The sequence below is a fragment of the Geotrypetes seraphini genome, chromosome 1, assembly GCF_902459505.1.
Source record: "Geotrypetes seraphini chromosome 1, aGeoSer1.1, whole genome shotgun sequence".
Classification (NCBI taxonomy): domain Eukaryota; kingdom Metazoa; phylum Chordata; class Amphibia; order Gymnophiona; family Dermophiidae; genus Geotrypetes; species Geotrypetes seraphini.
In genome coordinates, this window is record NC_047084.1 from 294,745,871 (window position 1) to 294,865,401 (window position 119,531).

Here is a 119,531-nt window from a genome sequence, read left to right on the forward strand (position 1 = left end):
TGTCTCACTTCCGGTTCGCCACACAATTGTTTCCCACATATTCACCTTTATAGGACTCCCAGGGACCCCTGAAGAAGAATTTTTGTCGAAACTCGGACCGTGTTGGGTCCTGTATCCCTGGTCCTTTAAAGCTTTTATGTGGATGATTTATTTTTATGTGGATGAAATTATTTTATGTGGATGATTTCAGTGTACCTTTGGAACTTTGACACTTTCAAATAAAGTCCATTTTGGAACATCGTCACTCCACAGAGTTTTTTTGGTTTTCCCTTTTACAAAGTCACAGTAGCGATTCTCCCATGGCAAATGTACCAAAACCCATAGGAACTGAATGGGCTTCGATGCATTTGCCACAGGAAAATCACTACTGAGGCTTTGTAAAAGGGCCCAAAATATGGTATACTGTCCTAACAGGAAGTAAGTTTTGGTCTCTGAAAGCCAACTGAAAAATCTGTTTAGTCCAATAGAAAGCAATCACCTTATTTTCCAGTTTTTATTACCAGTTAAATTGTAATATACTGTTTGTAATATATCAGTTTTTGAAATGTATGCCTGCTATTGTTATATTTTCCACAGTGTGTGTGTGTGTGGGGGGGGGGGACATAACTTTTTTGTGGTTCTGCACTGTGTGCAGAGTCTGGCTTTTTATGGGAACAGTTTAATTTATATCTACATATTTTATTCATTCATAAGAACATAAGAAACGCCTCCACCGGATCAGACTGAGGTCCATCCAGTCCGGTGCTCCGCACACGCGGCGGCCCATTTAGGTACTCTTTTTTGGAGACCCGACTTTACCGTATCCCTCAATATGATATGCAAGAAGGTGTGCATCCAACTTGCGCTTGAATCCCAGTACAGTAGTTTCTGCCACAACCTCCTCCGGGAGTGCATTCCAAGCACCCACCACTCGCTGTGTGAAGCAGAACTTCCTGACATTTGTCCTGAACCTGCTGCCACACAGTTTCAGGCTATGACCTCTTGTCCGTGTCACCTCTGAATATGTTAGCAATGCTGCTTCCTGGTCTATTTTATCAAATCCTTTTAATATTTTAAAAGTCTCTATCAAATCCCCTCTCATTCGTCTCTTCTCGAGGATAAACAGTCCCAATTTCCTGAGTCGTTCTTTGTAGCTCAAATGCTCCATCCCTTTGACAAGTTTCGTGGCTCGCCTCTGCACTTTCTCCAACAGAGTTACCGTATTTGCCGGCGTATAAGACGACTTTTCAGTACCTTAAAATCCTCCCCAAAGTCGGGGGTCGTCTTATACGCCGGGTACTGTTTACATGCCCTTACTTTACATTAGAGAGCTGCACGGGGACGCCCCTAGGGTCGCGGGGATCCCGCCCCTAGGGTCGCGGGGACCCCATGGGGACGCCTCCGAGGGTCGCGGGGCTCCTGCGGGGCTGGATGCTCAGTCTTCTGGATGTACGCGGCTCTTCTTCTCCCTATCTTCTCTGCTTGCAGCACAGAGCCGAACGGAAGTCTTCCCGACGTCAGCGCTGACGTCGGAGGGGAGGGAGGGCTTAAACAAAGCCCTCCCTCCCTCCGACGTCAGCGCTGACGTCAGGAAGACTTCCGTTCGGCTCTGTGCTGCAGGCAGGGCAGATAAGGAGAAGGAGAGTAGCCTCGCGGTTCGAGTGGCTACCAAGAGAGAGGGGCGGCCGCCCCGCCCCGGTTGCAGCACAGCCGGACAGGTTCCCTTACTTTTGTGGCACTTCCCCGACCGACCGATAACAGCCCGGGTCCGACAATCCTCCCTGCCCTGTAGCCGCGAATCTAAATTACCTTCTTACAGCAGCTGTAAGAAGGTAATTTAGATTCGCGGTTAAGGGCAGGGAGGTTTGTCGGACCGGGGCTGTTGTCGGTCGGTCGGGCAACAGCAGGAAGCTATTAAACTCTTTGAATGGAGCAAGACTCAGGCAACTGGTATCTGAACCAACAAGGGATCAGGCAATACTGGACCTAGTACTTACCAATGGGGAAAGTATCACAGAGGTCTCGGTGGGTGAAACTTTGGCCTCCAGTGACCACAATATGATATGGTTCAATCTCAGGAAAGGTTTCACAAAATCTACCTCAATGACCAAGGTTCTCAAATTCAAAGACACAAACTTCCAAGACATGGGAGACTTCGTTCACCAGGCGCTACAAAGTCAAACAGACACTGACAGCGTGGAAGAAATGTGGTCAACTCTGAAAGCCACCATACAGGAAGCAACAACCCGCTATGTTAAATCAGTAAGCAAACGGAATAGGAACAACAAGCCACAGTGGTTCTCTACGGAGATCTCGGACATAATCAAAGAGAAGAAAAAAGCATTCATCTCTTACAAACAATCAGGGACACAGGACTCTAGAGTAAAATATCTGGCCAAGTCAAGGGCCGTCAAAGCAGCAGTTAGGGAGGCCAAATTCCGCATGGAGGAGTCCCTAGCAAAGAACATCCAGAAAGGAGATAAATCTTTCTTTAGGTATATCAGTGACAGAAATAAGAACTCGGGAGGGATAGTAAGTCTCAGAAAACCAGACGGAGACTATGTAGAAACGGACTCGGAAAAAGCCCAACTGTTAAATGAATACTTCTGCTCAGTCTTCACCCGCGAGGCGCCGGGAATCGGCCCTCAGCCACAAACAAGGGTTAAATCAGTTGACCCGTTTAGTAATTTCAAGTTTACACCCAGCAGCGTCTATTGCGAGCTGTCAAAAATCAAGGTCAACAAGGCAATGGGGCCTGACAACCTACACCCTAGGGTGCTCAGGGAGTTGGGTGATGTCCTAGCGGAACCGCTGTCCGCGCTCTTCAATCTCTCCCTTAGTACAGGTAACGTCCCGATGGACTGGAAGACAGCTAACGTCATCCCACTCCACAAGAAAGGCTCCAAGATGGAGATGGCAAATTACAGACCAGTGAGTCTCACATCGATAGTGAGCAAACTAATGGAAACCCTAATCAAACACCAATTGGATAGAATCATGGACGAGGAGAAACTACGGGATCCCCGCCAACATGGATTTACTAAGGGGAGATCCTGCCAATCCAACCTGATCAGCTTCTTTGACTGGGTGACGAGGAAGCTGGATGCTGGTGAGTCCCTGGACATTGTCTACCTAGATTTCAGCAAGGCATTTGATAGCGTACCACACCGCAGGTTGCTAAGCAAGATGAGTTCTTTAGGTTTGGGCGACACATTGACAAATTGGGTTGGGAACTGGCTTGGAGGTAGGCTTCAGAGGGTGGTGGTGAATGGCACCCCCTCCGAAATGTCGGAGGTGATAAGTGGAGTGCCACAGGGCTCCGTCCTGGGCCCGATCTTGTTCAACATCTACATAAGAGACTTGACAGAAGGGCTCCGAGGAAGAATAACATTATTCGCCGATGATGCCAAGCTAAGCAATGTAGTGAACAAGAGCACAACAGACAACAATTCGATGGTAGATGATATGATGCATGATCTACTTCTAATGGAGCGCTGGTCTAGGTCCTGGCAACTCAGTTTCAATGCCAAAAAATGCAAAGTCATGCACCTGGGAAGCCGAAATCCATGCAAGATTTACACCCTAAATGGCGAGATCTTGACAAAAACTGAAGCAGAAAGAGGGGTGATTGTCAGGGATGACATGAAGTCTGCAAACCAAGTTGAGCAAGCTTCATCCAAAGCAAGGCAAATCATAGGTTGCATATGCAGGAGTTTCGTCAGCCGTAAACCTGAAGTCATTATGCCACTAAATAGATCCATGGTGAGACCGCACCTGGAGTACTGTGTGCAATTTTGGAAGCCACATTACCGCAAGGATGTACTGAGACTGGAATCGGTCCAGAGAATGGCCACCAGGATGGTCTCGGGACTCAAGGAGCTCCCATACAAGGAGCGGTTAGGGAAGTTGCAGCTCTACACACTCGAGGAACGTAGAGAGAGGGGAGATATGATCGAGACTTTCAAGTACCTCACGGGTCGCATCGAAGTGGAAGAGGATATATTCTTTTTCAAGGGTCCCGCGGCAACAAGGGGACATCAGTGGAAAATCAGGGGCGGGAAACTGCACAGTGACACTAGGAAGTTCTTCTTCACCGAAAGGGTGGTTGATCGCTGGAATAGTCTTCCACTTCAGGTTATTGAGGCCAGAAGCATGCCAGATTTTAAGGTCAAATGGGACAAACATGTGGGATCTATCTGCAAAGATAGATAGGGAGGGTCATTGGAGTGGGTAGACTTGATGGGCCGTGGCCCTTATCTGCCGTCTATTTCTATGTTTCTATCCTGTTTGCTTTCTTCGCCGCCGCCGCACATTGTACCGATGGCTTTAGGGTACTGTCAATCACTACCCCCAGATCCCTTTCCTGTTCGCATTTTGCTAATGTCACCCCCAACATCTTATACTCGTGTTCTTTGTTTTTCTTTCCCAGATGCATCACCTTGCATTTGTTTATGTTAAAGTTCATCTGCCAATTTGTTGCCCACTTTTCCAGCTGGTTCAGATCTTTCTGGAGGTCCTCGCAGTCCCTTTGAGAGCCAACCGCTCGACATAGTTTTGTATCATCTGCAAACTTTATTATATTGCATGTTGTTTCCTCTTCTAGGTCGTTTATAAAAATGTTGAACAAGATAGGCCCAAGAACCATATATGATTGGTTGTACACAAACAAGCTTTCCCTCAATCTAGACAAATCCCGAAGTTTGTTACTCCCTATCAAATCCACAGAATTTTTATTGGACAATATCTCTATTAAATCTACACCAATCCAAATGGACACTAAGATAAAACTTTTAGGTGTAATCATTGACAGAGATCTTACCTTTCATGATCACATAAGTTCAGTGGTTAAAACTTGTTTCTATAAATTACGCATCATCCGATCTCTAACTTCTATCCTTGAAACTAACTCAATCACTATCCTGATACATTCATTAGTAATTTCTCATCTCGATTACTGTAACTCTCTTCTAAATGGCCTCCCTCAAAAAGAAATTTGTCGTTTACAACTAATACAAAATACTGCAATAAAACTTATCCATAAAGTAGGCAGATACGACCATATCACCCCTCTCTTAAAAGAAGCACACTGGCTCCCTATTACTCACCGCATCACCTTTAAAATTATCTTACTATCCTTTAAAATAAAACTTTCTCATCTGCCCTCATTCCTTGACAAACTTCTCATTCCCTACTGCTCCTCACGCACTCTGAGATCAACTGATCAAAAACTTCTTTTTATCCCCTCTATCAAAGACTTCTACAATACACGTAAAGTAAATTTCGCAGTAACTGCCCCTACCCTCTGGAATTCCCTGCCACAGCAACTCCGCGACGAATCACGACTCGATAAATTTAAGACAGATTTAAAAACTTTTTTATTTCGTGATGTTTTTTTTAAATTCTATTTATCAATAATAACCGCTTTCTTTAAAGCGTCCCTCTCCATTATGTTTTATCCTAACCCCACTATCTCCATTTTTCTTCTCAAATATGTAACTTCACCCTCCCTTCCCTTCTATCCTCACTATCTAGTTCGTCTTGTAATGTTATTTGTATATACACAATACCTCTTTTTTTAAGTTTCTTTTAGTTTCTCTTTCTTTTAAATATATTGTTAACCGGCCAGATATTAACTTGATGGTTGGTATATCAAAATTAATAAAACTTGAAACTTGAACCGAGCCCTGGGGCACACCGCTGGTCACTTTCTCCCAGTCCGAGAATTTCCCATTTATGCTTACCCTCTGCCTTCTGTTTTCTAGCCATTTGCCTATCCATCTGTGCACTTCACCGCCTATTCCATGGCTTATTAGTTTCTTCATAAGCCTTGCATGTGGGACCTTGTCAAACGCTTTCTGGAAGTCCAAGTAAATTATATCCACTGGATCTCCACTGTCTATTTGTTTGTTCACTACCTCAAAGAATTGTAGTAAATTTGTCAAACATGACTTCCCTTTTCTGAAGCCGTGTTGACTAGCCCTTATTAGATTGTGATCCTCCAAGTGTTGTACAATATTATCTTTTATTAGTGTTTCAATTATCTTCCCTGGAACCGATGTGAGGCTCACAGGTCAGTAGTTTCCTGGATCTCCTCTTGATCCTTTTTTGAAAATTGGGATGGCATTTGCTATCCTCCAGTCTTCTGGTATTTGCCCAGTTCTAATAGACATGTTAGCTATGGATTGTAATAATTCGCCAATTTCCTCCTTAAGTACCTTTAATACTCTTGGGTGAATTCCATCCGATCCAGGGGATTTGTTGCTTTTCAGTTTGTCAATCTGAAAGTATATCATATCCAACGTCACATTTACTGTTGTGAGGCTTTCCTCTATGCCCCCGGTGAATATCTTCCCTGTGGTTGGCACTGTTGACATGTCCTCATTTGTGAAGACTGAGGCAAAGAATGAATTTAACCTATCGGCAACCTGTTTGTCCTCTTTAATTGACCCTTTCCTTTCCTTCCCTGGTCGTCGAGAGGGCCCACTGCCTCTCTTGCTGGTTTCTTCCCTTTTATATATCTAAAAAAAGGCTTGAAGTTTTTGGCTTCTTGCGCTATCTTTTCCTCATAGACTTTTTTGGCGTCTCTAACCACTTTATGACACTTTTTTTGGTCGATTTTGTGACAGTTCCAGGCTTCCGTCGTTTTTTCTCGTTTCCATTTTTTTAAACGAGTACCTCTTCTCCCTCACTGCATCTTTCACCTCTTTGGATAACCAAGCTGGTTCTCCTTTGTTCTTTTTTCGCCTTCCTTTGTATATCTTTGGTATGTGAAGATTCTGTGCTTCTGTGATGGTGTTTTTCAGTAGAGACCATGCTTGATCAACTGTTTGGATGTCCGCTTTGCCCTTTTTGAGATGCTTTCTAACCATAGTTCTCATGCTGTCGTAATTTCCTCTTTTGAAGTTAAAGGTCGTGGTTCCAGTCTTAATTGGTTTCTCCTTTCCGATGCCAATGGTAAAATTGATCATATTGTGATCACTTGTCCCTAGCGGGGCCGTAACTTCTACATCTGCTGCCCTTCCAGCAATGCCCTTTATGACCCATGCTGCTACAAGATGCAGAATGTTTATTTTGCTCGATTCAGTAAGCTCATCTTCCTGCACAGAGCCCAAAGCCCCCTAGGCAAATGGCCAAAAGCCTCTGGCGAATCCAAGACAAAGTGGGCCGGGGTACTGCGCAAGGCTCTCTCAATTAACCCTGACATGTAAGAGATTATACGCCTCCAGAAGTGCTGGATAATGGGGCAGGACCAAAGACATGTCCCCCCCCATCCCATATTTATGACACAGTGGCATGGGGAGACCCCCACTGTAATACAACTGTGTACAAATGTAATAGGCGCGTAATGTCACCCTATAATAAGTTTCCCTCAACCAATCACACGGGGGTCACCCCAGGCATTGCCCTCAAGGTATGGGCTACATCCCAATGTCCCAAATTAATCTGCAATTCCCCCTCCCATTTACTCCGGATGCTCAGGTAGTCCCTTGGCTGGTTGTAACTCTTGCAAACTAGCATGAATACTAGACACCGAGAGGGACACCCCTCCTCCTGAACAAACAACTCCCGCAGCCTGGCCCCCAAGTGCAAGCGCAATTGTGCTCTGTCGAGAGATCCCACATAGTGCTCCACTTGATGACACACGAACCGCGCTCCCCAGGTCTCCCCCACCTTAGCTAGCAAATCTGCATGGGTCAACAGCTCCCCATCATCCCCCAAAACATGTTCTAAACATGAAACTCCTTTTGCTCCCCAGGACAGGTACTCTCCGGATTCCCGTCCCGGAGGAAAGGCCGGGTTACCCCGCAAGGGCAAGAGATCTGTAACCGTTGGATCCCCACCCAGGGCCTGCACAAGCCAACGCCAGGCCGCTTGCAATGTGCTAATACACTGGATCGGATAGAAGGGGGCCGTGCCCTCTGAGGACTATGTAATAACGCAAACACATCATAAGGAGCAAAAAACTCATGTTCCATCGGAAAAAGGGTGTAACTGCTAGACATATTCACCCAGCCCCCAAATGGTGAAGCAAACACGCATAATTATAAACCCGAACATCCGGTAAACCTAACCCCCCATGCCAATTCCCCAGTAGCTGAGACACCTGCAATTTCGGTTTCTTGGCCACCCAACAGAAATGAGTAATCCCTTTATAAAGAATGCGTAAATCTTTCTTCAGCAAGCATAACGACAGAGTCTGCAATACATACAGCCATTTGGGAAAGATGAACATCTTAACCAAGAAAATGCGCCCCAACAGAGAAAGGGGCAATGCCCTCCAGGTATCCAGCCAGAGCTCTGTCTGTTGCTGAAGCTTATCCACATTAAGACGATACAAACGGTGAACCTGCATGGTCATCAAAGTCCCCAAGTACACAAACTGCCCCGGCGCCCATGTCAACGGAAACCCTTCCCCCATTGGGCCTGAACCGCCGCAGAGGATGCTAATGCCTCCGATTTATCCAAATTTAAGCAGAACCCGGCATAGTCACCATATTCTTTAATCAAGTCCAATAAGGCCATCAAGGAGGGCAAAGGATCTGTAAGGTGTACTAAAATATCATCCGCAAAGGCCGATAACTTGAAAGAGGTAGCTCCGATGTCAATCCCCCGTATAGATGGCATCGCATATATATCCCGAATTAGGGAGTCCAATGTTAGCACAAACAACAACGGTGATAAGGGGCAACCCTGTCTTGTCCCCCTAGAAATTGGGAACCAGTCCGTTTTAAAATCTTTCAACACTATTCTAGCCTGTGGAAGAGCATATAATGCTCGCACCGCTGATACAAAAAAACTATCAAAACCATAGACCACTAAAGTATCATAAAGAAAATCCCAACGCACCCTATCAAACGCTTTTTCGGCATCAAAGCTAACCAGCACAGATGGGAGATTGCACACTGGGGGTGGAAAAAGTGCATGTTATGAAGCGAAAAATAAAGTAAATAAATAATAAATTCGAGTGATAAACAAAATTCCATTACACTCTTTCATGTTCCTTATTGCACAGTTCTCCCTTAGAAGACAACAGCACTGTAGGTTGTCACTGTACCTATTATACACCCACCCGTCATCCCTTCCTGTTCCACTGCCATAGAAATAGACAGAAAGCCAGAGGAAAAAAAAATAAAGGCAGATAAATATATAGCCTATCCAGTCTGCCAACCATTGCTGTTATCCTACCCCCCCTCCTTTAGATATCCTATGTAGTTGTCGCACTCTTTCATATCAAGCAGCTCATTATGATAAAGATATCCGTCCACTGCTATTTAGATCCAGTTCACATGAACATTTTAGAAAACTATTGAAAATCTTTTTGTTTTCAAAATTTCTGACTAATTAGATCTTTTACATTCTTCATAACATAATACAGTATGTATTTTTCTAACATAATCTTTTGTTAACCGCATTGAACTTATGGCCTTGCCAGTGGTCTCAAACTCGCAGCCTGGTACTATTTTGAGGCCCTCGGTATGTTTATCATAATCACAAAAGTAAAATAAAACCGTTTCTTAATCATATGTCTCTTCAGCTTATAAATTACAATATTATTATTAAGACTTAGCCAAAAGGAAAGATTTATAAACTATAAAGACTTTAACTCATGTCATGAAAAACTGTCATTTCTTTAATAAGACATTAACTATTTTTTTTTCTGAGGCCCTCCAAGTACCTACAAATCAAAAATGTGGCCCTGCAAAGGGGTTTGAGTTTGAGACCACTGGGCTATGCGGTGTAGAAATTTGTTATGTTACTGAATTCAGATACAGTCTTCGTCTGCAGTGCACGTGCACCACCTCCCCCGGGAGGCCGTTCCCTGAAGTCACTGCTCTTTCCATGAAGTAGTTACGTCCTCGGGTTTCTTCTGAGTCAGTCTTCTTTCACGTTCGTGCCAATTCAGTCAGTAAAGAGAGGGAGCGCCACCCCTGTCGTTAGAAGTTTGTAGAGGACAGAGCGCTGCCCACCACCCCTGCAGATTGCAGGAGATCCCGTAACGTCCCTCCAGTGGCCCTGTGAGGCGCACGAGACTTCCCCATGCACGCCCCTCCCCTGTAAATGCTGGTGGAACGGCTGAGCGCGGTGCCCTCGCGGCCGACGTGTAGGCGGAAAGTGGCCGCAAATTCTTCTCGCACGCTCATTGTTCGCGCGCGAGGGGCGGAGCTTTTCCACAGAGGTCAACGTTCGGAGGTTAGAGGGTTCATTCAATATGGCGTCCTCCAAGTGCGACGTGTTCTCTCTGTGTGCGGCGCCGGCCCGTTGTATTGTGGAGGTTCGTGTCATCAATAGCCAGAAGGTAAAGTGTCCCGTCTCCTCTTTCCTTTCATGGTAGTGCGACTTCTATCCCTGTGAATAGAGCTGGGATCTCAGAGGAGGGGGGGGGGGGGGGGGAGGAGGTTTTCGCCACTGTACTGGGTGTGGTGTTTTCTGTCTAGCCCAATTACACGATTGTTCCTCTTCCTTTGCAACTTTCCGCTGATGTCTCTGCTGGTTGTATGTTAAATGAACTTTAGCTGTTCGCAGGCGGGTCGTCGTCCTTATCCTTTGCCGCTTGTCGACTAAAGTGAGCCACTTATCGAGGGGAATTTTCTCTAGTTACTCCTGAGTAGGTGTCGACGCTCTGCTTCTAGGCGCTTTTCTTTGGGCCCTGCTAGCGGCGGGGGCTTTGCTTTAAGGATCCCACAGGACATCATAACTTTATCGAAGTTTCATAAAACGATCAACAGAAAAGCACATTATTTGCTCCACATAGTCAAGTAATAGTAGTGATTGACAGTATTCCCTCCTCCTCCCATCTGCGGCCATTCTGAGCTGGGAAAGTTCTCCATCGAATCGCAAGTTACCCAGCTCAAGTCTGGAGGTTTTGGGTCATTCCTGGATTTCTGACCATCCTATCCTAGAGGATTATGGAGTTTGCAGTGGTTTTAATGGACAGGATCAGACACTTCAAATCCCACACTGCTTTGGGGGTATAAGTTCAAAACCAGGACTGCCAAAAAAGTGTCTAGCCTGGAATGGGTAACTTGGCGTCTATGTTATTGTTTATATGATTAAAAATTCACTACTAGGGTGACTGCTGATTGCAAAAAAAATGGGGCCATGCTCTGTAAATTTGGCAGAGCTCTGTTGGTGCTGGGTGGAATGTATGAGATAAAAACTAGAAAGATGCTTAGGTGGATAGGGAGAGCAACAAGAAGGAGGTGCCATTAAACTCCCATAATAGAGGCTTATGTGGAAGGATTGCTCCAAGTATCTGGCAGAGCCAAGTACTAATGTATTTCCTTAGATTACTCCTGAGCCTATACCAGTGCCCCTTTATTCTAGTCTAGCATTATCGTTAATCTAATTATTACTCTTGTATACCACATCTTCCCTATAAAATAGAGCTTGAAGTGGTTAACAGAAAAAAGGTGTACAATAATCTAGCAAATCATTAGACAAGAAAATATCTAAATTATCATAACATTTCTGAAATTAAAAAAGTCTTTAGACTTTTACAGAAAGATAGGTATGAAGTTTTGAATAGCCTTAGATAAAGCATTCCAAGATAAAACTGTTCTATAAGAAAAGAAAACTCCAGCAGTTTTGATTTTTTTCCCTCTTTTACTAATGCGTAGTGTGGATTTTAGCTCCGGCAGTGGTAGTAACTGCTCCGATGCTCATATAGCTGGCATCTCGGGGCACACAGTTTAAGATACACACTACCTTAAGCACTCCCTTTATGTATGTGCTTATTAAGATTTAGAGGGTAGTACTGTTGAATCTTCCAGCTACACATGTGGTTACAGGATATGACACACAATATTCAGCTATGCAATATTAATTCTATGGTGGGAATAAATACCTCTGTGAAAAGCCAGAATTAACTTCCAGTATATTGGCAGGTGCTGAGACGTTTCATACAGGTGTTGTTAAATAAGAAGTTTACTACTTACGATGCTCGGAGTACACCAGTATCGCTGTGCTAAAAATCTAAAACTTAAGAAAGGTACTGCATGAATTTTAAAGAGAACAGTCTTACAGGTAGATCATATATATTTTTTTTAATAATTGTGAAATTGTAGGCATACCCATGGTAAGGCAAGATTTCTTATAAGTTAGGGAGGCCCCACAAAATAACTAGTTACCAACCAAAAAGATCATTACGCTCTGAAAATTCTGCACTGCTGAAGCGAATGTTAATCCAAAATACGTGGAAACCAATACAATGACCTTTTGTTGTGCAGTGATAAGATTGTGGAACTCCCTTGTTGGGCAAATACGGAAATATAGTAATAGTACATTTAGAAAACTACTTAAAACACAATTGTTTGTAAATGCGTTTCTTTAAGTAGTGATTTTTCCTGTTCACTGATCTTCTGAAGGATTCAATTACTTGTGTTCATCTGTTGCAAAATTTTATGTATATAACACTTTTGCAAACCATTTTGGCTTAAAACAATATAAAAATTTTTAAAAAGGCAAGAAAATACACAATTTTAATGGCTACGTTTCAATCCACATGAGACAATAAAGGCAGAAGGAAGCTGGTAACAAAGGGGTTCTTGAGAGTTGCTTGAGAGAGGTGTTACAGAGAGGAGCTATTTCCTACCTGCTGTAGAGTTCAGTGCTCTGCTTAACATCAACAGAGGAGGTGATTTCGGGTGCTGTTTTTCTGCGGGCACCTACGGAGACATACGCCCCTAAGTCATCGGGGCCTTTCACCTGCGGGTGAAAAGTGAACCGCCATTGCGGCGTGTGGCCGGAGGGACACGCCAGGCCCCTTAGGAGCCCCTTTGGAGACACAGGAATCATGGGGAGTCTCTAAATTGAAGATAAGTGAAAACTTATTATTTCCCTTTTTCTTTCAATGGGGAAGAGAAAAGTGAAGGCTAAAGTTTCCACGCCTATCTTATCTGGCCCCATGGATAGACACCTTGTACCAACTAGTGTGACTGGTCAAAATGTAAACACTGACTCTTATTCGGGGGCATCTTTCAGCCCTTTAGAACATACTCCACCTCCTCCTCCAAATATATCTGGAGGTATGAACCCAACGAGTGGGTCCATTTCTCTACCGACCGGCTTCCTTTGCAATTAGAATCTTCCCTATTGGTTTTTGGGAAGATGCCCAAGGCCTTATTCCTCTAGGATGAGGCTTTATTTGTGCAGGAGCACCGGGGATAGCCTCAGGATGTTTCCTTAAAAGAGTGGAGGGGCTATTGAAGTCGGTGGTAAATCGGAATATAAAATTTTCTGAAGAAGTAGTACATAAATTAGAAAATGTTGATGATAATTTGAAAATTTTGGAGAAACATATTGTAACAACTGAATCCCAAATTACAACTTTACAAGCAGTTACTTCTTCAACTGTTAAGGATTCACATATTCATACTCGATTTGAGCTCATGGAAAACATGTTGAGGGCAAAGAATCTGCGCCTAGTCAATTTTCCAAAAACTCATTTGTTAACATCTGAAATTTTGTTATGTAAATACTTCAAAGAAGTTTTTAAATTGACTGACGCAGAGACCATGCCCATAACTTATTCCTACTATATCCCACAGAAGAAAAAAGTTTCCGCTGATCTGGGAACAGATCAATTAGAACCAATAGAGTTTGATCTGATGGGTTTCCTTGAAGATTCTCAAGAAACTATTTATTCTAGATCAACCTTATTGATGACATGTGCAAGGGAGATAGATAAATCTTTAATAATGAAAGCTTATTTTCAAAATAAGCATGTAAAATTCTGTGGAGATAGTTTTAATTAAACCGCTACCGTGCCTTTGTAAAAGAACCCCCTAGAGCAGGGGTGTCCAATGTCGGTCCTCGAGGGCCGCAGTCCAATCAGATTTTCAGGATTTCCCCAATGAATATACATGAGGTCTATTTGCATGCACTGCTTTCATTGTATGCTAATAGATCTCATGCATATTCATTGGGGAAATCCTGAAAACCCGACTGGATTGCGGCCCTCGAGGACTGACATTGGACACCCCTGCCCTAGAGTATTGGCCCTAGAAGCCACATTCTATCTTAAGTTTCCATGTAAATGTATCTTGAAATTTAAAGATTGTGAATACATATTTTGGAATTCATTACAGCTTGAACAATTTTAGCAATTGCATGAAACTAACAAATGATTTCCACTTGAATAGGATAGGAGCTCAAAAGGTTTAAGCATCATTGATAGTTGATTTGTTCAATTATGATTATGTTTTTATTTCCTTGCTGATCAGGCTACTCTCCCATGATGTGGACTAGATGTTATAGTGTAATTATGATTTTTTATTTTTGATCGATTTGGCTGTAAAATCCTTTTCCTTGTTATTATGTATAATAATAATGTTTAAACTTAATAAATAAAACAAACAAACAAAGGGGTTCTTTCTTTCCATGTTTCTATTGGGTGACATCTCTGCACCAAAACAAGAAAATCATTTTTCCGTGATTGTAACTGCCCTATTTGTGGTGTCAATGGTTGTTCATGATGGAGTGTGGCAGGTGCGGCTCTGGTTGTCTTACTGGGCAGACTGCATGGACCATACAGGTCTTTACTTGCCATGGTATACTTTTTTACTATGTAATTAATGAGCCTCATTCTTAAGCCAGAGCTCCTTATAAACCTAGATCACCTGGAAAAGCAAAGAGAAGTAACATAGTCAAGAAAACAAAGATCTTGCATCATTGTTTTGTCCATCTTTTAGTTTACCTAGCTCCTCATGAACAGTCTTCTGAAACTCATGCGAGGTCTAGCATACTTCCACTGCTAGTTGTCTTCTGAGATCCTGCTCTTGGCCCTTCATGCAAAGAACTGACTGACCTCCACTGACCCAATGTTAGAATGGAAAGATTGGACCAGTGTGCATTACAAACACCTTGATAACCTCATACAGCCATCTGGAGTAAGAGCAGGATCTTGTGAACACCACTTCTGAGCCTTTCCCATCATATATCCACCTTCCATGACCACCCAATGCTGGAAGGATTTCTTCCCAGTGGCAGCAAGAGAAATAGGGGAAGGGGGATGAAAGGATATTGGCCCCAAAAAGTTGATTTCATATTTAGTTGTCAGAAGGAAAAGTGTCTTCTGACACCCAAGTAATTGCAGAGAGCTTTCTACTCTTTCAGGTCCTTGATGCTGAGAGTTACATTTGCCTTATGTGATCTTTGTAGGGTAAAGGACTATTTGCCAAGAGAAGCATCCGAAAGGGAGAGACCATTTTCCAGGAGAAGCCAGTGGTGGCCTCCCAGTTCCTCTGGAATGCGCTATACAGATACAGAGGTGAGGAGGGAGAGTCATTTTCTGCTAGCAAGTGCTGTGTATGCTGCTTTAAGCATACCTTGTGTGTGTGTGTGCATATGTTCAAGCTTGATGGTGAGTTCAGCGGCAGTGCTGTGCATCTATGAGGAGGGCCATGAGCCTGTTACATGGCTTAAACCTTCTGTCTGTCCAGGCTAGAAAAACATCCCCAACTAGTTGTGAATAAGATGGCTTCTATTTCTGGGTTCCAGCCCCAGTTCTGACCCAAACTGGAAGCTCTGAGGAGTAGGAGGAGACTGCTGCTGGGCATTTTATTGTGGGGAGGAAAAATGTTGATCTGGATAATTTTTTTTTTTTGGGGGGGGGCAGTCATAAGAGCGCTTGGGAGGGCTGGTGCAGGTGTCTGAGGTTAGTGATCTATGCCTGTCTGAAACTAACCGTGGTACATGAACAGTCCTGCTTCTACCTTTCATTCTGTCTGATGCATTTGGAATATTTTGAGGTCCAGCCAACAGATTTGAAGATATTTTTCTTCTAACAAAAAAAAAAAAAAAAGAAATCCAAAAGTTGTTAAAAAGAATTTACTAAAGAAGGGTTTCAGAAACTTTTTGTAATGGCAGTATCTCCTGGACACACCTGCAGAAGAGTTAAACCATGTGTCTAACTCCAGAATGTTTCTAGATTTTTTCACACTTTTAGTTTTTAGGCATTTTTTTCTCTATTCAGTTTTGCTAAAACCTGGGACTGCTCAGTTTATCTATGATATCCCTAAGGTTTAATTTTTACCTTCTTATGAGGTCTGACAATTAAGTTCATGAACTAGTCCTAGAAAAGTGCTATATACCTCATTGCTGAATATCATTACGATCACATTTAAAGTACTCCCCTTGGGAAGCTATGCACCGATGCCAGCATCTAGTCCACCCTTCAAAGCAATTTTGGAACTCCTTTTCTGAAATGTCCATCAGAGTTGTCGACGTATTACCCTTGATGTCTTGAATGTCATCAAAATGTCTTCCTTTCAATTTTCCTCTATCTTTGGATGAAGAAAAAAGTCATTGGGGGCCAGATCAGGTGAGTAGGGAGAGAGTTCCAATACAGTTATTTGTTTTCTGGCTAAAAACTCCCTTGCAGACAGTGCCATTTGAGGTAGTGCACTGTCGCGATGCAATAGCCATGAGTTGTTGGTGAAAATTTCAGGTCGTTTTCGTCTAACTTCTTCATGCAGCCTTTTCAGCGCTTCCAAATAGCAAACTTTGACTCTTCTTTGCTGTGGTTCATCGGTGAGCTCCTTTGGGACCATTTTTGCACACACCTTTCTCATGCCAAGATTTCCCTGTTTCTCTATCAATGTTTACTTAGTGTGCTATGCTTCTCATAGCCAGCTGATGATTTTGATGGACAATTTGATGATTTTTTGCAATGTTTTCATCATTTCTGCTCGTTACTGGCTACCCTGATCTCTCTTTATCAGTGATGTTTTCTCTCCCCTCAGAAAAACATTTAATCCATTTGTACACTGCTGTTTTCTTCATGGCATTATCCCCATAAACTTGGACTAACATGTCCCTGATTTCTTCTACTCTTGCCAAGTTTAACAAGAAATTTAATGTTTGTTGTTCTAATTCAAGCTTTGTCATTCTCGCAATGGCACACAAAAACATGCAACAACAATAATGAACACCACTCAGCAAGACACCGCCACACGTCGATATGAACACTACTGTGAGACACTGATATACTAAGGTTATGAAAGCTTATTGAGCTGTTTGTACAGTTCTGCCAATATAAGTGCATGATGGCAAGTTCATGAACTTAATTGTCAGACTTCGCATATGCTCAGCAGTCTTTCTTTGTTTTTGAGCTGTGCGATATCGGCATTTTCACTTTGGTCTTGCATTCTCGGAACTCATTGAAATTAAGAGCTGGTGTTCACATTATGAGCACAAACATGTCCTTGTAGGTTGCGTCCACACTGAAGTGGGTATAAGATGCATGCTGGGCAGCACATGCGATGATTTGAAAATGCTGTCACTGTGCATTCTTTCTTCTTCTTACTTTGCCTATATTAAAGCTGTATTTTACATGGTTTAGCATGTTTGCTTGCATGAAATGTTTTAATTATTAGTCCATTGTTAAACCTAAATGGGACCTGAACTAGATGGTCACAGATCACTGTTCCCTCTAAGCCAGTGTCCTGCAAACTTTTCTAGTCAGCAGCACACTAAATGCAGTGCCCTGGCCGGAAGGCACCCGGAAGTCAACGCAATGACATCACACACATGCGTGATGTCAACGTCCGTGCATGCACAGAGGCCTGTCTTGCTGCGATACAGGAGGTGCAGGGAGAAGAGGAGAGCACCGGCCAGAAGGAAAGTCATCCATGCCGTCTGACTTCCTGCAGGACTTGCCTCTTGCAGCCGGCGTGGACGACTCTCCTCGCCAGTGTGTTGTGGCATACCAGAAATCTCAGGAGGCACACTGGTGTTCCGCGGCACACAGTTCGCGATACACTGCTCTAAGCTGAGCAGGAGGAGTCCACCTACAGTTTTACCAGTGGGGGGTGGTGTTTCACTATCGCATTTTCCATAGTGAGGGACAGGCAAGCTCTGCAGGACTTCAGAGAACCTGCCTGTCCCTAGTGATTGAAAGTCCAGTATAGAAGCACCACCCCCTACTGGTAGTAATGTAGTTGGAAGATTCTTGCTCAGCTTAGAGAGAACTGTGGGGCAGATATTTTTCCATACGATAGCAAAATAGTGATGTCAGTACATCCCAGTACTGTGCCTGAAACATAGTGACATCAGTTGCTATTCAGAAGTTGAATTGCTATTCAGAAGTTACCATAGAGGCAGGGCACTTCTTTCAACTGGCTGGATGGTAAGATGGCTTTAGTGGTGAACAGGAAGGTCCCTTTTAAGTTGCTGAGCTACCTTCTGGTGCATCGTTCCATGTCCTGCTATATTTTTGGGTAGAGCTATAGAGTTATTGCTTGTCCTTTTCTTTGTGTTGTGTGAATCCCCAGCCTGTGACCATTGCTTGCGAGCCTTGGAAACAGCCCAGGAGAATGCCCGGAGGTTATCAGGAAATCCTTCTCTGGTTCTGCCTTACCCTGAGCAATGCCACATCAGGCCAGACCTCCATCGGGATTGCCCTTACTGCCAGGTAAGCTGCTTTTCTTTGAATTTTTTTTTTTTTTCTTTCAGGGGGCGTGTTAGGGATAGAGCATGGTTGTTCCTGCACTAACTATTTCGCACATCTACATTATTTTTAAAAAGTTTTGGACAATTTCCTGGAGGAAAAGCCTATAGTCTTTTATTGAGATTGCTCTGAATTGATAGCATGGAATATTGCTATTTTTTGGGTTTTGACCAGGTACTAGTGACATGAATTGGCCATTGTGAGGATGGGCTACTGGGCTAGATGGACCATTGGTCTGCCCCAGTAAGGCTATTCTTACGTTCATTGATTAATGCACAGATAACGCAGGAGCTCTTACCGCCTACAAAATAGGTAGTGCAAAGTTCTTCTGTAGTAATCTTAAAAAGTGGCTGAACACTAATGGCAACATTAACACGTGTATGAATATGTGAACATCACAGTGTTCAACACTTAACTTCTACAATTTCTAAGGTGTATCGGAAGGAATTAAAAATTGAATACAAAGAGTATTTTTAAATGTGCTCAGAGACCCAGAGACAGTAAAAGTGATACTAGTCGCAGATTTAGGCTCAAAGTATACTCATTGCACACAAGGTTTTCTTATTATCATAGCAAAATCTCCAAAAAATGAATGTGAAAAAATATGAAAGAACTCTTTTTACTTTGCTTGACAAAATCAGGGTCTTTCATATTTTTTCACATTCATTTTTTGGAGGTTTTGCTGTGATTATAAGAGCCCACACTCAATTAATTAGTTATATACTACTACCCCTTCTAAAATAATAAATATGTATGAAATCTCTAAATAATTTTTTGTTATTAATTTTTATATATCATTTTTCATAAAGGGAAAAGACTTCAAGCGCTCACGGCTTGTTGCAATTAGAACTTGTCTTGGCAGACTGGCCAACAGCAAGCTATCACTAGTCAAAAACCCTTATTTTTTATTATAATTCATTTAATGTAAAACTTTCTATCTTTAATTTTTCTTATTTCATATTTTTTACAGTCTCTTTTACAAAGCCGCGCTAATGGCCCCGAAGCCCATAGAGATTTAAAGGGCTTTGGGGCTGTTGCCGTGCGGCTTTGTAAAAGAGGCCGAAAAGCTTTATTTTGTGGCTGCAGTAAAAATTGACCTTAGTGCGTGGGAAAGACCCATGTACGTGCCACTAAAGGCCAATTTTTATCTCAGCTTTGTATAAAAGACTCCTTGGTAATTTTCTTTTATAACGTATGAGTTAGGACACAACTGGATTTTTTTAAAATGGTAATTGCAGCTGACGAAGTGTCGGCCCCTAACACTGACTTGAAATGTCACTCTTCCCCTAACTTTGTGTTTTAGATAAAGTGCCCTTATCCCTCTAACTTAGTACTTGGTTGTGTTGGGGTAATTTTATAGAAAGAAGATGACTCATTCTACCCTCTTCTTCAGAATGTAGCTTACAAATTAGGTACAAATATTGAGTTTCTCTCCCCTGGGTGGTAGAGGGGGAAGATGGGTTCTTGCTGCTTTTGAGCAGAAGTGAGGGCTGCTGGTTTTGGGGTGTTATTTTTTTTTTTTTTAAGTCAGTGCACTGCTGTCACACACAGGTACAATACTGTAGCACTGAGTGTCAAAAGGCAGCCTATGACCAGTACCACCAGATGCTGTGCCTGGGACCTTCCAAGGAAGATCCCGAAAACCCCCTGAACAAGCTGCAGGACACCTGGAGGTAGGTGCACACGGTGCTGGCAAGAGAAAGAGAGCAGTAGACTTAGTGAAGTTGCAATTTACTGACTAGCCAGGGTAGCTAATTTGGTACTAGTGATTTACTCAGATAGTAAGATTGAAAACCCAATTAAGTAAACAGTATGCACACAGGGTGCAAACCATTTCTATGTACCAAGTGTAATAAAAGCTTCACTCAACTTTCTGACCTAAATTGTCACCAGAGGATCCCCATGAGAGACCAAATCAAACACCTTTTCTGTAAGATGAAATATGGGATTTGATCTATAGTTTTTTGATGTGAGGCACTGGTAGCCTCTTTGTAATTTTAGGAGGCTTTACATTATCATTATTATGTTTCACTGATGTTCTATCTGTTGTAATGTATGTACTTTATTGTGACCCGCCTTGGGAAAGAATAAATAAAATGAAGTATACATGTCCTGTATATGGCATGCCTAATGGCTAGTGCAGTGGACTGTGATCCTGGGGAAACTGGGTTCAATTCCCACTTCAGCTCCTTGTGACCCTGGGCAAGTCACTTAACCCTCCAGTGCCCCAGGTACAAAAACTTAGAGAAAGAACCTGTATATAATGTATACAGTGCTGCGTATATCCAGTAGCACTATAGAAATGATAGTAATGGTAGTAACTTGTTTTTATTGTATATTCATATCATCTGTCTGATCGTGAATGAAATCATCCAAAATGATGTAAACATCTATCCCATCATCCCCTTTCATTTTTATGATCATTTCACACATTACCCATAGACATATGTAAAGCCTCCAGTCCCTCCCACCCACCTCTCCACCTCAAAATACACTCTTCAGTGGCCTATACATATACCTGCCCAGTGCCTATAAACCTTGGATGTAATTTAAGTATGAGAGTGCTTTCAAGAGCAGAAGGGATCAGGATTGGATAATGCTGCCTATGAAATAGAGATCATATTCCCTTTACCTGTGGACTAATGTTTCCAAATGAGTTAATTTTGCACATACTAAAACACCGGTGGTAATATCCTCCTGCTTTGCTACTCTCTGGCTGGACTTTCCCTCTCCGTTGTGCAGCAGACGGTTGGGAACCCAGCTGATAGCTGCCTGTTGATGTCTACCAACATCGGGCAGCCAATTCAGATGCATCTACCAACTACTAAGGATGAGTAGCAGATGAGACTGTGGAGACTGAATAGGATTTATTTCATTATACCTTTCATTTGTGGGGTTGCCTAATTTTGTCCTTTCTTTTGTTTGCTGCTTCTTTGTTTGTGCCTTGATGCTGTATTTTACAGTTTTTGTCTTTATCTACAGTACACTTCTTTTTCTGCATCTCTCTTTAGGAATTAATCTTTCTTCTGTATAGAATATAATTTAGAATGTAAACTGCTGAGGTCTGTAATATGGTGATGCGGTATAACAAATGATAATAAACATAACATAATAAATAACTAATATAACACTCAAATACTTACGTTTCCAAATGTTTGTCTTAAGGCATTACATTAGAGGCTCACTCGCCCAACTCGATAGAGAAAAAAAGCCTCAAACTAAAGTGACAGCTGAATATAAATTTTAGTTTTAAAGTTGTCTTTAATAATATCAGCATAAAACTCCATTTTCACTGACAGTGTTTGCCTCAAAATGAATTATGTCCAAGACCATGCACTTAAGAAACAAACATTTATCTTCTGTGTTCCTTGGAATAATTCTTTCTTCCATCAAAATTCAATCAATCAAGGCATACATCTATTAAACAGACCCAACAGATTCTTTTTTCACCAACTAAACTGGCTGCTTCAGGGATTATCTATTTCTCTTCTGTGCACAAACTCAAAATGGAGTCTGGAATAATTTTGCACATACCATGGCAGGATTGAACCTCAGCCCTACTCCATAATATGCTGGAGAGGCTCTCAGTCTCTGATTCACTGCTAATGCTCTTTTCAACTTTTGCAGTGTTCTAAAGAGAGCCTCCTCCTGGAGTTCCTAAGGTAATATAGTAATTATCGGCAAATAATTGTGTTTTGTAAACCACATTGATCTGTTGTACATTGCGGGATATCAAATTTTAATAAACATAAAGACCTACATGGTCCATCCAGTCTACTCAATAAGGTATCCAGAGTTGTATCTGGTACTCTGCGAATGTTCTACTTCATAATTAAACCCTGTCACCATAAACAAGGCAGTTGTCAGCCTCATATGTGCAGTTATATCTTTCAACCATAAGAATGTCTTTCCTTCTCCCACAGCTGAGGTATCATTTATTTGCTAATATCATCTTTATGATTTTGCCTCTCCACCAGATATATGCAGCACCTGCAATCATAGCCTATGTTTTGAATGTGATACGACATGCGCATACTTAATTTCTAGCTCTCCCTGCCAATTTGGAGCACATGATTAGTCTTGCTTCTCAACCTCTGGCGCTGCTGTTAAAGGTCCCTCCAACTATGAGGTCATTAAAGTTGTGTTTTCATTTGATTCCATCCTTTTTCTATAAAGGGATCCTCTCTGTTTATCTCATTCATTCTTGAATTCTGTCACTACTTTTTGTCTTCCATCACCTTCCCCAGGAAGGCAATCCAAGTATCCACCACCATTTCAGTGAAAAAGTATTTCCTGACATTGCTTCTAAGTTTCCCACTCTGTAAACTCAACTTATGACCTCTAATGCTACCATTTCCTCATATCTGAAAAAGATTAGTTTGCATATTAATACCTTTTAAATATTTAAACATCTGTATCATAATCCTCCTATCTCTCTGTACCTCTGGGGTATATATATTCAGATATTCTAGTCTCTTTTTGTAGGTCTTTTGGCACAAGCCCCTTTTTCTTAGCCTCCTTCAAACCGCCTCAAGTCTTTTGATGTCCTTAGTGAGATATGGCCTCCAAAACTGAATACAGTACTCCAGATGGGCTTCACCAACAACTTGTTCAGGGGCATTAACACCGTCTCCTCTTCTACTGGATATGTTTTTTATGCATCTTCTTGGCTATGGCTGTTGCCTTGTCATGTTGTTTTGTTGCCTTTAAGATCTCTGTTACTTATTACCCCAAGGTCCCTCTTTTGCTTTGTGCTTATCATCCTTTCACCTCCTAGCAAATGCAGCTCTTTACACCCATATACATTACTCTGGATTATACATTTTAAGAACATAAGAATAGCCTTACTGGGTCAAACCAATGGTACATCAAGCCCAGTAGCCTGTTCTTACGGTGGACAATCCATTTCACTAGTACCTGACCAAAACCCAAGGAGTAGCAATATTCCATGCTACTAATACAGGGCAAGCAGGGGCTTCCCCCATGTCTTTCTCGATAACAGACTATGGACTTTTCCTCCAGGAATTTGTCCAAACCTTTCTTAAAACCAGCTACACTATCCGCTCTTACCACATCCTCTAGCAACGCGTTCCAGAACTTAACTATTCTCTGAGTGAAAAAAATTTCCTCCTATTGGTTTTAAAAGTATTTCCCTGTAACTTCATTGAGTGTCCGTCTTTGTAATTTTTGACAGAGTGAAAAATTGATCTACTTGTACCGGTTCTACTCCACTTAGGATTTTATAGACTTCAATCATATCTTCCCTCAGCCATCTCTTTTCCAAGCTGAAGTAGTTCCATACCCTTTAACATCTTGGTTGCTTTTCTTTGAACCTTTTCTAGCGCCACTATATCTTTCTTGAGATAGGAGACCAGAATTGAATGCAATACTCCAGATGAGGTTGCACTATGGAGCGATACAGGGGCATTATAACATTCTTAGAGTTGTTAACCATCCCTTTTTTAATAATTCCTAGCATCCTGTTTGCTTTTTTGGCCACCGGCACATATTGGGCGGAAGGTTTCATCATATTGTCTATGATGATACCCAGATCCTTTTCTTGGGCACTAATCCCTAAGGTGGACCTTAGCATCCGGTAACTGTGATTCAGGTTATTCTTCCCAATGTGCATCACTTTGCATTTGTCCACATTAAATTTCATCTGCCATTTGGATGCCCGGTCTTCCAATTTCCTAAGGTCTGACTGCAATTTTTCTCAATCCGCATGCGTTTTAACAACTTTGAACAGTTTAATGTCATCTGCAAATTTAATCACCTCACTCGTCGTTTCAATTTCCAGATCATTTATAAATAAGTTAAATAGCACCAGTACAGACCCCTGCGGTACTCCACTGTTTACTCTCCCCCCCATTGAGAAAAATGACCATTTAACCCTACCCTCTGTTTTCTATTCGATAACCAATTCCTAATCCACAACTGAACTTTGCCATCTATCCCATGACACTTTAATTTTCTCAGGAGCCTCTTGTGAGGAACTTCTTCAAAAGCTTTCTGAAAATCTAGATACACTATATTAGAGAATGTCATGGTGGCTGTTACCCGTGGCTAGCTGCCAGTAGCCGCGGGTAACCTGCCGAAACAGTGGGGAAAAAGAAAGTGCTCACTGCGGGTATGGGGACAAAGCCATCCACCGCCCTGTGGAGTGGTGAATGGCCTTGTCTTCGCAGTTAAGGGAGGGAATGTGCATGGTCACCAATCTCATGCAGCCCCCTCCCTATCACTGCCACCGCATCTATCTCCCACCCTTCCTTCCTACCTACCCATTGCTGCCGCATCTATCTCCCACAAAGCCCTGCCAACTGAACATCTCTCTAGTTCAGCAGCCAGAACTTTGATTTATAAAATGATAATTGTACAGAATATTGTTTCTTTTTATACTTTAAGAAAATAAGTTCAATATAAAACTATTCAAGGCTTGTGTGAATGTGATCAGATGGTTTGTGGGGATGGGAACTGAGCTCACGGGAATGGGGATTGAGCTTGTGGCGGAGGGACGGGGATGAGTTGAGATGATGGGGTGGAGACAAGGGACAAATGTTTTCCCCGTGTCATTCTCTACACTATATCAACCGGTTCACCTTTAATCCACATGTTTATTTACACCTTCAAAGAAGTCAAGCAAATTGGTGAGGCAAGATCTCCCTCGGCTGAACCCTTGCTTTCTCTGTCTCATTAAATCATGCTTGTCTATGTGTTCCACAATTTTATTTTTATAATTGTTTCTTACCATTTTGCCCAGCACTGAAGTGGGGCTTACCGGTCTGTAATTTCCCAGATCTCCCCTGAAGCCCTTTTTTAAAAATCGGCATAACATTGGCCACCCTCCAATCTTCAGGTACTACAGATGATTTTAGCGACGGGTTACTTTTTAACTTGTCGATTTGGCTTAGTACATCTTCCAGATTCACCGAGATTTCTTTCAGTTCATCCGCATCATCACCCTTGAAAACCATTTCCGGTTCAGTTAGATCTCTTACATCTTCCATAAAGACCGAAGCAAATAATTCATTCAGTCTTTCAGCTATGGCCTTATCCTCCCTGAGTGCCCCTTTTGCTCCTGGTCCCACAGATTCCCTCACAGGTTTTCTGCTTCTAATGTACCTTAAAAAATTGCTATGAGTTTTTGCGTCTTTTGGAAGTTTCTTTTTCATATTCTTTCTTAGCTGCTGTTAACATGAATGGCACCTCATCCTCCCCCTGGAAACCGAATTGTGGAGTCCCGCAAGGCTCTCCACTATCCCCTGTCCTTTTCAACATCTATATGTCCTCCCTAAAACTCCTCCACCTATCCTCCCTTGAAACAATTTACACTTATGCAGACGACATCCTCGTCCTCCTCGAGACCGATTCGAACCTCACCGACCTGTCTAAGAACATATCCTCTTGTATAATGAACCTACAATCCTGGGCCCACACTGTGCAAATGAAATTGAATGAGTCCAAAACAAGACTTCTTTGGCTTGGTCCAAAACTAGATCACCTACCCACCTCCATCCCACTACCCTCTGGCTCCTCTCTGCAGCTTGAGTTCTCGAGCAAGGTCTTGGGCATCATCAAAAATCAACCATTCCATCTCCAATCTTATGACAATATCAGACAACCTCAAAACATTCAGAAAAGAAATCAAAACCCTGCTTTTCAAAAAATTCATCCAAATATCTTAACCCCTCCTCTTTTACCTCCAGAAGATTCACCTACCTTCAGATAACCTTCCCCCAAATTACCCACCTTAACACCTTCCAATTAAACAAATACCATCAATAGATTGTAACCTACCCTCTCTAACTGCATTCCATATGTATTTTTCATACAGTTCTTCACTGTCAGTTTAATTTCCATCCTATAAGTTCACATAGAATTTTTCTTTTTTCAACCATCTTTATTTTCTCTTCTTTATTAATTTCCAGGTACTTTAGTTAGATTGTGAGCCTTCGGGACAGTAAGGGAATTTTTAAGTACCTTCTTACTTCTCATTTATAATCTTAATGTATATTTTCTTCAAACCGCTTAGAACCTAACGGATGTAGCGGTATATAAGAAATAAATTACATTACATTACATTACATCATTGATTCCACATTGTCCTTCAATGACCACCTCCAATCCTTGGTAAAAAAAATGCTTTTTCAGTCTTCACATGCTGAGGAAAGTTAGATCCTGCTTCCATCAAAAACATTTTACCCTCCTTGTCCAATCCATCATCCTCTCCAGATTGGACTATTGCAACTCTATCTACTTAAGCCTAACTAAGAAAAACCTCCACAGACTCCAACGGATTCAGAATGCCGCGGCCAAGCTCATCTTCGCTAAAAGTAAATTTGACCATGTCTCCCCGCTCCTGGCCAAGCTCCACTGGCTTCCGATAATCGCCAGGGTCCACTATAAATGCGCCTGTTTAACTTTCAAAATCCTATATGGTATCCTCCCTCCCTTTATCCCTCTTTCTTGGAATTCCTCAAACCCTAATACCACCAGATCCTCCCAGAAATTAAAACTATCCTTCCCCTCGCTAAAAGGCATTTCCCACACAGGAAAGCTAGGGACCTCCCTCCACTTCAAAATCACTGAGCTCTGGAACAACCTTACCTCCCCTCTTCGGAACTTGAGCTCTCTCCAAGTTTTCCGCAAACATCTGAAAACCTGGCTTTTCTCAAAAAATGTAAGTCTCCCTCCAACTTAGGAATCAAGGAAACTCTTATATCTTGTCATCCCAAGTCCTGTAAATTTTCTTCCCACTTCTACCTCTAACCTTCTGTTGTAGTTCCTTCCTATTTCTTCTACTGTAAACCGCGTCAAGCTCTACGAACGTGGAGATGATGCGGTATACAAACCTAAGGATTAGATTAGATTAGCTGTCTTTATGCTGAGAGTAGAGTCAGTGCAACGGATGGCCACCAGGATGGTCTCGGGGCTCAAGGATCTATCGTACAAGGAAAGGCTGAAAAATTTGCGGCTGTACTCACTCGAGGAACGTAGGGAGAAGAGGAGACATGATTGAGATGTTTAAGTATATTACCAGCCGTATCGAGATGGAAGAAGAGATTCTCTTTCTCAAAGGACCCTCAGCCACAAGAGGGCATCCGCTCAAACTCAGGGGCGGGAAATTTCATGGCGACACCAGGAAATATTTCTTCACCGAGAGAGTGGTTGATCCTTGAAACGAGCTCCCGGTGCAGGTGATCAAGGCAAATAGCGTGCAAGAATTTAAGAGCAAATGGAATGCCCATGTGGGATCCCTTAGAGGGTTAAGCCAAGGGAACCTGTCACCAGGAGTGGGATCCCTAGGATAGTAGACTTGGGGGTGGGTCAGTAGAGTGGGAAGACCTGAAGGGCTATGGCCCTTATCTGCCGTCATCTTCTATGTTTCCATGTTTATCAATGCTTTGCATCTACTGTATTTTTCGCTCCATAAGATGCACCCTAGATTTAGAGTAGGAAAACAAGGAAAAAAGCATTCTGAACCAAATTGTATACTAATATATACCAGGCTCTGCCTCAGCCCCTGTCCTCCCTCCCCTCTACATCATTTTGCTAACTGAAATCTGTTTAAAATGCACATCTTCCAGCATCTTGCACAGGGCCCTGCATCCAAACACTTCCACTGTGCGCCAGCCCTATTAGCAGAAGGGAAGTCAGGTAAGGTAAGGTATACAAATTCCAGAGGCTGTAGCCAGTAGCAGTAACCTCTGGAGCCAGTAAAAGCATCAACGTTACCCTTTAATTTAAAAGTTAAAAACTTCAAAGCACTTTTTAAAACGTTACCCTTTAATTTAAAAGTTAAAAACTTCAAAGCACTTTTTAAAAAACTGTTATTTCCTTTTCAACAGCAGCAGATGAATCCAGAGACTAGTGGGATAATACACATATACCAGAAGGTGGCGATAGAGAACTGAGTAACAGTGGTCCCATTGGTTGGCACGCTCTCTGTATCTTCAGTATTCTCTATCTCCCAGCAGGTGATGGTCGCTTTTCCATTAGCTCCTGAATTCTGGCTGGCTGGTTGTTTCTTCTTGTGTTGAGATTTTTCTCTTCAAGTAGATAAGGGTGTTTGGCTGAACAGTATCAACTTTGGGAATTACACCTGGGCCCCCCAGATCCCTGCTCCACCCTCCTCTCCGGTGGATTGAGGCTTTTTTCCTGGTCCTCTATTTTCCTTCTTTCCAAAACAAAAAAAATTTTGGCAGTTCCAGTCTGCAACTACCAGCTTCAGCAACAGTAGACTTGGGTAAGAACTTATGTTATAGCTTCTGTGCACTGGTGGTTGGGTCTGCCGGTTTGCTTCAGGGAGTTTTCGCTGACACGCGGTGTTGTTGGGTTGCCTGCCGATTTTTGGTTTGCTCGGTGGTTTGGTCTGGGTGTAATGGCGGCAGAGGCTGTTAAAAGGTGTTCCCGCTGTGGAAAGTGGAGAACACCATCGGGCCTCTGTTCAGCGGGTTGCGCTGACGCCATGGGGGAAGAGTTTCAGGTCGCGCCTGAAGTTTCCCACGCGATTGAAATTCGACCTCCTTCTCCTGCACGTCGGCGGCTGCGTCGGCGGTCAGCGGTTTGTCTTCTGCCTTTGCGGGGACGGTTTCAGGGCAGGGGAAAATTAATTTGTCAACGGCTCAGGGAGGCGTGGCTTAGAGCGCGCAAGATGGTGGCATAACTGCGAAGCTCCTCAAGCCCAGGCAACTAATTGAAGGAAAGAGTCTTTTACAATCGTTGCCCCTTGCTAAAAGTATTTGAAATCCGTGTCGGGAATGGCGGCAATGCGGCAGGGAAAGTCAGAGAAGCCGTGCACATCGGGTGTAACAGCGAAAAGATCTAAGCTTACCCAGCTGATGCCGATGAAAGTGCCAATCCCACTGGAAGATGAAGAAATCTCTGAAAAAGCTAATATTATGGCGGAGTTGTTTAAAATTAAACTAATGCTGCAAGATAATGCAAGCAAAATATCGGAGGTCAAGGAGGAAGTAGTAAGCCTAAAGCAGCAGATTCAGAATGAAAGTCAGAGAATGTCATTGATTGAAGAAAGAGTCGAACGGGTGGAAGTTATCACGCAAAAGTGTGAAGCAGAAAGGCAATCTGTGGAGCTGCTGAAGAATCAACTTGTGGATTTGGAGAATCGGGGAAAGAGGAAGAATATAAGACTACTTGGTATGGCTGAAAATTTGGAAGGGGGAGACGCTATACAGTTTTTGGAGAATCTACTGCCTAAGCTGTTACAGTTAAACTCAAAGTGGCCGTTGGAAATAGAATGGGCACATAGAATCCCTTCAAAGCGCTCAGCAAACCAGGTTGGCCCAAGACCCTTGATTTTCAAAGTTTTACGTTTTCAGCAAGCTTTGGAAATTTTAAAATTGGCAAAAGCTAATAAAAATTTAAATTATAAGGGCTCTAAATTGATGCTGGTTCCAGGTTTTGCAAAGCCAACTGCAAATATAAGAAAGCAGTTCCTTATGCTGAGACAGCAGTTGAAAGAGAAGGGATACACTTATGGCTTATATTATCCATCAACAATGAGAGTGACTAATGGAAATAAGTCCTTATATTTTCAAGATCCTGTAAAACTAAAAGAGCTTTTATCATAAGAAGAACCAATGTCTACATGAAGGACTATATTTGCAGGAATAAAAGAAGAAAGAGAAGACTCACTTTTTAGATATTTATGGAGTAGAGTTTACAGAAAAGATTTTGGGAAAATGAATTTATGAATGAGTTTCATTTTTGCAAATAGATTATATTTGTGAAAAGGATTTTATTTATTGAGGAAAAGTTTTAGTCTATGAAATTTTTATCTAGCCATTGTCAAAAATGCAGTTTTCTCTGTTTAGATCTATATGGGGAATGTTTTATGGGTTTAGTGGTAGTGGGTCATTATATTTTTAATGAATTTTAAATGTTATTACAATGTATTTTTATTATATACATTAATATGAAATTTAAAGGTCATGTATTGGATTAATAATAATTATATTGATAGATATGATATTTTTCAGATTAAAAGATATTGATTTTGGGGGAATATAGATTATAGTAATGAATTTGGGGAGGAAAGATATGTTTTTGGTGATATATTACAGTTTCTAGGAGAATTATATTAATTAAGAGTTTAAATATTATACATATTGCAGATATTATCTGATACGATTGATAGTAATTATTACATATATGGAATAGTTTTTAATAGAAAAGTCGTAGGTTATTTTAATTTTTGGATTAAGTGGAGTGATTATTGAATATAGGGAATTGGGGTGTAGGTGGGTACGATTAAGAAATGAGATATTTTTGGGGTAAATGTTTTTATGAATATATTTATTTGATTTTGTTCATATAATTTTTATATTTATTTTATATTTGGATGATTTTTATGTTAGGATATAGAAAATGAATATATTAATATCAATATATATTAATTGTAAGATTTGGATTTATTTTATAAATTGAATAAATAATGATTATTTAGTTATATGAATGGTATTGAAGAATGATTTCATAATTATTTTGTAATTTTTTCATGAATTTATAGGTTATGTTAAAATAATAAAGAAGGCTAATAGTTGCCTGGGGGAGGGGGTTTAGGGATTGCTATTCCAATGTATGTTCTAGGTCAGTCATTGTGTGTGTGGGGGGTTAGGGAGGGTGGTATATGTTTGGAGGTGCAAGGAGGGGATAAATGTATTGTTTTGAGGAGGGTTGGGATGGGGGGAAGGATGGGATTGGGAGGGTTAAATTGGGTTTATAATTTGGATCATGTGTTTATTTTAAGGAAAATGGTGTTTACTATGGAATTTAATAATTTTTTTACTTATTTGATTTTGAAGAATATTTTTAGGTTTTATATTTTATGATGTCTTTTAAAATTTTTTCACTTAATGCTAATGGCCTTAATCACCAGATCAAAAGGAAGAAAGTGTTATCCTTTTTGAAAAAACAGAATGCTGATGTGTATTATATACAAGAGACCCACCTGAACTTTGCGGAATCAAGGAAATTGGAAGGGGGTTGGGTGAAGCAATGTTTTTTTGCTCCTACAGTTGGTAAAAAAGCAGGGGTGGCTATACTCGTTAACAAAAAATGTAATGCCAATTTTCATTTAGTAAGATCAGATCCTATGGGTAGATGGTTGCAAGTGGACATGAGTATGGGAAATAATACCCTGACTTTGTTTAATGTGTACGCTCCTAATTCGAATCGGCAGGAATTTTTTAAAACATTGCAGATTGTTACTCCCACTGGCTGCTTCTAAATTAGTGGTGGCTGGAGACTTTAATGCTGTTTTGGATCCTTTATTGGATAAAAAACCTTGTAAAAATATAAAATCTTTAGGGCTAGACAATTTGGTTCATTCATGTGATTTAAAAGATATTTGGCATATTCTTCATTTTGATGAACAGGATTTTTCCTTTTGTTCACAGGTTCATAAATCTTTTTCTAGAATAGATTATATTTATGTTTCAACTCAAATAGTTCATCAAGTGATTAAAGCTTCCATTGACCCAATCATTTTATCTGATCATGCGGGTATATGGATTGAATTTCAAATGGATCAGCAGGAATATAGTAGACCTGTTTGGATATTTGATAATACATTGTTGGTGGATACAAAATTTCTTGAGGATTTTAAATCTAAAATTAGTGAATTTTTTCACTTTAACCTAACAAATGATAGTTCCATGGAAATTTTATGGGATGCCTTTAAGGCTACTATGAGAGGTTTTATTATTTCATATTCTGCTTATATTAAAAAAACAATTTAAAAAACAATATTCTGAGTTGGAAAAAGAAATAAAAATATTGGAATCTAAATTGATTAATAAATGGGAGCATAATACTTTACAGGCTCTTTTAAAAGCAAAAGGTAAATATAATGAACTATCTTCAAAATTAATTAGGAAAGATTTGTTCTCCAAACAAACATTGTATTATGGAAATTCTAATAAGGCGGGAAGATTATTGACAAATTATCTCAAAGCAAAGAAAAGAAGGTGTAATATTATGGCAATCAAAGATGATAAAGGAATTACACATAATAAGATTGAAAAGATATTAAGTCGATTTTTAACTTTCTTTAAAGACCTATATTCTTCGGTGCCTTATTTAGATAGGGAAAAAGATGGTTTAGAATTTTTAAATTTAATTATTGGACCTAAAGTTCCTGTTCATATAAAAATAAGTTTAGAAGAGCCTATATCTCTAAAAGAATTAGAACAGCGTTGAAGTCTCTTAGAGTTGGATCCGCTCCAGGTGGTGATGGTTTCACAGCAGAATTTTATAAAGCATTTCAAATTATTCTTTTGCCTCATTTGTTAAATTTATATCAGTCACAACTAACTAATGGTTGTATTACAGGTACTATGGCTGAATCATTAACTATTGTTTTGCCTAAGCCAAATAGAGATCCTACGTTGGTTTCAAACTACAGGCCAATTTCTTAAATAAATGTGGATGGTAAACTTTTGGCTAAGTTATTGGCTTTACGCTTAGCTATGGCTCTCTCTTATATTATTGATATGCACCAGACAGGATTTGTTGCTAAAAGACATTCATCCAATAATTCAAGATTAGCGTTTCATATGTTAAATTTAACAAAAAAAAATGAATGAGGCTTTTTCTGTATCTTTGGATGCAGAGAAAGCTTTTGATAGGGTTGAATGGAAATTTATGTATCAAGCACTAGATTTTTTTTATTATAGGTCCTGGATTTATACAAATGATTAAAACGTTGTATAGCTCCCCTTCTGCAAGATTGAATATTAATAATAATTTATCTGGGAGGTTTAATTTGCAGAGGGGGGTTAGACAAGGTTGTCCTCTATCTCCTTTGCTGTTTGATGTTGTATTAGAACCCTTATTATTAGCCATTCAACAAGCAAAGGGAATATAGGGTATTCCTCATTCTGACTCAGAATATAAAGTCTCAGCTTATGCGGATGATATTCTGCTGTATTTAAGGAATCCAGGATACAAAATAAATTGGAGTAAGTCTGAAATTCTTCTTTTGAATGTGCATTGTTCAAAAGGATTGTTTGATTCCTTTCCATTCATCTGGAAAGAAGATGGATTAAAATATTTAGGTATTAAGATTAAAAATAATTTGGGCGACACAGTTGGAGAATGAAAAACTTTTATTAAAAAGAGTTACTGAGTTGTGTGAGCAATGGAATCCGTTACACATTTCTTGGTGGGGGAGAGTTCAAACTATTAAAATGATGATATTGCCTGTGGTTTTTTATCAAATGAGTATGATACAAATTTTTTTTCATGAGTCCTTTTTATAAAAAGCTTAATGGTATCCTTACGAAATTTCTTTGGATGGGTAAAATGCCTAGAATTGCCTTAGTATCTCTTCAAAAACCAATTGAGGGTAGGGTAAATTTTCCTAATTTTTATAGGCATCATCATGCCTATATTTTACGTCAGAGTATGTATTGGATCCTCCCAGAACTCATAGAGAATGCCCCGGATTGGCTATATTTAGAATGGCGTCTCTTGTTTCCTTTAAGTATCACATTGCCTAGAATATATAAGGAAAACAGAATTTTATCAGACACATGGAAAACATTGAGATATTTTAGTAATTTAACACCTATCCCAATAAGTAAATCTACAAATCAATCTTTATGGATTAACTCCAAGATTCAAATTGGCGGATTTAAAATCTTATGGAAAAACTGGATAATTGCAGGCATTTGTACTCTGAATGATGTTATATCAGATGGTAAACTGCTTGAGTTATCACAGTTGCAGCATAGATTTGGTCTTAATAAATCACAAAGTTTTAAATGATTGCAGCTGAAGTAGGCTATTCAGGTGGGGTTCCCTGGAATAGAAAAATCTGGATAACCAATATAGTTTGGAGTTCCTTTGCTTTCAAGCAGATTTCCTGGGACATCAAGCTGCAATGTGGTATAAATTACTTTCTGGATATGTGAATAAAAACCCAAAAAATGGTCTTAGAGACATTTGGAGCATTGAGATCAAGCAGAAAATTTCTGCATCTCAGTGGCCACGTATTTGGTCTTGGAGAATGAGATGTACAGTGTCAGCATCTATGAGACAAACTTGGTTCTTTTTGTTGCATAGAGCATTTTGGACCCCTTTACGTTTACAAAAATTAGATAACTCTAAGTCTAATAGATGCTGGCATTGTAATCTGGAAGCAAGGACATTAGATCATTTACTTTATTATTGTCCCTGTATTAAAAACTTTTGGAATTCAATTTGGACTCAAGTACCGTATTTTCACGCATATAACGCGCGCGTTATACGCGTTTTTACCTACCGCGCATACCCCTCGCGCGTTATATGCGTGAGCGCGGTATACGAAAGTTTTAAAACATAGTTCCCACCCCGCCCGACGCCCGATTCACCCCCCCAGCAGGACCACTCGCACCCCCACCCCGAACGACCACTCGCACGCGCTCCCACCCGCACCCGCATCCACGATCGGAGCAAGAGGGAGCCCAAGCCCTCTTGCCCGGCCGACTCCCCGACGTCCGATACATCCCCCCCCCCCGGCAGGACCACTCGCACCCCCACCCCGAAGGACCGCCGACTTCCCGACAATATCGGGCCAGAAGGGAGCCCAAACCCTCCTGGCCACGGCGACCCCCTAACCCCACCCCGCACTACATTACGGGCAGGAGGGATCCCAGGCCCTCCTGCCCTCGACGCAAACCCCCCTCCCCCCCAACGACCGTCCCCCCCCCAAGAACCTCCGACCGCCCCCCCCGCCGACCCGCGCCCCCCCTGGCCGACCCCCACGACCCCCCCACCCCCCTTCCCCGTACCTTTGGAAGTTGGCCGGACAGACGGGAGCCAAACCCGCCTGTCCGGCAGGCAGCCAACAAAGGAATGAGGCCGGATTGGCCCATCCGTCCTAAAGCTCCGCCTACTGGTGGGGCCTAAGGCGCGTGGGCCAATCAGAATAGGCCCTGGAGCCTTAGGTCCCACCTGGGGGCGCGGCCTGAGGCACATGGGCCCAACCCGACCATGTGCCTCAGGCCGCGCCCCCAGGTGGGACCTAAGGCTCCAGGGCCTATTCTGATTGGCCCACGCGCCTTAGGCCCCACCAGTAGGCGGAGCTTTAGGACGGATGGGCCAATCCGGCCTCATTCCTTCGTTGGCTGCCTGCCGGACAGGCGGGTTTGGCTCCCGTCTGTCCGGCCAACTTCCCAAGGTACGGGGAAGGGGGGTGGGGGGGTCGTGGGGGTCGGCCAAGGGGGTCGCGGGTCGGCTGGGGGGGCGGTCGGAGGTTCTTGGGGGGGGCGGTCGTTGGGGGGGGGGGGGTTTGCGGCGAGGGCAGGAGGGCCTGGGATCCCTCCTGCCCGTAATGTAGTGCGGGGTGGGGTTAGGGGGTCGCCGTGGCCAGGAGGGTTTGGGCTCCCTTCTGGCCCAACTACCAAAGGTACGGGGAAGGGGGGTGGGGGGGTCGTGGGGGTCGCCAGGGGGGTCGCGGGTCGGCTGGGGGGGCGGTCGGGGGTTCTTGGGGGGGGCGGTCGTTGGGGGGGAGGGGGGTTTGCGTCGAGGGCAGGAGGGCCTGGGATCCCTCCTGCCCGTAATGTAGTGCGGGGTGGGGGTAGGGGGTCGCCGTGGCCAGGAGGGTTTGGGCTCCCTCCTGGCCCGATATTGTCGGGGAGTCGGCGGTCCTTCGGGGTGGGGGTGCGAATGGTCCTGCCGGGGGGGGGGATGAATCGGACGTCGGGGGGGGGGCATCAGGCTTTCAGGATGGGGACAGACCTTCAAGGGGGGACAGGCAGACCTTCAAGGGGGGACAGGCCTTCAAGGGGGGACAGGCAGACCTTCAAGGGGGGACAGGCAGACCTTCAAGGGGGGACAGGCAGACCTTCAAGGGGGGACAGGCCTTCAAGGGGGGACAGGCAGACCTTCAAGGGGGGACAGGCCTTCAAGGGGGGACAGGCAGACCTTCAAGGGGGGACAGGCAGACCTTCAGGGGGGGACAGGCCTTCAAGGGGGGGACAGGCAGACCTTCAAGGGGGGACAGGCCTTCAAGGGGGGACAGGCAGACCTTCAAGGGGGGACAGGCCTTCAAGGGGGGACAGGCAGACCTTCAAGAGGGGACAGGCAGACCTTCAAGGGGGGACAGGCAGACCTTCAAGGGGGGACAGGCAGACCTTCAAGGGGGGACAGGCCTTCAAGGGGGGACAGGCAGACCTTCAAGGGGGGACAGGCAGACCGAAGGGAGTGAAAAAGCTATAAAATAAACCCACTAGCGTGTCAATGTGTTGAGAGGAAGAGGTGGTCAGGGAAATTCTGCTGAGAAAACTCCGGGTCCATTTCCACCCCCCAGTTACCCTAGTCCACTCCACTCAACTGGTTCACATACTGAGTGGGTCTTTGGGTGTTGTTCCTGGGATCTCTTTCAGTGGTTTGTCAGTATCTCCTTGTGGTCCAAGGAAGGAAACTTTGTTAACCTTAGCATTGACCTTCAGAATATATTTGTAACAGCGCTGCTTGTGTGGCATTACCGTAGGCTATGTAGTGATGGAAAGAAAAAAACAGACCTTTGCACATTTTTGCACTAGGTATATGGTATAGGTACCGTATATAGGTATAGGTATTCATGCACAGCTACCGTAAGTCCTTGTGAAGTTACGGTACCTTGTTCTTTCTGTATTTGACATCTAGCAAGGTCTCTGTTTGGAAGGAATGATTTAAGTTATGGTAAAAGCTGATAGCGTTGCTGGTTTTAAAAAGGTTTGGACAATTCCTGGAGAAAAAGTCCATAGTCTGTTATTAAGACATGGGGGAAGCGTCTGCTTGCCCTGGATCAGTAGCATGTAATGTTGTTATTCTTTGGGTTTTGACCAGGTATTTAGTGACCTGGATTGGCTACCATGAGAATGGGCTACAGGGCATGATGGACCATTGGTCTGACCCAGTTAGGCTATTCTTATGTTATGTTCTCATCTGTAGGGGCCTTTGTTTTCACTTCTTATTTTAATGTATTTTTTTCTGGAAACTTATCAGTGTTTTTTATAATGGGAACAAAAATTGAAGAGAATTACCGTAATGTGTGTGGAATGGGGGGGGGGGGGGGGTTGTTTAACTACCATAATTTCTTCAGCTAAATACCGGTAATTCAATCCACCTCAACCAGACATAGGAGAACTCACGCACCATTCACACACCCTCCAACCAAACACGTGAAAAGAAAAAAACTGTTCATTCTTATAAACAACCTTATAACTTTTAATCTAGAGTTAGTGAGTATGAATTCAGCAACAAGAACAGAAACATGTTAATTCTTATAAACTATAACATTAACCGGTAGATCAAACGAAGTATGGAGGACAAAATAATCTAAATACAGTTACCGTAATTACGGTAAAGTTGTAAATAAACAAAGTTTACAGGTTTATTCAGACATCATCATCACAGTCATCTGAATCCTTGAATCCATCAAAATCCGAATTGTCATCATCGTCATTAAATAAACTGAGCATGGCCTGCAGACGATCCTCGTTTATTTCCGAAGTGATATCGTCATCATCGTCATCATCATCATCATCATCGCTGATATCCATGTTGTTGCCTCCTTCCGCTGCACTGGTAGTAGCCGTAGTGTCATTGGTTTCATAAACAATGCCCGCTTTTCTAAATCCGTTTCGAATGGTATCTGGTGTTATTTTGTCCCATGCTGAAGCCACCCACTTGCAGACTTCTGTGAAAGTTGCCCGCTTCTGCCGCCCCGCGGGTGTGTACTCGTGCGTGCCGCTCTGCATCCACTCGTCCCACTCCTTTCTAATAAAAGTCTTGAATGGATGATTCACTGCGATATCAAGTGGTTGCAGCTTACACGTCAGGCCTCCAGATATCACAGCGATGTGGGCACGAGTAGAATTAATGTAGGCCTGAACATTTTTTTCTTTGTGGGCAGCCATGGCATCCAAAATTAACAAGGATTTTTTTGCAAAGAATCCACCCGGTCTTGCCCTAAAGCATTTATCTACCCACAATCTCATTACGTCGCAGTCCATCCATCCCTTCTTGTTGCAGTGCACAACCACACTGGTGGGCAGCTTTTCACGGGGCATAGTGACCCTTTTGAAAATGAGCATGGGCTTTAACTTAACCCCGCTAGCTGAGCAACCAAGAACGACTGTAAAACACGTTCTTTCATGCCCAGTTGTGGTGATGGCAACAGATTTAGTACCTGTGGGGGCTATGGTTCTTGTTGCTGGAATGTCGAATGCCATTGGAATTTCATCCATGTTGATGACGTCCTTTGCAGTGATGCCAAGTTCAGATATTTCTTTGGCGACAAAGTCACGGAAATCAATCAATTTTTGCTGCCAGTCATCTGGAAGTCGCTGGCCAACAGTTGTTCTCATTCTAACTGATAGTCCGTTCCTTTTCATAAATTTTGAGATCCATGTGAAGCCAGCTTTGAAGTCGGGTATTCCTCTTCCATTGGCAAGTAGTTTTGCCTTCATCTGAATCGCAACAGTAGAGACTGATTGATTTTGCTCCCTTCTCGCCAGAATCCACTGCTTCAAGTCATCCTCCAGCTGAGGCCATTTTGGTTTGGGCCCACGACGTGCCCGTTTGCGCGGATTGCATTTCTCCAGTTCCTTCTTATCTTTTCTCCATTCACGCACCGATGTTTCTCCAACATCGAACTCTCTCGCTGCGGCCCAGTTGCCTATTTCCTCAGCTTTCGCAACGACTTTAAGCTTAAAGTCTGCTGTATATGACTTTCGTCTCATTCCTGCCATTATGGCGGTACATTTCAATTTAATTGATAAACTCTACTACCAGGTAGATAAATGCAGAATACCAATCTGAAGAGATCAAATTAAAATGTGGGCTCTACATGCAGCATTAGTCTTTTATAGGCTTACCCAAAGGCTGAGATGCTGTTGTATAGTCAAAATAGTATTCACTGGGCAAATTACAAGGCCAGATAGAGGGGGGCCACAGCCACGTGGTGAAAAGCACACCACCAGAAAAACAGCCTTGGTGAAAACTAAGCGGCAAGCATGCTCAGACCATTGCGCATGCTTACAGAGCTGGGAGCAGGGCAGGGCGGGCGAAAGGAGAGGGACAGCGCACGGAGAGGCGGGGCAGTGCACGGAAGTCAGGGGGGGGGTGAACGGAGAGTCGGGACAGCGCACGGAGAGGCGGGGCAGTGCACGGAAGTCAGGGGGGGGTGAACGGAGAGTCGGGACAGCGCACGGAAAGTCAGGGCAGTGCACGGAAGTCAGGGGGGGGTGAACGGAGAGTCGGGACAGCGCACAGAAAGTCAGGGCAGTGCACGGAAGTCAGGGGGGGGGGTGAACGGAGAGTCGGGACAGCGCACGGAGAGGCGGGGCAGTGCACGGAAGTCAGGGGGGGTGAACGGAGAGTCGGGACAGCGCACGGAGAGGCGGGGCAGTGCACGGAAGTCAGGGGGGGTGAACGGAGAGTCGGGACAGCGCACGGAGAGGCGGGGCAGTGCATGGAAGTCAGGGGGGGTGAACGGAGAGTCGGGACAGCGCACGGAAAGTCAGGGCAGTGCATGGAAGTCAGGGGGGGTGAACGGAGAGTCGGGACAGCGCACGGAAAGTCGGGGCAGTGCACGGAAGTCAGGGGGGGGTGAACGGAGAGTCGGGACAGCGCACGGAGAGGCGGGGCAGTGCACGGAAGTCAGGGGGGTGAACGGAGAGTCGGGCAGCATGCGCGGTATAATCGTGAGCGCGTTATACCAAAGTTTTTGTGCTTATCATAGTGATTTCTGCGCGTTATACACGTGTGCGCGTTTTATACGGGTGCGTGTTATTTGCGTGAAAATACGGTAAATCGTTTATTAGAAAAACATGTTGCATTATCCTATGATACTATTCTGTTTGGCATGTCTATGAGGAAAAAAAGTCAAATTTCATCGCATAATAACACATTTTTGTTAATTATGACAGGGGTGGCAATTCAGCATATTACTAATAATTGGAAAAATTATACTAATCTTAGTTATTCCTTTTGGTTGAACTCACTTTGTCATATTTATAAAATGGAAAGACCAATTGCTTTGCAGAAAGGAAACTATGATAACTTTAAGAAGATCTGGGGGCCATTGGAAAGATATTGTAATGAGTGAACATTATTTTCCTTTGTTAGGTATATTATATATTAGGAGGGGGGATGGTTTTAGGGGAGAAATATTTTATTTAGTTTAATATGATATGTTTTTACCTGAAATATACTTATTTGTAGTAATTGAGGGAGGATGGGTGGGACGGGTGGTAATGTTTTATATTTTATGATTATATGTGAATGAATTTCAAGTGTTATATGATTGTACACTTGTTGACAGATTTAAAATGAATAAAGAATAAAAATAAAATAATAATTTGTCAATGGCTCATTCTAATCAGGTGATGTTTTTCCCGGTGTTCATGATGTTGATGCATCAGGTCTTTTTAATGTAGAACTCTCAGCCTGCACTGCCACGTGAGGGTAATTTGGACCTGTTTCCTGTACTTCCTGCCAGAAAGGGCACAGAATGGCGACTACAGACGATGATGACCCTCCATCTGGCTCCGCCTTGTCTCTGGATCTTCCGGAGGCCCTGGAGGACGGCGAAGTAGTGGATTTAGAGTTTGAGGATGCACTGGCTAGGGAGGTGGATGATCCTACAGTGCTCTTTTTCATAGGGAGGAGTTACCATCTTTTATTTCCAAGGCACTACAAGGCCTTCATATCTCGCAGCTGGATCTGCAAGCGACGGGATCGGCTAATCCTCTTATGGCAGGCACGAAAAAGCCTGCGAAGGCATTTCCAGTCCACAAAGCAATGCATGAGCTTATTTCTGCTCAATGGGACACTCCGGAGGCTGGTCTCTGTGTGGCGAAGGCTATGCGCCAGTTGTATCCCGTTGTATCTCAGGATGAGCTGGACAAATTTAAGAACCCCAAGGTGGATGCTTTAGTGGCTGCAGTTACAAAGAGTCCAGGGCCTCTTGCTCGCCCTATGTAGAGTAGGATTAGGGGGGGGGGGGGTTGGTTGATGTTACTTTTCTTCTGTACATGCTTGTTATATTATTGTATATGATGCATTATTGTTTGTACTGTGCACCCTTGGGGTGCCCTGGTGTTTTGTTTGCATCAATAAAAATTGTTTGAACCTAAATTCTCTACCCTCCTCCTCCCCCCCGCTCTTGACGGTTTCTAAAGGTTTACCATCAAAACCTTTAAGCTACAAATAATCCTAAAGAATTGTCCGATCATACATTCTCTATATAGAAGTCTATGCTCAGGAAATTTAAGAGAGAACTTTGCAGTTGTGTTGCTAGTGAATTTATAAAGTAAGTCCAATATACATAAATTTGCAAATTTTTCTCTCCCGTTTTCCCTGAACCAGTGGCGTACCAAGGAGGGGGGGGGGGAGTCCGCTCCGGGTGCACGGCTTGGGGGGTGCACAGCCGGCCAGGTCCGGGTCCTCCTGCCCTTCCTTTCTCCCTGTCCGCGCCGCTGCAGTCTTACCGCGCCACTGCAGTCTTACCTCCCCGCTGCTGCTGATAATTGCCGACAAGAAGTCTTCTTTCCGGCGTCAATTCTGACATCGGAGAGGACGTTCCGGGCCAGCCAGGCACTATGGACGTGGGCACTAAGGACACGGACGAGGGCATTGGGGGTACTAAGGACACAGGACGGAGGCACTGGGGGCACTAAGGACACAGGACGGAGGCACTGGGGGCATTATAATAATAATAACAACAGTTTATATACCGCAGTACCGTGAAGTTCTGTGCGGTTTACAAAAGACTAAAAGAGGTACAAGTTGATTGAATTTAAAAGAGGTTAAGGAAATAAAGAGGTAATAGGACAGAAGAACTGTTAAGGAGAAAGAGATGAATGGGTTAGTTGTCTAGATACTTTAGGAACAAATAAGTTTTTAGACGCTTTCTGAATTCCTCGTAAGTAGTGGGTGAGAGTAATTATTTTAGATCTTTACCCCATAATACTGCCTGATGTGAGAGTAGGTGTTCACGGTGTTATTTTAGTTTACATCCTTTAACTGGGGGGGGGGGAAACGAAGTTCGAATGTGAGCTTCTCTTGTGTTTGTTGGCTGAGAAGGAGAAAAGGTCAGTTATGTATTTAGGGGCTAGTCCGTATAGAACTTTAAAGCAGAAGCAGGCAAACTTAAATTATGGACAGGACGGAGGCACTGGGAGCACTAAGGACACAGGACGGAGGCACTAAGGACATGGGTAGGAGGCACTGGGGGCACTAAGGACACGGGTAGGAGGCACTGGAGGCACTAAGGACATGGGAAGGAGGCACTGGGGGCGCTAAGGACGGGGGCACTATGAACACAGGACAGGGGCATTGGGGGCACCATGGACACAGGACGGAGGCACTGGGGGCACCATGGACACAGGACGGAGGCACTGGGGGCATCATGGACACAGGAAGGAGGTACTGGGGGCACCATGGACACAGGAAGGAGGAACTGGGGGCACCATGGACACAGGAAGGGGGCCCTAAGGACACGGGACGGGGGCACTGGGGGCACTATGGATATGGGACGGGGCACGGGGGGCACTATGGACACAGGACAGAGGCACTGGGGGCACTAAGGGCACGGGAAGCAGGCACTGGGGGCGCTATGGACACGGGAAGGAGGCACTGGGGGCACTAAGGATGGGGGCACTATGGACACAGGACGGGGGCACTGGGGGCACTATGGACACAGGACGGGGGCACTGGGGGCACTATGGACACATGATGGGGGCACCATGGACACGGGAAGGAGGCACTGGGGCACCATGGACACGGGAAGGGGGCACTGGGGGTGCTATGGACACGGGAAGGAGGCACTGGGGACGCTAAGGATGGGGCACTATGGACACAGGACGGGAGCACTGGGGGCACTAAGGACACAAGACGGAGGCACTGGGGGCACTAAGGACACAGGACAGAGGCACTGGGGGCACTAAGGACACAGGACAGAGGCACTGGGGGCACTATGGACACAGGATGGAGGCACGGGGCACTAAGGACACGGGAAGGAGGCACTAAGGACACAGGATGGAGGCACTGGGGCACTAAGGACACGGGAAGGAAGGAGGGAGGGAATAGAAAGGGACAATTGTTGGGCCTGAGTGCAGAAAGAAAGAAAGGATACAAAGTCAATTAATAGATATCCCCTTTTGATGAAAAAAATAAATGGTCACGTTACCTCTGACTTACTTTCTCTGCAGCAGAGTCGGCAGCCACGCTGAGGTCCAGGAAGGTCCCGCGATGACTCGTCTGCCGGTTCTGCTCCAGAAGAAGTAAGTTACGTCGGAGGGGGTGGACCCGGCAGATGCAGTCATTGCAGGACTTTGACACAATTCCCTGCGTCTGCTAGGTCCACCCCCTCCGACGTATGTTACGTCTTCCGGAGCAGAGCCAGCAGATGAGTCATTGCAGGACCTTCCAGCATGCGGCTGCTGAGTCCGCTCCAGAGCAAGTACGTTGAAGTGGGGTGAACTAGCAGCCGGCAGCTACAGTCATCGTGGGACCTTGCTGCATGAAGGGAGAGAGAGGAGCAGGATTGCTGGAATGGAAGAGTGGTGGAGGGAAAGAAAGGGGGCCGGGTGGTATGGAAGTGTGCTGATGGAATTGATGTACAAAGAAAGGGGAGAGACATAAGGGGGAAGGATATTGGAGGGGTGGATGGCGAGAGAAAGGGCAGACATTGGATGTTAGTGGGGAGCCTATGCTGGATGGAAGTGCAGATAGGAGAGAGAAGGGAGCAAATGCAGGAAGGAAATGGGAGGAGAGAAGGAGGGGAGCAGACGCTGGATGGATGTGGACAGAGAGAGGAGAAGGTACTAGATGAAAGGGTTGGAGAAAGAGGGTACATGATGGAAGGAGGGGATAAATAAAAGGAGGGCACATGATGGGGAGAAAAGGATTGAGTTAGGGAAACACTGGAGGGGTGAGGGAAAGAGATGGCAAGCTTTAGGTAGACAGTAAAAAAGGACATTGATGAGAGGGTAGTAAGAACGTAATCTAGACAGATGCAGAAAATAAATTGAAAAGGAAAATGAGGGAAAAAAGGGAAAGGGATTGCAGAGGAGAGGAGAGAGATGCCAGACCAATGGGGGTGAAAGGAGAGATGGAAGGGGGAGGCATACAGTTTCTGGAAGGGGCATAGAAGGAGAGAAAAAGCCATATAGGGGAAGAGAGACGGCAGACAGTGGATGGAAGGAAGAGAGTTACAAGAAGATGAGGAAAGCAGAAACCACAGAAGACAAAGGTAGAAAATTTTTTTCTATTTATTGCTTTAGGAGACGTGTCACTGTTTCTGTGGTGCACTGTATGCAGAGTCCAGCTTCTTACTGGTTCAATTTAACCTTTGTCTATGTATTTCTATTTTATCCCCCGTTTACAAAACTGTGGAGTGTTTTATAGCACCAGCTGTGGTGGTAGCAGCTCTGACGCTCAGAATTCTATGAGCGTCAGAGCTGTTACCACCATGGCTAAAATCCACAATACAGTTTTGTAAGAGGGGGAGGGGCTGGTTTGTGATTACATATTCCATACTAGGCGAAGGTGTTTTTTGTGTGTTCGAAAGACATGGTTTTTTTGTTAGGATTGACTGCAGGATTGATCTGTACTAGTCTGGCTTGTTTAGTTTTACAATGGGTGTATTGATGTTGTATTGCTCACTGCAGTATGTAAGATGCTGCCTTTTCCTAGGTACTCGTGTGACATGTGGCTTGTTACTAAAAATCATGTTTTTCGTACAGATTTTTTTTTGGGGGGGGGTCAAAAAATGATGGGCCCGGGTTGTCACATATGCTAGGTACACCACTGCCCTGAACTGACAGAGTAGATGATGCATTTGATTTCTCATAGCACTAATGTGGGTGGGTTGTCTTTAATCCACTGAAGATAAATCACTTGATCATCAAACACACCTTACATATAAACACATTGTTCATCGCACTCACGTTCTAAGTCAAAAAGACATAATTTCTTGCGTTTTGGTAGGCGTTCCACTTGACCCCAGAGAATGTCTCAAAAAGTATGTATTCAAGCAAACCCACCAGCAATGTATGTAAGTTCCTCAGATGTATGACATTTAACACAAATACAGCCCTGATTTGGCCACATTTTGTGCACCCAACTGGTATACATATAATAAATGATGGAGTATCTTCCCTCAATTATGCACATTTCTCTAAATCAGTGGTCTCAAACTCAAACTCTTTGAAGGGCCACATTTTGGATTTGTAGGTACTTGGAGGGCTTCAGGAAAAATAGTTAATGTCTTATTAAAGAAATGACAATTTTGTGTGAGGTAAAACTTTATAGTTTAGTCTTAATAATAATATTGTAATTTATAGCTAAAGAGACATATGATCAAGAAACTGTTTTATTTTACTTTTGTGATTATGATAAACATACCGAGGGTCTCAAAATAGTACCTGGCGGACCGCATGTGGCCCCCGGGCTGCGAGTTTGAGACCACTGCTCTAAATCAACTCGTCTCCTTCCAGAAAATATAATCCTAGTCTATACCATCCTAATCTATACAATCTCGCTCCCATTTCTGAATAATATGGGCAAAAGCTGTCTATGTATTTTTCTTATATTCTTTATATGTCCCAGTAAGTTCTTTATTTATTACAATCCTGTGGCCTTATCTGGCCAAGGTTGTTCAGTTCCCATACTGTAGGATGCTCTTCAAAAAGGTGTTGGAGATTAGCATTTTATTTTTAATAACAGAATCTATTTAGATCACCCAGTGCATACTTTACAAAGAAAGTATCAAGCAACACAACTCACTGAGCATTGTGTTCTTTCAGCTGCCCCACATTTATCATTGCCTTCTCTTTCCATGCCTGATATCCCTCTCCCTTCAATCCTGGTGAAACTTGTGGCACATGGTTAGGCTAACTCCTTCCTTTTGCATGAAATACCCTCAAAGTGCAGTGGGTTTGGTCGTAGGAGACCCCTTTAACCTGATTTCTGATGTGATTAACCTCTGGACCATGTGCAGACTGTGAAAAAGAGCTGAAAGTTGCAGTGGTGCTTATTGAACATTATTCTTGGTTAACAGTTTTCCTGAAGCCTGGACTGCTCTGCAGGAAATAATAATTATGCTGACCTTTGTCACTAAGTAAGTAGCTGATTCTCTGTCTCCTGTTACAGAAGTATCCATTACCCCCCAGAAACTTCTAGCATCATGCTGATGGCTCGTATGGTTGCCACTGTCAGACAGGTGAGATTCAGTGCAGATCTCTTTCCATTGATATTGATTAACAGCCCATGTGTGGAAAACAGCCAGACTCTAGCAGCCTAGAGCAAGTAAAGCCTGCTTCTGGTCAAGGGACATGTCACCTCTTAGTGGGAGCTTCTAGGAGCTTCTGTGTATGCTATATATTACAGACCAGATGCTCTTTCTGTTTTTCTTTCCCTTGGGTGCCTCCTCTGTGGATCTCCCTGCACTTCCACAAAAAGGGTAAGCAACTTTACAGAATGGAACTGGGCCATACTGCTGCAGGTCTTATTGCCAAGAGGCAAAGCAAAAATATAAAGCAAAATATTGGATTGGGATGGGAGCAGGGCAAAGAAGAGTAAACCAGCGAGGACTATGGGGGTTTTAGTGAGTGCATGTTGAAGTCACTCTGGAAAGGGACAGCTTAGAAGGCAGGCAGGCAGGCAGAAGATCCTTCATCCTTTTTTAAGTACTTTGGGCTCCCCCTCTTAATGGGAACCCAACCAAACCAGGATTCATGTATCAGATGCCTTCTTATTCAGCTACCCCTGGATCCTCCTCACCTGTATTTGTTCCTTCATTTTTCTCACCCAGTAACCTGGCTCTTTAAGCCACAGGCCACTACTCATTGAATATCACCAGGAGATGTTGCTGTAATGCACTGCCTGAAGCTCCTTCCACACCCATGGCATTTGAGCACTTCCTCTGCAGTATCCCATCTGGCCAACTTGAAGAGAGCCTAGGTGGAAGAATTAAACCCAGATCTCTTGCTTGATAATATTCAGCACTGCTACTAGGTCATGGAACTAACTAACTGCTGACTCTCCTGCATGATTGGGCTAAACTCTTTAAGTTAATTAGAGGCTTGGGAATGGGTCAAATTCAGACCAGTTTCACTGGGCAGTGATTGCCCAAGTGTTAAGACTATGCCAGATGTAAGGTGGCTTTGTTTGTGTTCTGAGCTTCTCAGTGCTTGTTTTAACCTGAGGCATTAGTATATGGTGGGTGGGTGTTTATATAATATGGGCCCTTGAGTTTACCAGCATGCATTGATGGGTACAGTATTAAAACTTATCAATTTTTGGGCAAAGTCTGTGGATACATTTTATCCACAGATTTTGCCTCTATTTTCAAAGGCTTTGAAATTGTCCATGCCAATAGGATGGTGCTGGAATAATACACACAAAGATCTGAAGATATCATCTGTGTATGTACTTCTCTTCCCCAGCATAAATAAACTGTACTTCCAAAATTTCTGTCTCTCAGTGCTTTATCACACTGATGGAAGGCTGCTTTCAGGCAGCTGATTTATACGAGTAAAATTCACTCTACTTGCCTATAGCTGTGGAAATCATCCCCTTAATGTCAGTGTTCTTCCCAGAAATTTTTTCCAGTTGGGTGGGGTGGAATGGGGAAATTTGGTGGTGGGGAAAATTAACCCCCTCTTTTACTAAGGTGCGCTAGCATTTTTAGCGCTAACAATCCCTGCGCTACGTGGGCAAACTTAACGCCAGCTCAATGTGGGCGTTAGCATCTAGCGTGCGTAGCAATTCTGCGCACGCTAAGCGCACACTAAAACCACTATCGCAACTTAGTAAAAGGAGCCCTAAATGTGTACTATTTTTATTAGTTAATTGTTATTATTTTCCAATGCTCAATATGACTTCCTTTTTTAAGGTTTGACACTTGTGCCAGAATATTTTTACTAAATTTAAGAAGTATCCTATTCTGAAAGGGAATAATTAGATATTTGCCCTCTTTCAAATGGTATAGAGGTTTAAAAAAGGGAAAGTCGTTAATGAAGTCATTAGGTTCAATCTAGCCATTTATTTCTGCATGAATTTAAACAACTTTAAAAAAAAAGATAAATATAGCTCATCCAGTCATACAAGAAATGGCTCTACAGCAGGAGTGCCCACACTTTTTGGGCTTGAGAGCTACTTTTAAAATGACCAAGTCAAAATGATCTACCAACAATAAAATTTTAAACAACACAAAGCACGCAGAGAAAATTTTAATTATCATTTATATTCCGTGGGTTTTCAAAGAGGTCAAGGCAGATGACTTTATGCAATGTCACCTCAGGAACAACTACACAAAAATAGACAAATATACCCCCTCCCTTTTTACTAAACCGCAATAGCGGTTTTTAGTGCAGGGAGATGCGCTGAATGCCCTGTGCTGCTCTTGATGCTCATAGGCTCCCTGTGCTAAAAACCACTATTGTGGTTTAGTAAAAGGGGGCCATAGTGCAAAATATAGACAGCAGATATAAACATAAGAAAATAAGCAATGCCTCTGCCGGGTCAGACCACAGGTCCATCCCGCCCAGCAGTCTGCCCCTGCGGCAGCCCAACAGGTCATGACCTGCCTGAATCACCAGAAGGGGCCCCCTTGCCCCCTAGGTTTCTCATCGAAGTCCTATCTTCCCATCAAAGTCCTAACCCTCCGGCCTTGCACCTGCACGACCTGGTGAGTTGTCTATACTTATGCAACACCCCAGCACCTCCCTCAGTACCCCCACGATCCCCTTGTCCCTCAGGAATACGTCCAATCCCTGTTTGAATCCCTGTACTGTACTCTGCCGGATCACTTCCTCCGGGAGCGCATTCCATGTGTCCACGACCCTTTGAGTGAAGAAAAACTTCCTTGCATTTGATTTGAACCTATCCCCCTTCAGTTTCTCTGAGTGCCCCCTCGTACCTGTCGTCCCTTTTAGTCTGAAGAACCTGTCCCTGTCCACCCTCTCTATGCCCCTAATATAAGTTCTCAAAACGGATACATTTTGATCACTACTATTCAATATAGAAACATAGAAAGATGACGGCAGATAAGGGCCATATAGCCCATCAAGTCTGCCCACACTATTTACCCACTCTCTTAAGTCTTCTGACCCCTTAAGTATAATTGTAATTATACTGTCACTCTACTGACCCGCTCATTTAAGTCCTAGTGACCCTATCCCTTGGCATGACCCCGTAGGGATCCCACATGGGTATCCCATTTGTTCTTGAAGTCTGGGATGCTGCGTGCCTCGACCACCTGCACTGAAAGCTTGTTCCAATGCTCGATCACTCTCTCCGTGAAGAAGTACTTCCTTGCGTCTCCACGAAACTTCCCTCCCCTGAGTTTGAGCGGATGTCCTCTTGTGGTCGAGGGTCCCCTGAGAAGAAAGATATCCTCTTCCACCTCGACCCGTCCCGTGATGTACTTAAATGTCTCAATCATGTCTCCCCTCTCCCTACGCTCTTCAAGAGTGTAGAGCTGCAATTTGCTCAGTCTTTCCTCGTACGGGAGACCCTTTAGCCCCGAGATCATCCTGGTAGCCATCCGCTGAACCGACTCAATTCTGAGCACATCCTTACGGTAATGTGGCCTCCAGAATTGCACACAGTACTCCAGATGAGGTCTCACCATGGCTCTGTACAATGGCATCATGACTTCAGGTTTCCTGTTGACGAAGCTTCTCTTGATACAACCTATCATCTGCCGTGCTTTAGATGAAGCCTTCTCCACTTGAGTGGCTGCTTTCATGTCAGCACTGATGATTACTCCTAAGTCTCGTTCTGCCGTAGTCCTGGTTAAAGTTTCTCCATTCAGGGTGTAAGTTCTGCAAGGATTTCCGTTACCGAGATGCATGACCTTACATTTCTTGGCGTTAAAGCCCAGCTGCCACATCAAGGACCAACTTTCTAAAGTACGCAGGTCTTGCTCCATAGCATCTTGTAGATTATGGCCGTTTACTATATTGCATAGTTTGGCGTCATCAGCGAATAAGGTTACTTTGCCTTGAAGCCCTTGAGTCAGATCTCCAATGAATATGTTGAAGAGGAGTGGGCCCAGGACCGAACCCTGTGGCACTCCGCTAGTCACCTCCGACATTTTAGAGCGGGTACTGTTAACTACCACCCTCTGAAGTCTGCCATTAAGCCAATCTTTAACCCATGCAGTTAGAGTCTCTCCTAATCCCATCGATTTCATCTTGTTCAGCAGCCTGCGGTGTGGGACGCTGTCGAACGCTTTGCTGAAGTCCAGGTACACGACGTCCAAGGACTCTCCTGAGTCCAGTCTTCTTGTTACCCAGTCAAAGAAGTTGATTAGATTTGACTGGCATGACCTACCCTTGGTGAATCCATGTTGGCTGGGATCCCGGAGATTTCCCTCGTTCAGGATCGTATCTAATTTATACTTAATTAGTGTTTCCATGAGTTTACACACTATTGAGGTGAGGCTTACCGGTCTATAGTTCGCAGCCTCAGCCTTGCAACCCTTTTTATGTAGAGGAATGACGTTGGCTGTTTTCCAATCTAACGGAACTTTCCCCGTACTTAGTGAGAGATTGAAGAGCACTGCTAACGGTTCCACCAGAACGTCTCTCAATTCTCTGAGCACTCTTGGGTGTAAATTGTCCGGTCCCATGGCCTTGTTTACCTTTAGCCTTGCCAGTTCGTTGTAAACGTCCCCAGGTGTGAACTCAAAATTCTGAAACGGGTCATCCACGTCTTGTTTTATCATCAACTGTGGTCCGTGTCCCGGTGCTTCGCAGGTGAAGACTGAGCAGAAATATTCATTTAGTAGTTCTGCTTTTTCTGAATCCGCCACCGTGTAGTTCCCGTCCAGTTGTCTAAGGCGTACTATACCGTCTGTATTCCTTTTCCTATCACTGATATACCTAAAGAAGGATTTGTCCCCTTTTTTAATGTTCTTTGCCAGAGTTTCTTCCACTCGAAGTTTGGCCTCCCTAACTGCTGTTTTGACCGTTGCAGATCTGGTCTTATATTCTACTTTAGTTTCTCTTCTCTGCGTACGTTTGTAGGAAAGAAATGCTTTTTTCTTTTCCTTAATGAGGTGCGAGATCTCTTCAGTGAACCATTGGGGTTTGTTGTTTCTTTGTCGTTTATCTACTGATTTTATGTAGCGATTAGTTGCTTCGTGTATGGATGATTTTAGGTACGACCACATAGTTTCCACATTGCTGGTCCCTGCATGGTCCTGCAGCGTCTGATGAACGAAATCCCCCATGCGTGCGAAGTCGGTGCCCCGGAATTGGAGCACCTTTGTTTTTGTAATTGATTTAGGGGATCCTTTCCCAAGGTTGAACCATACCATGTTATGATCGCTGGAGGCTAGCGTATCTCCTACCGAGACCTCTGAGACGCTTTCCCCGTTGGTGAGTACCAGGTCTAGGATCGCCTGGGCTCTAGTGGGTTCCGTTACCATCTGTCTGAGATATAGTTATAGATGATATAGAAACAGGGATGAAGTGCGAAATAATAAAATTTGCAGACGACACCAAACTATTTAGTGGTGCTTGGACTAAAGAGGACTGCGAAGAATTACAAAGGGACCTGAACGAGCTAGGGGAGTGGGCGATGAGATGGCAGATGAAGTTCAATGTACAGAAATGTAAAGTATTGCATGTAGGAAGCAAAAACCCGAGGTACAGCTATACGATGGGAGGGATGTTATTGAGTGAGAGTACCCAAGAAAGGGACTTGGGGGTAATAGTGGATAAGACAATGAAGCCGTCGGCACAGTGCGCAGCGGCCGCAAAGAGAGCGAATAGAATGCTAGGTATAATCAAGAAGGGTATTACAACCAGAACGAAAGAAGTTATCCTGCCGTTGTATTGGGCGATGGTGCGTTCGCATCTGGAGTACTGCGTCCAATATTGGTCTCCGTACCTTAAGAAGGATATGGCGATACTCGAGAGGGTTCAGAGGAGAGCGACGCGTTTGATAAAAGGTATAGAAAACCTTTTATACGCTGAGAGATTGGAGAAACTGGGGCTCTTTTCCCTGGAGAAGAGGAGAATTAGAGGGGATATGATAGAGACTTACAAGATCATGAAGGGCATAGAGAAAGTGGAGAGGGACAGATTCTTCAAGCTTTCGAAAACTACAAGAACGAGAGGGCATTCGGCAAAGTTGAAAGGGGACAGATTCAAGACCAATGCTAAGAAGTTTTTCTTCACCCAACGGGTGGTTGGCACCTGGAATGTGCTACCAGAGGGCGTGTTAGGACGGTTTTAGGGTTCAAGAAAGGATTGGACAATTTTCTGGAGGAAAAGGAGATAGAGGGGTATAGATAGAGGACTACTACGCAAGTCCTGGACCCATTGGGCCGCCGGACGAGCGGACTTCTGGGCACGATGGACCTCTGGTCTGACCCAGCAGAGGTGATACTTATGTACTAAATTGAAAATAAAATCCTTTCTCCTACCTTTTTGTCTGGTGATTTCATGAGTCTCTGGTTGCACTTCCTTCTTCTGACTGTAAATCCAATATTTCTTTCTTTCTGCCCTCCCCTTTTCTTTCTGTCTCTCTTTCTTCCTCTCTCCCTCCTGCCTGCCTGTCTTTCTCCCCCTGCCCCCTTAAGCCATCGCGCTGATTTCTCCACTTCCTCGATTCTTTCCCTACCCTCTAAGCCAGGGGTGCCCACACTTTTTGGGCTTGCGAGCTACTTTTAAAATGACCAAGTCAAAATGATCTACCAACAATAAAATTTTAAAAAAACACAACGCACACTGTACGCATAGAAAATGTTAATTATCATTCCTATTCCAGGGTTTTTCAAAGAGGTCAAAGCAGATGACTCTATGCACTATCACTTCAGTAACAACCATACAAAAATAGACAAATATACCCCCCTCCCTTTTTACTAAACCACGATAGCAGTTTTTAGAGCGCAGGGAGCTGCGCTGAATGCCCAGCGCTGCTCTCGACGCTCATAGGCTCCCTGCGCTAAAAAAACTCTATTGCGGTTTAGTAAAAGGGGACCTTAGTGTAAAATATAGACAGCAGATATAAATTGAGACACATTTCGATCACTAAATTTAAAATAAAATCATTTTTCCTACCTTGTCTGGTGATTTCATGAGTCTCTGGTTGCACTTTCTTCTTCTGACTGTGCATCCAGTCTTTCTTCCCTTCTTTCAGCCTGTATGCTTCCTCTCCTCCACACCTTATTCCCTCCCCCAACTTTTCCTTCCTCTCTCCCTGCCCTTTCTTTCTCTCTGCCTCCCTTTCCTTTTTTTCTGTTTCTCTTCTTTCCTTCTGTCTCCCTGCCTGCCCTTTTTCTTTCTTTCTTTCTCCCTGCCCTCCCCCAAGACAATGCCACTGCCATCGGGGACCCAAACTGCTATCGGGGACCAGGACCCAAACCGCCACCAATAACACGCCCAAAAGCCGACGCCGCCCCAACCTCTCCCTGCTTCGGCCGACCAGCATCGCAAGGAACTGTTGGGGGAAATGCTGCCGGGTCCTGCCTTCGCGGAAACAGAAAGTAGGCAGGACCCGGCAGCAAGAAGAGGAAATGCTTCACTAACATGTCTCCCGCCTTAGCCCGTAGCGAACGCTTGCTTCAGGGCTCTCAACATGTGCGTGCCGGCTTCCCTTCTCCCCCCCCCTCCCCCTCCCCGGGCATAACTTCCGGTTTCGGAGGGAAGAGAAGAGAAGCCTGCACGCACACGTTAGAGCCCGGAGCATAAGTTCGCTACGGGCTGAAATCTCCAAGCCGGTTTTTTGGTTTTTTTTTTTAATGTTCAGCAGCGGCAGATGACAGCTGGGCGGACCGCCCAGCTAAAAGGCCCTAGGGAGAACACTGGAGAGGAAGGCTGATCGGCCCGTAGATCAGGACGGCAACACGAGTGCGATCGACTCGAGTTGCCTTCCTGAGCTACTGGTCGATCGCGATCGACGCGTTGGGCACCCCTGCTCTAAGCCATCAAGCCGATTTCTCCCTGCTGCTTCCCCGAGCCAAGCCAAGCACGTACAAGTGCCAGACTCACAAGACTTCACCTCTGACGTCAATTCTAACGTCGGAGGTGAAGTTCCAGGCCAGCCAGGCAGCAATTGGCTGGCCCAGAACGTCCTCTCCAACGTCAGAATTGACGTTGGAGGTGAAGTCTTGTGAGTCCAGCGCTTGGCCTGGCTCGGAGAGGCAGGAAGAAAAAGATTGCAAAGCAACGTGATTGACTCACATTGCCTTTGCGATCTACTGGTCGATTGCGATCGACCATTTGAGCACCCCTGCGTGGGGAAAGGGGTTTAGTCCTAAAAAAAACTGCCTTATTTCCATTTCCTATTTATAAACTTTAATCAATACAATTACAATACTACTTGATTCTACGTAAAACAACAACAAAAAATTTTTCTACCTTTTGTCGTTTCTGCTTTAATCGTCTTCTCTTCGCTCTCTTCTTTCTATTCAGTGTTTATCCTCGCTTCCTTCCATGCAACATCTGTCCTCTCTTTGCCCCTTCTACCCAGCCTCTGCCCCCTCTCTCTCTACCCCTTCCATCCACTGTCCATCCTCTCTGCCCTTACCATCCAGTGACCGCCCTCTCTCTGTTCCATATGGCATCTTCCCTCTTTCTATGTCCCTTCAATAAACTGTATATCCTGTGCCCTTTCTCTCCTTTGTACATGATTCATTTCAGCTTCACCCCTTCCCCTATGCTCTGGCATCTCTCTCTTCTCCTTTCCTTACTTCCTTCCCACTCCACCCCATGGTCTGGCATCTCTATCTCCTTCCCTTCTCTCCCCATGCCCTGGCATCTCCCTCCTCCCCCCGTATGCGCTGACATCTCTCTCCCCCCCCTCCATGGTCTGGTAGCTCCTTTCCTTTCCCTCCCTCCCATGGTCTTGGTATCTGCCTCTCCTCTCCCTTGCCTGGTCTTCCTTCTCCCCTCTCTCTCCCCAATTGGGTGCTGCTGCAGCAGCACTTCTCTTCCCCCTCCCCCTCCCCAATTGGATGCTACTGCAGCACTTCTCTTCCCCTCCCCAATTGGGTGCAGCAGCAGCTTTTCTCTTCCCCCCCCAATTGGGTGCAGCAGCAGCTTTTCTCTTCCCCCCCCAATTGGGTGCACCAGCTTTTCTCTTCCCTCTCCCCCCCAAAAAATTGGGTGCAGCAGCAGCATTTCTCTTCCCATCCCTCCCAGCTCACACACCCGTCGGCAGAGTCGCTAGGCAAGTTGTAAGCTTCCCTCCATCGCTGACCTATCTTCCATAGGTCAGCGACGGAGGGAAGCTTACAACTCGCTGCTTTTACTTGCTTCGGACTTTCCTTGTTGCCGGGTCCTGCCTACTTTCTGTTTCTGTGAAGGCAGGACCCGGCAGCGAGGAAGGTCCGAAGCTAGTAAAAGCAGCAAGTTGTAAGCTTCCGTCCAGGGCTCTAACGTGTGCATGCCGGCTTCCCTTCTCTTCCCTCCAAAACCGGATGTTATGTCCCGTTGGAAGGGGGGGAGAGAAGAGAAGGGAAGCCTATATTTCAGGTGCCTATTGCGGTACTAGAGAGATGCCTAAGACAGCCACTTCTGGATTAAACCACGCCTAAGCCTAGCCTTGGGCAAGCTTAAGCGGCCCTGCACGCCTCCCTAGGCTTGTGAAAATGCCTAAACTGTAGGCTGCCTGTCTTGGGGTGTTTTTTTTTTAACCTGCGTCCCGATTGCCTGGTTAGACAGTGGTAGGACGCCAAACCGCCGCCTACAATCGGGATGCCATTTATAGAATTTCCCTCTTTTGGCCATATGTCTTATTTTGTTGCAAAAATTTAATTGCAACTTCTTTGTTAAATTCCATTTTGCTAAAACAGATCTTCCTGAATGACGTCATTTTGAAAATAAGGATCATCCAGTTTTTATAGCATCTTGCAGTAACACCTATTAATAATAGGAATAATTTTTTTAATAATAGTACATTTGTTTTGGGGTTACATGTACATGTCCATGTTCCTATAATTTTTGGAGTTCTTTTTGCTTGGTTTTGTATTGGATTGAAAAGTGGTACATCGATAGAATAAACCTTAAACCATAAAACTAAGTGCCTGCGAATATGCACTTATGCACATTCACATCTTAAGCACTTTTCTATAACAGCACTGACAGTATAAATGCTATGCTGCATAAACAGAAAGGGGGTAGACGGGGGTGGGGAATGGGCTTGTTTTCATGTTATACATATTATTAGTTACACCAGCTCTTGCCACAACTGGACATGCTTAGTTACGTCAGCTCTATGGCTGCTGTAACTGCAAGGCGCCTGAATCTAAGGCTATATGCTACCATTCTGTAATGGAACCTGGGAGCCCATTCACTACTATAGAATAGGCGCTCCTTGTACAGTCTCAGGGTGCCTACGAGGAAGAATCCACTTGGAGAATTGCCCCTTATTTAAACAAAACCCAGCCTTAAAACAGGCTGAATTAATTTGTGAACCATTATTTAAAGGATACTCAGAAAAAATATTGTTTTCCCTTAGCTTAAATGAAATAAACCTATTCCTATCCATCATTTGACTATAGCTAAGTGCAAAAGAACATTAGCTCGAAAAATCTCATAGAGCTGCAGTGAAATAGAAGAGAAAAGTGATTTGGTTTTACTGTAATTTCTACATTAAGTGGATTTGCACACCTCAAGCTCGTTAAATCCTGATGCACTTCTAGCTTTTCCTGTATCAGACTTTGCAAGATTAATAAATGGAGCATCCTTCTGCCTGCCAGTTAAGGTATGAAAAACAAATGCCTATAAAGTTCAAATCACAGCTTAACTAAACTTAAACTTGATTTCATTCTTCCTGGCTGACCTCTTTATCTTCCACAATAGGCACCAAGGTTGCTTGGATCAGAGCTTTAAAAGAGCAAGCAGAATTGGGTCTGATTTCTGTGCGTTTGTTTTTCTCAAATGGTATACCACTAAACTTGCTGCTTTTACTTGCTTTGGGCCTTTCTCGTTGCCGGGTCCTGCTTACTTTCTGTTTTTGCGAAGGCAGGACACGACAGCGAGGAAGGCCCGCAGCAAGTTGTAAGCTTCCCTCCGGGGCTCTAATGTGTGCGTGCCGGCTTCCCTTCTCTTCTCTCCCCCCCCTCCCACGGGACATAACTTCCGGTTTCAGAGGTAAGCCAGCACGCACACGTTAGAACCCCGGAGGGAAGCTTTCAACTTGCAGCAGGCCTTCCTCGCTGCCAGGTCCTGCCTTCGCGGAAACAGAAATTAGGCAGGACCCGGCAACAAGGAAGGCCTGAAGCAAGTAAACATGCTGGCAAAAAAAAAAAAAAGGCAGGTGTCGAACAAAATTTTTGGCGACGAGTTAGCCCGGGAAGGAGCATCGGCGGCAGTAGCAGGATTCGCTGGGTGGTCATCTAAATTAGCCGGGCGGAGTGCCCAGCTAAAAGGCCCTGGGGAGAACACTGAATGTTTTGTTGGCCACAAGTCATGTCTGCTTGGAGAAAGGTTTTGCCCTTGATCCCTTCTTCATGGTCTGTTTTTCCTACGTGTTTGCTAAACCTGTGAGATAACCAGGTGACTGTATGCGATTAGCGTAGGTGTGGAGTTAAGGGTCCAGCCATTGGGACCCCACTGGCTAACACAGTGATTTTAAGGCTATAATGCTAAGATTTTCAGATGCCTTTTTATTTGAGACTCTGCTAGGTCAGTAGTTAATGAGTACTATGAATCATGCTGTATATAAAAGGCTGTGTGACGCACTGGACTCTTGTGTGTGTCAGGATGCAGGACCTTATTCTAGGAAAAGGATGATTCCTGGTTTACTTATTTTTGTTTCCATTCATAAATATCCAGGGAATTGTTTTATGCCTTGATGATACTTTGGTATGTGATTATGTACTCTAATGCTTGCCATACATGATTTTGCCCAGGTTCTTGTCCTGTTGCCATGTATACAATAGCAGTGGTGAGGTGCTCTGAACATTAAATGTGGCCACCTAGAAGCAGAAAATACAGTACCTGACATCACCTGGCACTGCATGCCTCTTACCTGGACTGTAAACAATGAGAAAATAGCTTACAATTTGGTCTGAGCTGTGCATAATATTCAAGGAGGTTGTGGCTCATGATGGCTAACAAGCTTTTGTATCAATACATTATTTTAAAATGTTTGTGTGCTTCATTTCAATCAGTAAAAACTGCTGTGGTTTTTTTTTCTTGTTTTTTTTTTTCTGGTATATGATAGGTTTTATTTTTAAATTGATTTTTATTTTAATAAACAGTTTTCTCTTCCCCCCCCTTCCTGATTTCAGGCAAAAGACAAGGATTGGTGGATGAATTTGTTCTCTCAGTTCTGCAGTAAAACAGCCAATGAAGAAAAAGAAATTGTCCATAAACTTCTGGGAGATGCATTTAAGGTGAGCTTTGATAGCTAAATTCACCTAGCCATGTACAAGAGAGCTTGGGCGCCAAACTATGTGATATAAAACAAAGCTTAAAACTGCTAGTTTTTTTTGTTTTTTTTTTTAGGCTGAGCAATTAACACAATAATGTGATTAAAGTGTTAATTGTTTAACAATGTTGAAAAAAATTAACAGGATTAATGTGTTTAAGCCTGTCTACCTTCCTTCCCAATTATGGCATTCTTCATCTGACAGATATCACTTCCGGTGCACTCCACCGGAAGTGAAGTCGGCAGAAGACAATGAACGAATGCTGGTTTAGAGCCATATTGAGAGCTGGCTCTGCCATTGCCACCACCCTGGAGAGTCGCCCTTGCTGCTGCTGCCCTTCCAGAAGAATGGCCTAGCTGTTGCCCGTCACTTGCCTCCACCTGAGGCTACTGTTGCCCACCACCTGATTCCACCATCACAGTCCACTATATCTCCCCTCCCTCTGCTTTGATCACTAGCACTGGCTAGAGGGAAGGTTAGAGGGAAGGAGGAGGAGAGAGACTCGACCACAGGGAAAGGAAAAGAGAAAGGAGAGGGGGTAGAGATACCTGACCAGGGGGGGAGAGGGAAGGAGAGAGAGAGAGTGGGAGGAAGAAGAGAGAGAGATGCCCAACCACAGGTGGGGGAAAGGAGGGAGAAAGGAAGGGGAGAGAGAAATGCCTAACCACAGGGGGGAGAGAAGGAGGGAGGGAGGAAGGAGAGAGAGAGGGATGACTGACCACTGGGGAGGAGGGAGGAGAGAGATACCTAACCACCTTGGGGGGGAGGGAGATACCTGATCATGGGGAGGAAAAGGGTGGAAGCACAGGGAGATTTGCTGGGAGAAAAAGGTGCAGATGAGAGATGGGGCGATGGTTTGAGAGGGACAGATTCTGGAAATAGGGATAGAAAAATTAGGAAGATGGTGACAGAGAGGAGGGAAGGAGATAAGTGGTGGGAAGAGAGGGTACCCATGTCAGAGAATGGAAGGGGAGGGAGATGATGGTGCCCATGAATGGCAAGGAAAAGAAGAGTCAGAACCTAGACAGTTTGAATGGGAGGAAGAAAAATTAAAGAAAACTTGATTGTGAAAGATGGATATAAGGCAGGAAGTAAAGAGAGAAAAAGAGTGAATAGACAACACAGGGAAGCAGAACTATAGATGCGGAGTGAGATGATTAGGAAGATAAAATCACCAGATAACAAAGGTTAAAATAGATGATTTTATTTTTAGTTTAGTAAGGGCGTAATAGGATTTGATATTCTGCCTTTTTGTGGCACAACTGAGTTGAAATGTGTCAGTTTTGTGAATTTATACCTGCTATGTATATATTACTTTATACAGAAGGAAATGTGAGGGGATGCTTTATGTGATTAATCACAATCTTGTGATAAAAATTTTAATCGATTTACAGCCCTAATTTTTTACATTCTGTCTGGAATGTGCATACTGTGTAAACAAGACTTCTCTTCTATGCTGGGATATATGTGAAACATTTAAGAGGATTTGTACAACTATAGGCTTTGAATAGCACCACTGATCACTCCCAGCTGGAGCAAGGAGTGTTTCATTTTTGGGGGAGCTACACATTTTCTCTTCAGTGCATGAGTTTCCCATCCCCTGATCTTCTTTCTGTAGGGTCAGTTGGATATACTGCGGCAACTTTTCATGGAAGCCTTGTACGAAGAACGGCTTGGTCGGGTGAGTGTGTCACAACATCTCCCAAGATTCCTTTTGGTGAGAAAACTACAGTAGTCGGGATATGATAAGGCAAACAGGGTCCTGAGATAATAAGGCCTGAGCAGTTGATCCTTATGTCCAGTAAAGCCCTGGAAATAAATGTTCTTGGCAGTGGTATATCTAGGACTGAATGGGCCCCAGGGGGGGGGAAGATTGAGATGGGCTCCCTATAATATCACCTCTTCAAAGGTGGGAGGAACTGGGAGGGGGTACCTCTTCTGAGCTCTTGCAAAAAGCAAACACATTCTATTAATAAACTTGGGGAAAATATAATTTGTTTTCTATCTATTGTTGCCTAATCATTGCTTTGGTCTTGTAAGACAGACAGGCAGAAGAGCCCCTCGCCTTGAGGTACAAACAGAACAACAAGAAAAGGCAAGGGGGATGTTTTTTCAACCAAAAATAAAGTCTTTATTTGAAGCAAAAAGGTCCCAACAAGGATCCCAGTTTTGGCGTTTAGAAGATGCCACCTTCAGGGGACAATTTATAAAAACGTTTCTTTATTCTGTGTTTCCAACAGTGGCCAGTCCAGGTCACAAGTACCTGGCAGATTCTAAAAGAGTAAAATAAATTTGATACTGTTTATCCTAGAAATAAGCAGTGGATTTTACCAAGTCTATCATAATAATGGCTTAAAGACTTTTCTTTTAGGAAATTATCCAAACCTCTTTTAAACCCTGCTGAACTAACTGCTTTCACCACATTCTCTGGCAACAAATTCCAGAATTTAATTACACATTGAGTGAAGAAATATTTTCTCTGGTTTGTTTTAAATCTACTATTTAGTAGCCATTCCCGTCTACCCATTCCATTCATTATTTTTTAGACCTCTGTCATATCTCCCCTGAGCTGTCTCTTCTCCAAGCTGAAGAGCCCTAGCCACTTAAGCCTTTCCTCATAGGAAAGTCATCCCATCTTATTTATCATTTTCATAGTCCTATACCTTTTCTAATTCTGCTATATCTCTTTTGAGATGTGGTGACCAGAATTGCTTTTGCTTTTCTTTGTTTTTGCTTAACTCTCTCCAGGATCTCTTGTTCTTTTGACAGTTTTATCTGTGTCCCTATCCATACTGTCCAGGATTTCCCCTCTGTACTTCAGTACCTGTCTCTCTCCATGTCCATTTTCTTACTGATCCCCACTCCAGTGGTCCAACATTATTCCCCCACTCTCTCTCTGCTCCCCATTCTTGAAGTCCAGCATCTGCCCTCCCTTTTGCTCCAGGTCTCTCTCCATCTCTTCCCTCTGCTCCACCCCCAAGTCCATCATCTACCCTCTTTCTTTCCCTCTTCCCTTTTCTCCAGGTCTCTTTCATTCTGCTCACCCCCCCAGTCAACAATTCTCCTGCTTCTGCTTAGGTCCAGGATAACCTCTTTCAGATCTGGCATCTATCTAGCTCCCTGCCCCTTCCACATCTGTCCTCCAAATGCTGCTGTGGAGAAAACAAGCTGTGACTGGCCAGCAGATACTTTCCTCTGCTTCATCCCGCCTCTCTGAAGCAATTTCCTGTGGACAGGAAGCAGCAGAAGGAAGATTTTGCCAGTTAGAGAAGACAGATGTTTTTTGCTGCAGCATTTGGAGGACCAGCTTGGAGGGGAGGGGGGAGCTAGAGAGATGCTGGAACTTCACAGGGGTAGAAAAAGAGAGGGATGCCAGACTTGCAGGGTGGGCAGCTGTGGGCGGCCCTGGGCATTTTGCTGGACTTGATCAATGGTAACTAAGCCTTGTGATGGACAAAAGGTCTATGCAACTTGTCAGTGGCCTGTATGGCTGCCATAATTTAAATGTTCACAACTTGTGAGCTTGAGTATGAAGGTCACAGTCATATCTATCTATCTATTTATCTATTTATCTGTCTATATATATACAGGCTTGGCAAAACTTTTCATTTGGTAGATGATTAACCTTTCATTTCTATTACTTTTCATCTTTTCTCTTTGCAGTGGTTTACTCCAGAGGGATTTCAGTCTCTCTTTGCCTTGGTTGGGACCAATGGACAAGGAATAGGAACTAGGTAACTGCTGGCATGATGTGGTTGCTTCTCCCCCCCACTGTCTGTGTGCCATGAGAGAGAGCAAAACCCATCTAAAATAAACAAAAACAATACCTTAGAGCAGGGGTGCCCACACATTTTTGGCTTGCGAGCTACTTTTAAAATGACCAAGTCAAAATGATCTACCAACAATAAAAATTTAAAAAACACAAAGTACACTGTACGCAGAGAAAATATTTAATTATCATTTATATTTGGGGGGTTTTCAAAGAGGTCAAGGCAGATGACTTTAAAATATGCAATGTCACCTCAGTAACAGCTATAGAAAAATAGACAAATATAGTGCAAAATATAGACAGCAGATATAAATTCCCAAGACTGACACATTTTGATCACTAAATTGAAAATAAAATAATTTTTCCTACCGTTGTTGTCTGGTGATTTCATGAGTCTCTGGCTACACTTCCTTCTGACTGTGCATCAAATATTTCTTTCTGCCTCCTGCACACATCTTCTCCAGACCTCATTCCATTCCCCAACCAACATCTCTCTCTGTCCCTCCAGGAGTCCAACTTTTCTTCCTCTCTCATCCCTCAGATCATGTGCAGCATTTTTCACCACAGCCCACCAGCCACATGCCCATTTCTCCTATCACCCCTCTCCAACACCATACCACATCTCTCCCTCCATCACTATGCCCAACATTCCTCCCCCTTGCATCCCCTTCAATTTGTCCCTCTGTTCCCTCTTCACCATCATATCCAACATTTCTCCCTCTCATCCTTCTATTCCCCATACATCTCTACCTCACTCCTCTCTATGCCCAATTTTCCTCTTCCTTTCTCCATGTGCACCATCTCTTTCCTTCTCACTCATACACTCAGGCCCAACAATTGTCCCTTTCTATTCCCTCGTGTCCCATGTTTATGCCCCCTCCCTTCCTTCTGTGTCCCAAATTCATGCCCCCTCCCCCTCACTGCCTTCCAGCTTTTGCCCCCTCCTCCTCAAAGTCTGGCTGCGCTGAAGCCTGCCTGCCCCCCCCCCTGGCTGCCGCAACTCCAAGGAAAGGCCAGGCGCGTGCAGCGATTGCATGCCACCAGTCCACAAGCCTTCCTCCCGATGTCAATTCTGACGTCTGAGAGAAGGTCTGGGCCAGCCAAGCAGCGATTTGACTGGCTTAGAACCTTCTCTTCGACGTCGGAATTGACGTTGTGGGGGAGAAGACTTGTGGACCGGTGGTGTGCAATCTCTGCATGCGCCTGACTCTTCCTTGCCATGAATTGCAGCGGCGGCAGCAGGGGATGATTGAATGGAACTGTTGGGTGGCAGCGTGGAGAGATCCCGGGCGGCGGTGTTTTTATGTTGTGCGGTCTGTCCACGATCGACTCGTGTTGCCTTTGCGATCGACTGGTAGATCACGATCGATGTGTTGGGCACCCCTGCCTTAGAGGTTTCTAAGCTAAAGTAGTGGTTCTTTGTTGTGGGGGAAGGGAAAGACATTGTTCCAAGGTGCACGCTAGAGTCTCTGCATGGAGTTATGAATATCAGGTAGAATTTCCTAGGAAGAGATTGCCGATACCTTTTCAAGTCACTAGGTGTTCCCTCATGTGCTCACATGAATGTTCCATATTTTCATACATATATACATACAGTGGGCAATTCTGTAAAATAGATGTTAATATTTACATGTACAAATGTTTAGAATTCTAGTATAGACACACACAGATGCCAGTATTCTGCCTGAGCACTGTTCTGAAAATACATGTTTACCTTGCACATAGTATATATACAAGAGGGCTTAGACAGGGGTGGTGCTCAAACTTATGTGCATATCTTGTAGAATACTATAAGTTATAGTTTTTTGGCATTTCAATGTGGGCATTTGCACTGTCGGTAGGCGGCCATAAGTGGTCACAGGCGCGGCTAAATACCACACACACATATCAGCTTGTATTCTACAAAGGAAAGGTGGCTGTTTCCATTTATAGCATAGGCTTTTGTTAGGCATTCTATTATAGAATTGCACTGATAATGCATCCACAGTATGTTAGAAGAAATTTTAATGTCCTTACTTGCTAGAGAGCTTGGCTGTTTTTAAACAACATGAAGAAAACCTAAGGAACCGCTATGGGGCTTTTTTTCAAAGCACTTAGACATACAAAGTGCCTTAGAAATCTGTGGTACTTTGCATATCTAAGTGCTTTGAAAATGATGAGCCCTTGTATCTTTTATTGGACCAGTTTCCTCTTGCTTCTTTAGGCCTCTGCACTATTCCCAGGCACGGTCCACTCCATGAACAGAGAGGCTGGACCTGAGAATTGAACCCCAATCTCTCTTGGTAACAGTATACAGTGCTGCCACAGAGCCACCAGATTAACATTTTATAATTTTTGAAAGCTGCTAAAGGTACTGCTGTATGACCAGGGATGAAACATTAAGTACGGCCTGACTGAAGATTTTGCTCAGGGAAGAAAAGTACATGCTTTTATTAAAACAAAAAAGTACAAAAATAGATTTTAAAAACTCCATGGTAGGGCAACTAAATGAGACCCCAGGTTACACAAGAAGAAGCATTAATAGCTTTGAAAAAAAGGGGGGCGTGGCTTAACGCGAACACAAATGGATGTGTAGTCGCGAAGCTCCTCTTCATCTAGGCAACAGAATATAAAAAAATTTTTCCCTTCTGGAAAATTTCATCAAAAAAATAATTACTAAAGAAGCGGAACATATGATAAATGAAAATATCCTCTTTTGCTGAAGTTAAAGTGAAGCCTGAGGTAAAAGGAGCTGGAAAGGCAGAGCGCCGTTTTTTTTTCTTCAACGGTTTATGAGACTTGAATTGCAGCGCTGAGACGGTGAGGCGTGTGAGTGAGTAACTGACAGAGCTGGTGGGACAGTTGTAGAGGAGGATTGTGTCCCGATATGGTTTAACATAACCCATAAGAAGGAAAACTGTTGAATGTTGCCACCCTTTAACGAAATTGAAAAGGGGCTTGAGAGAGAAAAACTAAGAGAGAGGAATACCGGCATTTGAATGGTGAGACGCTGGGAACGGATAAATGTCAGTTGCTTTAAGATTATTAAAGTAAAAGAAAATTACTGGAGTGAGTGTTGCTCTCCTCTATCAAAGCTGCGACTGGGCTTGTGAGAGGAGAGCCAGAAGAAAAGATTACCGATTTTTTTTTTCAGCGCTGAAGCGGCGTGATATTGGGGATGAGTGACTGACAGAGCTAATAAGATAAATCTGGAAAAAGATTTGACCTGCCGTGCCTGAAAGAAACCTAAAGGAAAGGAAATTGGAGAGGGATAGAGCTGTGGCGGTTTGAAGCAGACCGCGCTGAACAGAGACCCTGAGGGCAAAGAATCGGCAAATTTTATTTTTACTGAAACAGCAGGAGATTGAGGAGGAGGTTTGCTGGAGCGACGAGGAATAAAAAAAAACTTAAGGTGAATAATACCAGCCTAATATTATGCTTGCCATGCCTAAACAAGAGTTGTTATTCCTTCGTGCTGAAAACTGACTAACAAAAAAAAAGCCGATCTTGTGAGGCTGCTATCAGTTGATTTAAGTGGCGGTTTGATCTCTCCTGCCGACGCTGATTTGGAGCCCTAAGGGTGGAGAACGGAGGAGACTAGTTTTGTCCTTTGCTGATTTCTTTTTGTGAAGACAAACAATTGAATAGAGAAAGTTGAATCATCACGATATTGAGAAGGGCTGTTTAAAAATTTAAACTGACAAAAAAAGAACGATTATAATGTGAAGCCTATTGTTAGTTAAATTCCTGAGATGTGACGGTTTTGAGGTAGCCCTTTACAGTCAGTCTGAGCCCTGGGAGATCAACTAATTGCCTGAAGCCAATTTTTTTTTTATTTGAAATATAAAACAAGACACTGAAAAGAATGAAGGCAGTTTATTAAAAATATATTAGTCAACAAAAAGTTCTTACTGACTTTGATAAAGGACTGCTGCCTGTCAAAGAAAAAAGGAGAAGATAAAATCTCCTCAATTTAAAAACCGATTTTGGTGAGAAGAATAGTGCCTATCAATCTAAAAGTAGGAAAGACTGAAAAAAGCCCTCCTCTGCAGATTTTGATGAGAAATCCTGAGGGTAAGGAGCTGATTTCTCCTATTATATAGTGTGAAAAAATTGGTGAAAATAATATCAATTGAAACTTCTCTCCAACGAAATTAAACTGGTAACCTGAAGGAAAGGATTCAAAAATTCCACAAAGCAAAGCATCAAATACAAATTAATATACACTGTTGTTGGAAAAAAAAAAAAAAAATCTTATTGAATACTGAGAATTGTGATTGAAACAACAACATGGCAACTACCAGACAAAACAAAAATGAAGCAGGCACGTCAGCAAAAAGACAAAAACAGGATCAAATAACACCAAGCAAGATCCCACTTCCAGCAGAAGAACCTGACATATTGAGTAAAGCAGAAGTTATGGAAGAACTAAGACAAATTAAACAAATGCTTAAGGAAACTGTAACCAATATGTCTGAAATGAAGGAAGAAATATTAAACATTCATAGACAAATGGAAAGTAATAACAAAAGAACAACTGAATTGGAATCTAGAATGGAGGTCATGGAAGGTGAAGCAAACAGATCCAAAAATGATAGTTTGGAATTGAATAAATTGAAAGATCAACTGGAAGACTATGAGAATAGAGGAAGAAGGAAAAACATTAAACTTTTTGGAATACAAGAAAATTTAGAAGGAAAAAATGCTATACTTTTTCTAGAAAATTTAATTCCAAAAATATTACAACTGGACTTGAAACAACCACTTGAAATAGAAAGGGCGCATAGGATCCCAGTTAAAAATACAGAAAATAAAGGCAGGCCAAGACCAATAATTTTCAAAATGCTTAGATACCAACAAGCATTAGAAATATTAAATGCTGCAAAGAAAGACAAAAATCTAAATTATAAAGGATCTAGAATATGGTTCTTACCGGACTTTGCCAAAAACACAGCAAATAAAAGAAAGAGACTATTAGACATGAGACCTCAACTAAAAGAAAAAGGTTTTAAATATGGTCTATATTATCCGGCGAAAATGAGAGTATCATCTGGAGATAAATCCTTGTATTTCGAGGATCCAGAAAAACTAAAAGCTTTTCTTTCTAAACCAGAACCTATGATATTTTAACATAAAATTTTAAGATGGGTTTTGATGACTTTATGAAATAATTATAAAAATATGAAATATTGAAATATCTGTAGAAAGAAAAAATGATATAAAGAAAAGACAATAAAAATTTATAAGAAAGAAAGAGCAAGATATAGGAAAAACATTAATAACATACTAAATATATGTTTAAGATGAAATTTTATGATGTAAATAATAATACCAAAGAAATATAAATTAAAAACTGTTAAATGGATAAAGATACATTAATGAAATGTTATGAAAATATGACTAAAAATATTAAAGATTAATATAAATAGATAGAAGGGGAATTTGATTGAATATTGAATGCCTAGAGGGGAGGAGAATATTTGGGTTACAGTTCCAATGTGTATCCTTAAGCAGCCATTGTATTGGGTGGGAAAGGGAGGGAAAAGGAGAGTATTTACTAGAAGGATTAAGGAAAAAATAAACAAGGGTTTAGATACTTTAGGGGTAAATATGTGTGTCGTGAAAAACATTTTTTGGATTCTAAATATGAAAGAAGAGGAGAAAAAGATTATAATGAGAAGTATTAAAATGTATAATGTCTTTTAAGATATATTCTATTAATGTCAATGGCCTGAATCACGTAATCAAAAGGAAAAAAGTATTAACATTTTTAAAAAAGCAAAATGCGGATATTTATTGTCTGCAGGAGACCCATCTTAGTAAAAAGGAATCACAGAAATTATCGGGTGGGTGGGTAAAAGAATGTTTTTTTGCTCCAGCAGAGGGTAAAAAAGCAGGGGTAGCAATTCTTATAAATAAAAAATGTATGGCCAATATTAAGGTAAAAAATTCAGATCCACATGGAAGATGGATACATATTGATATAAGTATGGGAAATGATGCCCTGACGTTGTTCAATATATATGCCCCTAATTCGAATCAATCAGAATTTTTAAAAAAATTACAGAATATGTTGTTACCACTGGCTGCTTCTAATTTAGTGGTGGCTGGAGATTTTAATGCTGTAATGGATCCATTATTGGATAAAAAACCAGGTAAAAGTATAAAATCTTTAGGTTTAGATAATTTGGTTCAATCATGTGATTTGAAAGATATATGGCGTATTCTTCATTTTAATGATCAGGAATTTTCATTTTGTTCACAGGTTCATAAATCATTTTCAAGAATAGATTATATTTTTGTTTCAACAAATAAAGTGCAACAGGTGATTAAAGCTTCCATAGATCCTATTATTATTTCGGATCATGCGGGAGTATGGATAGAATTACAATTAGATCAATTAGAGAATGGTAGACCTCTTTGGAGATTTGATAATGCATTGCTTGTGGATGACAAATTTTTGGAAAATTTTAAAACACAAATTAACGATTTCTTTCAAATAAATTTAGTGGAGGATACATCTATAGAGAATGTATGGGATGCATTTAAAGCAACTATGAGGGGTAATATTATATCATATTCAGCTTTTATTAGGAAACAGATTAAAATACAATATTTAGAATTAGAAAAAGAAATAAAAATATTAGAAGCTAAATTGATAAGTAAATGGGAATATGAAGTTTTGCAAGCTCTTTTGAAAGCAAAAGGTAAATATAATGAATTAACTTCAAAAATGATAAGAAGAGATTTGTTTTCCAAGCAAACAATGTATTATGGAAATTCTAATAAGGCGGGGAGGTTATTGGCAAATTATCTTAAAGCAAAAAAAAAAAAGAACTAATATTAATGGAATTAAAGATGATAATGGTATAATAACAAATCAAACAAATATAATATTAAAACAATTTTTAAAATTTTATAAGGACCTGTATTCTTCCGAGCCTTATTTGGAGAGACAAAAAGATGGAAAAAATTTTTTAGATTTAATTAATGGACCTAAGGTTCCTGATCATATAAAACGGAGTTTAGATGAACCTATATCATTAAAAGAATTAGAAACAGCATTGAGATCTCTTAGAGTTGGATCCGCTCCAGGTGGTGATGGTTATACAGTAGAATTTTATAAAACATTTCAAAATATCCTTTCCCCACATTTACTAAATTTATATCAGACACAACTTATAAAAGGTAATATTAAAGGTACTATGGCTGAATCAATAATAATTGTTTTGCCTAAGCCAAATAAAGATCCTACTTTGGTTTCGAACTACAGGCCTATATCTTTGATAAATGTTGATAATAAACTTTTGGCGAAAATTTTGGCTTTGAGATTAGCCAAAGCTCTCCCACATATTATAGATATGCATCAAACGGGTTTCGTTGCTAAAAGACATTCCTCTAATAATTCTAGACTATTGTTTCACATGTTAAACTTATCAAAAAAAATGGATGAACCGACTTTTACAGTTTCATTAGATGCTGAAAAAGCATTTGATAGGGTAGAATGGAATTTTATGTATCAGGCTTTAGAATGGTTTGGTATAGGTTCTGGATTTATACGAATGATAAAAACATTGTATAGCTTCCCGATTGCAAGACTAAATATTAATAATAAGATATCTGATGGTTTTCAATTGCAGAGGGGAGTTAGACAAGGTTGTCCTTTATCTCCTTTGTTATTTGATGTTGTATTAGAACCCTTATTGTTAGCAATACAGCAAAAGAGGGAGATACAAGGTATTCCATATTCAGATATGGAATATAAAATTTCAGCTTATGCTGATGATATTTTACTTTATTTGAGAAATCCAGAGTCTACCTTATCTTCTTTATTGGAATTAATTGATAAGTTTGGCAAATTTTCAGGTTATAAAATTAATTGGAATAAATCTGAAATTATACCCTTGAATGTTCATTGTGTAAAAGGATTATTTGATACTTTTCCATTCATATGGAAAGAAGAAGGATTTAAATATCTTGGCATTCAAGTTAAAAATACAATTGAAGATACAGTAAAAGAGAATGAAAAATATGTATTAAAAAAAGTTACGGAGTTATGTGAACAATGGAACCCATTACATATTTCTTGGTGGGGAAGAGTTCAAACTATTAAAATGATGATGTTACCTGTAGTTTGCTACCAAATGAGTATGATACCTATTTATTTTCAGGGGTCCTTTTATAAAAAACTTAATAGCATTTTAACAAAATTTCTTTGGCTTGGTAAAACACCTAGAATAGCTTTAGTAACTTTGCAAAAATCAATTAAAGAGGGAGGGGTAAATTTTCCAAATTTCTATAGGTACCATCAAGCCTATATTCTACGTCAGGGTATGTATTGGATCCTCCCAGAACTTATGGATAATGCACCGGATTGGTTATATTTGGAATGGCGCCTTATGTTTCCCCTAAATTTAGTTCATTTGCCAAGTATTAACATACCTAGAAGATACAGAGAAAATAAAATATTAATGGATACTTGGAAAACGTTGAGGTTTATTGATAAATTAACACCTATCACAATAAACAAATCAACTAATCAATCTATATGGATAAACTCCAAGATCAAAATAGGCGGAGCTCAAATCCTTTGGAAGAACTGGATTATTGCAGGCATTAGATCTCTAGACGATGTTATTTCAGAAGGTAAACTGCTGGATTTTTCACAATTGCAACATAGATTTGGTCTTAATAAAACACAAAGTTTTAAATGGTTGCAATTGAAGCAGGCCATTCAGGTTGGGTTCCCTGAATGGAAAACATTAAATAATCAATATAGTTTAAAGTTCTTATGTTTTCAAGCAGACTTCCTAGGACATCAAGCCGCATTGTGGTATAAATTAATATCTGGATATTTGAATAAAAAACCAAAAAATGGTCTAAGAGATATTTGGAGCATTGAGATTGGACATCAGATTAATGCATCTCAATGGCCACTAATTTGGTCTTGGAGAATGGGATGTACAGTGTCAGCATCTATGAGACAAACTTGGTTCTTTTTATTACATAGAGCTTTTTGGACTCCTACACGTTTGCAAAAATTAGACAGTTCTAAGTCTAATAAATGCTGGCACTGTAATCTGGAACCAGGGACATTAGATCACTTACTTTATCATTGTCCCTACATTAAAACTTTTTGGAATTCAATTTGGCTACAAATTAACAAATTAATGGAAAATCATATAGCAATATCATATGATACGGTATTATTTGGAATGATGATGAGGAAAAATAGTCAAATTTCACCAGAAAATAACAAGCTTTTATTAATAATGACAGGGGTTGCCATTCAACATATAACCAATAATTGGAAGAATTATAATAACCTAAATTATACATTTTGGTGGAATACAATATGTCACATATTTAAAATGGAAAGAACAATAGCAATACAAAGAGGGACATATACTAAATTCATAAAAATATGGGGGCCATTGACAAAATACTGCAATGAATAAATATTAAGATTTCTCTTCTTCTTTTCTTCTTTTAAGTATCTTTTTTATGACGCACATAGAGGGGGGTAATGAAAATAATATTTACATAATATGTTATAATATGTTATACAATATGTATGAATGAAAAATAATAAAAGGGTGGGGGGAGGGAGAGGGGATATAAATATATTTAGAATATGATGTATTAGATATAAAAATGATATTGTGTATTTATCAATTGTAATTTAATATTTTGTACATTTTATGTAAAATTTGAAAATTAAAAATATTATATTAAAGTAATAAAAGGGTGGGGGGAGGGAGAGGGGGAAAATTAAATTTAGATATATAATGTATTAGATATAAAAGTGATACTATGTATTTATCAATTGTATTTTAATATTTTGTACACTTTATGTAAAATTTGAAAATAAAAAATAATGGGAAAAAAAAAAAAAAAGCTTTGAAAAAAAGATGTTCATTGTTTGAGAAACCCAGAAAGGATGATCTTTCATTATTTTTATGCTAAAGGAATGAAAGATGTATCTCCAACTGGGAGAGTTTTCTGATCCTTTCTCTGAAAAGGAGGAGGAACAAGCCCCAGATGTCCCACTAGCACTTTGAGTGGATCCTATCTGAATGGGACAGCAGTCTGCAAGGGGCACAGGAGAGTGCCTAGGAAAAGAGAGGAAAGCATGGAAGAATGGGAACATTGTGGTGTGGAACCAAGGAAATAGGTCTTACACTGAAAAAAAAGAGAGGAAGGGCTAGCCTACACCCACTTCAGATCTGCAAGGGTCAGAAAGTCTTAGACTTGCATTAGCCAAAGATATATTTTACCCAGTACAATCCATTCCATAAATGGGAATTTCCTGGGCCATTGCAAGGGGCACACGCATTCAGGTAAACACATCTACCTACAAGCCTGAGTACCTGGCTTAATCTCCTGGTTGCATAAGGTGTACTAAGACCAATTGGAGCTGAGTAATCTTCCTTCAGGAAGTCTGTGAGCTCTAAAAGGACTATGGCCTGCATGGGAACTAATCCTTTATGGGTAGCTTGCCATATTATATAAAGGATAGAGTCTTTTCTTGGAACAAGTATTGCACATGAGAAGTCTGGATTAATGGAGCCTGTGGCAGAGGATTTGAACCTGGAGATGTGGTTAATTTTGGGACTTTTGGTGTCTTTTGCTTTTGTAGCTCCCTGAGTCAGTGGGTACATGGTTGTGATTCCCTGGACCTCCACCCTCAAGAACGGGAGAAGCTGGACACTTTCATAGACAAGCTTTATAAGGACATCGAGAAAGGTAAGAGTTGGAACCAATTTCTAAAGTAAAAGTGGCCTCTCTCTGAAGTAAAAACAGAAAATCCAGTCTGCACAACACTTTGACCTTTTTTTTTTTTAAGCCTTGTAAAAGATTTTTTTAAATGGTTTTGAAGATTGCACAGCTGCCAGTGCTTCAGCAACATCTAATAAGAGCTGTGCTGGACAGACCAACAGTTCATTGTCCCCAGTACCCTGTCTTTAGAGTGGCTAGTCTAGGTCTCTAGAAAGAATTTGGAGACCCTTCCCTGTTGCTCATTTCCAGATGTAGGATGCCTACCTACCATGTCCCAACTTCTTTATTTTAAGGCCCCTCTGTTATTAACCTTGATAACATCCAGTGACAGCAAAGTCCACAGTTTAATTGTGTGTTGACTGAAATTCAGCTTCATGGAGTGTCCCCAGTTTTAGTGCACATTAGTTGTTTCCTGTTAACATCTGTCATATCTCTCTCGGCTATCTGTTCTCCAACATGGGACTGTAAAAGCCAAAAGGGAGCCATTTCATGCCCCTTTATCATTTTTATTGGACACCCCCCCTCCCCATACACACACACACACACACACAGCTTTTTAAATCAGAAATAAAGCTTAAAAATGCAGTATTTATGTAGAAATGTTGTCATGGTGGTTGTTTTGTTCCCTGTGGAGCTCTGCTAATGTGAGGACATAGAGAATGACACAGTGACAGAATTCGTCCCTGTCCCTATGGATAACTGTGGGAAAACATCCCCATGTCATTCTTTAAGGCAGTGTTCTTCAACCTTTTGACACCTATGGACCGGCAGAAATAAAACAATTATTTTGTGGACTGGCACCAGTCTGCGGACTGGCAGTTGAAGAACACTGGGCTAAGTATATGGGCCAGACCCCACCCATCTCCACCCAATCTCCACCCCTGCCCACATAATAGTACTAATTGAACACCATTTTTTCCATTCATTTTTCATATATATACACACACACAATATTGTATTAACAACACATAATGGTTAACTACAAAATTGAACTACACAAAGCACACTTTATGCTGCTCAATATTCATTCCTACCAGAACACAGATAACCCCATGCAAATACGGAACCAAAAACTAAAAGTACTAATATACACAAACAAACCCTAAGATGCAAGACTCTGCATGCAGTACAACCACAGAGGAAAAGAAACAAATGCATTTCTTCCTGAACAGATAGCAGATGTAAATCAATCACTAAATTAAAAAATAAAATCATTCCCCCTACCATTGTTGTCTCCCTCCCTCCATGCTTTGCCTTGCCTTCTGGCCCTCAAAGCCGTGGGCAGCATCCCGCGCCTCATCTGGAAGCCTTCCCTCTGACATTGTGACATCAGAGAGAAGGTTTCCTGTTCAGGCGCAGGATGCGCATAGGAGCCTCTGCCCACGGCTTTGTGCACTGCAGCACTGGGGAAGAGGGAGCCGGCCCGAAGACAACGCCGCTTCGATTGTACCGTGGACCAGCAGCTGAAGAGCACTGTCTGGGGCCCAATGCATGTGCTGTGGACTGGCAGGAAATTTCTGTGGACCGACACCGGTCCACGGACCGGTGGTTGAAGAACACTGCTTTAAGGAGAGAGAAGAGAGTTATGAATGGGCACAGTCACTGACCCTCAAGTCTTGCATTGAAGAATACTAGTATAGAAGGACTGCGGTTGAGATAGACACTAAAGAATGATACGGGATGGTTTTTCACAGTTTTCCAGGTTTATTAAAATTTTATATAATGCCTTAAAAATTGTCAAAGCAGTGTACATTATATTAAAAATATAATATTGGTAACATATTATTAATACTTGGGTAGATACATGGCAGACTGAGACATAAAGGAAGAAGGGTGAAACTACATCATTTATAGGAAAGAAGAAGAAAGGATAGCACAATGGGGGAGGGAAACTATGCTCTTTCTTGATTATTAATTATTGGCAGAAACTACGGGCATGAATTCGTTGGCTATGTCATTCTCGAGGAGGTTCATTTAACCTGTGATTTTTCCTCAGACCTATCCTGAGTCTTCGGCGGGGAATTAGCAGACAGTTACTCTCTTCCTCTCTCAGTCTGCATAGGGGCAAATGAGTATTTCTTGGTCATTAATTCTGGCACCTGAAAGCATCAATCAGTGGAGCACAGAATCCCATCTAAATTCTTCTGGGCACAGCCCTTGAGTTCATTTGTAAAGGGAACAGCTAGTGACTGTACAGTGGAGGCAGCACATAGGATGAGGTAATTGTGAACCAAGTGTTTTTTTTTATGACACGTCTCCTCTTCCTCCTGCAGAAACAGGCGAGTTTCTGAACTGTGAAGGATCAGGCTTGTATGTACTCCAGAGCTGCTGTAAGTAATGAATCACGGACGGGATTTGTACTAGTGGGCCAGGGTTCATCCTGAGAGATTCTAATTGTGTTTTTCAGGCTTTTATGCTTCTGAAAAATACCTGCAGCTATTCTCTACCTGCCAATATTTCCTTTAAGAACTTACTGACAAAATAGTAGTTTGGTGAGTTTTGTATTTTTAGCCCAACAGTTCCTCCTTTCTCACTCTTTTTTTTTTTTTTTCATTCATTCATTTCTGTTCAGTCTAAACTGGTGCTTGGATTCCTGGTGCAGTGAGCCTGTATCTACAACTGGGATTTTTTTTCTGTTATTTTAATAAACCCATCCTGCAGTAACTGTCCAGGCAATAGGTGTTGCCCTTAACAATGACCATAACTTCCAACCCAGGGTGTAGATGGCCCAATCCAGAAATTGAACTAGGAACCCTCCAAGTGGCACCTTTACTGAGCCACCAGGCTAGTTCAGGTTTATTTTTAATATTTACTGACTCATTCCCATTGTTGTTATTTTCCTTTTTTTTTTTATATATTATTTTTTATTTTCAAATTTTACAGAAAGTGTACAACATGTTAAAATTATTGTTATTATTTTCCTTCCATATCTTCATGTGCTCTTGGTCCAGTCCTGGTCATATAAAGGCATAAGATATGAATCTGTAAGGCTGGCTTGGTAGTTCAATGGCAGGACTGCACAATGTTGTAGGGGAGAAGGCCTGGGTTCAGTTCCCAGCTTGGGTCTACCGTCACCTTGGCCTGGTTAATAAAAGCTAGGTATGCTGAAGATGCCAAATTCACACTTCTTGAGTAATGGTTGAACTGCAACAGTGATGTCTATTGGCTGGATTTAAGACCCATGATTGCAGGGTTCTGAAAGGAGCTCTAATGCCTAGTCCCCAGTCAAATACTGAAGTATATTGGGAAGGGATATACAATAGGAGAAAAACTCATGAGTAATTCTGAATGAAGGTTCACGATGCAAGGATCTTCACACAGTTCTGTGTGAGCTGGATACTAGTGAATGATACGGGGGGAAAATGTATCCCTATCACCATCCCAGTCCCACAAGCTCAGTCACAATCCCATCCCAGCAAGCTCGGTCCCAGCCCAATCCCCACAAACCATCTGATCCCATCCACACAAGCCTCGAATAGTTTTATAATGAACTTATTTTATTAAAGTATATAAAGAAACAATATTCTGTATAATTGTCATTTTATAAATCAAAGTTCTGGCTGCTGAACTAGAGAAAGAGATGTTGAGTTGGCAGGGCTTTGTTTATAAATGTTTATTAACACAACTAATATACTACTTTATCCTAAAGCAAAAAAAGAAAAGAAATAGAATTTTTTTTTTCTGCCTTTGTTGTCTGGTTTCTGCTTTCCTCATCTTCTCATTCAATTTATTCCATCCATTGTCTGCCTTCTCTCTCCCTTCCATTGCTCCCTCCGCCCCCCTCCCAATTGGTCTGGCACCCATCTTCTTCCCTCCGCTCCCCCCATAGTCTGGCATCTCTCTCTTCCCCATTTCCCTTCAGCATCTTCTCCCCGCTCTCCACTTCTCTTGCCCATTTCCCTTCAGCATCTACCTCCTCTCTCTCTTGCCCATTTTGCTTCAGTGTTTTCTCCCCACTCTCCACTTCTCTTCCTAATTTCCCTTCAGCGTCTTCTCCCTACTCTCTCTTGCCCATTTCCCTTCAGCATCTTCTCTCCACTTATCTTGCCCATTTCCCTTCAGCGTCTTCTCCCCACTCTCTCTTGCCCATTTCCCTTCAACGTCTTCTCCACACTCTCTCTTGCCTAATTTCCCTTCAGCGTCTTCTCCACACTCTCTCTTGCCTAATTTCCCTTCAGCGTCTTCTCCACACTCTCTCTTGCCTAATTTCCCTTCAGCGTCTTCTCCACACTCTCTCTTGCCTAATTTCCCTTCAGCGTCTTCTCCACACTCTCTCTTGCCTAATTTCCCTTCAGCGTCTTCTCTCCACTCTCGCCCAATTTCCTCTCAGCGTTTTCTGCCCACTCTCTCCACTTCCCTTCAGAGTGCGTGGTCCAGCAGCCCCCCACCGATCGCCAAATATCCTCCCTTCCAATCGCCGAGGGCATCTCCCTCATTCCCTTCCTTCTGGGCTTTTTTTTCGTTTCGTAACTGCCCGAGCCAGCTTTCATCAAGTCGCGTGTGGCTGCTGAAACTTCTCTGCCCGGTTGCGTTAATGGCGGTAGATGCAGAGAAAGCCTTTGATCAGATTTCTTTGGGATTTTTTATGAGCAGTAATGCGGAAAATGGGAATAGAGGGGCCGTTTAGTGAGTGGGTTCGAGCTCTCTATTATGCCCTTAGAGCGTGTCTTAAAATTAATCAATCTTACACTGAATTTTTTTCCATCGCAAGGGGCACTAGACAGGGGTGTCCGTTGTCCCCACTGCTTTTTGCTCTCTCCATAGAGGCCCTGGCAATCTTGATAAGGAGTCATCCACACTTACAAGGCATTAGGGTGGGAGAGATAGGACACCGCATAGCATTATTCACTGATGATATCCTTCTATATTTGAAAGATCCAGAACGAGAATTTGAGCTACGAGGAACGTCTCAGAAAACTGGGACTGTTCGCCCTAGAGAAGAGAAGACTGTGAGGGGATTTGATAGAGACTTTTAAAATATTAAAAGGATTTGATAAAATAGACCAGGAAGCAGCATTGTTAATATTTTCGGAAGTCACACGGACACGGGGTCACAGCCTGAAACTGAATGGCAGCAGGTTCAGGACAAACGTCAGGAAGTTCTGTTTCTCACAACGAGTGGTTGGAGCTTGGAATGCTCTCCCGGAGGAGGTTGTGGCGGAGACTACTGTTCTGGGTTTCAAGCGCAAGTTGGATGCACATCTTCTTGAAAACCATATTGAGGGATACGGGAAACCCGGGTCTCCCAAAAGGTGTACTTAAATGGGCCACCGCGTGCGCGGATCGCCGGACAAGATGGACTTCGGTCTGATCCGGTGAAGGCATTTCTTATGTTCTTATGTTCTTAACGTACCATACCACATTTGCTCAGTATTTTTGAGGATTATGGGAAGGCGTCTGGTTTTACGATCAATCTGGATAAGACTGAGCTGATGGATCTCACCCTGGGAGCAGATAGGGCTCGAGCACTTCAGAACCAATTCCCGTTTAAGTGGGTTACTAAGAGCCTTCGGTATCTGGGTATTTATTTACCTCGGGACATGACTGGATTATATGAGGTTAATTATGGCCCCATCGTCTGTCAGATCCAGAGGGATTTTCAATGATGGCAGGGGCTTTGGCTCTCTTGGGGTGGCCGTATTGCTGTTATACAGATGAATATTTTACCTCGGTTATTCTGTTTCAGACTTTGCCAATTCCAATACCAACCTGGACGTTTAAATTACTTCAGGTGGAATTCCGGAATTTTATTTGGCAGAATAGAGCATCTCGACTTTCTCAACGGGTGATGTGGTTGGATCGAGCTAAGGGGGAAAAGGGGTTCCCAACCTTAATTGGTATTATCAGGCGGCGCAGTTGTGCATGTTATTGGAGTGGGATTTGGGATTTCACAAGTGGGGGGTTCAGTTGGAGCAGTGTATTGTGTCCCAGGACGGTTGGCGTCCAAACTCTGGTCCTCCCAGACTGTCCGACAATGGGAGTTGGAGACAGATAACCCTTACATTTTACACCTGGTTAAACTATGGATTAGAACTGAAGCTATGAGAGTAGATTATACTGGCCAAGCTAAACAGATGCAGGATGAAATACAACAATTTAAGGTGGCTTCAATTAAAGATAGTAACTCCATTCATAAGAAATTGGAACAATTTGAAAACTTCAATAGACGTTTGAACCTCCGTATCTTAAATTTTCCTCAAATTCCAGGTGTCTTGCCTTTATATTTACTGAAAAGATATTTAATTGAAAATTTAGAAGTTTCTTCAAATTGTATTCCTCCAATAAATAAAATTTATTACCTACCGAATAAGAAGACGCCTGGAAGAGAAGAAGGTGAAAATGAGATTGAAAGAGAGAAAAGAGGAAAGATTAACGTGATAGATTTTGCAAATGTGACCGCTCTACTTGAACAAACAATAACGTCTGATTCGGATAGGGCAACGCTCTTAGTATCATTTGTTTTTGAGCAAGATGTAAATATGATCATGAAATTGTTCTTCAAAAACTCTCAAAAATTATTCGGGGGACAGAAAATATGGATATGCCCTGATGTTGCTAAGACTACACAAGAACAGAGGAAAGAATTTCTTTCTATGCATCAACAGACTATAAATATGGGAGCAACGTTTCTTTTGGCATACCCCTGTAAATGCTTGGTCAGATACTTAGGTGTTAAATATACTTTTTTCTACCTAATCATTCCTAGATGTTAAGAAGATCATCAAGGATTGAAGGACAATGGACGTAAAGGGCGCTTGATACATAAGCCTATAGGTTTAACTAATGCCTCTTAATTTTCTCTCATAATTTATTTTTGCTTGCTCACCCCCCATTATGGTGGTCTAAGAAGGGGATAATCTGTATGATTGTATAATGACGTATTTTAATTTGTTGGTTTGTTTTCCTCCCTGTGTTTGATGGAACAAGATGTATTCTTGTGAAATTTGAATGTATAATTAAAATTAAAAAAAAAAAAAGAACTAAACTAGATTGTAATAAAGGGCGGGTTATTTCCACTTTAGCTTTTTTGCGGGAGGAACCTCAATTTGGAGTGGGGAAAACTAATCCTGTTTTTGAGCAATGGGGACGCATAGGGCTACTTCAATTTAGGGACTTTTTGAAACAGGGGACCATGATATCTTTTGAGGCCTTACAACATAACCTGGGGGTGAGTGCCTGGGACTATTTGGTCTATCTTCAAGTGAAACACTTTGTGGTAGTCAATGGTTGGGATAAGGTTTCCTTAGTTGAGACTGAACAATTAGAACACTTATGGGAACTATTACAGAGAGTGCCCAAGCCTATCTCCATAATTTATCAATATTTATGGGGAAGGGTGATTCCGCATCTTGGTTTTCGGAGTCAATGGGAGAGAGACTTACAATGTTCTTTTACATCTAAAGATTGGGAGACTATTTGTGGGGAGGTGGGTAGAGCATCCACTTGTGCTTTAATTCAGGAGAATGCCTATAAGATACTGAGTAGAAGGTATTATACCCCAGAGCGTCTCCATAAGATGTATCCTATATTGTCGGCTACCTGTTGGCGCTGTCACTCTGCTGTGGGTACTTTCCTACATATCTGATGGGAGTGTCAGGTGTTGGTACCTTGCTGGCAAGGATGTGACAGGATCTTTGTCACTAATGTTGGGGGTTCCAGTTCATGTTACTGCTCAGGCCTGCCTTCTGGGGATGTCCAATATCTGTGAGACCGCAAACTCGAATTCTGCGCACGGGGCTAGCGGCATTTAAATGCCTCATTGCTGCATATTGGAAACAGTCCCAGGTACCTACTAAGGCTGAGTGGACGGTGAAACTCTCCTTGATGGGGAGAATGGAATTATATGTGGCCAAACGAATGCAAAATTACTACATCATCTACATCCCCCCACCTCTGCAAAGGACAGACCTCAGGATCGAGTAATTTCATAGCTGTCTACAAATTCAATTTCTGGGTAACAACAGCCCATGTTTTCATAGATTGCAAATAATATCCCCTTGTTTTCTGTAGGCATTGGATTTTGTATTAGTGTGAATGCTGTTTTATTGTGTAATCTGGTTGTTTTGTGGATTGAAAACCAATAAAAATTTCAAATTAAAAAAAAAAAAAGAAACTTCTCCTCTGACACAACTTCCTGTTTCCGGTTGCGCCAGAGGAGAAGTTTCGGCAGCCACACACGACTTGATGAAATCTAGCTCAGGCAGCCGAGAGACAGAAAACCCCCACAAAATTGCCACGGTAAGGGGAGGGAGGGAAGGAAAGGAGGGAGATGCCCAGTCGGTGACCTTTCCGACCTTAACTGTGGAAAGAGAGGCCATTCACTGCTCCATGGGGCAGTGAATGATTTTGTTCCCGTACCCATGGTGACAACAACTTTTTCTCCCACTTTTTTGGCGGGTTACCTGCGGCTAGCCACGGGTAGCATCTACCATGTCATTCTCTACTGGATACTCAAAGGTGTAGGAGGAAATTGCTGCCCCTTCTGCTGCCTGCCCTTCTATTAGTCATAGTTTTTCCTCCCAAGTTGTTTGGAAGAACCCAGCGAGATCACCAGAAGCTAGTTTAATATACTGTTCATTTTCTGTTCTGCAGTGTACTGGCAGCAGCAATACACATAAGCTGCCAACACATCTTAGCACATTTTCCTTAGCATTTGATTATCTGGTTTACTTTAACAAGCTATACCAAGAATACCATAACATAAAATTAATTAAATATTTAATTTATTGATTTCTTTAATTCAATTCATATCCTAAAAACTAACAATTTATTTCATCTACATTTAAAATCTACAATATCATGTAATGCAAAGTGCTACTAATAACAAAATCAAAGGCTGGGAAAAGCTATAGGTACTATCTAAAGCTTTAAAGTAGTGTCCATCAATCAATCTTCAAGGTTCTTAATGATGTTAAATTTTGAAGCCATTCAGGCCCAATGAAGCTCACTTAACTTGATGATGAGTCAATTAAAGTCCCAATATCTCCTTGAGTAGTAATCTGTAGGCTTGGCCAGGCCAGTTATTCCTTATATTAATGACCCAATTAGAAATGCTTAATCAGTTCTGAGGTTCTCTCTTCTTAATCCTTAAAGTTTTCCAGTTTTAATTACTTATATTGTTCAATCAGCATAAGCCTCCAACTCCAGCTGAGTTTCAGTTGAGTCCATCATCAGGGAGGTTGAAGATATATAAGTACTGAAATTACTTCTGATACAGATCTCCGGCTGAGAGTACTTATATATATCTTCAACCTCCCTGAAATTCAGCTCCTTTTCTTTCTTTCTTTCTTTCTTTCGTTCTCTCTCCCTGCCCTCTTTCTTTCTTTCTCTCTCTCTTTCTTTCTTTCTCTCTCTCTCTGCCCCTCCCCTTTCTTAATGTCTTTCTCTCTCTGCCCCTCCCCTTTCTGTCTTTCTCTCTCTCTCTCTGCCCCTCCCCTTTCTTTCTGTCTTTCTCTCTGCCCCCCTGTCCCTTCCCCTTTCTTTCTCTCTCTCCCCCTGTCCCTTCCCCTTTCTTTCTGTCTTTCTCTCTCTCTCCCCCTGTCCCTTCCCCTTTCTTTCTGTCTTTCTCTCTCTCCCCCTGTCCCTTCCCCTTTTTTCTGTCTGTCTTTCTCTCGCTTCCCCGACCCCAGGCACGTACAAGCGCCGGGCCCACAGCCTTCCCCCCGACATCAATTCTGACATCGGAGAGGAAGTTCCGGAGGGGGGGGGGAGGCTGTGGGCTCGGTGCTTGTACGTGCCTGGCCTGCCATCGGGGAAGCAGGGAGAACAGAACGCAAAGGCAACGTGAGTCTATCACAGAGGGCTCTGTGATGGACTCGCATTGCCTTTGCGATCAACTGGTCGATCGCAATCGACCTTTTGGGCACCCCTGGTCTAGCCTGTTGTACATGTCCCTTCTGAACCCCTTGGCTGATAGGAAGACCTTAAAAGCAAGCAGTGTGAATCTCTCTTCATCTCTTGTTATGAGACACTTAGCTGTAAAATGTGGTAAATATCATCTCCTGTTACTAGCATTTCTGCAAGATGATGATTCAGGCTGCCAACTTCTCTTTTTTTTTTTTTAGGCAACCATAGCTGTATCCCCAATGCTGAAACCTCCTTCCCGGACAATAACTTCCTCTTGCACCTCACAGCCCTTGAAGACATCCAACCAGGAGAGGTGAAAACTCAGAATGGTTGATCTTTTAAATCAGTACCAACAAAAAGTCCCATATTGCAAAGTCATAATTCAGTCATGAACCACAGGAGAGCTTGGGCTGATATAGCGTGGTAAAACTGTGATTATACAATAACATCTGCTACTTATAGTTTCTATAGCGCTACTAGACACAAAAAAATCTTCACTCAAGCAACAAATAATAGAGAAATAGATACCAAATATGTTCACACCAATGTTCATTCTAAGCTGCGCAGCTGCGCACCTTTTAGCAGTAGGCCGTGCAGCCGTTGAGGTCACTACTGCTGCTGCTTTCCTGAAGCAGCAGCAAATGGAAACAGATCAGCAACAGGACGTTCCCATACATACCCGCAGCTACCAGTCCACCCTCTCCGAAGTCAACACTTCTTTCGGGGAAGAGCCAGTAGCTGCACATATGTATGTGAAAGTCCTGCAACTGGTTTGTTTTCACTTTGCCACTGCTGCTACTGCTTCAGGAAAACAGCAGTAGTGGTGGGGATGCTAGGGGGATCAGATGCTGGTGGATTTCGGGTGGGTGAGAGAGAGAGGACAGACACTGGATGTGGGGTGTTTAGGAGAGAGAGAGAGAGAGAGGAGGTAGATACTTGTGGAAATAGGGTAGAGGTAGATGCTGGTGGAAGAGGGGTGAGGAGAGTGGGGGCACAAGCTGTTGGAAATGGTTTGGGGGTGGGGAAAAGGGGAGAAGCTGGTAGATGGGTGGAAGAAAGGAGCAAATACTGGTGGAAATGGGGTGGGGGTAGAGACTGGTGGAAGTGGGGTGGAATGAGAGGGGCAGAAACTGGTGAAAAGGTTTGGGATGGGGGAGAGAGAGGGACAGATTTTGTATAGAAGTGGGAAGTGAGATTCAAGCTATATTGTAGAACAGCAGAGAAAGAGGACAGATGTTGAGGGTGGAGTATAGAGAGGAGGGAGATGATCATTATCATCTTCTCTTTCAGGTGATGGAAGATGAGTGGGGAGGGAGAAGGGGCAGACATATGGCAGGGAAGAGATAAAAAGAGGGGAGATGCTGGGTGGAAAGGGAAGGGCTGAATAAGCTATATAGAAGGAAGAAGACAAAAGCCTGGATGGAAGAGGGGAGAAATAGAAGGGGGCAGTGAAAGGGGTGAGAGAGTGCAGTCTATATGGAAGGGTGAAGAGACATTGGAGGGAGATACTGATGGAAGGGGAAAGAGTGTGGTGACATTGGATGGAAGAGGGAGAGAGGAGGCAGATGCTGGATGGAAGAGGGGGGAGACTGAAATGAGGGAGATAATGATGGGGAAAAAGGGCAGATATAGGGCGCAAACACTGCATAAGAACATAAGAATAAGGGGAAGTAAAATAGGAGAGCCAGGGTGAGGGAAAGAGTTGAAAAGCTGCTGGTAGACCACACAAAAAAAAGAGAACTTGACATAGTAAGAATGAGTTAAATCTGGACATAGAAGTAGAAAAATAAACTGAAGAAAGCCAAAAAGGAGGAGAGAAAAATCCTAGCAAGAGACTTAAGATGAAGGAAAGCAGAAACCAGAGAAGTAAATGGCCAGAAAACAAAGGTAGAAAAAATAATAGTATTTTTAATTCTGGATAAAATAGTGTGGTGCCCATTTTTATAAAAGGTTAATAAATATAAATACAAAATAGAATTAATTATTTAGTCTCAGCTATAGTTTTGTCTTCCTTGAGTGCCCCTTTTACCCCTCAGTCATGTAGAGGTTCAACTGATCCTTTTACTGGCTTCTTGCTACTAATATACCTATTTATGTTTTATGTGTGTTTGCTTTCAAGGTAGTCTTCGTTTTGCCTTCTTTATTGGCGCTTTGCCTTTTGCTATGCCATTCTTTATGTTGTTTCCTATTATCTTCAGACTCATCCTCCTGTTTTCTGAAGGATGTTCTTTTAGCTCTAATAGCCGCCTTCATCAGTATTTTTGTTTGATTCTCCAGGAAATCTGCATCAGTTATCTCGACTGCTGCCAAAGGGAGTGCAGCAGACACAGTCGCCACAGAATACTTAGGTAAGGGAAATAGGGTTGAGAGAACTTTCTAGTTTGTCACACTGATCAATGCATCTTCTTAGGTGTTGGTAAGATAACAAAGCTCCTTTCTCTTTAATTCTCTCTCCCCCCTTGCCTATGTAACCAGTCTTTTATTTTTTTTTTTTATAATTCTTTATTCATTTTCATATTTTACATGAAGTGTACAAAATATTGAGTTACAACTAATGAATACACAATATCACTTTTATATCTATTACATAATATTCTGAACAAATTTTTTTTAATCCCCTCTCCCACCCCCCACCCTTCAAGTACTTTCCAATCACCTTATACATATTGTATACCATATTATAACATGTTATGTAAAATTATTTTCACTACCCCCCCTCCATGTGTGCCATAAAGAAGACAAGATAAAGAAGAAGATAAATCCTACTATTCATTCAGTACAATACTTTGTCAATGGCCCCCATATTTTTATAAATTTAGGATATGTCCCTCTTTGTATTGCTATTACTCTTTCCATTTTGAATATATGACAAATTGTATTCCACCAAAATGTATAATTAAGGTTACTATGATTCTTCCAGTTATTGGTTATATGCTGAATGGCAACCCCTGTCATGACTAGTAAAAGCTTGTTATTTTCTGGTGAAATTTGACTTTTTTTTCTCATCATTCCAAATAACACTGTATCATATGATATTGCTACATGATTTTCCATCAATTTATTAATTTGTGGCCAAATTGCATTCCAAAAACTTTTAATGTAGGGACAATGATACAGTAAATGATCCAACGTCCCAGGTTCCAGATTACAGTGCCAGCATTTATTGGACTTAGAACTATCTAATTTTTGCAAACGTGTAGGGGTCCAAAAAGCTCTATGTAATAAAAAGAACCAAGTTTGTCTCATAGATGCTGACACTGTACATCTCATTCTCCAAGACCAAATTAGTGGCCATTGAGATGCAGTAATTTGATGCTTAATCTCAATGCTCCAAATGTCTCTTAGACCATTTTTTGGTTTTTTATTCAAATATCCAGATATTAATTTATACCACAATGCGGCTTGATGCCCTAGGAAGTCTGCTTGGAAGCATAAGAACTCTAAACTATATTGATTATTCAATGTTTTCCATTCAGGGAACCCAACCTGAATGGCCTGCTTCAATTGCAACCATTTAAAACTTTGTTTTTTACTAAGACCAAATCTATGTTGCAATTGTGAAAATTCCAGCAGTTTACCTTCCGAAATAACATCATTCAGAGATCTAATGCCTGCAATAATCCAGTCCTTCCAAAGGATTTGAGCTCCGCCAATTTTAATCTTGGAGTTTATCCATAAAGACTGATTAGTTGACTTGTTTATTGGGACAGGTGTTAATTTACTAATAAACCTTAACGTTTTCCAAGTATCCATTAATATCTTATTTTCTCTGTATCTTCTAGGCATGTTGATACTTGGAAGATGAACTAAATTTAGGGGAAACATAAGGCGCCATTCCAAATATAACCAATCCGGTGCATTATCTATCAGTTCTGGGAGGATCCAATACATACCCTGACGTAAAATATAGGCTTGATGTTACCTATAAAAATTTGGAAAATTTACCCCTCCCTCCTTAATTGATTTTTGCAAAGATACCAAAGCTATTCTATGCGTTTTACCAAGCCAAAGAAATTTCGTTAAAATGCTATTAAGCTTTTTATAAAAGGACCCCTGAAAATAAATAGGTATCATACTCATTTGGTAGCAAACTACAGGCAAGATCATCATTTTAATAGTTTGAACTCTCCCCCACCAAGAAAGATGTAACGGATTCCATTGCTCACATAACTCTGTAACTCTTTTCAATACAAATTTTTCATTTTCTTTTACTGTATCTTCAATTGTATTTTTAACTTGAATGCCAAGATATTTAAATCCTTCTTCTTTCCATATGAACGGAAAAGCGTCAAATAATCCTTTTACACAATGAACATTTAAAGGTATAAGTTCAGACTTACTCCAATTAATTTTATAACCTGAAAATTTGCCAAACATATCAATTAATTCCAATAGACAAGATAAGGTAGACTCTGGATTCCTCAAATAAAGTAAAATATCATCCGCATAAGCCGAAATTTTATATTCCATATCAGAATATGGAATACCCTGTATCCCCCTTGCTTGCTGTATTGCTAACAATAAGGGTTCTAATACAACATCAAATAACAAAGGAGATAAAGGACAACCTTGTCTAACTCCCCTCTGCAATTGAAAACCATCAGATATCATATTATTAATATTTAATCTTGCAATCGGGAAGCTATACAATGTTTTTACCATTTGTATAAATCCAGAACCTATACCAAACCATTCTAAAGCCTGATACATAAAATTCCATTCTACCCTATCAAACGCTTTTTCTGCATCCAAGGAAACTGTAAAAGCCGGTTCATCCATTTTTTTTGGATAAATTTTAACATATGAAACAATAATCTAGAGTTATTAGAGGAATTAGCAACGAAACCCGTCTGATGCGTGTCTATAATATGTGGGAGAGCTTTGGCTAATCTCAAAGCCAAAATTTTCGCCAAAAGTTTATTATCCACATTTATTAAAGATATAGGCCTGTAGTCTGAAACCAAAGTAGGATCTTTATTTGGCTTAGGCAAAACAATTACTATTGATTCAGCCATAGTACCTTTAATATCACCTTTTATAAGTTGTGTCTGATATAAATTTAGTAAATATGGGGAAAGGACATTTTGAAATGTTTTATAAAATTCTACTGTATAACCATCACCACCTGGAGCGGATCCAACTCTAAGAGATCTCAACGCTGTTTCTAATTCTTTTAATGATATAGGTTCATCTAAACTCCGTTTTATATGATCAGGAACCTTAGGTCCAATAATTAAATCTAAAAAATTTTTACCATCTTTTTGCCTCTCCAAATAAGGCTCGGAAGAATACAGGTCCTTATAAAATTTTAGAAATTGCTTTAAAATTATATCCGTTTGATTGGTTATTATACCATTATCATCTTTTATACCATTAATGTTAGTTCTTCTTTTTTTTGCTTTAAGATAATTTGCCAATAATCTTCCCACCTTATTAGAATTTCCATAATACATTGTCTGTTTGGAAAACAAGTCTCTTCTTATCATTTTTGAAGCTAATTCGTTATATTTACCTTTTGCTTTCAAAAGAGCTTGTAATACATCATGTTCCCATTTGCTTACCAATTTAGTTTCTAGTATTTTAATTTCTTTTTCTAACTCTATATACTGTTTTTTAATCTGTTTCCTAACAAAAGCCGAATATGATATAATATGACCTCTCATAGTCGCTTTAAAAGCGTCCCATACATTTTCAATAGATGTATCTTCCACTAAATTAATTTGAAAGAAATCACTAATTTGTGTTTTAAAATTTTCCAAAAATTTTTCATCCACAAGCAATGCATTATCAAATCTCCAAAGAGGTCTTCTATTTTCTAATTGATCTAATTGTAAATCTATCCATACTCCCGCATGATCCGAAATGATAATGGGATCAATGGAAGCCTTAATCACTTGCTGCACCTTATGTGATGAAATAAAAATATAATCTATTCTTGAAAATGATTTATGAACCTGTGAACAAAATGAAAATTCCTGATCTTTAAAATGAAGAATACGCCATATATCCTTCAAATCACATGATTGAACCAAATTATCTAAACCTAAAGATTTTATACTTTTACCTGGTTTTTTACCATTAATGGATCCATTACAGCATTAAAATCTCCAGCCACCACTAAATTAGAAGCAGCCAGTGGTAACAACATACTCTGCAATTTTTTAAAGAATTCTGATTGATTCGAATTAGGGGCATATATATTGAACAACGTCAGGGCATTATTTCCCATACTTATATCAACATGTAGCCATCTTCCATGTGGGTCCGAATTTACTATCTTAAAATTGGTCATACACTTTTTATTTATAAGAACTGCTACTCCTGCTTTTTTACCCTCTGCTGGAGCAAAAAAACATTCTTTCACCCACCCACCCGTTAGTTTCTGTGATTCCTTTATATTAAGATGGGTCTCCTGCAGACAATAAACATCCGCGTTTTGCTTCTTTAAAAATGATAATACCTTTTTCCTTTTGATTACATGATTCAGGCCATTGACATTAATAGAAAATATCTTAAAAGACATAATATATTTTATACTCCTTATCATAATCTTCCTCTTCCCTTCTTCCATTACTAAGATCTAAAAAACTTCTCCCCATGGCACACATTCTTACCTCCAAATTACCCAATCCCTTATTAATCTTTTCCTTAATCATCCTAGTAATATCTTTAATACCCACCTTCTTCCCACCCCTCCCTCCCCAATATAATGACTGCTTAAGGACACACATTGGACAGTAATCCCAACTTCCCCCCTCTCCCCCAGGCAACCAATATTTATTAATAACCCCTTTATCCTTTATTGAGACAAACTCACTACCTCTCCACAATATATCTAATTATATCTCTCTTCTTTTTCCATTTTAAAGTAATTAATTTCTCTATCTATTATTTAACCTTTAGTCACATAACCATATTTATTTCCTAACATTCCATTAATGCATTTTTATCATTTCACCAATCTCTAATTCATTCCCCCAACATTTTATTTCATTCAAGAAAATTCTATCATAGTCATATATTTACCGTATTTTCGCGGATATAACGCGCGCGTTATATGCGTTTTTACCTACCGCGCATACCCCTCGCGCGTTATATGCCTGAGCGCGGTATACAAAAGTTTTTAAACATAGTTCCCACCCCGCCCGACGCCCGATTCACCCCCCCAGCAGGACCGCTCGCACCCCCACCCCGAACGACCGCTCGCACGCGCTCGCACCCGCATCCACGATCGGAGCAAGAGGGAGCCCAAGCCCTCTTGCCCGGCCGACTCTCCGACGTCCGATACATCCCCCCCCCCCCGGCAGGACCACTCGCACCCCCACCCCGAAGGACCGCCGACTTCCCGACAATATCGGGCCAGAAGGGAGCCCAAACCCTCCTGGCCACGGCGACCCCCTAACCCCACCCCGCACTACATTACGGGCAGGAGGGATCCCAGGCCCTCCTGCCCTCGACGCAAACCCCCCTCCCTCCCCAACGACCGCCCCCCCAGCCGACCCGCGACCCCCCTGGCCGACCCCCACGACCCCCCCACCCCTCTTCCCTGTACCTTTGGTAGTTGGCCGGACAGACGGGAGCCAAACCCGCCTGTCCGGCAGGCAGCCAACGAAGGAATGAGGCCGGATTGGCCCATCCGTCCTAAAGCTCCGCCTACTGGTGGGGCCTAAGGCGCGTGGGCCAATCAGAATAGGCCCTGGAGCCTTAGGTCCCACCTGGGGGCGCGGCCTGAGGCATATGGGCCCAACCCGACCATGTGTCTCAGGCCGCGCCCCCAGGTGGGACCTAAGGCTCCAGGGCCTATTCTGATTGGCCCACGCGCCTTAGGCCCCACCAGTAGGCGGAGCTTTAGGACGGATGGGCCAATCCGGCCTCATTCCTTCGTTGGCTACCTGCCGGACAGGCGGGTTTGGCTCCCGTCTGTCCGGCCAACTACCAAAGGTACGGGGAAGAGGGGTGGGGGGGGCGGGGGGGTCGGCCGGGGGGGTCGCGGGCCGGCTGGGGGGGCGGTCGGAGGTGCTTGGGGGGGGCGGTCGTTGGGGGGGGAGGGGGGTTTGCGTCGAGGGCAGGAGGGCCTGGGATCCCTCCTGCCCGTAATGTAGTGCGGGGTGGGGTTAGGGGGTCGCCGTGGCCAGGAGGGTTTGGGCTCCCTTCTGGCCCAACTACACAAAGGTACGGGGAAGGCGGGTGGGGGTGTCGTGGGGGTCGGCCAGGGGGGTTGCGGGTCGGCTGGGGGACGGGCGGAGGTTCTTGGGGGGGGCGGTCGTTGGGGGGAGGGGGTTTGCGTCGAGGGCAGGAGGGCCTGGGATCCCTCCTGCCCGTAATGTAGTGCGGGGTGGGGTTAGGGGGTCGCCGTGGCCAGGAGGGTTTGGGCTCCCTCCTGGCCCGATATTGTTGGGGAGTCGGCGGTCCTTCGGGGTGAGGGTGCGAGTGGTCCTGCCGGGGGGGGGGATGTATCGTACGTCGGGGGGGGGGGGGCATCAGGCTTTCAGGATGGGGACAGACCTTCAAGGGGGGACAGGACTTCAAGGGGGGACAGTGCACGGAAAGTCAGGGGGGGTGAACGGAGAGTCGGGACAGCGCACGGAAAGTCAGGGCAGTGCACGGAAGTCAGGGGGGGTGAACGGAGAGTCGGGACAGCGCACGGAAAGTCAGGGCGGGCGAAAGGAGCATCGGGCATCATGCGCGGTATACCCGTGAGCGCGGTATACAAAAGTTTTTGTACATGTCATTGTGATTTCTGCGCGCTATACCCGTGTGCGCGTTTTACACGGGTGCGCGTTATATCCGCGAAAATACGGTAATAAAAAGTATCATTTTCCTATATCTTATATTATCTAATCCATCTTCTCCTATCCTCCTTTAAATATCCAACAACAAATATCCATCTCTTCATATATTTCTGTTAAAAAAAAAATTTCAATTTTATAAGTTTTTATTCCCTATTTGTATTTAAACATTTTTATTTCATTTTCAAAATAATTTTTTTCCCCTTTTTTTATATTCCCTCTTCTCCAAATTAAATCCAATCTTTTTAAAACTATATTATCACAACATCAATCTTTACATTCCTTCAGCTACCAATAAATTCTTATGTATCTTTCTTTTATATTATTCATTTTCCTTTCCTTTACTTGCATTTAAATATCATATAACTTGTCCTTTCTATCATTAGTCCATTCTGCAATCTTTTCCTTATTGTCCTTTCATTCTTTACTTTCTCCTTTTCTGACTTATTAAATAAACTGAACTTTCATATTTATTTCTTATCTCCATCCATCCATTCTTAAAGACTTTTGACTGCCAATTGTCATTCTTTTTTTTTTTTTTTTATAATATCCTTTTAGTCTATCAGTCCTGCTTTCTTCTTCACATCTATTTATTTTCCTATTCAGTCTTCACTTTTCCTTTTGTGTTAATTTGTCCAGTCCTTTAATCCTTCTTGTTCATTCTTTACTCCAACCATCCATCTTTCAGTCTCCTAAAAGTTCAGTCTAATAACTTCACTTTAATGTCTTTCCAGTCTATCCTTCTTTCTACTTTTTTTTACATTCTTTTATTTTCTTTTTCACTTGTTCATTTTTATTTCCTGTTCTTTGTTGCATATTCTTCTTTTTCCAACAAACAAAAGTCCCATAGTTCTTTATATTTAATTTTTTGTTCAATATCCACCAATCCAGTCTTAGTATTTATCCCTTCATTTCAACACCCATTGTGCTAAAATGACATAGGTTCTGATTTTGAAAGAAAGGTCTTTAGTTTTTCCGGATCAACAAAATACAAAGATTTATCCCCACAAGATACCCTCATTTTTGCTGGGTAATATAACCCATACTTGTATCCTTTTTCCTTTAATTGAGATCTCAGATCAAGGAATTTCTTCCTAATATTTGCTGTATTTCTAGCAAAGTCTGGTAAAAACCATATTTTGGATCCTTTATAGTTTAAGTTTTTATCTTTTTTGGCAGCATTTAAAATTTCTATTGCTTGCTGGTATCTTAACATCTTGAATATTAATGGTCTTGGTCTCCCTTGATTTTCCAGACTCTTTATTGGAATCCTGTGCGCCCGTTCTATTTCCAAAGGCTGTTTGAAATCCAACTGCAATAATCTAGGAATTACATTTTCTAAAAACTGTATTGCATTTTTCCCTTCCAAATTTTCCTGTATTCCAAAAAGTTTTATATTCTTTCTTCTTCCACGGTTTTCGTAATCTTCCAGCTGACTTTTCAATTGAATTATTTCCAAACTGTCATTTTTGCATCTTTTTCCTTCACATTCTAAGCTCTCCATTTTAACTTCTAACTCTGTTGTTCTTTTATTAGCTACTTCCATTTGTCTGTGTATATTCAGGATTTCTTCCTTCAGTTCTGCCATATTACTCACAGTCTCTGTCAGCATTTGTTTGATTTGCCTCAGTTCCCCCATAACTTCAGCTTTGCTTAACTCCTCTGATACATCAGCAGGAAGCGGAACCTTACTCGGGGTAATTTGATCCTGCTTCTGCCTTTTCACAGCCCCTCCGGTTTCATTCTTACTCTGTCGGGTGCTCGCCATGCTCCCGCTGTCCTCTCCGATGTTTTCAGCCGAAAACAGTTTAAAAGGAAATCTTTATTAATTCAACGGTTGCCCAGGTAAGAGGAGCGCTGCGATCACACAACCATTTTGTGTGCGCGCTAAGCCACGCCCCTAAATGGCCTGTAACCAGTCTTTTAGAAATATGTACTGATCCTCCACCACCAGGTGCTGCATACTGCCAGGTGCTGCTCCACCACTAGTGCTGCATACTGCCCCCTTCTTCCATCACTCAGAGCTCAGCTATATGAGGGACATTTCAGACTGGCCTGGCTTCTCTAGGATCTGCTTTTAAACATGTACCAAAAATATGCTGGAAGAAGACTTTAGTCTTGACCTAAAGTAGTGCTGTTTATTTCTAGTCTGAGGCTTAGATCTTAAGGTCAGTCAATCATATTTATTCCACTGATCACAAGTGTTTCGCAGTGGATTCCATATTCAACATATGCTGCAATAGATTAAGGAACATAAACTAATGCTATATACATGAATGACTTTTACATATTTGTTTGGCTGAAACCCAAATCTGTTCATAGCTGGAGTTGACAGTCCTTGGGTTTAAAGACTCATGCATGGATCTGGCCATAAGGAGTCTCAGTTACAGTTGTTGGTAACTGCAGGCTTGTGAAGTTATGTGAAGCTGGAAATGTGTTACTCTCCATGCCAATATTTGCTAAGATCTGCTTTCCCAAGCGAGTCCCTGTGCTGCTCTTTCACCCTCTTTTGCTCACTTTATTATACACTGCTGCACTATAAGCCCTTCAGTGTAGGGACTCTCAGCAACTATTGCTCTTCTCATTCTTTCGTTGGTTACTATTATATGTGACCCTTGTATTCATCTCTGTAGCTGTTTTCTCTTCCGCTTCAGAGTAATGCTGCAGTAACCTTGTCATTCGCCTCATCTTTTTATCAAATTAAACTAACCACTTAATCCACTGTAATTGATGCACATTTTAATAGCTAGAATGTTATGCTTTCTATAGTTGCTAACTTTGTCTACTATTGAGCCAAAAACAGCCAAATTACAGTTATTGCTTTTGTGAACCTCACAGGGAAAACTACCTGTTTATCTGCTCCTGTCCCAAGTGCCTGGAGCAGGCTGAAGATGTTAGTGTGACCTCTGACGAAGAGGAGGAACCTGAGGGAGAGACGGATGATGCTGAATTAGAAGATGAAATGACAGATGTGTGATATGGCGAGAGGAAACACCATTGATAAATGGCTTTACTATGGCACACAGGATCGGCAGAGGTGTCACCATGGGATTAACACACAGTCCTGTAAATCCTGTCCCATTTGCTCACCTCACTCCTTCCCATAATCAGCTCTCACCCTGGGCCAGGGAAAGGAAGGCAGCTGGATAAAAAAAAAAAAAAAAAGCAGTCAGAACTCGAACTTCATTTCCAAATTGTACGTAGTATTAAGAAAAGGTTCAATGAACTGCAAGCAAAGTTAAAATGTGGTGTCCTATATTGCTGCTGCTGCTGCAAATCTTAGGATGCAGTAGCTCAGCACTGATGTAGCCTCAGCTGAGTTTGTGCCAGATTACTCTAGCTCCAATCCTTTTAGGATTTCTTGAACCTTCAGAAATGTACCCTAACTTTATACTATGGCTCCTAATGACTAACAAGCTGCTTATTCTGTTCTCAGGCCCAGTTGGGTAACCACAGCTTTATCAGATATTTCAGAGCTGGAGGAAAGGGAAGTTTCTTGGGAGCTTTCCAGAGAACTTTGGCATTGCCACATTTTTTTCCAGCTTTCTGGAAGGCCTCGTTTGCAGTCTGCTTTTCCTCTGGGAGCTCCTGTTCCCAAGCAGCAGCAACTCTAATGTTTCAGGGCCTATATCACCTGAGTTCCAGCATGGTTGAACTGCCCTTGTGGGAACCTGTTCGGAGCACAGCCTCCCTTTTATACCATGTGTCCATTGTCAGGGTTCAATTGACTGAGGCTGCTAATATAAGTTTTGATCCTGCTGTCCCAGTTTACATGCTTTGCCCATCAGGGATTTGCATACTTAAGGTGCTGTCTCTTCTTTGATGCTGGATATTATTAATAAGAAAGGAAACTCATGAAGGATGGAATGAAATTGTCATATGCAAAGCTGTCTCACATATACTGTGTAGTGAGATGTGCTACAAACCATATTGGTAAGCATCCAGGGCTGGGGGAGGGGGGGGAATCAGGCACTAGGACCATTTAGCAAAGAGGCTAGGCCACTTCCATACTTTGCAGTTGACCTGCTGATGCAGTAAAGCAAACTTTGTATGGAAGAAGCAGAAAGTGGTGCATTTCTATTAGCAACTCATGGTGCTCAGGAGAGGCAGTTAGTCTTCATTTTTTAATGGGTCATATGAAACCAAGGTGTGACCCAACTCTTGTGGTGACATAAAGTTGGGTTTGAAACATTTAGTATTTCAGGACCCTGAATGTGGGAAATAGCACTTAACACAGGACAAGTTATATCTGCATGCCTTTATTCTTTGACAGTTTTTACCATATGAGTATAGGAATAGTTAACTAGAAACAAAGTTCAGGTTAATGGATTGTATGAAAAGTATAATATGAAAGGTATAATATGAAATATGAAAGGTATGTCATAGTATAATGAGAAAGCCTAGGGCTGTTTGGCAGAGGAGCTAGTAATGCCTTTTCCCAGCTTCTATAAGGCACACCTAATAAAACACTTAACAAAACTGTGTCTGCAGAGGCAAAAATACTTAGTGGGTCAGACTTTTAATTAATTATAAAACATCTCCATATTCTCCCCATCGTTCTTTATAAGGTGTGTCCAGTTAGCTGCAGTTAGGTTTAAGTGGGGTATAAGTTTTTAAATAAATAAATAAAATCAGGCACCGGTATACAGAATAATACCAGTTAACTTGGTTAATTGGCACTTGGTGATAAGAGTCAATAAATGGCTTTAGAAAGAATTTACTGGCATTAATGTGCATTTATGCACGTAACTGACATGATTTGTATAAATATAGTGTCTAATTTCTATGGTGCCTAACTGAAAGGGAGCATTTATATGGGAGGAATGGGGGCAGATTGCATCCTTGCTTGCAAAACGTATTGTAAGTTGAGTGTTAAGTGCCAGCATTTACCCCCTTATAAAGATGGTGTTAAGTGGTTATGCCTAAATTTAGGCACATTGCTGCAGACATTTAGTAGCATTTTATAGCCTAAACTAGGCACTAGCGCTGCCAGATTCACAATTCAAATCAATTCACTGATTCAGTTTGACTGAATTGATTCGAATTGAGTTGTTATTAAAAAAACAGGGCTTACCAATTTAGGTTTGCGCTTGGGCTTTCCCTCTGCCAGAGTCCTTCCTTCTGCTGTAACTTCCTGTTTTCCAAAATAGGAAGTTACAGCAGAAGGAAGGACTCTGGCAGAGGGAAAACCCAAGCGCAGCAATACAGAGCTTTTGTTCTCAAGCAAGGGGGGGGAAGTGAAGACAATGCACCTGCAAGAGCCATGCCTTTGTGGATACCCCCCTTCCCTTCTCCAGTACTGGGCCAGAAACACTGCTGCCATACAGTAACTCTTTGATACAGCCAGAGAGGTGTTAGCTTCAGTGAGTTGCAGTATCAGCAGCAAGTCCCACATGCTACCTGCCACTAACCTAAAAGTCTCTCCACAGCAGACTTCTGGGTTAGTGGCAGACAGCATACAGGAACCGCTGCTGATACTGGGACCCGATGAAGCAAGGCTAAGGGGAAAGAGAGTACAGGAGAGAAGAAGGAAAGATGCTGGCATGGGGAGAGAAAGGAAAGATGCTGCAGATGGGAGGAGAGAGGAAGAATTGAGAAGGAGAAATCCTGCATATGGTGGAAGGGAGGGAAATATGCATAGAGAAGACAGGGAGAAATGTTGGACATAGCTTGTAGGGCAGGGAGAGATGGTGTATGGGGGGAGAGAAAGAAACGTTGCAAATGATAATGGAGAAGAATAGAGAGGTTTGACTCAGGGCACAAGTCAGAGGCAAGAGAGAGGGTAGACAGTGGGAAAGAAACAGAAATGTTGGATATGATAGTGGAAGGAAAGGTACAGAGATAGAAGATGAATGGTGAACAAGGAGAAAAAAGAAAATGTCAAAATGGACAGGAGACCATGGCATAAGGGTTAACAAAAGACAAACATGATTGAATAATAAAATGACCAGACAAAAGGTAGAAAAAAATTTTATTTTCTATTTTGTGATTGTCAGATTTGAAATGTGTATCCTGCCAGAGCTGGTGTTAGAAATCAAGCACGAGTTAGGACCAAAGAGAGTGAGGAAGTCTTTTTTGTTTGTTTTGTTTACATGACAACAACAGCATCGGGTTGGCAAGGACAAAGGGGGGGGGGGATTGAGGTAGGTGAAGAGGCTACAAAATAAACCCACCAGGACATTTGAAAAAAACAAACACCAAAAAACCACCCGCTTGGGTGGGAAAAGCAAATCAAATCCTCGATTCAATAGGCCAAATCAAACCAAAAAGATTTTCCCTGAATGAGGCAGCACTACTGAACACCCAGATGCTATGTATAAAATGGTCTCTTGGGCGTAGATAGTGGCAATGGTTCCTTGTGCCCTGCTTACACACTGATACATTGTTCAGTGTAATGCAACATGACACAAAATGTAAGACAGATGTCATCTCTGCTCTCTAATGGAATTAAATGTTTCTTGCTGCATTGTAAGATTACCTGAGATCTCCAGAAGTGCTGAACAATAAAGGACATTAAGTTCTGTATCGCCTGGTAGACTGGTATAGACCTTACAAATGGCTTATATGCATCACTGCTACCAGCAAGTGGAGACTGAGAACAAACTTGTATATCAGGCTAGATTCCCCCTAGCAATCCAGTCTGTCTCAGTCTCTGTAGCAGGTGGTATGACTAATTCGGCTCCCTTCTTAGTACTGTTGGAGCTTTGTTTTAGACACCTGGGTTCCCCTTTTGTGCCGGATAGAGCTTGGACGGGCCCTGTTTGGGGATCCGTCTGAACTCGGAGGTGTTAAATCCGGTGGGTCTCATGCTGGGTCCCTCCCCCCACCTTCCCATATTTTTGTAGAGGTGCCTCAGCCGACGGCCTGACCCCCTGGTTGGTCAGCCCTCCAGCTTTGAGAGCCGTGGAGTCTGTTCTGTTTAAGTTATAAAAAAAAAAAATCCTGAGGTGTGCTGTTCTGAAGGGCTCATTTCCCTTTAAAACTGCCTTTTTTTTCTGTGTTTTCTCAGGTAACCGGCACTTTTCCTTACAGCTAGGGCGCTTTTCGGCACAGTAAGCACTTTTAAAGGGAAAAAGTGCTCATTGTGCCCCAGATGCGAGGTACTTGAGTCCGGCCTGTGCAAGCGTCTTGCAGGCTGGAGCAGTGGGGTAGCCTCGTCGATAGCAGATGCCGGTGGCCAAGGCACCCTGCTGCATGTACCTCACGAGTCAGCCCTTGCCGCCAGAACAACTGGGGATTCCCTTTTCGCATTGGTCGATGCCTCAGCGTCGGGAAAGTCCCCAGGCTTTTCAGATGCGGCAGGCCACTGGAGCTCTGATTTTGGTGGGGAGAGGAACCTTAGGGTGACAGTGTCTGAAGATCTAAAGGTGAAAAAACAGTGTGACAAGGCGGTGGCTGCTGCCAGAAGGACACTGGCTGTATAAAGAGAGGTGTAGCCAGTAGAAGGAAGAAGATGTTGATGCCCCTGTACAGGTTATGGGTGAGGCCCCACTTGGAGTATTGTGTTCAGTTTTGAAGACCATATCTGTCGAAGGACATAAGAAGACTTGAAGCAGTCCAGAGGGGGGCGATGAAAATGATAGGAGGCTTGCGCCAGAAGACGTATGAAGAGAGACTGGAAGCCCTGAATATGTATACCCTAGATGAAAGGAGGAACAGGGGGATATGATTCAGACATTCAAATACTTGAAAGGTATTAACGTAGAACAAAATCTTTTCCAGAGTAAGGAAAATGGTAAAACCAGAGGACATAATTTGAGGTTGAGGGGTGGTAGATTCAAGAGCAATGTTAGGAAATTCTACTTTACAGAGAGGGTGGTGGATGCCTGGAATGCGCTCACGAGAGGTGGTGAAGAAGAAAACGGCGACGGAGTTCGAAGAAGCGTGGGATGAACACAGAGGATCTAGAATCAAAATAATATTAAATATTGAACTAATGCCAGTACTGGGCAGACTTGCGTGGTCTGTATATGACCGTTTGGGGGAGGATGGGCTGGAGAGGGCTTCAGTGGCTGGGAGGGTGTAGATGGCCTGGAGTAGGTTTTGATGGAGATTTTAGCAGTTGGAATCCAAGCACAGTACTGGGTAGAGCTTTGGATTCTTGCCCAGAAATAGCTAAGAAGAAAAAAATTAAATTGAATCAGGTTGGGCAGACTGGATGGACCATTCGGATCTTTATCTGCTGTCATCTACTATGTTAATGTGTTCTGATGTAAGCCCTTCTGGGGTCCCACCCTTAATGGGTACTGCTTTGATACGTCCCATTTGTAAGGACTATTCCAGGCGATACAGAAGGCAAAATTAGTTTTCTTTCTCTCTGTTAGCCTATAGACTGGTATAGTCTCCCACCCTGTCTGTCTTTGTGAAGTGATTGCAGGTTTTTGTTTTGCTCACGTGCAGATTTTGAGTTTTTCTGTGGGTTCTAGTATTTTTCTAGGGCCGGGGAGAAGTAAGAACAGCGACTATGGCTTAGCTAGTGAGCTGTGGGAATGTGTTCTATACCAGGATTAAGTTCTACACATGTTCCAACAGAAGTTTATAAGTATTTGTTGTTTTTTTCCATTCCTGTTCGGAGTGTGTTATACTGTTTTTTCAGTTGAAGTCTTTCCTAGATTCTGCTTGGCTATGCAGCAGAGTGGATTGCTAGGGGGGAATCTAGCCTGATATACAAGTTTGTTCTCAGTCTCCAACTGCTGCTAGCAGTGAGGCATATAATCCATTTGTAAAGACTATACAAGTCTACAGGGTAACAGAAAGAAAATTAGCAAGTAAGAACCTAAATTCTCCTTACCGCACTAATCTTTGTTGTAAACAGGAATGATAGTCTTGACTATTGGGTTAAACTCTCATTAGCTGTGAGAATTATAGAGAGCCCATTGTTTTGTTTTCATGCTCCAACTCCCATTACTCTGGAATAAACTCCACCCCCTCAGTTGGTATTAAAACTTATAGAAAGTCCTAGAGTGTAAACAGAAGGGTGTGCGGAAACTACATAAGTCTGTTCTGCTCTAAAATACAAACACTAACCCACAATGCTTTTAAATCACTACTAAACGAAACAAGGTAGAAATAAAAGGAGCCACCTACCTGTATGCCATCTGCACCAATATTGCTGTTGCTCAGTATTTACAAGTCTCTTATGCCTGAATTCTTCTTCATTCCTGCCCTTACCAGGCAGGTGCTAGAAATAAGACATCTGACTAAGAAGGCATGTCTGAAACAAAACAAATGTGGGATGATGTAATAGTGTTTAATTGCATGTATTGTTTTGGATTTTATTATTTGTAACCCACACATAACTGGGGGCTGTTGTGGGATATAGTTTTAAAAATAAATGAAATATACATCAGACAGAATGGGTGTCAAGACTACTATTCCTGTTTACAAGAGAGCTTAGCAAGGTAAAAACCTAATCTTTCCCTCTTGTGGACCAGGACTGGTAGTCTTGACCAGTGGGCTGTATCAGAGCAGTCCCTGGTTCCTAGGGTAGGACAAATGAGCCTGCTACCAGTACTGAGGACCCAAAAACAGTATCCAGCCCAGCTGCTACATCAACCCTTTAAAACTTAGTGAAGGTGTGGAGATTAGACCAAGTAGCCACCCTGCAAATCTCTAGGTAAGACTGCTCAAAAGCATGTGACACTGCAAGTGGAATGCAACTTCACTGCCACTGGAGACTGCTTTCAATATAGGTGGAAATATAGCTATCCTGATCTACCCGGATATGGTTGCTTTAGATGCTCCTCCCCTGACATTCCTAAGCACAAAGAAGTGATCAGACAGATGGAATTCGGTCACCTCCAAGTAACGAATCATAATTCTTTACACATCCAGAACATTCATCGCTCACTTGTAGTTGTGAAAGTTGGGAATTGCACTGCCTGATTTATGTGAAAACGTGACCAGTAGGACGGAAGGGTCCGTTCAAATTGAGTCAAAGAAACCACTCCAGGACAGAGCCTACAGCTCCGACATCCCTCTCGTTGACATCCCAGCCACTAAGAAAACTGTTTTAACTATCAGATCTATCAGGGATGCCTCATCCAAAGGCTTAGATGGGGCCTTTGCAAGGGCCCACAGGACCAGATTAAGGTTCCAAGATGGAAAGAACTGGCACACTGCATAAGGCTACCTTCAAAAATCTGAATACACCCAGCTAGGACACCAATGAGCCCTTGCTAACCTGTGTTCTAACACAGGAATGTCTGGCTATACATCGAAAAGCCAACCACTAGGCCTTTCTTCAGACCTTTCTGTAGGAAGTCTTGCATCACTGAAACTGGTGTCACGGATCCAAGCATTTTTGCTCACACCAGTTCCTGAAACACTTGCAATCTTTCATGTAGGCTGATAATGTGGACTGCTTAGACCTCAGAAGTATGGCAATAACTTCAGGGCCATAACCTTTATGCTCTAAGGCTTCTCTCTCAGGAGCCATGCTATAAGACCAAAGGACCCTTTGAGAGAAGATTCAGATGACAAGAAAGCCTGAGAGCATCATCCTGCAGATGTACTAAGTCCTGTGTACCATGGCCACCTCGGCCAATCTGGAGCTACCAGGCTCACTTGACCTGGGTGTGTTCTGCCTATCATTGGTCACAGTGGGAACACATACAGGAACTCCTCTGCAGGCCAGGCTCATACTTTTGGCTGAAAAAAAACAAGCTGCCTTTTTGTTGGATGCCTCCAGTGCGAGACTATGCAGTCAAAAGCACTTCAAGAGAGACCATTCCCTGGGTCCAAGGTCTGCTGACAGCAGAAGTCTGATACTGTGATGGTCAAGAGATGGGCTTCCACCCATCAACTCATTTTCCCATGCCGTCCCCGTGAGTTCTTGTCCTTGCCCCATTTCTGTAAGCTCCATCTTCATCTGCACAAGCCTCAAACACTTTAAAATCATACGTTTTTGTGGCTTATGCAGTTAAAGGCAGACTTTTTTCCAGGATCTCCACAATCTGGCATCTTGGCTTCAATGTGCTTGGCTCTGGAAGGAAGACATGGTCTTCCACCATGCTGAAACAGATCCCCAAGTATTCTAGGGACTGTGTCAGTTCCAGGTTGCTCTTTTGAAAATTGGTAATCCACCCCAGGTCTTGCAGGAGTTGTACAACTTATGCCTCTGCTTTCTCGACATCAGCCTTGGATGGAGCTTAGATCAGCCAGTCATCCAAGTATGGATACATCTGGATCATCACCTTGGTAAAGGGGCAAAGTGCCATTGCCAGACTAAATGGTAGCACAAAGAATTGGCAATGTCTCTAGTCTAGTGCATGGAACCTCAGAAAATTCCTGTGAGTTGGCAATAAAGGAATATGCAAGCAAGCCTCTGTCAAACCCAGTGTGGCTAGTACAGTATTTCCCCAGGCAACAACTGCAGTTGTGAACATAATTACGGTGTAAAAAGCTCCTAAAACTGAACTGAATATAAAGTCAACCCCCCGACTCGAATTTTGTGGTCTTCATCAGGATGGGATACTACAAAACAATAATCATACATAGTAATCATTACTAATCTTTCTCTAACCATCTCATTCAAAAACTTATCAAAATAATATAATAACCTAAATGCTAAATTAACAACCAGACGAGGTGGCAAGGTGTGGACTGGAGAGGTGCATGTGCTTATTAGCATCTAGCCCTTCACTCTTATAGGGCTGTAAACAATGATGTAAATATAAACTGACAGAGAGGGCTGGTCAAGCTACAGCTGGAACCATTCAAATTCAGTATTTAATCCCTGTGGTATTAAAGTATGCCATTTGAATATAAATCTGTGTTCCTTCACACAATCCATAGCCCTCTCAGGCTCTCTCTGCCTGGACCTACAAATCCTGCAGGGGAACCTTCACAAATTTAAGAATAACTTAAAAGACCTTCCTTTTTAACGATGCATATGACAAGTAGATGCTAGATCGCGTATAGAAGGAAGAGCATATACCCTTCCCAATGTGTTGACCTTTTATGTCCTTTCTTTCCTATTATAAATTGTATTTCCCCCCTTAATCCAATTTGTAGCTTGTAAGTCAGTAAAGTCTTGTTATTTGATGTCTTTTCCTGGATTTTAATAGTCTTAACATTGTACATCGCTTTGACAATTTATTTAAAGCAGTATATCAATATCAAGTTTTAAACAAAACTTAGAGCAACCCTGCTAAATCAAATAGGCTGAACATCAGACCAAAGTCAGGGGTAAAGTCCTGAACAGTATACCCTAAGGATATCTGCAGGGACTCTTCTTGTCTCCTAGGGGGTCCAGAGGCCCCCTAACTGAGGGCTCTGGAAATAATTTTTGTCCCAGCACCTGCAACTCCCCTGCCCTTGAGGGACTAGAGGGGACTAAACTTGGTGCTCCGGCCCCTCCCCCACATGCTCCACAGCATAAGGAACAAGGATACTCAGCTGCCCTAGTAAAACTGGGAACCTCTGAAACAGAGAAGCTTCATTGAAATCAGAGCAAATGCACGACACACCTTCAACTCGTGTGTAGAAGGTAAAACAGGAGCTGTAGCACAGCCCAAACATACAGCAGGCGGAGTCAGGAAAAAATTCTTCACAACTCTCAACTAGAGGTGAACCACCACTGGTTCAAGCCTCCTATGCCTTTTGATCTAGAAATACAGTTAGTCCTGGGAAATGCTTATAAAAGTTATTTTGAAGCACTTCTTTGAGCAATATACCACATGGCCAACTATCTCACTCACCTGCTTTCAAAGTTGTTTTTTTATGAGGTGTTTTGAACTGAAGTACACCTGGTGATGTCTCTGGTTAGTATTTAAAAAAAAATAAAATTCTATTTTCATGAGGATAAGGGTTGTTTTACATTAACCTGGTGATAAAGCTACCTATTTCATCTTGATTTTTTTTCTTTTGAATAAAAAGCTCTTGTTCTCAAAATTAGTTAGGTGCAGTTAGATGCGTGACTGAACTAGGTCCTGTGCACTGTGACCTCATTTATAATGGAAAATGTTCTCTGCATCCCTTTCCAGTCAACAAGCTCCTGATTTTGTAGAGCATTGGATGTTAAGCTCTCAAGCAGGTCTGTATTTTTTGTGAGTAATCAAAACTGCCCGATTATTGAAGCTTGTGGACATAATTTTTTTAAAACAACTTGAGCGTACAAAATAGTATTGTACTTGCTCCAGAAGATGCTTAAAATTGCTCATGGGTTATATGCATAACAGAAGGCAGATGAGAAACATAAAATCTATGTTTATGTGAGTAGACATATTGATATGGGATGGAAGAATAGGAACCACCACAAATTTTCCAATAGCTTAGAAGCAGTCTTGGGGAAAGCACCCAAAACATCCATTACCTCAGTTATTGCTAAGCTCTCTATTCTCTCTTTATATGTCTCAAATGTCGGAAAATTATAAAGTAAGGCTGCATAGTCTGTAAACACATATTTCTGATTTCTTACCCAGGCTCCATCCTAATTTGAGACGAGTAACCACATCAGTGGTTTATTTAAGAAATGATTTGACTTCTGGATATGTATGAAAGCTGTGCAGGGTATAGATAATATCAAATTTCACATATGGTGGTTTAGTCTTTATGGTATATGTTGTTATAGGCCCAGTATATTTACTTGTATCTGCATGTACTTTTCTGTTGCCAACATTTGAGAGATATTGGAAAAAACTTGAGGATGGCTCTAGATCTTAAAAAATAAATAAAATGTAGAAAAGTAAAAGTATGGTAAAACAAATAATCTTTTACAGAAAAATGTTTTTTTAGTTTGTCTAAAAAAATAAAAAAATGCCTTTAGCATGAAGAAGAACACAGCCTCCCCCCCCCAAAAAAAAAAAAAAATTCTAAAGCACATTGCATGTATACTCTGGAGTGGGTCAGGGCCTGACAGATTAGTGCAGTTATTGGCTGTGATAATGTTTTGTTGACAGCTTCTGTAATGTAGGAATAACTATATTGTTCAGTTTCTATAAGACTTCATCCTTCACAAGGTATGATAAGGTCATGTTCATTTCTCATCAGCTGAGTAATAATCAAAATGCTGTGCTAAAATTTTGGTGTTTTTTCCTCACTTTGCCTTTAGGGCAGAAGCTTCAGCTAAATGCTAAAGACCAGACAGTGCAAGAGCCAGACTCTACTTTTAACACAAACAGGAATGGAGAAAATTGCCTCATAGGTGCCAAGGTATTAGTGAAAGGAAAAATTTTTGTACTAGAAATGATTAGGTTTAAACAAAAAGCTAAGGTATTTCTTGGCAGAAGGATAGTTCTGAATGTGCATCTTTCATATCTAGGATACCCAGCTAATCTCCTTTGTTGAGTAGAGGGAGACCTGATGGAATAGTGGTCAGGCTGAGTTTTATTTGAATAAGCAACATGGAAAGACCCAAGATAATTTTCTGACAAGCTGTAAGAAAAAGAAAACCTTAGCTGGTACAGGTAGAGCAAGATTCATGTTTTGAAGAGACTTGAAGATGGGCACAGTCAAAAGACAGCTGTTGTCTAGGTTGGGTAGGGGTCACCTACTTCGTTTGAGCCCTCTCCATTAGTGTAAGTGCCCCTCTTGAGGTAATATGGTAAGAGCAACCACAGCTGTACTTGTTGAATGAGATGCAACTAGTAGAGGTGGTCAGTATAGAAAGTTATTAATTAGGATTTATTTACATTTTTAAGAAATCTACTCAAAGTGGTATACAGGATAAGTAGCTGAGAGTTGCAAATTATCTCTACAGTTTTTCCAATTTCTTCCTAGACAGCAAGACTCCAATACAAGAAACACATGCTAACTTGGAATCGATGATATCATGAAAGCCTGAAATGCACCAGTTTGCAAGGTATTAGGTCACAATTGCCAAACACATTATAAGCAATCTTGATAGGGCAAGTGCAACATTCATTGGCTTCAGCTAGTATGGATGCTATGCTAGCTGTTGCTGAGTTTAAACAGTGAGCAGGCTAAAAGACCTGCATCTTTTGGAAGACGGTGTGTGTATATGTAGTATCCAAAAAGAGGACAAGAAAAGAATCTCTACGTGATTGAAAACTACAAGAAAAAAAAAAGTAGAGACAGGATATGTTTCCACCAGGACCTTTATTTATATTCTAAAATGATACAACTGACTCAACACAGCCAGTGTTTTGGCACAGAAATGCCTTCTTCAGGAGTCTATAAATAAAAACAAATAGGTAAACAAAACATAAAACCATGTAATAAATTAAGATACATCCAGATTAAAACATACATTATAAAATGCAATGTATAAACACATATATATAACTCACAGTAGTTCAACATGTTAGTTATTTGAAATCAATACTAAAAAGATAATTTATTGTCATATAACAAATACATACCTAAAACTGAAATGTGGGAATTAGAACTGTGTGTATATATATAAACAGCGGGCATAAAATTGTTGTGCACCTATATAAATAGGCTGATAAAGTCTTACATAGGAGTAAAAGAATGAAGTTAAGAGGTAATAGGCTCTGGAGTAATCTGAGGAAATACTTTTTTTACAGAAATAGATACATGGAACAGTCTCCCAGAAGAGGTGGTGAAACAGACTGTCTGAATTCAAGAGGGCCTGGGATAGGCACGTGGGATCTCTTGAAAGAAAGAAATAATGCGAATGGGAAGACTAGATGGGGCATTTGGCCTTTATGTGCCATCATGTTTCTTATGTACTAGCAGGTAGTGTAAATGGTGGAAACTAAAAGACAAAAAAGGGCAGCAGGACAAATCACCAATGAACATAAACACATAAGCAACTCATGTATAAATGTACCATGTGTGTCAGTAGATTCACAACATAAAATCACTGCTAAGGACATGGCCAAATGGAGTGGCAAGACAAATCACAAACAAACCTAAAACAAACACATAAGCAACTCACACAAATATGCACCATGTGTGTCAGTACAACATAAAATCACTGCTAAGGAATTGACCAAATATGTCCAAAATTTCATTCTGAGGAACTAGATAAAATACAGGGTGCCCACAAAAACACTCCTTGATTTTGAAAAGCTACAAAACCAAAATTTATTGAAATATTCTTTCACCTTTGAGACTACAGTTTCATCAACTCAAAGTTTCATATGGTATCTGTTGATTACATACACTCAACGAGCGCCCCACCTATTACTTGGCAAACATCGATACGATAATCAAGCTCAGACCAGACTCTCCAAAGCATATCTGGCGTGATTGCATTTATAGCTTCAGTGATGCATTCCTGCAGATCATCCATAGTTGTGGGTAGTGGAGGTACATACTAGGGCTGCCTGAGTCAGCCTATTGAATCGATTTTCCTACCCAATTGGGTGTTTTTTTCAAACATCCTGGTGGGTTTATTTTATAGCCTCTTCAACTCTTTTAAAGCCTCTTTACCACCTTTGCCCTCTCCTACCCACATTGGTGCTGTGGTGTAAACAAAATAAAACAAAAAACAGACTTTTCCTCTCTGTTAAATCCTAGCTCATGTTCGCGGTCTAACACCAGCTCTGGTAAGATACATGTTTCAAAGCTGTAAGAAGGTAATTTAGATTCGCGGCTACAGGGCAGGGAGGTTTGTTGGACCGGGCCTGTTGTCGGTCGGTCAGGGGAAGCGCCACAAAGGTAAGGGGACCTGGCCGGCTGTGCTGCACCCGGGGTGGACCACCCTCCCCGCTCCCCCCCCCCCCGGTACGCCACTGCCTTTTCCCTACCTGCCCTGCCGCAGCACACAGCCGACCGGAAGTCTTCCCGATGTCAGCGCTGACGGAGGGAGGGACATCGGGAATACTTCCGTCCGGCTGTGTGCTGTGGCAGAGCAGGTAGGGAGAAGACGAGCCTCGCGGCCGAGTACGGAATTCCCACGACCCTAGGGGCATCACCACAGGATCCCCGCGGGTCCCGTGGGATTCCCGTCATCCCCGTTCCCGTGCAGCTCTCTAGCCCGTTCCTTCTCTCGGACATCAGAACTGACGGGGGAGGGCTTCTGGGCCGGTTGCGTGCAATCGCTGCACACTGGCCCTACCCTTACCTTCCTGGAGTTGCTGCAGTGAGTGGGTGGGGAGCAGCAGCAGCGGCAGCCGGGGGCAGTGGCAGTAAGCGGTCAGCAAGCGTACCCCAAATGAGCGGTGAGAAACCCTGGGTCACTGACTCGGCTAAGCCAATTTAAAAAACAGAACAAATCGGGAGTGCATTCATTTACCTGTTGGGACACTCAGAGGAGATTCAGAACGCTGCCCTGTGCTCCTGCAGCAGCGCTTGGCCTCGGAGGAGAATCGGGCAGGCATCGAGGAAGACGGACCCCTGACATCATCGGGTCCGTCTTTCCTGCTCGTGGATTTGCTTTAAATTTGAAACGCTGCCGCAGAGTTTTTGGGAGTACATTCATTTACCTGTTGGGACACTCAAAGGAGATTCAGAACGCTGCCCTGTGCTCCTGCAGCAGCGCTTGGCCTCGGAGGAGAATCGGGCAGGCATCGAGGAAACGGGCCCCTGACATCATCGGGTCCGTCTTTCCTTCTCGTGGATTTGCCTTAAATTTGAAACGCTGCTGCGATTGCGGCCGCAGGACATGGCCGCCCCTTGGAGCCGGGGAGTCAGAGTATCTTAACTTTATTCTGTTACCATGGGCAAAAGGAAAATTAGGCCTAAAAGCTCAACATCTGCTGTTATGGGACCTATAGACAGATATCTGACATTTTCTACAGAAATTACTTCACGACCCCTACTGGACATGAACTCTCCCATATCAGGAGCATCGATGAGTCCCCTCGAAAGGACCCCCCTCCCTTCATCCAATATCCTGTGTTAGCGGGAATATTACGCCTGCTACGTCCACTGAATTAGGGGTATCTTCCACTCAGATAAGTAAACTAGATTTTTCTGAAATACCTAAACCACTTGAATTTTCAGGTGTAGTAGAAGATCAACCACTAGCAGTGGAAAAACAAGATATTACCCTTAAGGATTTATGGCTAGGTATATCTAGAGATGAAGGGTTTCTCAGAGAGTCAGTGAAACAAACTGTGGGTTATTCACATTCTGTATCTCAAAAGTTTGAGAATGTGGATTCCAATTTAAGTATTTTGGATAAAAGACTAACTGGTTGAAACTCAAAGTAATACATTGCAAGCTGTCTCAGTATCTGCGGTTAAGGATTGTACGGTGTTACATTCTAAAATAGAAATGTTGGAAAATATGCATAGAGCGAGGAATCTACACTTGGTTAACTTCCCAGTGACTCATTTACTATCTTCCGAAATCTTGTTAAGGAAATATTTTAAAGAAATACTGGGATTACCCAATCCGGAGAATTTCCCAATTAATAATTGTTATTATATTCCGCAAAAGAAAATACAATCCAACCAGGAAGTGGATCACCTGGTAGCAAGTGAAATAAATTTGACAGAGTTTTTGGAAGATACTCCAGATGTTATCCAGAGTAAGTCCACTATGGTATTAACAGGCATGAGTGAGATAGATAAAATGTTAATTATGAAACTTTAGTTTAAAAACAGGTTGACAAAATTTTGTGGAGACTTAGAATTTTTCCTGATGTCTCAAGAGCTACGCAATTAAGAAGGAAATAATTTTTGAAATTAAGAGCAAGAGTCTTAGCACTTGAGGCATCTTTTTACTTAAAATTCCCATGTAAATGTCTTGTTAAATTACAATATAATGAAACCCCAGGCAATATTAACGTGGGTTTGAATGAAGAATATAGTCATATATCAGTACAGCCTCAGTAAGAAGTTACCTTACCGATTTGCCAAACTTCATTCTATCTGGCTTAGATAATACTTTTAGGTCCTCAGCGGGCCACCACGCACTCAAACTATTTCATTGTGTGTGGCTTTATGCTCCCATTCCTCATCATAGAAACATAGAAATTGACGGCAGAAAAGGGCCATAGCCCATCGAGTCTGCCCATACCAATGATTCACTCCCTGATTCTTACTCTCCTAGAGATCCCACATGAATATCCCATTTTCTCTTGAATTCTAACACGCTGCTGGCCTCAATCACCCGCTGAGGCAGCTCGTTCCAATGATCGACCACCCTTTCGGTGAAGAAGTACTTCCTAGCATCACCCCGAAATTTCCCTCCCCTGATTTTTAGCGAGTGTCCTCTGGTTACCGAGGGCCCTGTAAGACTGAAGATATCATCTTTCACCTCTATACGCCCAGTAATATACTTAAAGATCTCAATCATGTCCCCTCTCTATCTTCGCTCCTCCAGTGAGTACATTCGCAGTTTTTTTAACCTTTCTTCATACGTGAGATCCTTGAGCCCCAAGACCATCTTGGTAGCCATTCGCTGAACCGACTCAATTCTCAACACATCTTTTCGGTAGTGTGGTCTCCAGCCTTGAACACAATATTCGAGATGAGGTCTCACCATGGATCTGTACAGTGGCATTATGACTTCAGGTTTTCTGCTGACAAAACCCCTACGGATACAGCCCATCATTTGTCTTGCCTTGGACGAAGCCTTCTCCACTTGATTGGCAGCCTTCATGTCGTCGCTAATGATCTCTCCTAAATCCCGTTCCACCGTGGTCCTGGACAAGGTTTCACCATTTAGTGTGTAAGTTCTGTGTGGATTTTTTTTGCCTAGGTGCATTACTTTACATTTTTTAGCATTAAAGCCTAGCTGCCAAATTGATGACCACTGTTCAAGCTTTTTTAGGTCCTGCGTCATAAAGTCAGGCACACTGCTTTTATTAACTATGTTGCATAGTTTGGCATCGTCGGCAAACAGTGATACTTTTCCTCTAAGTCCTAGGGTCAAATCTCCTATGAATAAATTGAATAGAATCGGCCCTAAGACGGAGCCCTGAGGTACTCCACTCATCACTGCTGACGTTTTGGAGGGGGTACCGTTTACCATCACCCTTTGAAGCCTACCATCTAGCCAATCCCTTACCCATGTAGTGAATGTATCTCCTAATCCCATCGATTTTAGTTTGTTCAACAGCCTGCGGTGTGGGACGCTATCAAAAGCTTTGCTGAAGTCCAAATATATCACGTCAAGGGACTCACCGGCATCCAGATGATTGGTCACCCAATCAAAGAAGTCAATCAGATTAGATTGGCAGGACCTTCCCCTGGTAAATCCGTGTTGATGAGGATCACGTAAATTTTCTTCGTCTAGAATTTTGTCAAGTTCCTGTTTGATCAGTGTTTCCATGAGTTTGCACACTATGGATGTGAGACTCACCGGTCTATAATTTCCTGTCTCTGTTCTGCAGCCCTTTTTGTGGAGTGGAATTACGTTAGCTGTTTTCCAGTCTAGGGGTACTTTTCCCGTGCGCATGGAAAGATTGAAGAGTACGGATAGTGGTTCAGCCAGAACTTCACTCAGCTCTCTGAGTACCCTGGGGTGTAGATTGTCTGGCCCCATGGCTTTGTCTACTTTGAGTCTTGAAAGTTCGTGATAGATGCTACTAGGTGTAAACTCGTAATCACGAAACAGGTCATTTTGGCTATCTCTTATTTGCAGTTGTGGACCATTTCCCGGTGCTTCACAGGACCCAGTAAACATTTTTATAAACATTTTTTTTTTTTTTTTTTTTTTTATTATTTATTTATAATTTTATTTATTCCCAAGCATAAACATCTTGTACAGTAAGATTGTTTTAAATACACATAAAGAAAAAGAAAACAAATTACAATACGATATAGAAGATATTAAATATCATAACATCTTCTCCTTATAAAGACAATCTCTAGTCCACAATAATTGGATCCTAGACTTCAATAGGGTGGATTAAAACAAAAAGATCATAAGATTAATCTTATACTTAAGAAAATCTAAATGGATGAAATCGCGGGGAGCTAATCATGTATTTCTGTTGTTACTTCTATTTTTTCACCTTTCTCAAGACGTTTCAATGCCACAAATTTGGTTAGGTGTATCGGATCAAAGAAAACATATTTATCAGAACCATAATGAACAATACATTTGCAAGGAAATCTAAGGAAAAATTTCCCTCCCACTGAAATTACACCAGATTTTAATAACAAAAACTGCTTTCTTCGTTTTTGAGTCTCTTTGGTAACATCAGAAAAAATTTGTACTTTCTGACCCAGGAACTCTTTAGTTCTATTTTTAAAGAACATTTTCATAATCCAGTTCTTGTCTGGCATCAATACAACTGTTACCAGTAATGTCGCAGGTTTAACTAATTCTTTCATTGAACTTTCCAGTAATGTAGTAATGTCCAATTTTGATTCCTGTTGTTGCTCGTTGATCAATTGCTGATCCAATTTTCTATCAGGCAGGTAAAATACTTGTGTAAATGGTGGAATTAATTCTTCTGAAACTGAGAAAATCTCCAAGAAGTATTTTTTTAACATTTCCCTAGGAGACATAGAAGGTATCCTGGGAAAGTTTAGGAACCGCAAATTATTGGCTCGTTGGCCATTTTCAATCATTTCCAGTTTCATCCTGATATTTGTACTATCTCTAATCATAGTTTCTTGTACTTGTTTGACCCCTACTATCTCATTTTTATTTTTGTCTGAGGTAGCTTTGACTATAGTCAATTCTGATTGCATTTGAGTCAATTCTTGTTCCTGCTTATCAACTTTCATTTCTAGTGCTTTAAGTTGTGGAGTCAGTGAATTTCCCAGTTTGACTACTAAGTCCCAGAGAGACTCCATTGTAATTTCAGTGGGTTTTTCAACCAAAAAGAAGGAAGTCTCACCTGCCATACTTGCAGTAATCAAGTCTTGTTGTGTCTCCCTTTCCTTTGATGTTCCAGCCGCAGTATCTCTCTCCAGACTTAAAAAGTCTTTTGATAGTTCTAATACATCGCTCAAAGGTGAACCAGCCTCCTGGGCTACCGGCACTGCCTCTATGGACGTGCCTTGTGCCTGCGGTGAGCTAGTATGCTGCGGTTGGGGGGGAGTATCTCTTTCTTCCGGGCTCAGCGTAACCTCTAGCCCCTGGATTCTGGCGGCGTCACCCCGTACCGCCAAGTCCTGCGGGCGATTCCCCGAAGTTGCAGGCTCCCTCTGAAGCCGCGTCAATAGGCGCTCAATAGTGAGAGGAGGAGGAATTACAGAACGCCGCGAGGCTCCGGCGGCACTTCTCCCTCTCCTCTTAGGCATGAGGAAATCTTCAGAGCAAGCTGAATATCCAGACAAGGTAAATTATAATATCTACCGAACGCTCAGGAGACGCTCCGAAATTCAACCACTCGCGGCCATCTTGGATCCTTATAAACATTTTTAAGACTTGATTTAAATATTATTTTAAATATATGCTAAGGATACTTAGCTTTATGCGTTCAACGCTAGTCGGGAGGGAACAGCAATCGCCAACATGTTTCGCCCGTATAATTCCAAGGGCTTTATCAAGGCTCCCTCTCCCATTCATACAGCTCTCTCCACCATTGCGTCAGAAACGGCATTTTCGTTTCTGACGCAATGGTGGAGAGAGCTGTATGAATGGGAGAGGGAGCCTTGATAAAGCCCTTGGAATTATACGGGCGAAACATGTTGGCGATTGCTGTTCCCTCCCGACTAGCGTCGAACGCATAAAGCTAAGTATCCTTAGCATATATTTAAAATAATATTTAAATCAAGTCTTAAAAATATTTATAAAAATGTTTACTGGGTCCGATGAGGAATGGGAGCATAAAGCCACACACAATGAAATAGCTTGAGTGCGTGGTGGCCCGCTGAGGACCTAAAAGTATTATCTAAACCAGATAGAATGAAGTTTGGCAAATCGGTAAGGTAACTTCTTACTGAGGCTGTACTGATATTGTTAAATTACAAGACATTGAATATGTATTTTGGGATCCAATTCAATTGCAACAATTCTTAATATCTCAAGAACAGAAATGATTTTCTTCCTTAATGTTTATAAATGACTCAACACTGAGAATATAGGTGGATTTCAGATTCCGAAATAGTATGGAATGGTCAAGATTCTTTTGGAATCAAAACCAATTCTTAGTTTTCTTTAATTTTGTTAGTTAGATCACTGTTCTTCAACCGCCGGTCCGCGGACTGGTGCCGGTCTGTGCAGGGCAAGCGAGATTGATTCAATTCAATTTCCTGCCAGTCCGCGCAGGGCTGGCAAGATCAACAGCTGAAGACCGCGCTGGGCCAGAGAGATCTTGGGGAGCCTCCGACAGTGGCTTTCTCCCCTCTCTGCAGCTCTCCTTTACTTCCCAGCGCAGCGATTCACAAAGGCAGCCTCGGGGCTTTTGCTGAGTCACGGCTGCCTCTGATGATGCAACTTCCTCTTTCCTCAGAGGTGGTGCGACCCAACAAAGGATTTGAGGCTGCCTTCCTGAATCGCTGTGCTGGGAAGTAAGGAGAGCTGCTGGGAGGGGAGAAAGCCACTATTGAAGTTTGGGAAGCTGCTGGGCAAGGGGAAAAAAAGGACAGTGGCTACTGGAGAGGGAGAAGGAGAGATACTGCTGGGAGGAGAGGAGGGAAAGGAGTCTGGGAAGCTGCTGGGCAAGGGAAAAAAGGGACAGCTGCTACTGGACCTGGAGGGAAGCTGCTGGGCAAGGGAAAAAAAGGGACAGCTGCTACTGGAGAGGGAGAAGGAGAGATACTGCTGGGAGGAGAGGAGGGAAAGGAGTCTGGGAAGCTGCTGGGCAAGGGAAAAAAGGGACAGCTGCTACTGGACCTGGAGGGAAGCTGCTGGGCAAGGGAAAAAAAGGGACAGCTCCTACTGGAGAGGGAGAAGGAGAGATGCTGCTAGGAGGGGAGGAAGGGAAGAGAGTTACTGCTGGACAGAAGGAAGAGGGAAGGGAGAATGAAAAAAGGAAGGAAACAGCTGGCAGGGAGATTAAAGGATGGGAAGGGGAGAAACAGGCATGAGAAAGTAGAGAGACTGATGATAGGAAGGGGTCAGCAGAAAAATAAGCAGAGGGACAACGATGGTAGATCTGGTGTAGGAGAGATAAAAATGAAGAGAGCAGTGAAGCTGGAATGAATCATGTAAAAAGGAGAGAGAGGGCACAGGCTGCATGGAAAGGGGAGATACCATATGGAAGGGGGAAGAGGACAGACAGTGGATGGAAGGGGCAGATGCAGGATTGAAGAGACAGAGAGGGCAGACGCTGGAAGGAAGAGAGTGAAAAGAAGATGAAAGTAGAAACCAGAGATGACAAAAGGTAGAAAAAAATAATTTTATTTCTATTTTGTGATTAGAATATATCTGATTTGAAATATATATCCTGCTAGAGCTGGTGTTAGACATAACTGGGGACTGCAAAGCCCAGGCAGTGCTTCTTTAGCTTCCAGCTGGCTTAGGGCACTCTCTGACCAGGGGGCAGTTGCCCTAGTTGCCCTCCCCTAAAACTATTCCTGTCATGTGTGACTGCAGTATTCTGTTAGCATGATATTTCTGTGTAGCATTCTGTAATAATTTGGCTTGTTCTGTTTTCTTGATAGTAGAGGGGATATATGTGAAGGGGAGGGGAGACGAGGTTTTGTTGAGCCTTGCTCTGTATTATTTGTATTTATAAAATGACAATTGTACAGAATATTGTTTCTTTTTATACTTTAATAAAATATATTCAATATAAAATCATAACTGAGGCTTGTGCGGATGGGATTAGATGGTTTGCGGGGACCGAGCTCACGGAAATGGGGCGGAAACAGGGTTTTAAAATTTTAGTCCTAGTAGTTTGCCGGTCCACAAAATAATTATTTTATTTCTACCAGTCCACGGGTGTAAAAAGGTTGAAAAACACTGAGTTAGATTGTGGTATGCCTCTCCATTTATTATGGGCTTGAAAAGGAATGTTTGTGTTTGTATATGATTGTAAAAATTTGATGTAAGTAACCTTTATCCTTGGTATCTTTGATATTGTAAACTTTCAAATTTATAAATAAAAAAAAAATCAAATCAATTCACCCAAAGTGAAATCGATCAGCACTAGTACATATCCCCAAAGGAAAAAGTCACAAACAGTAACGTCCGGTGATCTCAGGGGCCACTTGAGGAACACCTGGTCATTTTGTCGCCAAGTTCAGCTTATTTATTTATTTTTTCATTTTTATAGCCCATACTCCCCAGGAGCCCAGAACAGGTTATAATAGTAATTGGCATTAGGTGCCTAAAATTTCCCTGTCTGTCCAAAAGGCTCACAATCTAACTAAAGCACCATATTAAACATACAACATATTAATATAACATAAGGGTGAAAGTGCAAGCGATTGTGTAAGATCTTGCTAACCGTGCTTTTTGGGTCTTATATTTATAAACATATTCCAATAAGTTCTGATTTTGTAACCATTTAAAATCAAGGAGTGTTTTTGTTAGCACCCTGTATTGTAAACAATGAGGAAGTGGCAACGCACGCAATGACAAGGTGAAACCACCTCTGTGCAAAATTCTATTCTGAGGGACTATATAGAATATAATAAACAGCAAGGAAGGGTGAAACTTGTGTGAATAAGCTACACACAGGTCATACGGAAGGTGCGATGGCATGCAGGATTTTGGGGGGACAGGGTACAGAGCCTGGGAGCCTGCAACAAATCTGGGAGGGGGGAAGGGGTGCTGGTCCAAATATAACCCCCATTTTTGGGCCCAAAAATCTCAGTTTATATTCAAGTATATACAGTACAGCAAATCAAATGTCATACATTCATAGCTGAAATACAAAGACCATGTAGATAAGTTGTGTGTCATATGAATGAACTATAATCTATCTCAAGATATAAATCTCTTGGTGTGAGAGATTGCTGTTCATATATCATTCAGTCTCAACCTTTAGGACTCTCTTTCACTATTTTAAAGACTGGAATGAGGTCAAAGATATCAGATTTCTAGTTTGAAAATTCCATCTGCACAAACACATTTGTTATAATTGACTACATTTTATTTTGTGTTTTAAAATTGTTTTTTAGTATTGATTTTAAACAACATGTTTAACTACTGTGAGTTATATATGTATTCATGTTTATTTAGATATTGCATTTTATAATTTATGCTTTAGTCTGGATATATTTTAATTTATTACAAAATTTTACCTATTTGTTTTTATTTATAGACTCCTGAAGAAGGCATTTTGGTGCCAAAACACTGGCTGTGTTGAGACAGTTGTATCATTTAGAGCAGTGTTCTTCAACCACTGGTCCATGGACCAGTGCCGGTCCACAGAAATTTCCTGCCGGTCCACAGGGCCAGCACGTGCATCAGGCCCAAAACAGTGTTCTTCAACCGCCAGTCCACGGTGCGATCGATGCGGCATTATCTTCGAGCCAGCTCCCTCTTCCTAACTGATTCAGTGCACAAAGCCACGGGCAGTGGCTCCTACGGGCATCCTGCGTCTGAACCGGAAGCCTTGGCTTCTAGATGAGGCACGGGACGTGCAAGGTGCAATTAGTACTATTATGGGGGCGGGGTCTGGGGTGGACATTGGGTAGAGATGGGCGGGGTCTGGCCCATGACTTAGCCCAGTGTTCTTCAACCGCCGGACTGATGCCGGTCCACAGAATAATTATTTTATTTCTACTGGTCCATAGGTGTAAAAAGGTTGAAAAACACTGATTTAGAGCACAAATGCCCAACTTTGGCCCTCGCCAGGTCAGGTTTTCCCAAATGAATATGCATGAGATTAATATGCATACAGTGCAGGCAAATAGATCTAAACATAAGAACTGCCACTGCTGGGTCAGACCAGTGGTCCATCGCGCCCAGCAGGCCGCTCTCGTAGCGGCCCCCAGATCAAAGGCCAATGCCCTGAGACCAACACTACCTACGTTCGTTCTGGTTCAGCAGGAACTTGTTCAAACTTGTCTTGAATCCCTGGAGGGTATTTTCCCTTATAACAGACTCCAGCAGAGCATTTTCCAGTTATCTACCGCTCTCCGAGTGAAAAAGAACTTCCTTACATTTGTACAGAATCTATATCATGCAAATTCACTGGGGAAATCCTGAAAACCCAGAGGGTGGTGGATGCTTGGAATGCACTCTAGAGAGAGAGGTGGTGGAGAAGAAAATGGTGACAGAGTTCAAAGAAACGTGGGATGAACACAGAGGAACTAGAATCAGAAAATAATATTAAATATTGAACTAAGGCCAGTACTGGGCAGACTTGCATGGTCTGTGTCTGTATATGGCCGTTTGGGGGAGGATGGGTTGGAGAGGGCTTCAATGGCTGGGAGGGTTTAGATGGGCTGGAGTAGGTTTTATTGGAGATTTCAGCAGTTGGAACCCAAGCACAGAACCGGGTAGAGCTTTGGATTCTTGCCCAGAAATAGCTAAGAAGAAAAAATTTAAAATTGAATCAGGTTGGGCAGACTATATGGACCATTCATGTCTTTATCTGCCATCATCTACTATGTTACTATGTTATATTACCGGCGTTGGGCACCGCTGATTTAGAATATAGATAAAAGATACCAGTGGAACCATTTCCTCGATCTCTACTTTATTCTTTCGTGTGTATATGTTCTATTGTATAGAGCCAAGAGGCAGCTAGTCTGAAAAGCTCACATGGCTTTGTCTCATCCATCATAACCTACAAGTAAGGATTTATTTTTGTCTTCGGGATCCCCTGCTATCTTTACTTGTAGTGTACACAGATCAGTGTAATTTCAGTAA

The 119,531-nt window shown here is 42.3% G+C and overlaps 1 protein-coding gene across 1 annotated transcript; it reads left to right on the plus strand.

The window, feature by feature from the left end:
* Positions 1 to 9,976: 9,976 nt before the first annotated feature.
* Positions 9,977 to 97,032, plus strand: SMYD5 (SMYD family member 5). The gene is made up of 13 exons (XM_033953694.1): positions 9,977 to 10,276; positions 15,139 to 15,247; positions 18,252 to 18,391; positions 19,979 to 20,100; positions 46,577 to 46,646; positions 58,680 to 58,784; positions 60,439 to 60,501; positions 62,484 to 62,554; positions 73,208 to 73,314; positions 75,621 to 75,677; positions 83,412 to 83,506; positions 85,471 to 85,541; positions 94,821 to 97,032. The coding sequence occupies exons 1-13, from the start codon at positions 10,190 to 10,192 to the stop codon at positions 94,957 to 94,959; spliced, it is 1,236 nt and encodes a 411-aa protein (XP_033809585.1). The 5' UTR covers positions 9,977 to 10,189; the 3' UTR covers positions 94,960 to 97,032.
* Positions 97,033 to 119,531: the final 22,499 nt, after the last annotated feature.

What these genes read in the sequence shown, in the direction of transcription:
- SMYD5 (XM_033953694.1), top strand. Translation starts at nt 10,190, where the DNA reads ATGGCGTCCTCCAAGTGCGACGTGTTCTCTCTGTGTGCGGCGCCGGCC. An exon ending in GGGATTGCCCTTACTGCCAG is followed by an intron (nt 18,392 to 19,978) that starts GTAAGCTGCTTT and finishes TGTCACACACAG; the next exon opens with GTACAATACTGTAGCACTGA. An exon ending in ACGAAGAACGGCTTGGTCGG is followed by an intron (nt 60,502 to 62,483) that starts GTGAGTGTGTCA and finishes TTCTCTTTGCAG; the next exon opens with TGGTTTACTCCAGAGGGATT.